Consider the following 144,179-nt stretch of genomic DNA (forward strand, 5'->3'; position numbering starts at 1 on the left):
GCCTCGGCCAGATACCCTCAGTTGCCCCAGGACCTCCTTCCCGTCCCACCTGAGGGCTAGACTGCCATGAAGGGAAACTGGATTGGAACAAAGCCAACATTCCCAACATCTGAGGATGATGGGGGATTGACAGCATCCTCCCCAGCAAGCCTATCCTCCGTGATGTAAGTCTGGCAGCCACACTAGGCTCTTTTAACTGACTGAGACCCAGTATTTTTCTTTCATCTTCATTATTGTGTCATTTAGGGACTCCAAGAAAGCATGGAAAGAACAGATCCATTTTTACTCACCCTTCTGCAGATTCCAGACAAGCCCCCAAAATGTTACAAGATCTTGGGGGTATTGCTATTCTGGCAGGAATCTTTTGTGCCCCTGCTGCAGCAGGGCGGACAGCTCCCAGGTGCTGGCATGGGCGCCAGGCTCGAATGGGCACCTTGGCTAGCACCAAGGGGCACCTGCAGACCAGTGGCAATCTGCCCTCAGCCCCAGTCTCGGCCTTCCCCCCACCGAGTTCATTGGCGCCCAAAGGCCACAGGGTGCTGAGGTGGTAGGGGACTGGAGTGTCAGTGCTGCCCCAAGTGTGCGAAAACTGTGCCCGGGCTCAGCCCCAACCTTGTGGGCACTGGGATGGGGAGAGGCCAGGCAACGAGGGCAGACACCCCCAAGCCTGTGGAGGAAGGGAGATCTTCCCAGGCCCCCGAGGGTGCGGAGTGCAGAGACTTCTGGCTCAGAAGCCCCGGCAGGTCAGCTGCAGTTGCACCAGATGGGGAGGTGGCTCCGACCCCACCAACTCAGAAGGGACAGGGCTCCTGCTTGTCCCTGGCTTCCACCAGCTCCGTGGATCGTCTAGCCTGGGTCGTGCCTCCTCGCAGCCTGGGGCCGGGGCTCCAGGTTCTTGCTGGGCCTGGGCTGGTGTCCAGGGCAGGGGTGATGTCGCCGTGAGCCCCTCCAGTGGCCCCAGTGCTCAGGGATTGCCCGTGGTTCCCCATTAAGCGGCCCTGCCTGCGGGGACGCCTCTGGGAGTGGATCGCTGGTTCCCAGGCCTGGCCGTTGGGAGTGTCAGGCTTGGCGGTCCCCTTGATGCACGGTTGACCCCAGGGACACTGCCCCTGGTGGCCCCACTTACAGCCTCCTCCCTAGGTTCAGGAACCTGGGGCCCTCGGTGGGGTGGGCGGGGCGGCCGCACTGCTGGCTGAGTCCCCGAAGCGGGCACCACTCCCATTTCCTGCCCTGGGCCCCTGAAGCATGACCCCAGCCCTAGGCCCCTGGCCCAGCGCCCAGGCCCTATGTGCAAGCGTGGCACCACCCCGGTCGCAGCTCTGCCTTGGGGCCCCTCTCTGCCCGAGTTCTCTGCTCCCCCTCCAACTCGACTCGGACCCATTGCAGTAGCCCCCAGGGCGACAAGCTCTGGGGAGCTCCAAAGGGTCCGCTCGGGGACTGTCTGCCTCCTCCGCACAGCCTCCCTGCAGTGGCAAAAGGCGAGAAAGGCGACACGGGGCCAGGGTCCGGAGCTGTGTAGGCTCCAGGCCTAGGGTGGGTCTTGCCCAGCCATGCAAGGGTGAGGGCAGTGCAGTCGGCTGCCTTGGGGACGTGGCACAGGAGACATGAGGTACAAGGGTCCCCCTGCTGCCACGGCTGCTCCCGCAGCTGCCCCTGCCACCACTGCTGGCACCTCCCCACTGCAGCCGGTGCAGTAGTAGCCGCAGCCGCTCCAGACCGCCTGCCGCTGCCATCAGTCACATGGTGAAGAGAGGATCATCTCTTTCTCTCTCTCCTTCTTATAAAGCCATAATGCCATCATGAGGGACCTACCCTCATGACCTCATTCTATCCCACCTTCCAAAGGCCCCATCCCCAAATTTCATCACACTGGAGGTCAGGGCTTCAACATATGAATTTGAGGGAAAGGCACTGCCTTAGGCCATCAAGTCACCACAGGTTTCAAGTCCTCCCAGCAGGGGCCCTAGACCTTGGAGCAGAATGAAACCATTTCCACTATTCCCCTTCCATATTCTTTACCCACAGAATTTGTGAACATAAGGAAGTGGTTATTTTAAACTGCCATATTTTAGTGTAACTTGTTGTACAGCACTGTGTAATCAGAATAGGTGGATATATGTGTGTATGTAGGTGTGGATGAATCTATGTTTTCAGAGCGACTCAAAAGATATTGTTTGGAAGTAAAGACCAGAAAATGAGCAGAAAGGATAAAGTGGTCTAGCTTTGCCTCATCCTGAGAAAGGCGAGTTGGTGATTTCATAGTAGTCATAGCAAACCAGTCTTTGTGAAAGATACAGGTTGAATATTATGATTGCTTTGTCAAAGTCATAGGCAGAAGGAGATTAAAGTTGGGGGTGAGGAGGGAAGGGAGGCAGATTTTATACTGTGGGTAGGGTATAGCTTTCCTTTAAAAGTGATGTGTTTCCATCATCAATCATCCCTGAGCCTGGAGAAGTTAATGAACTCATGGATTGGGTGGTGAGTAAGGAGATGTGATCAAAAATATATTCTCAGTACAGAATAAAAATAGCAGGCCATAGGTTAAACGGAAAGACAGCCAGAGTTAGCAGGAAACCTCCTTCAAGGGGCATGGCACACAGATAATTAGTATCTAGGAAATCAGATTCTAATCACTCTACTAATTAAATCCTCTCAGTGCCTTTCACAGTGAGAGAGAGCCTGACTAGACAGATATTTTCTCCAGCAACTGGGGTCTCATTAGACAGGGTCCTGGGAACAGTCAGCTGAAGTCTCAGCCTTTATCAAGATTTCAATGAGACTGAATGGGCAGAAGGTCTATATATGGAGAGAAAGGCTTTTAGCAAGAAGGAGGAAAGAGGCATTGAGGAATGTTGGAAGGTAGGCTCAATCTTTGCAAAGACTTGCTAGTTTGTGTCTAAATGGGAAGTCAAATTAGGAGGTGTCTCATGCCACCCTTTGTCCCTTTTCTCTGAAAGTTTTTCCCAGTCCAAATAAATTGGGCACCTGTAGCCGTATTTGTACTCTGTGATAATCAGAGTACATGTGGGCAACTCACATGAGTTAGATCAATCAGATTCATTCTCTCTGGAATTTAGGTAGTGGCACTGAAGCTGGAGGGTGATGAAGCCAGAGGGTGGGAGAAGCCACTTTATGACATTAGTCTCAATACTTACAAGGAAAAAAAAAGGATACACAGAGTTGAGGGGGAAAAAGAGATAGACATATTGTAATCTGTTCCCACAGAGCTGGATAGAGTGGCTTCCTGGGCTCCTGATGGTTTTTTGTTTGTTTTTGCTTTTTTTTTTGTGGTTTTCTAACAAGTAGCTGGTTATGCCCTTATGAGGGCTGGTTGATTGCCATATTCCTCAATCCTGTGAAATTATCCACGGGTCCTTGAAATAGAATACTTTTTGCTAGTCTGAATAGGTTTATACATCTTGCAACTTAATGAAGCTTATTTAAGACAACATTTATGACAGACGATGGGCCAGGATTTACTCCCACATCTCACTTGCTTACTTAAAAGTTTCCATTCTTACTAACGACACCTTTATGTGATCCTCACATGATATGCTAACCAATGTATAATCCTAATAAATACTAGGAGCCTATGTAGTCTAGTCTTTGCATAATTTGGCAGTCGTAGAAACTAGAGTTCAAATCCTCAAAACTCAATAATGTTTGCTAAAACAGAAACCAGTGAAGTTTATTTAGACAACATGATAATGAATTGGGGGTTCACACTGATTTTAATTGGAAATCTTCCTTTAAAAATTGGTTAGTTTCCCTCTATATCCAAAGTTTCTCAGTTATGGCATACTCTAAAATTTCTCCAACTCATTGGCCCTACATATCTCTACCCATCATCATTTTCCACTGCTGCTGTCTTCCACTCCACCTCCAAAACGGAAGTCACCTCATGAATCCACGTCAGGTGTTTCTAAGGCAGCACCAAGATCTCCCAGCTGGGTATACCCCTTTCTTCCTTGCTGTCCACAGAGGCATCTATCAAGTATAATTCTTTTTCACATCTCTTAAGGTTGGGAGATTGAGGGGCTATTGACACTGGGAAAATGGGGGTGAAATGTGAGGCCTTATCAGCAGATCATCATCCAGCATGAAGAGTGATGGTGAGACCTCTTGCTGCCTATGCGAGCACGCAGTGGACAGAGAAAACTAAACACGAATCCAAGTGTCAGAATGAGCAATCTGCCTCATTTTAAATTCTTGGAAGCTTTCAGTTAAATGAGACTCCCTCAAACACTGATAAATTCAGATTGAGAAAAACAAAGTTTTGTATTTGATTAGCAGATTGCATTTCTCTGCTATGGGAAACAAATATCTGCTGTATTTCAGTGAACTACAGGGGGAGCATATTACAGTATATCTGCCTTCTAGTGTATATTTTGTAAGACGACTGTGTGATGGTTAACTTTATGTGTCAAGTTGACTGGGCCACGGGGATCTCAGACTTTTGGCCAAACATTATTCTGGGTATGTCTGTATTTCTGGATAAGATTAATATTTGGATCGATTGTATAAAGAACATTGTAGGGACATGGATGAAATTGGAAATCATCATTCTCAGTAAACTATCGCAAGAACAAAAAACCAAACACCGCATATTCTCACTCATAGGTGGGAATTGAACAATGAGGACACATGGACGCAGGAAGGGGAACATCACACTCTGGGGACTGTTGTGGGGTGGGGGGAGTGGGGAGGGATAGCCTTAGGAGATATGCCTAATGCTAAGTGACGAGTTAATGGGTGCAGCACACCAGCATGGCACAAGTATACATATGTAACTAACCTGCACATTGTGCACATGTACCCTAAAACTTAAAGTATAATAGTAATAAATAAAAAAAAAGAATATTGCCCTCCCTAATGTGGGGGTGGGATGCTCATCCAAGCAATTAGAGACCTAGGTAGAACAGAAAGGCTGAGTAAAAGGGAAGTCCTCCTGCCTGACTTCTTGAGCTGGAACATTGGTCTTCTGCTGCCCTCAGACTGGGACTTACACCATTGGTTCTTCTGGTTTTCAGGTCTTCAGACTAAGACTGGATATACACATTGGCTTTCCTGGGTCTTCAGCTTCCAAGCTGTAGATCTTGGGAATTCTCAAACTACATAATTGTTTGAGCCAATCTCTCTCTCTCTCATTCTCTGTGTGTGTGTGTGTGTGTGTGTGTGTACAGAGGATTCTTGACTTACAATGGTTCAACTTACAATTTTTTTGACATTATGATACATTTATCGGGATGTAACCCCATCCTATGTTGTGGAGTACATATATGTATATATTGGTTCTATTTCTCTGGAGGACCCTAACAAGTACAGACTGAGAGAGTGGCTTTGTCAAGATCCAGAAGCCAAGAAAAGCAAATTGATGGAGTGAGTATAGAAATTGAAAGCATAGGTGTTGCATGCAGCTCGGCCTGTGTTAGAATCCTGCTCTGTCATTTAATCTCTCTGAGTCTTAATTTACTCCTTTGTAAAATGTAAAAAATAATAGTGCCTGAACCAAAGGGTAATTGTGGACCTTAAGTAGGATTAATATTGCGTTTGCTTAGGATAGTGCCTGACTCTTGGCAAGTGCTTGATGAACGATCAATATTGTTATTACTATTGTTGTTATTATTACTAAGTCTTCTTAAGAAGAGTCATGGGCTCTCAGAGAACCTTTGCTTTCTTCTCCTACTTACTTGAAATTGCTAGGAACATTCATCCTCCATCTCTGGGTTGTAGGTGAAGTCCTCATAGTGCTCACCTCTTTCCATCTCCTGGACCATAGATCTGGTGTCCCAGAAGCCCCAGGAATTGAGGTGCTGGTTGTTCTTTCAACAAAACCACCTCCCCAATCTCTCTCCATGGATTCCCCAACTCACAAGCTGTTGGAAGCATACACTTACCTCATCCCTGTCTTTTTTTGTTTTCCCAAAGACTATTGTCAGGATCTTGGTTTTAAAATTATTTTAATACTTGTTTCTAGGAAGAGTAGATAACACCAAAAACATGAGGTATGGGTAGCTGATAACTTTGACAGTGCTTACGTTGTTCTCACAGCTATGATCTAAAGTCTGTAGATGCCACACACAGGTGAAAAAACATGGTATTTATAATGTGTCTGGGTCAGTGCCTGGCACATGGCAAATGCTTAATAAATGGTGGTTCCCCTCTGACCCTGACAGTTTCAAGGTTTGGAGTGACTTGCGGATGATTCTAATGTCCCAACCCCACACACAAGTCTTCCTGTATGGAGGTCTTCTCCTAGGGTAAAAGAAGGTACCACTTCTTTTCCTTTCATTTCCTTCTCAAGCTCCAGTTTTATGCTTGACTTTGTCTATCTGTGGGAATATTTATAAGTTTTCCTCTTTACTTCCTTCTCTTCCTTTCTTCCTGTCTTCCATTACTTTTCTTTATCAGTTTCTTTTACTATTTTTATTTTTAAAATCTTTTTCCTCTCCCTTTCTCCCTCTCTTTCTCCCTCTATTTCTTTCTTGTGTTCTTTTGCTCTTTCTTCTTTCTCTTTCTCTCTTTATTTCTTTCTTTTCTTCTCTTTATTTTTCTGATTCTCCCTTCAATTATTTTTCTTCTATCTTTTCTCCCCCTTTCATCTCCTGTTTCCTTTCTTCCTCCTTCCCTTGCTTCCTCTCTCCTTCCCTCCCTACTTTATTTCTTTTTCAATTGCTTTCCCTTGCAGTTTTTAATATTTCCCTGACTTACTTTTCTTTCCTCTTTTTCTGTTACCCTCTCCTTTTCACTCTCTCTCATTCCTTCCCTTTCTTCTTTCAACATCTAACATAGTAATGTTTTGTGCTAATAACCAGGGCAAGACAAAACTTACATTCATGTTCTTTCATAAAGAATCTCATATCATCATAGGAAGGCCAAGGGCCCAAAGGGAAAAGAAAGAGAAAGAAGAGGGGAATCCAAATGAATGTCTCCTAGACGTCTCACTGCGCACGGGCTTTTCCGGATATCTTCCACTCCTTGTCTCGAAGTTTGGTTCGTTGAATTTTCCCTGTGACAGTCTTGGGTAGGTTCAAGACAAACTCTATCTGTTGAAAAACAAATCAGTCCAGGGTGGGTGATCTGTGACGACAGTGGGTTGCATTTTTCAGAACTGCTGTAGGGTGAGGGGAAGTTCTTCAGGCTGGAGCCACTTCAGGGCAGCCGCCCTGTGCAGTAAGAAGCTTCAGAAGGTCCTCTGGGATGAGGACAAGAAGAGGATGGCTAGAATTGGGCATAAAGGTCTTTGACATATTTTCAGACAGAGGAGGAGCAGCATAACAGACACACATGGCACAACAGTCAGCCAGCTGAGCCTTGACATCAGACTCTCTGGACCCCAGCTCCTCCTCTGCCAATCATCTGGCTTTCGCCAGGTCCTTGCCTTTGCTAAGACTCAGTTTTCCCACTGAGTAAGATGGAGGATAATAGCAACTTAATTGGGTGATTACATGGACGAAAGGAGATTATGCAGGCTAAGTTATTGGCATGGAGTAACCACTGAAAAATAATAGCTGTGGTTATTAATCTGGGTTAATCTGAGGTCTTTAGACATCTAAAACATTTAAGAATTAGGATACCTCATTTTGAATTCCACATCAATCATTTCCTATCAATGTACCCTAAGCAAAATTATAAAATCTCTCCAATTTCACTATTTGCTCTTGTTAAAAGGAGTGTTTGAAGCTGAGGATCCTCTATCTCTAATATTCCCAAATCCAAAGATATGGACGATAAAGACGCCTCATTGAGGCTTCCAATGATGTGGCTCAGTTGCCATGACATTGATTTAAGCTTCAGATGGTCTCGAATTTAATAAAAATTAACCCTTTATTAACTTTAATTTAATAATAGGGATACTGAGATGGAAAAAGTATCTTCTTAGTGGCTGATATAAGAATTCTTCTATAAGTCAAGCCTGACTTCGTTGAGAAGAGTTTGTTCAAAACACAATGAAATGGAGCAGAGGTCAGCAAACTATGGCCTGCAGGCAAAATACAGCCCACTTCCTGTTTTTGTCAATAAAGTTTAATTGAAACAGTCATACCCATGCATTTAGAAACTGTCAACCTTTAGCATTGCCTGGGCAAAGTTGAGTAGTTGCAACAAAGACCACATAGCCTAAAATATTTACTATTTGGGCCCCAAAGGGTAGATAAAGAGTGGATGAAAGCCACAGGAGGTATCCAGATTTAATGCTAAGAAGGAAGCTACTCTGCTTGTCATGAAGAGAAAAGTAGAAAGGACTGAATGTAGTTGGTGAAAGGAGGGGGAAGGTGGAAATAATCTGCTGCCTTGAGAATTCTAGAGGAGAGACTTGCAGAAAGAGACACATCTATTGAGATATTTGAGTAAGACACTGCACACTGCGTGATAGAACTCCTTGACTCAGTATTCTACAATACTCAGTTATACTTAAACGTTCATAATATCTTTGGTGTGCCTGGATTTCTAACCTCCTTTGTAAATACTTATTAAATGCTTATTACGTGCCAGTCACTCTTCTAAGTGTCTGATGCCTTCTTAAATGAACTCATCCCTAACAACCTGCGAAGGGGTAACAGCATTATTCTCATTTTGCAAATAAGGAAACTGAGGAACACAGAGGTTATTGAGTAAGTGGTGGAGGTGAATGTTGAACCCAACAGTCTGATTCCTGAGACTGTGCTATGCTGCCTCACTCTCAGAGGCTGCAAGTCCATGTGGTGGACTCTGATATGCAGCTGAGATCCTCCTCCAGGGACAAAGAAGTCCCACTCCACCGCCAGACCCCTGTGGGGATTGCCTCAGCCAAAGACAGCTGTCTTGTCCAAGGTCACACTCCTTCCCAGGGCAGCCTACATCCATACCTGATCCACCTGTGACCGTAAAGACCCCCTTCCCTTCCTCACCTTGCCTTAGGACAACACTGAAATGTTATACTAGCTCCAGAACTCCCATGGGATTGGCTGGAGTTCCCATTGAGACTAAGTCACAGTGCAACCTCACCGTCTGCTCAATTCTGCTCCTTTCTTTCCCTTCCTCTCCCTTTCCCCAGGGGTTGATTCCAAAACACTCCCTAATAAGCCTCTTGTGTGGTAACCTCTTTCCCCATGGCCTGCTTCTCAGAAGACCTATGACAATTAGCCTGTGCTGAGGAAAGGCAGGTGGCATCTGGGCTACGTAAGAATCTAAGGGACTCTAAGCTCAGCATAGTTGCTCTCACCTTCTACCCTAGACTCTATTTTTTTTCTTTCCCTGGGACAAGCTCCTATCTGGGACCCAAATCCAATAACTGGGTTCTCCTGCCATGTCAACCTCTGTGCCTCAGTTCTCTGTCCCAGAATGAAAGAAGATGAAAACTATGCTTTTGTCTTTTCTCGTAAGAACACTTCCATTTTCCTGTGGGGAGCCACCCCTCCCTCTCAGTCCATGTCATGGGATAGGGCAGCTCTGTCTCCCCATCCCCCCTGCACTTTCTCTGAGGATGACTTGGCTAATCAGTGTGACATTGGCCTGGCTACAGGGATTCACTTAACAATGGACACATGGCCCAAGTTGGTCCAGTGAGAGTCAACCCAGAGAATTTTGTTGAGGCCTTTGGAGAAAAACATGCTCATTTTCTACTGGAGTTTTCTAAGCTGCTGAGAATATATGTTTGGAGCTGGCAGAGCCACAAAGAAAAAGCATTCCAAGAAATCAAGCCACTACAAAGGAAAGAGAGTCAAAGGGTGAAAGAGAGACACCTGACCACATCCTAGGAATGCCTGGGACCAGCCATAATGAAAGCTTTCTTCACCCCTGGACTTTTCAATTGCATGAGCAATAAATCTCAAGCTAGATTTCTGTCACTTGCAACTGAGCGTTGCACAACCCTGAATACTATAGCAAGAACCCAGTGCAGAGAATGGGAATACGGGTAAGATACTGGCTAGAACTTATTCCCTTGACAGCATTTGTCTTTTGATTCAGAGTGAGTCACAGCTGAGGTCATTTTTCAGGCATCAAGATAGTTGCTAGATTGTCTTTCTGGGCTTTCTTGAGCATAGGAAGAGTTGTTTTTTGTTTTTTGTTTTTTTTGAGACAGGGTCTCACTCTGTCACTTAGGCTGGAGTGCAGTGTCACGATCTCGGCTCACTGTAACCTCCACCTCCCAGATTCAAGCGATTCTCATGCCTCAGCCTCCTGAGTAGCTGGGATTACAGGCACATGCCACTACACCGGGCTAATTTTTGCATTTTGGATAGAGATGGGGTTTCACCATTTTGGCCAGGCTGGTCTTGAACTCCTGCCCTCAGGTGATCCACCAGCCTTGTCCTTCCAAAGTGCTGGGATTGCAGGTGTGAGCCACCGTGTCCGGCCCAGGAAGACTTTTTAAAATTAGAAGGCTGTCCTCCTCCTGAAGAAGATAAATATAACAGGAAAACAATCTATTTCTCAAGTTTGAGTGACTTGGGAGCTCAAAGGCCTTACCTTTCTTGGGTACTTGTATGGGGCTGTCACTGACTTCACATGCTGCTGCAGCTCCTTGGTGAGCTGTTCTGGGTCATGGGATAGGAACTGCGAGGCCAGGACCACAAATGCCTTCACCACCTGCAAAATAGATGAAGGCCAAGAGATAAGGGATTAGAGTGTGTAGTCATCTCCCGGAATAAAGTGAAATTGGCATTAAGACTTGCATCACCCTTGTATCTACTCATTTGCACCCCCGGTGATCCAGGTCAAGGGAAAGGGAGAAACTGGGGACAAGAATGAGGTTCCAGCTCTCTCTGAAGTTATTTATTGGAGGAGCAGGTGGACAATACATTGAGACCAGGCTCACCTCATGCTCCAAGGACAACAGAGACAGATGAGGAGAAAGAAGATACAGGGGGAGAAAAGGGAAAAATAGACTGAAAACCATAACCCTAAAAATGTGTTAACTTCTCCAAACTTCAGTGTTCCCATCTGCAAAATGGGGATAAAATAGCCAAATTGAACTTATGGTAACCAAAATGAAATCATAAACAGCAGGGCTAGCTCAGAGCTGGGCACACAGGGTTTTCTCAGCAGGAGATCACCCTTGGCCTCACTGCTCAGTGGTTTCCATAATTTTCTGTGTGATGTGTTCTGTGCGTACCGGAGGTATGATAGTGCCAGGCTTACACCCTGCGGGAATGTGCTAGGACACTGATCCACACATCCCACCTTAATATTTTCCTACACACACATCAAAGTCCACTAGACCCCATCTGAGCCTATTTCTATAACCCTGGCTTTATAGGGGTCTTTCTTTTTCCCTTTATTTTCACTGTGAACTTTGTGGCACAGGGGCTCTATCCTTTGGCTCAAATCCCTCCTCTGTGCTTCTGGTCAGGAATCAGACTCTGATTCAAATATCAAACAGCAGGATAGAATCCTTCCAGCCTCATCAAAATAGACATTATATAGTACTTACTATGTGCTAGGCCTTGCTCCAAGCACTTCACTTTCTTTTTTCCTTTCTTTTTCTTTTTTTTTTTTTTTGAGACAGAGTCTTACTCTGTCACCCAGGCTAGAGTGCAGAGGCGCGATCTCAGCTCACTGCAATCTCCGCCCCCCGGGTTCATGTGATTCTCCTGCCGCAGCCTCTTGAGTAGCTGGGATTACAGATGCCTGCCACCGTGCCCGGCCAATTTTTGTATTTTTAGTAGAGATGGGGTTTCACCATCTTGGCCAGGCTAGTCTTGGACTCCTGACCTCATGATCCATCTGCCTGAGCCTCCCAACCAAGCACTTTACTTTCTAAAAGTTTTTATCGTTTCATAATATTTGTACATATGTATTGGGTACAAGTGACATTTTGTTGCACGCAAATATTGTAATTATCAAGTTAGGATACTTGGGGTGTCCATCACCTTGAGTATTTATAATTTGTGTGTGTTGAGAACATTTCAAGTCCTCTCTTCTAGCTATTTTGAAATATACAATACATGGTTGTTAACTATAGTCACCCTACTCTGCTATTGAACATTCGAACTTATTGCTGCTATCTAACTGTATGTTTATACCCATTCACCAACCTCTCTTCATCCCCCACTTTCCCACCCACACACCCTTCCCAGGCTCTGGTATCTATCACTCTACTCTTTATCTCCATGAGATCAGCTATTTTAGCACTTACTCATGAGTGCAAACACGTGATATTTATTTTCTGTGCCTGGCTTACTTCACTTAACATAATGACCTCCAGTTCTCTCCATGTTGCTGCAGATGACATGATTTCATTCTTTTTTAACACCAAATAGTATTCCATTGTGTATATATACCACATATTATTTATCCTTTCATCCATTGGATACTTAGGTTGATCCCATATCTTCGTATTGTGAATAGTGCTGCAATTACCATGGTAGTGTAGACATCTTTTTGATATGCTAATTTCTTTTCCTTTGGATGAATACCCAGTAGTGGGATTGCTGGATCATATGGTAGTTCTGTTTAGTTTTTTGAGAAATCACCATACTTAAGTACTTTACAAATATTAGCACATTTAACCCTCATAACAATCCCTCATCTTACAGATGAGGAAACTGAGAAACAGAGAGGCCAAGTAGCTTGCCCAAGGTCACATAGCTAGTAAGTGGCAGGGCCAAGATTGGGTCTCAGAGTGTTCAGCCACACAGTCCCTGTTCTTAAATCATCATACTACACTGCCCTTGTGTTCATATCTGTTCACCCCCAGGCTACTGCTTCCCCATCACCTCTCCTCGGACGGGGTCTGGGCTGCTGATCACAGCCGTCTCAACCACAGCAGGGTGCTTCATCAGTGCATTCTCTACCTCCGAGGGTCCAATCCGGTACCTGCAGAAGAACCTGTCCTTCAGAGAAGACTGGACAGCGACCCTCTAGGCCATCCCAGAAGTCTGGAACCAGCCAGAGTAAAGACCCAGATTTCCCTTCCCAACCCAGAAACCAAGCTCACCCGCTGGAGTTAATGATATCATCTGCCCGTCCCATAAACTGGAAATACCCATCTTCATCTTTGATTCCCCGGTCTCCAAGGAGCCAAAAGTCTCCTCGAATGTTGGCTGCTGTCTTGTCGGGATTGTCCTGGTGACCACAGAAAGACAGAGTCATTGTGCCTGCAAAGCCTAAATCCCCTGCCCTGGGGCTGCCATGAACAAATGCTATGAGTCTTATTAAAACTACAGGTGTGCAGTGTATAACCTGAACATGGCACACATGCCCTGAACCAGCCAACCCTAGGCCACAGGCAGAACTGGATTTTTCCCATTTATTGAAGTTATTCCACCCAGGGTGTCTCAGCTACTCCTCTACGTCCAGTCTGATGGATATTATTGATGTATTCATTCATCCATGCTTAGGGCATTTTCCCCAATTGATTCCATCTCCCCTTTCATAGATATCCTAATCTCTGCTCACTCCATAGCACCACTCAAAGCTATCATTTTGTTTAGGTACTTTTCTTAGCTTCTTTGTAAATTTGAAAGTTCTAGAGACATTAGCCAGGAAGCCCCCTGGGACCCTGGCTAATGTGCATATTTCTACAATAGCTGGGTCCATCTATTCAGCTGAGGCACTTGCTTATAAGTAATGAAAAGGCTTGAGGTTTATCCCTTGTCAGTGAATCTTCCTATCTGACTCAGTTATAGGTGCATGGGCTCCAGACTGGAGGTTCAGTTACTGGATTATATATGGTGGCATAAAGAATTCTTAGCCTCACTCCATCATTGGGAATATAGGGATACTGATGATCAGAGACATCAAGAGGTTAGTTTGAAGCTAAACAGCCGTTACAGAAGGTAGAAATGAGACCAGAAGCCAAGGTTGTTGGCTACTGGATTGACTTTCTCATGGGCATCATGGAGACTCTGTGGCCTTAGGAGTCTGCCCCACAGATGCTTCTGAGTCTGTTTCCTTTTCTATCAAATGGGGAGAAGCCCATGACTTAATACTTCACTGGCATTTGAGAATAGAGTGGGACCGCACAAAGGAAATGCTTGGAGAAGGGGACAGTGTGGCTCTGCCCTGATCGCTGAGGCTCAGTTTTCCTCATCTGTATAATGGGAATAATCATTCAGTTCTACAACAATTCTTTTATTTAACACACTCACGACACACAACTTACAGATGAGGAAACTGAGACATGACAGATAGGTAACTTCCCTAAGATCACGCTATACATAGTAGAGCAGGGTTTTGAACTTGAGCAAGCTGAGTCCAAAAACTTTATAGGGTGGCTGGGAGGATTAAAGGAGTTTAAAGTTTAAATGAGTTTAAGGTTTAAAAATTAAATGTGTTTATACGACAATGCTTGCCTCATGGTATGCATTCAATAAATGGTAGAAACTATTATTATTTGATTTATTATTTATTTAGTTTATTAGTCAATTATCTCAGGGATCAGAAGGCATGCCCTTGGAGTCTTCTCTGTCCACTTTCTAATGGTTGTGAGCTTGAGCAAGTCTTGTAATCTCTGGCTCCACCATCCTCACCTGTCAAGTGAGGTGGCCAGATTCAAGGATTATCTGTCTTTACCTTCCCAAGATCTGAAGATAGGGATTCCTCCAACTAGATGGTGAAGTCTCAATGTAAAGTGCCTAAGTCTCAATGTAAAGTGCCTGGCATGGCTCTAAAGAAGATCAATGGCATAGATCATGGGGATGATACCTAGGGGAGAGGGAAAGGCAGCCCTTGGGGGAACGGTGCTGTGTATAGTTCAGGGTCAATAATATTTTGGGCATGAAACAGAGAGTTCCTGAGGAGTCTAAGGGCTAAATGAAGAAAAATAAGTCTTCCAGTGAGATCACAGTGATAGGCTGAGGATGGCAAGGCTGAATAGCCACTTTTCTTCCACTGGCAAAGCATACATTCTTGAAAACTGGACACTCTTTGTCTCCATATCTAATGCCTCTTGGAAGTTTCAGAACATTTGGCCTCCATCATCCCGTTTAGTGCTCCCATCCTCACTGGAGAACAGAGGAGGAGGAGCACAGTTTCTCACCACATAGCCAGAGAAGATGCCTATAGGCCTGATGGGTTTGACCCTGATGCCAATGTCTCCTTCTGTGCCAGGGGGCAGGATGTTGCCCTTATCATCTATAACCTGGAGAAACAAGCATATTGGAAGAATGATGCATGGAGCAGGAGATGGCTTCAATGGCAGCAGGAGATTGCTGAGTAGGTCAAATGAAAGACTCTCTTGCTCTAGTGAAGACTGAAAACGACAACCAGAAACCAAGGGAACCTGAGAGTCTTAAACTCAGATCTCTGATCCACCTGCCTGGAATAGTTTAGGTGAATCCTTTTATTGAGACTGGCCCCCATGAGCCTGGGGAGGTGCTTTTGGCTCTAGGAGCTCAGAAAAAATAATAGCCTCCTCTTATCTTTGAGACCTACCTCTCCTATGGACTTAGAAATGGGGCAGATCAAAACTCAAATTTACTCTGCTACCTTACTAGCTGACTTTGAACTACTTAAACTCTGTGCTTCAGTGCTTTCACCCATAAAACAGAGATACTGACAGCTTATTTCACAGGATTTTTATAGGAATGAAATAAGATACTAAGAAAGGGGCTTAGCAAATGGTTATCATAGTGAATGGCATGGCAAGTAACTGGATATGACACTGAATAGAGTCTAAGTTACACTTTAGATATACAGAACTATACACATAACACAGATACACAAACACAAATTCTAGTTCTCAAAAAACAACAAGAGAAAGCAATAAAACTTTAGCTACTACGCATTCATTATAGCGTATTTTTACTAGTGAAAACTGGGACATCATCCCTTGGTCCAATAAAAGGCATAAACAGCAGTGGATACATACTATTTAATACTATATCATCATTAAAATTCATGCTGCAGCTTGGCATTAATTGAACTGAAAAGATCGTTACCTATATTGTTAAATGATAAAAGCTAGTTACAAAATATTATGTCAAGATTCACCCCTATTTTTGTTTTTAAAGCATATATACTTGCATACTGTCTAGCTAATTTGCTAGATATTCAAAGTGAGTCGTTCGGGATGGTAACAATATAAATCATTTCCCCTTTTCCTCCTTCCTTCCCTCACTCTCTCCTTCCCCCTAATCTCCCTCCGTCCCTTTTTTCTGATATTATCTTGATATCAGTAATTTGTATTATTTTTGACTCAATAAACAATGGAATACATAAATTACTGAAAATCAGTGTTTCCCCTAACTTCCTCCCTCCTTAGTGTCCCGAGCAAACCTGTACATCATAACAGGAAGCAGCCGTTCCCATGTATCCTGGTTTGATTTTCATTGTCTTGGAAACTATGCAAGTAAATCCCTGTGGAAAGAAGCAGACAGATCAGCAAACCTCAGGAGGAGGTACAAGGTCACAGAAAAAGAAAAAATTTCTGCAGAGCGAGTCCTGACACTGTCCTGAACTTGGCCTACACTTGGTAGCTCCCCCTGCTCCTCATTCCATGGCTCTCTCCCCATTACTGGAACCACAATCCTAGGGGCTTCGCTAAATTGTTTGTTCAGGAAGCAACCCACCTACCACTCCCCAGGAAGAGGACCTAACGATCACATTATAATCTCTTTTAGGGGGAGTCACATTTTAATACGACACTATGGATACCCAAAGCCCTTTCAAACTATATGGAATCACCAATATGCAATCTGTAAGGCCTAAAATATACTATTTTTATTTTGAATTTTTGTGGTGTATCTATTTATGGGATATATGAGATGTTTTGATACAGGCATGCAATGTGAAATAATCACATCATGAAGAATGAAGTATCCATTTCCTCAAGCAGTAAAATATACTTTTTAAAGTATCTCCCATGGCAGCACCAGTTCTGCTTGAACCCTGAAATGAACCTTCCCAACAGAATAACAGATGAGTGGTGGATGCCTCACTGACAGAGACACAGATTGTCGTTTTCTCAGATCTAGCCTGGACACCAGATGTCACAGTGACCCATCTTTTCCCGCCACCCACTGTGCTGGAAAGGGCAAGTTGATTGATCCACGTCAGAAGAGAGGCTGCTGAGTGATTAAGATCATGGGAATCTGAGTGTCCTTGTAAGCATATCCTAAACATGTCCTCTGAATGGTGGGAGGCCCCTGCCAGGGTATGCTTGCCACAACTCCATTGTCCTTATTCATATTTGCAGAGCTCTTCCTGGCTCTTTCATACCACAGAGCTGCCGTCAACACTCTGCAAAAGTTCTTCCAAGGGTACTCATTAGCCAAAGAAGGATGCAGGGTAAGAGAGTGGAGAGGAAGAGGCAAGAAGTGCTGAGAGTCACAAGTAAGAGGCACTGGAAAAAGAAGAAGAGTTGGGGAAAGTATTCCCCATGTAGTTTTGATAAGTAAAATAGTATAGAATAGCTTAAATCCACATTGTGCACATGAGACCTCAAGAGTTCCAAGAAGATATCTCAGGAGGTGCAGTAAAGCCATGGTGGGTTCTTCTTCCCATTCCTCACTTCAGTCTAAGCAGCTTTGTACAGTGCTTGACATGTTTGATAAACTTTGGTCTCTGCTAAAATGTTTCCCCATCACAGAGGAACTTTCTGACTACCATATCTGATTTACCAACTTCTCACCCCATCTCATCTACTTTACTTTTTCCATTGCATTTCTCACCACCTGCCATGCTAGATATTTCTTAGTTTATTGTCTCTCTCCCCAAATCTCACTGGAATGTAATCTCCCAGAAAACAGGAACTTTGCCTCTTTTGTTCTGTGCCGAATTTTCAATACTCAGTACCTGTCCCTTCATAGAGGCTCAATAAATATTTCTCAAATAAATGAATGATACATGGTGGCTAACATGTTTTATTGTCAAAGAGAATTTTGAAGCCCAAAAAGTGCACACAGCCCATGGTTCCCCTGGGAACATGTACCGTTTCTGTCTGGCCATAGAATTCTCGGATGTCCAGTCCCGTCTGGGCCCTCCAGTTCTCCAGAGTTTCTGGAAGAAGGGACTCCCCTCCAGTGAGGCAGTTCTGTAGATGGGGGAACTTGTAACTGAAGAAGAGAGATAAGTGTTTCTCCTCAGCCTTCCTGGAACCAAAGTCCACTCAGGCCTAGACCTAGTTTCTGGGTGCTTTGATGATGCAAATGGCTTCATGGGGCTCTCTATGTGTGAGAGATTCAGATAGATAGGCATGAATGTATGTGAGGGAGTCAGGGGGATGGGGCCAGACTCTCTTACCAATCCTCAAAGCCCCATCACCTGGAAAGATCCTGCTGTAGCAACATCCGGTAAACAATGGGGGCACCCATCATATGCTTGATTGGATAACTGGAGAGTGTCTGGAAGACAAGAGCCAGGTGAGACATTGGTCACCAGGTCAAATGCCAACTTATGGCTATGCACAGTGGTTACAGTTGTGAGCTATGGAGTTGTAGAGGTCTGGATGAAAACCCTAGCTTGTTTACTATGTCTGATTCAGGTTAAATGAGCCCCACAACTCTCATGCACCCTGAAGACAAAAACAACAGGGAAGAATACATATTATGGTAGTGAAAAAGTCTAAGGCTAATTTGAAACATTTTTGTCAAATCCTGGACGTCTGTTCCTGCCAGTTTAAGACTTGCCCTCGTTAACACACCCCTAGGAGTATATCACCCCCCAGCAACCAAGGGAAGATCAGCTGCCTGAGCACAGCAGCTGTCTTGGTTGAATCCCTTAACTTTCTGTAGCCAGCTTTATAATAGATTGTTTGCAGCCTTATTTTCCTGAAAATATTTTTGGGATATATTTTAGATATAAAAGTTCTTTGAAAAGCTAAAGACATCTATAGACATTTCAAAACAAGTGCTACAAAAAGACCTAGTACTGAATACTTGCCATGTCCTGTGTTACCTCATTTAATTTTTCCAGTAACCTCATGGAGTGTGTGCTATCATCCTCATGATACAGAGGGGAAACCCATGATGTACAAGGTTAAGTAGCTGCTCCAAGGTCACCTAGTCAGCAAGTAGTGGGATCATTATTTGCAGCATGTATTCCTGTCATATAACACCATCTCCATCCCATGCTTTTCTTTATGCAGAATGTAATAGAGTATTGTCTTAATCTGTTTTCTGTTGCTATAACTGAGTACCCGAGACAGAGTAATTTATGAAGAAAATGAATTTATTTCTTGCAGTTCTAGGGGCTGGAAAGTCCAAGGTCAGGAAGCTGCATCTGGTGAGAAGCTTCTTGCTGATGGGGACTCTGCAGAGTCCCAAGGAGGCTCGGGGCCTCACATGGCAAAGGGGATCATGAGGTAGAGCAAAACTGGCTTTTTATATAACAGACCCACTCTCCAAAACTAACCCACTAACGTGATAACCCGTTAATCCATTAATCCCTCATGAGGCCCAATCATCTCTTAAATGCCCCACCGCTTACTACTGTTACACTGGGGATTGAGTTTGTTGATGAAAGGAGCCAAACTCTGTAAAATATTTGAACAGATTTATTCTGAGCCAAACATGAGTAACCATGGCCATGACAGAGCCCTCAGGAGGTCCTGAGAACACGTGCCCAAGGTGGTCAGGGTGCACCTTGGTTTTATACATTTTAGGGAGACATGAGACATCAATCAAACACATTTAAAAAATACATTGGTTTGGTCCAGAAAGGTGGGGCAACTTGAAGCGGGGGCTTCCAGCTTACAGGTAGATTTAAATTTTTTCTGGTTGACAATTGGTTGAGTTTATCTAAAGACCTGGTATCGATAGAAAGGAATGCCTTAGTTAAGATAAAGAATTATGGAGACCCAAGTTCTTATTTGCACAGGAAGCTTTTAGGTACCGACACTAGGCTTTTTAGACAGAATAGGTTGTAATTTTTTTTATCAGACTTAAAGTCTGTATTGATGTTAATACCAGAGAGATATAATGAGGCATGTCCCACTCCCACTTCCTGTCATGGCCTGAAACAGTCTCTCAGGTTAAATTTTAAAAGAACCCTGGCTGAGGAGGAAGTCCATTCAGATGGTTGGGGGAATGGGGCCTTAGGATTTTATTTTTGGTTTGCAAGTTTCATCATGAGTTTTGGGGGGCACAAATATTCAAACCATGGCAATGGTTTAAGCAAAATGTCTAGAAAAAATGACAAATGTGAGTATCATGCAATAATTTCCTTCAAATGTGCTTGATACCCAGATATAAGCTATGAAAATGATCCCATATTCCTTATTGCTTTGCCTTACTAGAAGCTCAGCTTGTAACTACATACTTATTTGCTATATTTCTCCTTAATTTCCTTAGTCTTTTCCCCCCTACACCTCCAACCTATATTTTCCTAATGGGCTTTAAAACTTTATGTCTGTTTTCATTTTTTTAATGGTGGAACTTATTAAAAACCAGTTCAAATCCTTTGGAGAAGGACACAGAGTAAGAATTTGCTTAAAACAGAGAATGACAGTATTATTTGAAGGTAATTTCCTACGAAAATCCAGACCACACCTGACTTTTTGACTTTTGAAGACATCATCTATGCCTTAGCTTGAACCTTTGCTGCAGCCAAATAGATGTCTGGATAGGCCATTAGAGATCTGGGGGCACAGCAGGGAATTAACTCAACCCCTCTATCATAGAGTCCAACATACGGTGTATCTTCATAAGCAAAATGAGGTCATTTTTATTGCTTTGTTGCTACAGGATAATGCATAGCTGCAGTTTGTGGGTCTTACTTAATGGCTGTACCATCAAGTTCTATAGAAAAAATCCCACTTATTCTTCTGAATTGCTTCTAGAAAATCATCTTAAATTGGAAATAACCCAAAGTTCATTAACAATAGGATGGGGGAAAATTTTTACAGATTCACGTAATGGAATACTATGCAGCCAGCTAAAAGAACAAACATCTGATACATACAACACATGGACTAATCTCACAGAGAATATTTTGAGTAAAAGAAGCCAAATGCAAAAGATTATATATAATGTTGTTCCATTTACATGAAATGCAAGAAGAGATAAAATTAATCTATGGTGATAGATATCAAACGAAGGATTAACTTATGGGGGGCAGATACTGTCAGAGAAGGGGTATGAACACTTTCTGCAGTGGTGGGAATGTTTCATGTCTTGATCTGGTGGTGTTTACAGGGGTGTCTGATATGAATTGGATGTTGTGTCCCCACCTAAATCCCTATATTAAAGCTCTAACCCTCAACTTGATGGTATTTGGAGGCGGGGCTTTTAGGGGTAATTATGAAAGGCAATGAAGCAGGTGCCCCAGTGATAGCATGAGTGTCTTTATTTTTAAAAAGGAAGATATACCAGCACTGTCTTTCTCAACCATGTGAGAATATAGCAGTAAGGGAGCCATCAACAAGCCAGGAAGAGAGGGCTTCCCCAGGAATCCAGTTATGCTGGCACCCTGATCTCAGACTTACAGCCTCCAGAGCTATGAGAAGTAAATGTCTGTTATTTAAGCCACCTAGACTATGGTATTTTATTATAGTAGCCCAAGCTGACTAAGACAGTATCTAACACAGCTAAATTATTTTCAAACTGTACACATAGGATGGTGGCACTCTGTGTACTTTACCTTCAGTTTGTGTGTTATGCTGCAAATAAAAAAGGAAATGAAATGTGCACTAACAAACACACACACACACACACACACAAGAGCGAGATGGCATCCCCTCCAATACTCCAGTTTTCCCTTTTACACGGGGTTCACCAGCATCTATCTGATAGGTGACACCAGCGGAAGAGCCCATTACATTTGTTGAGTGAACAAATGACCTACAATATCTTTCTCCTGAACATACTCCTTTTATCTATATATGTACCTGTCTCCTACCCCAGAACATGAGCTCTGTGAGGTCAGGGACCATTTCCATCTCGTTTACTGAACACTGTTCACCACATGGCAGGGGTTTAGCAAAAATTAGATGAATTGAAACAAACTACAATAAATTGAAGTGTGCAAACCTCGGGCTCACTCTGAATAACTGGTGCAAACTGGATCCTCTCTTACCTTTAGAATAACCAGTGGGTCAAACTTTGGCAAGAGATGAACAAATGTGCATGCTCCTGATGCCCAAGTTTCCAAAAGTGAGCCCAAGATGTTCAGTATCCAACCTGTGTCTGATATGGTCCACATTATATCAGAGGCTTGCAGGCCTGTCCAACTGAAAACACAGACAAAACACATGTACATATAGGTGGGTGCATGCTTAGGATGCGTGGGACACGAAGGTGTAGGGGAGGAAAGGGAGGTGTGTGTGCAGAGGTGTGTGTGTATCTGCCTGCAGGTTTATAGGCATATGTCTAAGTAGGAAGAGGGAAGAAAAGTTGTTCTATCCACACATCCTGCATCGATAGGAGATGAATGTTCAGAAGGTGGGACCCCAGTTGACATGACTTAATATATAATTGTGTCTCATTCTCCTTTTAACTCCAAAACTCAGTACAGTTTCTGGCATGCATGTGGTAACCACCCAGGAAAATTTTACTAACACAAGGCATCTGCATGACAAATATTCTAACAGATGCCTTGCCAAGTTCAAGTTTGGCTGAATAGAACTTTGCTTCTCTTTTCTTTAAGTACTGCAAATTGCCCGTAAAGCTGATGGTCTTGCACTAAGTGAACTCATCACTTTTCTCTTTTCATGGCAGAATAAAAGGTATAGGCCTTTCTTAAAGCAAGAATGATTTAAGCTAGACATGAACAACTTCCTTGTGACTGGGAACTGCCATAGTGTATCTTCTTTCCTGAAGATGATTAATACTTTCAGCTCTGTAGGGAAATTAGGTCATAGTACAAGACTTCTCTAAGTCTCACTTTATATCTGCAAAAAATGAGATCACTACCAAATTTTTGGGGGGAAGGGGAATTTAATATCTTAGGTATATTTAAGTAATTTATCCCCATCTTTTAGAAACTGCCTGTTACTGCAGCTCTTCTATTGTATAATTTTTACTAACTTTTTTAATTTTCTGTCCCTATGGGCTCATAGATGGAACATTTACAATTTCCATTTTTTGCATTAATGTATTTTCCCATTCTAATAATAAAATTAACATGGAAGGTGGGATCTGCTAAAACAATTCTGATGATTTATAGATATCATTGCTTGAATACCTTGGCACAGTGTTTCCTGATTCCACAAATGGGATTAATGTATCAGGGGGAAAAAATGCTCAACTATGGGGTCTGTGATCCAGAAACCCTGAGATCTTTGTTCACAAATTTATCCAATTATATCTTCCACTTCAGTGAATTTGCAAAGTAATTTGCTGCCGACAAAAACTGCCCTCTTGGAATGTGGGTGGTATCAAAGCAAATTGCCAGCATCCCAAAGAACATCATAGAGATCAGCCTGGGGAAATGCACGTAACCCTTTGGTAATCATTCACCCTGCTAGGCACATGGCTCAACACATGGAAGAAGTTTTGAGACCCTGTGTTATCTAAAAGATGTGTCCCATTGAAGGTACTTGATACCCAGCATGTGAAGCCATGTCCTCTTTAGCTTTCCTTCTGAATTTTCTTTCTCAGAACCACAAGGTGGTGACCCAGCCCAGGAGCATTGGATTTGAACTCAGAAAAGTCTTCATGCCTGGACATGCAATTCTCTGTAGAGAGAAAGAGCTCAACTTACCCAGCATCCATCTTGGCCTTGAGGCCCAGGCTCGAGTGGGAATGTTCTGCCATCTTGGGAAGACCACTGGTCCCACTAGTGAAGTAGATGGCAGATGCTTCCTGGCTTCCAGTCTCCACACAGTGATGAGTGGTGGATGCCTCACTGACAAAGACACAGATTGTCATTTTCTCAGATCTAGCCTGGACACCAGATATCAAAGTGACCCATCTTTTCCCACCACCCACTGTGCTGAAAAGGGCAAGTTGATTGACCCACCTCACAAGAGAGGCTGCTGAGTGATTAAGATCATGGGAGTCTGAGTCAATTAGAGTTGGGTTTGAAAACCACTCAAGTTTGGCACTTTGTTATCAATGCAACCCTAAACTACTTATTTAACTTCTCTGTGTCTCACTTTATATCTGCAAAAAAGTGAGATCAAGTCTTACAGAGTTATTGAGAAAGTTAACTCTGCCACCAACGAAATGAGCAACTTGCTTAGTAAGAACTCAATAAATGCTAATCTAATTGTTGTGAAGAGCTCTGGCATGACACCAAGTGGACAGGAGGGGTGGAATTAATACGAGTTTTCCAAGTACTTTCTTGGCACTCTCTTCTATTCCCTGGAAGCACCTACATATCTCTTGGACATCTCCAGTGTCTTGATTTTGAACCTTTAAAAGCAGGCATGATGTTATTTATTTCCATGACAGCTACCTTCAAGACCATGGCATTAGAAAGGAAAAGCTGAAGTTATCCCTTCAAGTTTCCTGTCATATGTGCGCCTGCTAGAGGGCTTTCAGACATGTTGACAGAGAAAATCATTAATCCAGCCAGTCTTGCAATCGGCTTTTGGAAGGACTATCAAGGTCTTTCCATGCTATCAACACATGGAAAGACCTCTGCCCTTGATCAGCCTCTCTTAGAGATACAAGAGGTGGGAAGAAGAGCCTAGAAACTTGGTATATCAGCCATCTCTTGGGTTTTCCCTCATGACCTTGGCCCCACCCGTGATTTGAGTCATAGTTCCAGTAAATTATTCTGGGTGGGTTTCAACCCACTTGGTGTTAACACCATGTTGTTTCCAGTGTGCATCACGAGTGATTCACTTTGTGCCCCATAGTTTCTCTGTTTTACCATAGCATGGAACTCTGAGCCACTCTTCATGCATGAGTGCGCAGCCCAGAGGTGTGGAGGCAATAACACCCCCAAGGACAACCCTGAACCTGTGGGTGTCAGATGCTAATGGTTCAGTGCTTTTCAATCCTTTAGAGGACAATCCTGGGAGGCATTCTATATGCTGCTCAGAAGGTCCAGGCAGATCAAGCCCCACTTAGTCCTTGCAATGACTTGAAAAAAAAAAAAAAACCCTTGTATTAGCTTTTATTTCTTCCCAGCTTCACTCTTCCTAGTCCCATGCTGTTCTTCCTGCACCTCCTCAATAAAGCACCTGCACCTAAGTGCTTAGCTCTGTTTCCAGCTTTAGTTAAAACCCAGGCTGAGACATGTAGATACTCACTTTAGCAGTTTCTTGAAGTTCAGCCACCCGTCGCAGCTTTTCTCAGACACCAGTAGCTTAATTCTCAGAGAAGGACATTCAGATGCCACTGTGTCCACTTCTTGGATGACTTCATCCCCAGCAACAATAGCCTTGGCCTTAGAAATCTGCAACCTATACAGTATGTCAGTGGATTTCATCTGGATGGTTCCAGGCATAAAGATGAGACCTAAAGAAGCCAACAGTTTAGAGAATTGGAAAGGATGGTTTTCTTTGTCCCTAGAGAACCCTGACATAAACATCAAGCAGGGAGCAAGTGGGGAAGGAGAGGATGGGGAAGTAATGACCAATAGAGAGTGTCAATAAAAAAGGGGACTAAGGACTAGGGAGTGAATGAAACCTAGGATTCCCTGGGTTGTCAGAGTCTTAAGGGCCCTACTGAGACAAAGAAAAGAAATTGAATTGCTAATGTCACACTGTTGACAGTCTAAGACACATACAATTCTCCTCACCCACTCTCACCCCTCAAAAAAAATTTTCTACAGGAGTTTGCTGTATTCAAAACTCTCATATGATAATTAAAGAATCATGAGGAAAGGCACTTGGAACTGTCCATGGTCTTGAAACACCAATAGCTCTAGGTCCTGGCAATTTATTTCAACCCTGGGACATTAAATGCATTTTTCTTAGATGAGAGTGCCTTCAGTTTTACATATCTATGTACACACAAAGTATAGTTGTATATATTTATTGGGTACAAAGCAGTATTATAATTTTTGAAGACAGTGTGAGATGATTAAATTAAGCTAATTCACATATCCATCACCTCAAGTATTTAACATTTTTTTGTGATGATAACATTAGAAAGTTTTGCTCTTAATGATACTGAAATTTACAGTACTGAATTATTAGCTATGTTTAGCATGTTGTACAATTTATCTTAAAAAATTAGACTTATTCCTTGCACATATATATCCCACGATTATCACTTTCCTAAATTCTTGTTCTTCTTTACTATTTTAATGAGACTCCTTTGATTTTTAAAATCTTCTGTAGAATAACTAGACTTAGGGCCAGGCATGGTGGCTCATGCCTGTAATCCTAGCACTTCTGGAGGCCAAGGAGGGCAGATTATTAGAGGTCAAGAGTTCAAGACCAGCCTGGCCAACATGGCGAAACCCCAGCTTTACTAAAAATACAAAAATTATCTGGGCTTGGTGGCACACGCCTGTAATCCCAGCTACTCAGGAGGCTGACACCAGAGGATTGCTTGAACCTGGGAGCAAAGGTTGCAGTGAGCCAAAATTGCACCACTGCACTCCAGCCTGGACTACAGAGGGAGACTCCATCTCAAAAAAATAAAAGAAAGAAAGAAAAGAACAGAATAACTACACAGGTTTCATTTTTTGTGAAGCTTAAACCACATGCCCGTCCTGTTAAATAGCTTTTAACCTTAGCTCACTTTCTTCCCACTCGCAACACTTTGGGATTCTCACTGCACACCTGTAAATATCCTCAAATGTTTTTCTACCATGGTGGTCAATAGAGTCAGACACAGAACAATAGACACATCTCTTCCTCTGGGTTCTCCTTTCCTTCTGGCTATAATTTCAGTATGTCACCTTTCTCTCTGGATTTTTCTCTCTTTCCACGGGCTTCCAAGTTCCTGCAATTGGTTTGGTTGCCTCTGATAGTTTCTAATTCCTGGCTGCATTCATGTCTTTCTCTTTACCCACTCTCATGCTCAGCCCATTGTCCCCAGAATATGGGGTGGGTGGGAGCTTTTAGTTGGGATTAGGCTGTGTGCAAGCAGAGGTGGAAAGGGCAGTTTGTGAAGGAGGTTGCTGGAGTTTCTTGGGGTTCTTTTTGATACCACTGTACTTCTCATCCTTTTAATATAAAAGTTGATGATTCTCAAATTTCTGTCTCCATCTCAAATTTTAGAGCCTTAAATCCAACTTGTTATCGCTTCTTGAACATCACATGGACATCCTGGACTCAACATGCCCAAATTGAACTTGTCATATTTTCCTAACATACCCATACCTCTTTCTATATCTGTGTTCTTCACTCCAGTGAAAGACAGCACCCACTTGCTGAAATGTCTGTGACTTCTCTCTCTCTCTCTCACATCTTCTTTGAATAACCCTGTTATTAGTTCCCCCCCAATTGCCTGTTAAAGCCACTTATCTCCATCTCTACTACCTCAACCAAACTTAAGCCGTCACCATCCCTTCACCTCTTATCTGAGATTTCCAACTCCACTATTGCCTTCTTCATCCCATTCCCTATTGAGCATCCAATATGACCATCCAAACAGAGGATGATCATGTCACTCAATGTATCAATGGTTTGAGTGTCACTCAATCCATCAATCATTTCCCATTCACCACTGGATAAATGTCCACAACTCTTACCATGGACCACAAGGCACTGCCAATTTAGCACCTGGCCACCTCTCCATGTTCATTCTATTGCCACTACTTTCTTTTATGGCCTGGACTTCAGGCACACAGATATCCTTTTAGGTTCTTTTATAATTTTCAAGCTTCCCTCCCCTGTGGCTTTGAAACTGCCTTTGGAAAAATTATGACACTGAGGGAAATCTGACATAGCTGACTTCATCTTGTTTCCAACCTCACAAGCTATCTGTCTTTGCTCATCCCTGGACATAGTCCAAGCTAACTATGGCAGAAATCTAACTTATAGTCTAACTTTAAAATAAAAATGATAATAGCTCTTTCCTGAAACTAACTGTGTCCGTGCTTGGAGATTGAAACTGCCTTTGGAAAAATAACAAATTGGTCACAAGGCTAGAATTATAGTTCAGGAGTCATGGAGCCAGAGGTCACAAGATTTGTAACCTCCCCAATTTCTCCTATAGATTACATCATTATGGTAAACCCTAAGACTGGTATTTGAGGTGTTCTTCAGACCTTGCATTCTGATGGACCACCTTGCACTACCCTGATCAGTAACTGATACCAAGAAACTAACTCAACCAGTTCTGTGATCTCTGAGGAGTTGACTCAACACTAGAAGACAGCTTCAACCCATGTTTTCATCCCCAGCCAAACCAATCAGCATTTCCTATTCCCTAGACCCCTGCATGCCAAAGCATCCTTGAAAAACTCTAGTCTCTGATTTCCTGGGGAGGTGGATTTAAGAAACATTCTCCATCCTTCAACTTGGCTGTCTATGCAATTATTAAACTCTTCTCTACTGCAACTCCTACTGTTTTCAGTGTTTGGCTTTTCTGGGAAGTGGACAAGAAGAAATCATCAGATAATTACATCTTCACATATGCTTTTCCCTCTGCTTGGCACAAGCCTCTCTATCTCTTGGCAAAATCCTACTCTCAGCTCAAATATCACTTCCATTGAGACTTAGTTGCTCCTCATATTGGTTAATTCAAGTCTTCTTTTAGAAAAGCATTGGCAAACTTTTTCTGCAAAGGGCCAAATAGTAAATATTTTAGGTTTTTTGGATAAGACACTCTCTTGTTCCAACTACTCAAGTTGCCACTGTAGTGCAAATGCAGCCACATATAATATGGAAACAAGTGGGCATAGCTGTGTTATAATAAAACTTTATTTACAAAAATAAGCTGTGGGCAGGATTTGGCCTGCAGGTCACAGTCTACCAAATTTATTTTTATAGATTTTAATAGAATTCTCATACCAATTATCATAATTCTGATTAAATATTATATGTGCAATTAACAGTTTAAGAGCTTTCTCCGAAGTTCTGTAAGTCCCATGAATATGTAAACTACGTCATTGTTGTTGTTCACCCTGCATAAGTGCTTGGCACATAGTTTACTTAAATAAGTGGAGTAGGGAGAAGTCTTTCTTCATATGAGAGAGGACAGCATGCTCCAAGGAGGAGACTTCTTTTGAGAGAGGTGGCTGCATTTCTCTGCTATCAGTTTTCTTCACAAGGAAGACAGTTCTCTGTCCGGGTAGTCAGTTACCAACCTGCTCGAATGCAGCCCAGGATCACCAGCCACCACTCAGGCACTCGGGGCAGCACCACTGCCACACGATCCCCACGCTGCAGGCCACAGGCTCCCGAGAGGACGTTGGCTGCCTGCTGGCTGTTTTCACTCAGTTCTCTGAAATTCCACATTAATTCCTTCCCCTTCCCATTCACCCACCACAGGGCTGGGCTTGGGGGTCGCTTGCCAGCCTGAGGAAAGAGAAACCCTGTTGATTAGGGGGCATTGGTACACAAGCAGGTAGGATAAATTCCAAGTCTTGGGATTGCCAAGTTGGTGCTTGGTAAGGTTTTTTATCTCAGCACCTCCATACAATCTTAAAAAGTATTGAAAACCCTAAAGACTTGTTATTTATACGAGTTATATCTGTCAATATCTACCATAGTAGATATTAAAACAGAATTTTTGTAAATGTATGCTTTTAGAAATAACTGTAATAAACCCATTATATATTAGCATGCATAATTTTTTTATAATGATAAAGCGTACTTTTCAAAATGAAAAAATAATGAGGAAAGTGGCATTATTTTATTTATTGCATCTATTTATTCTGCAATTCCCTTTAATGTCTTAGTAGAAAAACACTGGATCCTCTCATCTGATTCTGCATTCACTCTGTTGTGAGTACCAACATGTACCTTCTGGAAAATGCTATTGTATACTCGTGAAAGAATTAGAATAAAAAGGCAAATATCACTTTAGATTTATTTATATATTTATCTCCATTTACTTTTTTAATTTTGTGGTAAAAATACACATAACATTTCCAGTTTTAACTATTTTTGAGTGTACAGTTCAGTGGCATTAAGTACATTCTCATTGTTATGCAACAATCACCACCATCCATCTCCCGAACTTTTGCATCATCCAAAACGAAAACTCTGTCCCCGTTACACAATCACCTGTCATCCCCTCTCCCTTTAGGCCCTGATAAACACCATTCTACTTTCTGACTCTATGAATTTGACTATTCTAGATACATGATATTGTCTGAATATTTGTCCTCTCCAAGTCTCATGTTGAAATGCAATCCCCAATGTCAGAGGTGGGGCTTGGTGGGAGGTGATTGGATCATGGAGGCAGGACCCTCATGAATGGCTTAGCACCATCCCCTTGGTGATAAATGAGATCATAAGATCTGGTTGTTTAAAAGTGAGTGGCACCTTCTCACTCTCTGTTTTGCTCCTCATCTTGCCCTTTGTTGTGCCTGCTCTTTCTTCATCTTCCAACATTATTGTAAACTTCTTGAGGCCCTCATCAGAAGCAGATGCCAGCACACTTCCTGTACACTGTGCAGAACTTTGGGCCAATTAAATCTCTTTTCTTTGTAAGTTACCTAGTCTCAGGTATTCCTTTACAGCAACACAAGAACAGTCCGATACAGAAAATTGGTACCAGAAGTGGGATATTGCTATAAAGATACCTGAAAATGTAGAACTAACTCTGGAACTTGGTCATGGGAAGAAATTGAAGAGTTTGGAGGGCTTAGAAGAGACAGAAAGATGAGGAAAAGTTTGGAACATCTTAGGCACTGGTTAAATAGTTGTGACCAAAATGCTGATAGAATTATGGACAATGAAATGCAGGCTGACCAGATTTCAAATGGAAATAAGGAACTTTTAGGGAACTGAAGCAAAGGTCCTCCTTCCTATATTTTAGCAAAGAACATGGCTGCATTGTGTTCATAGCCTAGTGATCTGTGGAAGTTTTAACTTAAGAGTAATGACTTAGGGAATCTGACAGAAGAAATTTTTAAACAACAGAGCATTCAAGATTTGACCTGAATGTTTGATGAATAGATAATGTTGCATATACATAACAATGGAATATTATTTCAGCCTTAAAAAGGAAGGAAATTCTGACATATGTTAACATGCATAAACCTTGAAGACATGCTAAGTGAAATTAGCCAGACACAAAAAACCAAATACTGTGTGATTTCATTTATATAAGGTACTATATTAGGCTGTCCTTGCATTGCTATGAAGGAATATCTGACACTGGGTAATTTATAAAGAAAAAAGTTTAATTGGGTTACAGTTATGCAAGGTGTACAGGAAGCATGGTGCTGGCATCTGCTTCTGGTGAGGGCCTCAGGAAGATTACAGCCATGGAAGAAGGTGAAGGGGGAGGAGGTGCATCACATGGCAAAATCAGGAGCAAGAGAGAGAGAGCGTGGGGAAGTGACATGTATGTTAAAACAACAAGATCTCTCATGAACTCACTCATAACCAAGGGGATGGTGCTAAGTCATTCGTGTGGGACCTGCCCGTATGATCCAAATGTCTTCCACCAGGCCCTACTTCCAACTCTGTGGATTACATTTCAACATGAGATTTGGAGAAAACAAATATCCAAACTATGTCACTTTGCTCCTGCCCTTCCAATTCTCATGTCCTTCTCACATTGAAAAATACAATAATCTCTTTTTTTTTGGTTGGATTTGCCTGATATTTCTTTTTTAATTATTATACTTTAAGTTTTAGGGTACATGTGCACAACGTGCACGTTTACATGTGCCATGTTGGTGTGCTGCACCGCTTAACTCGTCATTTAACATTAGGTATATCTCCTAATGTTATCCCTCACCCCTCCCCCCACCCCATAACAGGCCCAGTGTGTGATGTTCCCCTTCCTGTGTCCATGTGTTCTCATTGTTCAATTCCCACCTATCAGTGAGAACATGCGGTGTTTGGTTTTTTTGTCCTTGCGATAGTTTGCTGAGAATGATGGTTTAGTTTTTGTCTATTTGTTGATAGATATTTGGGCTGTTTGACCTTCCAACTACTGTGAATAAAGTTACTGTGAACATGAGTGTACACATATTCCTCAGAAACCCTGATTTTAAGTATTTTTTGGTGTATACCCAGAGTTGGAATTGCTGAATGGCAATTTTATTTTTTAATTTTTTGAGAAAATGTTATATTGCTTTCCATAATAGCTGTAACATTTTACATACCCATCATGATTCACAAGGGTTCTTATTTCTCTGTTTTATTGTAAAATAGACCCTTCGCATATCCCCTGAAAGAGTCTCATGTATCCTCAGGGGTTCTCAGATCATAGTTTGAGAGTAATGATGCAAAATCAAAGACAAAACATGTTAGCAATTTTATTAGATATTTCAAAATTTGCCTCCATCAGAGTTATACCACTTTCTGGTAACACATGAGAGTGTCTGTTTCCTCACAGCCTTGCCAATAGAGTTGTTAAACCTTTGTATTTTGTTCTTGCTCATTCCTGGGCAAAGACCAAGCTAACTATGGGAGGAATTTGATTTATAATTTAACTTTAAAGCAAGGATGACAACAGTCTCTTCCTGAAACCAACTCCCTTCTTGTTCAGGGACCTAAACCCCTTTGTGAAATTAATGCAATTCCACAGCATTAGAATTATGGTAGATGGTAGGGGCCTCAATTCTGCTAAGCTATAAGCATAGTTAAGCAATAACCAGCCATTGTTCCCTAGCTTGCTTACTGCTTAGGAGTCATGTAACCAGAAGTCACACTTTGTAACTTCACCAGTTGCTCCTGTAGTTAACATCACTATTGTAAAATCTAAGACTGACCTTTGAGATATTTTTCAGACATTTGCATTCTGGAAAAGTTACTGACACTACCTAGACCTGTGATTCTACAGCAAGGAACTGACTTTACCTGTCCTGTGTCTGCCTCACCCAGAAACAAACTCAGCACTTGAAGACATTTCTCACATCTCTATAATTCCATTCCCAAGCAATCAGTAGCACCCATTCCTTAGCCCCCTGCCCTCCAAATTATCTTTTGAAAACCCTCGTCTCTGAGCTTTCCAGGGGGCAGATTTGAGAAATATTTCCCATCCTTCCACTAAGATGCCTTGTGATAATTAAACTATTTTTTCTGAAAGAAAAAAACAACCTTTTGTATTTGACTAACAAGATAGGTGCATAAAAGTTATTTCAGCAAAATTATCACTTGCATTACTCTTATTATGAGGGAGGGTGAGAATTTTTTATATTTAATGGCCATTTGAGTTCACTTTTTTGTGAACTATCTGTTCATATATTTTGCCTGGTTTTATAATGAGTTGCACCTTTTTATTCTTGGTTTCTACAAGCTCACTTTATATTATTAACGTTTTTGCTGTTATATGAGTTGAATATTTTCCCCATGGTTTTCATTAGTCATTTATTTTGCTAATGGTGTTATTTGTGAATGGAAAGATTTTTTGATGTTTACATAGCAAATTTACTTTTATGGATTCAGAATGCTGAGTCACGGTAGTAAGGGCCTTCCTGAATATTTAAAGGGCCTTCCTCAATATTTAAAGGAAGTATAACTTTTAAAAAATCCAGAAATCTAAATTTCTGTTTGAAAATTTTCAATTTTAAAATGTTGAACCTTATTTTTTTTTTAAGAGTACCCACACCTAGGGCCGTCTTCAGCCTAGAGGCAAGGCATTTGCAATCTCCACACTAAGACTGTTTCATAGTGTTGGGAACTTAGGACATCATGTCATAATCATGACTGTTTTTGAGCACCAACGTATTAAGTTCATGCTGGTAGCTCCACCGCTTCCCCTACCCCTAGCCAGAATGAATCCTTCCATCCTACAGAAAGAGTCACAGGACTTCAGGTGAAGGCAATTGATGAATCAGCAGTGAATGGATTAAAATTCTAGATGCTCAGGGCTGGGAAGGAAACTCTGAAATTTCTTCATCTTTTTCTTTCTTGGATGTCTCATATTGAAGCCCTTTTGATAACTGTCACCTCGTAGCTATCTTACTTGCACACCTCTATTGACAGGGACACGTGACCTAACTTTCTGGGAAGACTCAGTCTTTGTTCAGTGCTGATTTGTCCCCCACTTTTTTGAGAGAGAATCTCACTCTGTGGAGTGCGGTGGTGTGATCACAGTTCACTGCAGCCTCCAACTCCTGGGCTCAAGCAGTCTTGCCACCTCAATCTCCTGAGTAGCTAGGACTGCAGGTATGTGCCACCATGCCTGGCTAATTTTGTTTTAAACATTTTTGGTAGAGACAGTCTCACTGTGTTGCCCAGGCTTGATTTGCTATTATTAGATTCAAACCTGCCTCTTCTACGACCCCAGACCACTAGTCCTCATTTCACCCTGGGAGGTCACAACAGAGCATGTGCAGTCTACATACAGTGTAAACAAACTGTGTGTTGGCTGCCTGGGAGTTACCAGGTTGCCACACTCCTGTGCCTTTCTTCCTTCCAAGCTCATGCTGTCTCTCTCCCGTACCATACTGCCTTCATGGAAGATGAGTGTCTTGTCCATAGCTTATTACAGTGCCTTACATGTAATAAGTACTTAACAAATATTTACTGAATTAATGGATGAATTTTAAAAGTCAACAAAATTGTCTCACTCTGTGCCTCTTTTCCACCCCATTACCTTCTCCATGTCAGCCCAGTGATCCAACACATCACTAGCAAAGTTAAACTTGGCCGGCACTTCCTGGTGGCCCCACTGCACAGACACCAGTTGCCGACTATTAATGTAGAGAGTGCGGCTGGACATCTGAGTACCCCACAGGGTGCAAAGTCCCTGAACTTTTCGCAGCCAATGCATGTTCAGGCCTGTAAAAGAAAGAAGAGACACAGGTGACAGAAAGAAGAGACAATCTGTTAAAGAAGATTGCTCTACTGATCATCAGCGGCTTCAGGAGATTCATCCCAACCTTATGGGATTCTTCTCAGGAATTAATTTGCTGTAGTTATGAGTAAATTGGCACGCAGCATCTGTTTCAGTCTCCTTGTGGGGTGCTGTTTTCTAAAGGCATAAGAGGATACAGACCCAGTCCTAGATCCTACATCTTCAACACTTCTGACAGTTTTGTGAACACCCATTTCCATATAATAAATCCCCTTGTGCTTAAAATACAGCGGGTCATAGATTGGATAGTTGTTCCCAGCAATTCACTCCCTTCCTGTTCTAGGATTATAAATCCCCATTCATTTTTAAGTGACTTCCCAGTGCATTCAGGAGGAAGAATATGTATCTACCTCTCATTGACTTTGGCTTGCTCATGAGATATGCTTTGGTCAATGAGATGTGAGTGTCTGGGATTCTAGGGTTCATCAGAAACTCTCACATTTCTCCCCTCTGCATGAGACTTGCATAACCCAGATCATGCTGTACCTTCAGACTGGGACCCAGAACAACAAGAAACGTGGAGTTGAGCTGAGCCTAGCATGGCCACTAGCAACACACCGGCCCATAGGTGGAAAATATGCATGACTAAAAGCTACTAAGATGTATAGGGTATTTGTTACTATAGCAAATGCTAACTAATACAAGTAGCATCATTTTCTTTAAATTGAATCTGGACTGATACATCCTAAATCCCAGGTCCTATCCATCTAGTGCGCAGGACCTAACACAATCACTTTAGAAATTACAGCTGTCATAATTGTTGTTTCTATGTAAGTTCTTTATTGGTGATTTGTGACATTGTTGTGCACCCATCACCCGAGGAGCATACACTTAACACTTACAGTATACACTTAACAGTATACACTTAACCCACTTTGTACCCTTTTATTCCTCACCTCCTTCCCATCATTTACCCAAAGTCCTCAAAGTTCATTGTATCATTCTCATGACTTTGCAACAATGTATAACTTAGCTCCCACTTATGGCTGAGAACATATGATGTTTGGTTTTCCATTCCTGAATTACTTCACTTTGACCGATGGTCTCCAATCCCATCCAGGTTGCTGCGAATGCCATTAAGTCATTCCTTTTTATGGCTGAGTAGTATTTCATTTTATATACATATATGTATGCTATATATGATACTATATATAATATATATACTATGTATGTATTATATAGTATATATCTAAAAAATATAAAAAATTCTATTTTTATATATATTTTTGTTTATATAATATATATATGTAATATACATTGCCACACTCCTGTGCCTTTCTTCCTTCCAAGCTCATGCTGTCTCTCTCCCATACCATACTGACTTCATGGAAGATGATATATATCTATATCTATATCTATATCTATACAGATATATAGATATATATCCATCAGCTTGGAATGAAGAAAGGCACAGGAGTGTGGCTAAAAATATATATATATATAAAATATATATATTATCATTATATATGGATATATATGGATATATTACATACCATATATGGGTATTATACATTTATATTGTATATAACATATTATATAATATATAATGTAATATTATATATTATATAATAATACATATACTATATCCATATATTATATTACAAATATGTTATACATGCTATATAACTGTATATACTATATACAGTATATAAGGAGATGTTATCTATAAATATATAATATGTATATATCTACATATAGTAGATATATACTATATATAGTATATATAGATATATAGATACAATATTTTTAAATATATAATATATAAATTTTTATACATTTTTATATCTTTTATATATATACTATATATAGCCACACTATATAATAGTATAGTATATATCTATATATAATATATGATACACATTATATATAATAGTATAGTTATATATATCTATACATACCATACTATTATATATCATGTATATTATATATTATATACTGTTATATATTATATATATCTGTGAATACAATATACTGTTATATATATAAATTCACTCTGAGTATCAGAACAAGACATGAATGCTCACTCTCACCACTTAGATCTAGATATATATATCATAGTATATATATAATAGTATAGTATATATAGATATAGATATAATATATAGTATAATAGTATTATATATTATATATAATATATAATACTATAATACTATATATTATATATTATACTATTATATACTATATATAATATATAGTATAATATATAATAGTATAATGTAGTATAATATACAAAACATATATATAATATATAATACTATTTTACTATATATAATATACAGTATACTATATACTGTTATACTATATATTATTATTATAATATATAGTATACTATATATTATTATTATAATATATAGTATACTATATATTATATATAGTATACTATATATAATACATAGTATAATATATAATATGTAGTATAATATATATATTATATATAACATATGTATTATATATAATATATATAATACATATATTATATATATTATATATAATATATATAATATATAATATATATAATGTATGTATTATATATAATATATATAATATATGTATTATATATAATATATATAATATATGTATTATATATAATATATATAATATATGTATTATATATAATACTCAGTATAATATATAATATATGTATTATATATAATACTCAGTATTATATATAATATATAATATTATATATAATATCTAGTATAATATATAATATATAGTATAATATACAATATGACATATATAGTATATTATATATACAATATATTATATAATATATAATATATAGTATAATATTATATATACAATATATTATATACTATGTAATATATAGTATAATATTATATATAATATATTATAGAATATATAGTATATTACCATATACTATATATTATATAACATATAATAATAGTATCACAGTATATATGAATAATATATAAAATATATATAAAATATATAAATAATATATAAATTATATAAATAGTATATAATATATAAATATAAATTATATATAAAAATATATAAATAATAATATAAGATATATAATATATAATATATAGTATATTATATCTATATCTATATATACTATGCTATTTTATATCTATACTATACTATTATATATATCTAGATCTAAGTGGTGAGAGTAAGCATTCATGTCTTGCTCTGGTTCTCAGAGTGAATTTATATATATAATAGTATAGTGTATATACAGATATACATAATATGTAATATATATGATATATAATAGTATGGTATGTATAGATATATATAACTATACTATTATATAATATATTTTATATATTATATATAGATATATACTATACTATTATATAGTGTGGCTATATATAGTATATATTAAATATATAAAAATATATAGAAATTTATATATTTTTATATATAAAATATTCACATATTTTTACATATGTTTTTATTTTACATAATACATATTGCTACACTCCTGTGCCTTTCTTCCTTCCAAGCTCATGGTGTCTCTCTCCCATACTATACTGCCTTCACAGAAGATGATATATATATACATATTATATATATGTTATACGTTCATGAGCTTGGAAGGAGGAAAGGCACAGGAGTGTGGCAAAATATATTATATAAAATATATAATATATTATATAAAATATAAACATATGTAAAAAATGTATTTTATATGTTTTATATATATTATATATAGCCACTCTATAGAACATATAGTATATATAGATATATATAAAATATATACATACTATTATATATTATGTACAATTATATAATATATATAATATATAATATATCATATATCTATATATCACATATTATATATTTATATAAACTATACTACTACATATAAATATTTAAGTATATTTATAAAAATATATAAATATTTTATATATGAATACAAGTTTCTTTACTTGTTGATTGACAGGCATTTGGGCTGGTTCCATATTCCTGTAATTGCAAATTGTGCTGCTATAAACATGCATGTGCAGTGGCTTCTTTCGTATAATGACTTATTTTTCTCTTGGTAGATACCCAGTAGTGGGATTGCTGGATCAAATGGTAGTTCTACTTTTCGTTCTTTGATGAATTTCCAGTTTTCCACAGTGGCTGTACTAGCTTACATTCCCACCAGCAGTGTAGAAGTGTTCCCTTTTCACCACATCCACACCAACATCTATAATTTTTTTTGTTTTTTTATTATGGCCATTCTTGCAAGACTAAGGTGGTAGAGCATTGTGGTTTTGATTTGCATTTCCCTGATCATTAGTGATGTTGAGCATTTTTTCATATGTATGCTGGATCTTCTTTTGAGAATTGTCTATTCGTATCCTTAGCCCACGTTTTTTATGGGATTTTTGGGGCTTTTTTACTTGCTAATTTGTTTAAGTTCCTTCTAGATTCTGAATACTAGTCCTTTGTCAGATGTATAGATTGTGAAGATTTTCTCTCACTCTATGGGTTGTCTGTTTACTTTGCTGACTGTTCCTTTCGCCATACAAAAGCTCTTTAGTTTACTTAAGTCCCATCTATTTATCTTTATTTTTGTTGCATTTGCTTTTGCGTTCTTGGTCATAAAATCTTTGCCTAAACCAATGTCTACAAGGGTTTTCCTGATGTTATCTTCTAGAATTTTTATAGTTTCAGGTCTTAGATTTAAGTCCTTGATCCATCTTGAGGTGGTTTTTGTATAAGGTGATATATGAAGATCCAGTTTCATTCTCCTACATGTGGCCTGCCAATTATCCCAGAACCATTTGTTGAATAGGGTGTCCTTTCCCCACTTTGTGTTTTAGTTTGCTTTGTCGAAGATCAGTTGACTGTAAGTATTGGGGTTTATTTCTGGGTTCTCTATTCTGTTCCTTCTGTTCCATGGTTCTACGTGCCTATTTTTATACCAGACCATGCTGTTTTGCTGACGATGGCCTTATAGTATATTTTGAAATCAGGTAATGTGATGCCTCCAGATTTGTTCTTTTTGGATAGTCTTGCTTTGGCTATGAGGACTCTTTTTTTGGTTCCATATGAATTTTAGGATTTTTTTTTCTAGTTCTGTGAAGAATGATCGTGGTATTTTGATGGGAATTGCACTGAATTTGTATATTGCTTTTGGCAATATAGTCATTTTTACAATATTTATTCTACCAATCCATGAGCATAGGATATGTTCCCATTTGTTTGTGTCATCTATGCTTTCTTTCAGCAGGGTTTTGTAGTTTTCCTTGAATAGGTCTTTGGTTAGATATATTCCTAAGTATTTTTTTTTTTGCAGCTATTATAAAAGGGGTTGAGTTCTTGATTTAATTCTCAGCTTGGTTGCTATTAAAGTGTAGCAGAGCTACTGGTTTTTGTACATTAATTTTGTGTCCTGAAACTTTGCTGAACTCCTTTATTAGTTGTAGGAGCTCTTTGGAGGAGTCTTAAGGTCTTCTAGGTATACAATCATATTAACAGCAAACAGCTACTGTATGACTTCCTCTTTACCAATTTGGAGGACACTTATTTCTTTCTCTTGTCTGATTGATCTGGCTAGGACTTCCAGTACTATACTGGATACAAGTGGTGAGAGTAAGCATTCACGTCTTGTTCTAGTTCTCAGAGGGAATGCTTTCAACTTTTCCCCATTCAGTATTATGTTGCCTGTGAGTTTGTCATAGAGGGCTTTTATTACATTAAGGTATGTCCATGGTATGCTGATTTTGCTGAGGGTTTTAATCATAAGAGGATGCTGGATTTTTGTCAAATGCTTTTTCTACATCTATTGAGATAATAACGTGATTTTTGTTTTTAATTCTTTTTATGTGCTGTATCACATTTATTGACTTGTGTATGTTAAACCATTCCTGCATCCCTGGTATGAAACCCACTTCATCATGGTGGATTATCTTTTTTGATATGCTGTTGGATTCAGTTAGCTAGCAGCTAGTTAAGAATTTTTGCATCTATGTTCATCAAGGATATTGGTCTGCAGTTTTCTTTTTTTGTTACATCCTTTTCTGGTTTGGGTATGAGGGTAATACTGGCTTCATAGAATGATTTTGGGAGGATTCCCTCTTTATCTTGTGTAATAGCATTGATAGGATTGGTACCAATTCTTCTTTGAATACCTGGTAGAATTCAGCTGTGAATTCATCTGGTCATGGCTTTTTTGTTGTTGTTGTTGTTGTTGTTGATAATTTTTGTATTACCATTTTAATCTCACTGCTTGTTATTGGTCTGTTCAGGCTTTCTAATTCTTCCTGATTTAAGCTAGGAGGGTTGTATCTTCACAAGAATTTATCCATCTCCTCTAAGTTTTTTAGTTTATGTGCATAAAGCTGTTCGTAGTGCCTTGAATGATCTTTTGTATTTCTGTGGTGTCGGTTGTAATATCTCCCATTTCCTTTCTAATTGAGCTTATTTGGATTTTCTCTGTTCTTTTTTTTTTTTGATTAATCTTCCTAATGGTCTATCAACCTTATTTATCTTTTCAAAGAACCAGATTTTGTTTCATTTATCTTTTGTATTTTTTTATCTCAATTTCATTTAGTTCTTCTCTGATCTTGGTTATTTCCTTTCTTATGCTGGGTTTGGGTTTGGTTTGTTCTTGTTTGTCTAGTTCCTTGAGGTGTGGCCTTAGATTGTCTATTTGTGCTCTTTCAGACTTTTTGATGAAGGCATTTAAGGCTATAAACTTTCCTCTTAGTACCACCTTTGCTGTATCCTAGAAGTTTTGATAGCTTGTGTCACTATTGTCTTTCAGTGTGAGAAATTTTTAAATTTCCATCTTGATTTCATTGTTGATCCAATGATCATTCAGGAACAGGTTATTTAATTTCCACTTATTCACGTGATTTTGAAGATTCCTTTTGGAGTTGATTTCCAATTTTATTCCAAGGTGGTCTGAGAGAGTACTTGATATAATTTCACTTTTCTCAGATTTATTGAGACTTGTTTTGTGGCCTATCATATGGTCTATCTTGGAGAAAGTTCCATGCACTGATGAATAAAATGTATATTCCATGGTTGTTGGGTAGAATGTTCTGTAAATATCTGTTAAATTCATCTGTTTTACGGTACAGTTTAAATCAATTGTTTCTTTGTTGACTTTATGTCTTGATAACCTGTCTAGTTCTGTCAGTGGAGTATTGAAGTCCCCCACTATTATTGTGTTGCTGTTTATATTATTTCTTAGGTCTAGTAGTAATTGTTTCATAAATTTGGGAGCTCCAGTGTTAGGTGCATATATATTTGGAATTGTGATGTCTTCCTGTTGGACAAGACCTTTTATCATTACATAATGCCCCTCTTTGTCTTTTCTAACTGCTGTGGCTTTAAAGTTTGTTTTGCCTGTTATAAATGTAGCTACTCCTGCTTGTTTTTGGTGTCCGTTTGCATGGAATGTCTTTTTCCACCCCCTTACCTTAAGTTTATGTGAGTTCTTGTGTTAGATGAGTCTCTTGAAAGCAGTAGACACTTGGTTGGCATATTCTTATCAATTCTGCAATTCTGTATCTTTTAAATGGAGTACTTAGGCCATTTACATTCAACATTAGTATTGAGATGTGAGGTACTATTCCATTCATTGTGCTATTTGTTGCCTGTGTAGCTTGGGGTTTTTTTTATTGTATTTTTGTTTTATAGGTCATGTGAGGTTTATGCTTTAAAAAGGTTCTATTTTGATGTGTTTCCAGGATTTGTTTCAAGATTTAAAGCTCCTTTTAGCAGTTCTTGTAGTGCTGGCTTTTTAGTGGTGAATTCTCTCAGTATTTCTCTGTCTGAAAAAGACTGCATCTTTCCTTCATTTATGAAGCTTAGTTTCACTGGATACAAAATTCTTGGCTGATAATTTGTTTTTAAGGAGTGTGAAGATAGGGCCCCAATCCCTTCTAGCTTGTAGGATTTCTGCTGAGAAATCTGCTGTTAATCTGACAGGTTTTCCTTTATAGATTACCTGGTGCTTTTGCCTCACAGCTCTTAAGATTCTTTCCTTCATCTTGGCTTTAGATAACCTGATGGCAATGTGCCTAGGCAATGATCTTTTTGCAGTGAATTTCCCAGGTGTTCTTTGAGCTTCTTATATTTGGATGTCTAGGTCTTTAGCAAGGCCGGGAAAGTTTTCCTTGATTATTGCCTTGAATACATTTCCCAAACTTTTAGATTTCTCTTCTATCTCAAGGATGCCAATTATTCTTAGGTTTGATCATTTAACACAACCCCAATTTCTTGGAGGCTTTGTTCATTGGAAAATTTTTTTTTCTTTGTCTTTGTTGGATTTCGCTAAGTCAAAAATCTTGTCTTCAAGCTCTGAAGTTATTTCTTCTGCTTGTTCAATTCTATTGTTGAGGCTTTTCACTGCATTTTTCTCTGTGTTCTTTATTTCCTAAAGTTATGATTGTTTTCATGTATGCTATCTATTTCACTGAAGATTTCTCCCCTCATAACTTGTATTTTTTTTTATTTCCTTAAATTGGACTTCACCTTTTCTGGTGCCTCTTTGATTAGCTTAATAATTGTCCTTCTGAATACTTTTTCAGGTAAATTAGGAGTTTCTTCTTGGTTTGGATCCATTGCTGGTGAGCTAGTGTGATTTTTGGAGAGAGGTGTTAAACAGCCTTGTTTTATCATATTCCCAGAATCGTTTTCCTGGTTCCTTCTCATTTGGGTAGGCTATGTTAGAGGGAAGATCTGGGGCTCAAGGCTACTGTTCAGATTCTTTTTTCCCATGGGATGTTCCCCTTATGTAGTACTCTTCCCCTTTTCCTAGGGATGTGGCTTTCTGAGAGCCAAACTGTACTGATTGTTATTTCTCATTATCTTGCTTGGCAACTGACTCAGGGGAGGCCATCACTATTGCCTCAGGCAGCACAGAGTTTACCTCCTCAGACAAAGGTGGAAAGGCTGATGGCAGCATGGGTTAGGGAGGGAATGCTGCCACTACTGGGTGGGGAGGAAGTTGTTTCTTCTGGCAAAAAAAGTTCATTGGAGTTTACAAACTCAGCGTCCCCAGCTTCACCAGTGTCCTCCCATACCTCCGCATTCCAAGTTGCAGGGTCTCATTCTTTTCCAGTCTTTCAGGGGAACCAGCCCACAATATTTGAACATAGGTTCTTTCTATTTTTCCTAAGTGTCGGCCGGTCTGAGAAATAAAGAGAACGAGTACAAAGACAGAAATTCTACAGCTGGGCCTCTGGGGCTGTCATCACATAGTGGTAGGACTATGACGGTGATCCCAACCAGCAAAACCAGCAAGTTTTTATTAGGGATTTTAAAAGAGGAGAGGGTGTACGAACAGGGAGTAGGTCACAAGGATCACATGCTTCAAAGGGCAGTAAAGATCACAAGGCAAAGGCAAAATTAGAATTACCGATGAGGGTCTATGTCTTGCTGTGCACACATTGTCTTGATAAACATCTTCACAGGAAACAGGGTTTGAGAACAGAGAACTGGTCTGACTAGAATTTACCAGGCTGGAATTTCCCAATCCTAGTAAGCCTGAGGGTACTGCAGGACACCAGGGCGTATTTCAGTCCTTATCTCAACCGCCTAAGACGAACACTCCCAGAGCGGCCATCTATAGACCTACCCCCAGGAATGCATTCCTTCCCCAGGGTTCTTCCATACTGGGAAAAGAATTCAGCGATATTTCTCCTACTTGCACATCCTTCTATAGGCTTTCTGCAAGAAGAAAAATATGGCTCTATTCTGCCCAACCCCGCAGGCAGTCAGACCTCATAGTTATCTTCCCTTGTTCCCTGAAAATCACTGATATTCTGTTCTTTTTCAGGGTATACTGATTTCATATTGTTCAAACACACATGTTTTACAATCCATTTGTGCAATAGTAGTCCTGAGGTGAATTACATTCTGAGCTTATGAAGATAACAGGATTAAGAGATTAAAGTAAAGACAGGCATAAGAAATTATAAGAGTGTTAATTGGGGAAGTGATAAATGTCCATGAAATCTTCACAATTTATGTTCAGAGATTGCAGTAAAGACAGGCTTAAGAAATTATAAAAGTATTAATTTTGGGAAGTGATAAATGTCCATGAAATCTTCACAATTTATGTCCTTCTGCCTCGGCTCTGGCCAATCCCTCCATTCAGGGTTCCTGACTTCCTGCAACACAATCAATGCCCTCACTTTAACAGTAGACACTTGGTGAGGCTGTGCATGGTGAGGCTGTGCATGCACCTTTCATTGCAGGTCAGCCACTCACATGATAAGAGCTTATGTCTATTTTTCCACAATTTCAGTTCTTTCTCTATAGGAGATTAGACTCTCACTCAGGGCAATCTTGGCAGATTTGAGGCTCAGTATCTGCTTCTGAAGCTGGAAGATAGAATCCCTGAGTTCATCATTTTCTTTCACCATTTTATCCACGGAACTTAGGAGCAACCAACCAGCTTCATTATGTTCCTTGGTTCTTCACATATGGTCAAAGTTATGATGTATAGGGTCACTAAACTCCTTGCCTCTCATGAGCAATGAATCAGGAGTGTCAAATGCATTTATTTTGTATAACTCTTTAAACAGTTCACACCAAGGGCTATCAGTCTTCTCCATACTATTAGAAGTAGAGTCCTTAGTATTTTGGGGTCTAATCATATTAAGGTGCCAACTCCAGAAACCCCAAAACCAACAAAAGAACTCCATCCTTAATATTCTTTTCCTCTAGAACCACTTCTGGTACCAAAATCTGTATTAGTCAGGGTTCTCTAGAGAAACAGAACTAATGGAATATATCTATTTTATAAACTCATATGTATAAGTAATACATATAAACTCATATATATAAGTATATATATGAGTTTACAAAGTATTAACATATGTATGTGTGTATATATATATACACAACTGTATATATATATATGTATATATATATATATATATATATATATATATATACAGTTCATTGAGTATTAACTCACATGATCACAAGGTCCCACAATAGGCCATCTGCAGGCTGAGGTGAAAGGAGAGCCAGTTTGAGTTCCAAAACTGAAGAACCTGGAGTCTGATGTTCAAGGGCAGGAAGCATCCAGTACGGAAGAAAGATCTAGGCTGGGAAGCTAGGCCAGTCTCTCTTTTCATATTTTTCTGCCTGCTTATATTCTAGTCATGCTGGATTAGGTGGTGCCTACCCAGATTAAGGGTGGGTCTGCCTCTCCCAGCCCACCGACTCAAATCTTAATCTCTTTTGGCAACACCCTCACAGACACACGCAGGATCAATACTTTGTATCCTTCAATTCAATCAACTGACACTCAGTATTAACCATCACAGTGTCTGACATTTCTGTCTCCTTTTTTTCTATGGAATAAGAATTGAAGATTTCTGTACCAGCTCCTGAGCAGAACTACACATTGCCTTTCTACCTGCTGGTCCCTCTCTTTTTCCATAATAGGCTCTTCTTCATTCTTCTGGTCTCACCTCCTCTGAGATTCATCCTTCTCTGCCCACCACCCAACTACCAGCCCCCTGTTACCACCTTTTTCCAGCTGCCCTCATCTCTCCCTGTTGCTGCCATTAAGGTGCCTTTTCCTCTGCCTAGTGTTTCCTCCTAAGACTTGACAGGTACTGTCTTTCATGGTCCCTAGGAATTTCTGCTTTTCTGTGAGGATTTTTGCTCTTCTCACCAGCTGTGACTCAAAAAGATTGGTGAGGTTGTCATGGATTATGACCCCATCAGCCCATTCATTGAAACAGTGCTCACCTGCCAAGTCCTCTCAGGATGTCTTTCTGGGGAGAGCTTGGTCCACCCTTCTCTCCAGCCAGCAGCTCCAGAACTCCTACAGCCTTGGAAGAGAGCACAGTAACTCAAGCAGACAGCTTCAGAATCCCTGCACTGTCGGAAAGAGAGCTCAGCTAATCATTGACAGTGGATAACTTTGGAGTCTTACAAAGGGTAACAGCAGTCCTCCTAGCCAAGTTTATGGACATTACAACATTAGAGCATTTGAGGTCAACTGGACTTGCACTTTCAATCCAAGGGGCGTGAAGCAGGTTTATGCCCAGGACTGACAGAAAATTATTGCTTCAACCAAAGAGAGAGAAATGGAGCTCACATAGGCTTGATGACCACTCCTTTAATTCTTTGTTTTGCTTGGTTCCAGCATACCACTTTTGCCTGGTTTTCCTCTTGCTTTCCTTCTCTTTTGCTGATTCCTCCTCATCTTTATCCACATTCACTCTGTACACTATCTCATCAAATGTCATAGCTTGGATACCATGTGGCTTGCCAATGGCCCCCAAATGGGTGTATCCAACCTGGTTTTCTCTCCTGCATCCTCATCTTCCTGACTTCTCCACCTGGATATCTAACAGGCATCTCAAACATACTTTGTCCAAAGCTAAGAGGTTGATCACATCCTTCCCTGGCCACTCTCATTCCAGGTATGGTTTTATCCATCTCAGCAAATGTCACCCCTATTCCTCTAGTTCTTCCAACATCAAATCTTAGAGACTTCCCTGACTCTTTTCTTTCTCACATGGATGTGAAAAAGCCATCAGATCCACCTGCAGGCTACGCTCAGAGTCTGACCCATTCTCTTCCCTGTTCCACCCCAACCCAACACTGTCCAAGTAAGCCCAAAACTCAACAGGGAAAAAAACTCTTTATATCTCTTCATATTTATTTTATTTTGAAATAGTGTCTCACTTTATTGCCCAGGCTGGAGTGCAGTAGCCTGATCACAGCTTATTGCAACCTCAATCTATCGTGCTCAAGCAACCATCCCACCTCAGCCTCCTGAGCAGCTGGGATTACAGGGACATGCCATTATGTCCAGCTAATTTTTTAATGTTTTATAGAGACGTGGTCTCACTATGTTCTCCAGGCTGGTCTTGAACTCCTGAACTTAAGTGATCCTCCCATCATGGCCTCCCAAAGATTACAGGCATGAGCCACCGTGCATGGCCAACATTGTCTTAAAGCTGGTATCAGCCCATGCTTCAGCTCTTCAGGCTGGAGTTGCAAATTGGTGATCCTACAGTTCTATGACTTGGGGGTGGCCCCACTCCCATGGCTTCATGAGGAATTTCCCTAGAGGGAATTCTTTGTAGAGGATCTTACCACCAAGCATCTATGGCTCCTACATTCTGGGTGCCTGCAGAATTAATACCATTCTGTCTTTCTTGGTCTTCTGGGCCTGTGATGGGAGGAGCAGCCCCAAAGGTTTCTGAAATGCCTTTGGAACATTCTTCCTATTATCCTATTAGCACCAGGCCCCCTTTTAGTCATGCTTTAGCAAGGAGTTGTTCTGACACATTCTTGGACTCCTCTCCTGAAAATTCTCTTTTCTTCTCTACCACTATGTCCAGGCTGATAATTTTCCAAATTTTAATGCTCTTCTTCCCCTTTAATTATAAACACAGGCTTTAGGTCATTCCTTTGCTGTCACAATTTAGCATAAGCTGTTAAAAGTAACCACACCACTTCTTCAGCACTTTGCTGCTTAGATATCTCTTGCACCTGACACAGTAGGTCATCACTCTTAGTTCAGCCTTCCACAAAGCCTTAGGGCATGGACACAGTGCACCCAAGTTCTTTGCTACAGAGTAACATGGGTGAATTTTGCTCCAGCTTCCAATGAGTTTCTCATTTCTATCTGAGATTTTTTGGCATGGCCTGTACTGTCTATATTTCTATCAGCATTATAAAAAATTTAAATTTAGGACCTTCCAAATTTATCATGCAAAAGGTAAAACTTAAGGCCTGAAAGTTGACTGAGGTAATACAACTTCCCCTGACTCTGGTGCATGACCTTTGCTTTCTGACCTTTGTGTTGAGATATTATACATTAACTAGACTCTTCTTTATTCAAAACTGAGCTAAATAAAGTGAAGATAGAGACCCTTGTGACTGTCTCCTTTTAATAGAATGTAAAACTATCCCTTTAGAGTGTAATCAAAAGTAGCCAATGAAATCTTATATCTGTACGTTAGCCTTTTTTATGGAAAATGTTGTAATTTTGTTCAGCAACTTCATTTTGCTGGTATAAGCAATCCTCATTTTCCCCTACACCAGGAGCACAACACTGCTCACCATTCTTTGGAATAGCTGTGCTCCCTAGATGGTCGCACTCATACTTTGTGCTTGAATGAGCTCTTTTAACTAGATGCTGAGTCTTTTGATTATTTTAGATTGACAGCATTTTGGTCACAACCATTTAACCAATCTCTAAGAAGTTTCAAATTTTCCCTCAACTCTTTATCTTCTTCTGAGCCCTCCAAACTCTTCCAACCTTTACCATTGCTCAGTTCCAAAGCTGCTTTCATATTTTCAAGTATCTTTATAGCAATACCCTACTCCCTGGCAACAACTTCCTGTTGTAGTCCATTTTTCATTGCTATAAAGAAATATCTGAGGCTGGGTAATTTATTTCAGAAATGTTTATTAGGCCCATGATTCTGATAGCTGGAAATTTCAAGATTGGGCATCTGCAGCTGGCAAGGGCCTCGGGATGCTTCTATTCATGGTAGAAGGTGAAAGGGAGCTGGCGTGTGCATGGATGACATGGTGAGAGAGGAAGCAAGAGAGATAGTGGGGAGATGCCAGGCTCTTTGCAACAACCAGCTCTTGTGTGGAATAATAGGATTAGGACTCACTCACTCCCTAGGGAGGGCATTAATCTATTCATGAGGGTTTCTCCCTCGTGACTCAAACACCTCCTGTAAGGTTCCATCTCATATTTCAATATGAGGTTTATTGAGAGCAAGCATCCAAACTGGAGCACCTCAGAACACTTTTCTCCTCGGAAATGTCCGTCCTTATCAAGTAGTCAACAAATATTGACTGAGTGTTACTCTCAGGTAGACACAGAGGTGACCATGACAGATTCATTCCTGTTTGGAAGTGACACAGATAATAACACGTAAAGTAATGAAGTTCATTTTACATACTGTAAAGGATAAGTCAGAGGTCAGATCATGTCACACCTCTGCTCAGAACCTACCGGTGAATCTCAGTTTCATGCAAAATTAACTTCAGAGTTTTTACCTCATTATTCAAGGTCTGGTAAGATTTTCACACACTCTCTTCATCTCTGGTTTGATGTGCTGTTCCTTTACCCCCTTATTCACTGCACGTCAACTACAAGGGCTTTCTTCCTGTTCCTTGAAGTCACACTCTGCCTTAGGGTATCTGCACTTGCTGTTTCCTCTTCTCAGACTGATTTTTCATAGATATCTACATGGATAACTCCCTCTCCTACTTTATTTCCTTGCTAAATATTTTTGTCAACTTCTCAATGAAGCTTACCTTGACCACCTTCTCAAAACGGCAACCCACCTCCAATTTGGTTCTTCCTCCTCCTCATTACTAGGCACTATTTTCTCTAATACTCACTACCTGCTAACATATCTACTTACTATTTTTGCCTCTCTCTCCTTCCACTAGAATCTAAGCTTCATGAGGGCAGATATTTTTGCCCATTTTGTTCAATGATTTAGCTCAAGGACTTTTAACAGTAGCTAGCACACAGTAAATATTCAGTAAATAGCTGAGAGAATGAATAAGGGCTGTAAAGAAAAGAAAACATGTTGTTATAATGTGTGGGCCTGTGTGAAGTACATAGCTGTGTATGTGAGATAGCCTAAGTGCATGTATGTATGTTTTAGTGTGTGCACATGTGACTGTGGGATGTATGTATAGCTGATATGTGTGTGCGGTTCCGTGTGTAAAGACATGTGTGTAAGGTTGTGCATGTTTGTGTCCATGTGTGCCTATGTGTCAGTACATGGATGTATGTGAGACTGTGGCTGTGTACGTGTGTGCAAGTGTGTGTAGAGCTGTATGCGCAGGTGTACAGGTGTTTATGTATACTTACATGCATACATGTGTGTTGGTAGATGTGGATGTGTGTGAATGTATGTGTGAGACTGTGTATGTAACTATGTGTGTGACTGTCATGTATATGTAGCTCTGTAGTTAAGTGTATGTCTATGTATCTGTTTATGAGTTTGGCATGTGCATAAGACTGTCTGTCAGTGTAACTGTGTGTATTCATCTGTGTGAGTGTCTAGAAGTGTGACTAGATATTTGTGTGTGCTTGCATGTGTGAGTGTCTATATGTGGCAGTGAAATTGCAGATGTGTGTGGCTGTATCTATATTTGTGTGTGTGTGCATGTGTGTGAGTGTGTGTAAGTCCTAAATAGCACTCACACTATTTACAGCGGTCTGAAAACACTTCTCTGGGTGCTCCTTTGCACCTGGCCACTGGGGACACTGCCAAGTCATGATGCTGGACTTTGCTGAGTTTCTTTTCCATTCTTTCTGTTTTTCAAATTTTGACCTTTAGACACATTTCAGGACAGCACATTCCTGTGGGAAATCTGTCAGGTGGAAAATCAAAATTCTCCTGATGACTGTTTATAAAGAATAACGGCTAGCTCATGTCTTCAGTGTTTTATAGATGTGCTCACAGGTAATCTAAACAAGAACTCTACAAGAGAGGTATCCAGAGCCCCATTTTATAGATAAGGAAATTGAGGCTCAGAGAGGACAAGCGACTTGGCTAAGCTCCTGCAGCTGGTAAGTGCTACAACAGGACTCAAATCTAACTTCAAAGTCCAGTGTCCTTCTCATAGGGAACACCGTGTTTCGGCAAAGAGGCATTTTAAAAGAAAATGATTTGAAATGGTCACTGTTGGAGGCTGTGCACAATCAGCTGGCCACCTCTGTGTCCCTAGAATCTGACCCACAGTGGGGATTCAATGTTGGGGGAAAACAGAAAAAGTGCTGGAGTTGCTGGGGAAATGCTGGGAGCAGAACTCCGTGGTGGGGGCTCAGAATTTCCCAGGGCAGGGGGTTTTCAGTCAGGAATCATCGCAGGAAAAACAGATTTTCTTTATGACACTCCACCTCTGATTGTTTCAGGAAGTCTTTGGTGGTCTGGCTGGATGGAGCCAAGGTTTTGGAGGCAGCCTGGAGCAAGAGACAATGCCTGAGAATTGCCTTCAGAAGACCCATTTTAAATCTTGGCTGTACCACTTACCAAAAGAACACACACACTAACCCACTGTGCCTCAGTTTCCTCCTGTACAAAATGGAGATAAAAATAGCATCTACCTGGTAGGGTCATGGTAAAGCCTGAGTAAGACAATTCTGGAGGCTTCTCAGTAGTCCGGCTGCCAGAGGGGTGGGATGCTGCTCCCCTAAGACTCGTAGACGTGGAGAACAATGCAAAGTGCTAGACTTCTGCAAAGCCTTATGTTTGATCTGAAAAACCTGCTCAAAAGTATCCATGCGCTTCAGGAGATAACTTTGTCTCTGCTTCTCACTTTCAGAGTTGGGGGCTGCATCTGACAAGTGGCTGTGGTTTCAAGTCTCTGGAGTCCCATTTTTTTCTCTTCCATGGAGTTTGTTTGCTGCAGTTTGAGGAGCCGAGGCATATGATAAATACCAGGTACATAATTAGTGGTTTGGAAAGAAACTGCTATTTCAATGGTTATTGGGAGCTTTCACGAGGCAACTCACCCAGAGACCCCTTGCATGAAGGTGGGAAACTCACCAGTCTTCTAGGGTGCAGAATCTTAATGTCCCCTCCGGAAAATGGAGCTGTAGACTGAGTAATAGTAACTAGGAATAACATTTATTGGTTGGGCGCAGTGACTCACACCTGTAATCCCAGCACTTTGGGAGGCCAAGGTGAGGGAATCACCTGAGGTCAGGAGTTCGAGACCAGCCTGGCCAACATAGTGAAACTGCATCTTTACTAAAAAAAATTTAAAAATTAACTGGGTGTGGTGGTGGACACCTGTCATCCCAGCTACACAGGAATCTGAGGCAGGAGAATCGCTTGAACCCGGGAGGTGGAGGTTGAAGTGAGCTGAGACAGCGCCATTGCACTCCAGCCTGGGGGACAAGAGGGAAACTCAATCTCAAAAAAAAAAAAACAAACAACAAAAAAAACAAACAACAAAAACACATTTATCGAGAGAGCATTTAGTGTGCCACAAACTGTGCAGGTGTTTCATTCAACCACCTCTATAACCCTAGCAGTTATCTATTATTATCCCCAATTCAGCATGTGGAAACTGAGGCTCAGACAGTTCAAGTCAGCCACCCAAGGAGGTAAGTGGCACCACAAAACCTGAACCCAGGTCTGGTTCACATCATGCCTAGCTCTTAACCACTCTGCCGATGCTCCAACGCCTACATCCTCAGTGTCTGAATTGAAAAATATGAGAAAATGAGAAACAAATGCAGGTTTTGGTGGTTTCGGGCCTGGCATTCGAATCCCAGCTCTGCCACTTACAGCTGTGCAAGTTTGGATGAGTGACTCCATCTTTCTGAGCCTCAGATCTCTCTTCTGTAAAATGGGGATCACCAGGCGATTGTTTCTGTCTCAGGGCCTTTGAACCTGCTCTTCTGTCTCTCGGACAGTGTCCTCCCCGACCCCTACATCTGCACAGCTTGCTCCCTCAACTTTCGGTTTGCTCAAACATGGTCTTCGTAAACCCCTTCCTGCTACCCTATTTAAAATCCTGCACCACCATTCCGTAGTCCCTATTCACTACTTGTACTTTATTTTCCTCCTTAGCACTGACACCGTCTGACATACTCTAATTTTTAAAATTAGATTTGTGCAAAAGTAATTGCGGTTTTTACCATCAAAAGGAATGGCAAAAACCCCAATTGCTTTTATACCAACCTAATAGTTCTTTGTTTGTTATCTCCCTTTTCACAAGGTTGCCATTTCCAGAAGGCAGGGGTTTCTGTCTCTTTCATTCACTGCTGTATCCTCAGTGCCTAGAACTGTGCTGGGTACAGAGTAGGAATAGAATCATTTTTTGCTAAATGAAGGGATGAATGAAAGATACCTACTTTATTGCTTTTTGCGGGGCTTAAATGAGATAATGTCTAGTAAGCCCACAGTGAAGTTCAACAGTTAAGAAAGAGCTCGACCAGTGGTAGTGGTTTACCATCATCATCATCACCACCACCACCCTCATAACCCTCTTCATCTTTATTACTGGAAGTGTATAAGGTGAGCTGTGGATTCTCAGGCAGAAACCCTGAAATGAAAGGATCAGTGCTCCCATCTTGGCATATCCTAGACTTCCTTGATTCTCTCCTTACATTAAAGATGTTGCTTGTGAGGCTGGACATGGTGTCTTACGCCTGTAATCCCAGCACTTTGGGAAGTCGAGGTGGGTGGATCACTTGAGATTAGGAGTTTGAGATCAGTCTGGCCAACATGGTGAAACCCCATCTCTACTAAAAATAAAAAAATTAGCTGGGCATGGTGACGCATGCCTGTAGTCCCAGCTACTCAGGAGGCTGAGGCAGGAGAATCGCTTGAACCTGGGAGGCGGAGGTTGCAGTGAGCTGAGACCATGTCACTTCACTCCAACCTGAGCGACAGAGTGAGACTCCCTCTAAAAAGAAAAAACCAAAAGTTGTTGCTGAGATTTACCACATTGCACAATAGGAGGTTGGGCCCTTTCTAGCTAAGGATTATTTATCAAAACCAAGATAAAAACTGAAACAAGAAAAATAAAATAAAATTAATAGCTAACATACAAGCATCACTACCCAATAAAAGCTGACACCACCTCAAATTCTGATGGACATAGTGGATTGGAAGAAGTATGAACTTTGAGAGAAAATCTTTCCAAACATGACGGCAGAATGATAGAAAGGAGTCCACAGCAATGGAAAGGCTGGGGAAAGTAGGTCTAGTATTACACTCCAGCACCCAATATAGAGATGTGGAAAAAGAGGCCTAGAGAGGGAAAGTCACCTGCCTGTGTACAAGATAGAACTGTTAGGTTTCTATTAAGAATTTTTCAGCACTCAAGAAAAGAAACAGATATATTCATTTGGAAAGAAAAAAGAGGTGAACGGTCTGCAGGTGTAATTCTTGCTTGACGCCCCTTCAGCTGCCTATTCCCCTCAATTAGTATCTTATTTTTCATTCATTCATTCATTCATTCAATGACTATTTACTGATACCTACTAGGCAGCAGGTCCTGATATTGGCACTGGGAAGACAGACAAGACTATCATCTAGCCTATGATCTAGAAGATCCACAATCTACTAGGAAAGACAGGCAAAACAAACCTAAAATAATAAGCAATAGCAATGAGCTATGACACCCATGAAAGAGAATGTTAAATGGGACTTCCTCTGTTGTCTCAGAATCTTGGCTGAAGCTCCAAGTGGAGACCAGGGTGACAGATAACCACCGTTTAATGAGAGGGTGTTACATGACATGCTCAGAAGTAATCCCAACTTGACTTTGGAGCTTCACTCACCTCCAGCCTGTGTATGCAAAAGGCTGCTGATAAAGCCAGCAGGTGGGCTTGAAGGAAGGGAATTGTAACTGCTGAGTGGGTTCACCTTGCCCACTGCCTAGACAGAGCCGATTTATGAAGTCTCATTCTGTCACCTAGGCTGGAGTGCAGTGGCGTGATCTCAGCTCACTGCAATCTCTGCCTCCCGGGTTCAAGCAATTCTCTTGCCTCAGCCCCCCGAGCAGCTGGAATTACAGGTGCACACCACCACACCCGGCTAATTTTTGTATTTTTAGTAGAGACGAGGTTTCACCATGTTGGCCAGGCAGGTCTCGAACTCCTGACCTCAGGTGATCCACCTGCCTCAGCCTCCCAAAGTGCTGGGATTACAGACATCAGCCACTGCACCCAGTCCAGGGACTTTCTTATAGAAGCCTCCCTGATACCCTCAGTCCCCTAAGTCTTGATCAGTTCCTCCAGTCTGTGTCTTAAAATGTATTCTTTTCTTCATGGCATTACAATTGTACATTTATTTGCATTATTCTGTGATAAATAATAATGACCTTCCTACTAGACTAAACTCCACAAGGGTTTGGGCTGAAATGTGTTTCCCCAAATTCTTATGTTGAAGTCCTAACCCCAGATACCCCAGTTCCTCCCAGTACCTCAGATTGTGACTGTCTTTGGAGACAAGGTTTTTAAAGAGGTGATTAAGTTAAAGTGAGGTCATGAGGGTGGGCCCTAATCCAATCTGACATGATAGGTGTCCTTAGAAGAAGAGGAGATTGGGCCCCAGACACACATGCACAGAAGAAAGACCACGTGAAGACAAAGGGAGAAGTCGGCGATCTACAAAGCAAGGAAACATCCTCAGAATGAAACCAACCTTGCCAACCCCTGATCCTAGACCTCCAGCCTCCACAACGGTGAGGACATTAATTTCTGTTGTTTAAATGGCCCAGTTTGTTGTACTTTGTTATGGCAGCCCCAGAAAACTCACATAGGTAGGGACTAGGCTGGCTTTGGTGCATCACTGCAGTCTCAGAGCTCAGTACTGAGCAGGTGCTCACTGAATTTTCCCTGGAGGGTGTGGAGGTGCTGGGGGTGGGGTCAGCAGCACCGGGACTGCTTCAGTTTCCATCTGCTGCTTTTCTTCCAGGGTTGCTCCCAGAACCACCCTTTCCTGTTTGCAGGCCTGAGCCGTGGCTGCAGGTCTTTATGCCCCTCCTGAATAAGACATTGTGATGGTTAATGTTAGGTGTCAACCTGACTGGGTTAAGAGTCCCCAGATAGCTGTGAACATTACTTCTGGGTGTCTCTGGGAGGTGTTTCCAGGTGATATTAGAGATAGAGCCATAGACTAAGAAAATCTGCCCTCACCCACGTGGGCAGGCATCATCCAATCCATTAGGGCATGAAGAGGAGAAAAAGGAGAAAAGAGGAATTTGCTCCTTCCTTTTGGGCTAGAATATCTGTGTTTTCTTGTCCTCAGATGGTGAAGCTCCTGGTTCTCGATCCTTTGCACTCAGACAGGGAGTTATACCATTGGCTCTTCTGGTTTTCAGGCCTTTGGACTCAGATGGAATTATACCATGGGGTTTCCTGGGTCTCCAGCATGCAGATGGCAGATTGTGGAACTTCTCAGCCTCCAAAATCGAGTGAGCCAATTCCCATCATAAATCCCCTCTCCTATGTCTAAATATGTCCTATTGCTTCTCTTTCTCTGGAGAATGCTGACTAATACAGACATAATACAGCAGTCTTTGGGGATGATGTATGAGTATGTGGAAGAAGAACTAGACATGAAGCAGAGTGTGCTTTCTTTAACATAACTTTTTCATTAAAATAGTTGTATGTGCTTAGTACAAAAACTTGGAAAATACAGAAATGTAGTGGAAAAAGGAAGAAGAAAAACTACCATCCATTATTTTCTCTCCCTCCCTCCTCAATCTCCAGGAGGATTACAATTAACTACAGTTTTCCCTTTATTTTTCAGAGTTGGGATTCTCCAGTATGCAAATATTTTTGCTCTGATTTTTAAAATTAATATAGCTTACGCTTTTCCCAAGACATACTAAACTGCTCTCAAATATTTTAGTGGCTACATCTTATGTTATTGAGTTAATCTACTACAATTTTGTTAATCATTTCCTTGTGGTTTGGATGTTAATTTGTTAATTTTTTTTTTTTTAGTTTTAATGCTGTGTGATCATCTTAGTGCACCACACATTTTCTGCATTTTGATTTTTTTCTTTTGTGGTGACTCCCAAAGGTAGAATTTCTGAGCTAAAGGATATTTTATTTTATGTTCCTGCATACTTTTGCCAAATGGTTGCATACAAAGGATGAAGCCTTTACATTCCCACTGGCAGAGAATGAGTACCCACAGGAGCCCCAAGGCTATGGTAACCTGTCCTATGGAGGGAAATCTGAAAGCTCTTAGTGAGACCAGTGGGCAGATGCTGAGCCTGCCCCCAGACAGAGGGAGAAGTCAAACCACCAAGCATTTGCTAGGCGGCGCAGCATCTACGTGGTCAGGGACAATGATATTCTTTTGCTCTTTCCAGCATTGCCCAGTGATCCTGGGTATGCCATTTGGAAGCTGCACACCTTTGACATCTTTAGGGTCAAAGAGATGATGCTCCCCATGGGGGCTGACCAGTGATCCATTAGTTTCTTGTGGAGTCTTCGGAGGTCTACGGGGCCTTCCTGGGGTTGCACCTCATTTCCCCCACTCCTGACTTCGCAATTTACTCCTTTGGATCTTTCCAGAAACCATCTTTGGCAGTTCTGAAACAAAGGCCACCTAGTGAACAAACACAAAATAAAAAACACTTGGAAATCATCATTTCTCAAAAAGACTTTTGTTTTGAAAGAGACAATACTGTCTGCCTGTCCTTGGAAAGCATCCCTGATTCAGGGTTTCCCCCTAAATGGCCAGAAGCAAAACAGCTGGAGCCTGGAGCACAGGATCATTTTGACAGCATTTGAGCACTACCTCTTGTATCTGATTTGTGGTAGGGATCACGCTGTTCTTAGAGCAGGAACAAAATGTGCTTTGGGGAGAACCCAAGTGAAGAAATACAGAAAAAAGCTGAAGCGGCAGCCAGGGTTACAAGTTTCTCCATATCCCCAGTGCCTGGCACAGGGCCTGGCTCTGAGTGGGAGCCCAGGCAGAGCGTGCCCATCTGATTCCCAGATCACTGTGCCCTGGAAACCCTGACGTTTACCTTCCTGGGGTATTTGTACGGAGCAGTCACCCTTTTCACATGCTCCTGGAGTTCCTGCGTTAGTGCCTCTGGGTCATGAGAGGAGTAGGCTGGAGTAAGGACTATAAATGCCTTTACCACCTGCAGGAAAACAAAATAAACAGAAAAGATCAGGCCTCGTATAACAACTCTTTTCTCCTTAAGTGAGCCTTGAATAAGTGCCTACATTAACCTTCGCACCATGAAAGTTCTACTAGGTTTTTTTGGGCACAGCCAGTGACACAAACAACATCAATTTTTCTTTTGCTGGCCCTTCCAGGTGTGACTATTAGGAGGATTGACCTTTCTGGGATGATTTCAAACTCCTACCTATTTCTCAAATTACTCCCCATACTTGGAATGACACCATTTGAAGCCAACATCGCTTCTCTTAAGAAGCAAATATTTTGGAGAAAAGAGGTTCATAAACTCCTAGGGCCATTTTCTTCCAGATTTTCCTAATGAGAGAGGTAGGTAGGCATGAGTTTGAACAGGTGGGATTGAGGAAAATGCAGTCACTTTCAAGGGGAACTAGGTCTTTGGGGGTCTGCATGGATGAACATTTGCAATCAGCAGACCCTGAACTGCACCACTTCTGTTCCAGACATCCCGAGGGATATTCTGCACCTTGGGTCTCTCTGCCCACAACTTTCCTGCAGGCTGTCTTATGCCAGGCAGGAGGAAGTGTCCCAGACTCAAGCACAAGAAACATAGTTTCTGTTAGGAATGGAAGGTCACTTGGATGCTTATTAATTCCAGCATTCCTATCTATTAACAGTATTCTATTAAAGGGGTAGCTCACTGTCCTTGCATACTTCCCACAGGGAGAAAGGCCGCTATCATTTCGTGTTCAGACAGATATGCTTTTAGAAAGAGCTTCCTCTTACTCTTACTACTGTAACTACTAAACATTTGTTGGACACTTTTTTTTTTTTTTTTTTTTTTGAGACAGTCTCACCCTGTCGCCCAGGCTGGAGCTCAGTGAGATGATCTCAGCTCACTGCAAGCTCTGCCTCCTGGGTTCACGCCATTCTCCTGCCTCAGCCTCCCGAGTAGCGGGGACTATAGGCGCCCACCGCCACGCCCGGCTAATTTTTAGTATTTTTAGTAGAGATGAGGTTTCACCGTGTTAGCCAGGATGGCCTCGATCTCCTGACCTCGTGATCCACCCGCCTCGGCCTCCCAAAGTGCTGGGATTACAGACGTGAGCCACCGTGTCCGGCTCATGTGTTGGGCACTTTCTACACTCCAGACTCAGTTCTAAGCACTATACATGGATTAAGTTTGAGCACACAGCCATTTGTCACAGTCCCAGTTAACTCACGGCATGCAGAACTAGGCATATGTTTGAGGTAGATTTCTTCAGCACATCAATGGGACTCCACACCTCCCTTATTATACATTAATGGCTTTGGATTTTAGAGGGGAATCACTTGGCCAAGAATGGCTGGCTAAAATGCAGATTCTCTGGGCTGCATTCCCAGTCATTATGATTTGGTAAGTCTGACTTTATGTCTACAAATCTATATTTTAAACAAGAATCTCAGATGATACAGTTGCAAGCAGCCCACGAACCAGACTTTGAGAATCTCTCCTGTGGTCCTGGTGCTTCTGAGAATGCAGGCTGATGTTGCACTAACTTTCAAAAGGTAACTGTTGTGCTTTAGGATTATGTTGGATGTAAGCCAGTGAAAAGTACCTAAGTCTGCCTGTTAGCTGATCTTTCCCATAATATGCATTCTTCTGGGACCCACAGAAAGACCTCCTGGCCGGGCACGGTGACTCACACCTGTAATCCCAGCACTTTGGGAGGCCGGGGTGGGTGGATCACCTGAGGTCAGGAGTTTAAGACCTCCAGCCTGGCCAACAAGGCAAAACCCTGTCTCTACTAAAAATACAAAAATTAGCCAGGTGTGGTGACATGTGCCTGTAATCCCAGCTACTGGGGTGGGGCTGAGGCAGGAAGATCACTTGAACCTGGGAGGCAGAGGTTGCAGTGAGCTAAGATCATGCCACTGCATTTCGGCCTGGACAACACGGCAAGACTCCATCTCAAAAAAAAAAAAGATTTCTCCCATGAAAGCCCAGCTTATTAAATTTGGCCCATCTTTCTAGTATATCAAGGTCATTTTGGATACATATTCTATCCCTCTCAGGTTACAGCCATCAGCAACTATTACTGGTGTGCTTGCTATGTCCTCATCTGCAAATAGAAAATGACTTTTTTTTAGATAGGATGGATAACAGAGCCTGCACCTCCCCTAAGATCTCCTGCCCCATAGCCAGCCTCTCTGGGATGTAGTTGTGTCCATTTAAAAGCAAAGTGTTGGTGTTTTCCCATTATGTCCCTTTAGAGAGTAATCGTATCTCTAAAGACATGAAGGCAACGTGTGTCTGATGGTGGCATTTCAACTTTGTGGCACATGGATGGAGGTGAAATACAGGACAATCTAAGCCTTCCTGCTTGTTCTGCTGGGTGCTAATAGGTACAGAAGCAGGAGGCCATGTTCTTGGGTGCACTGGTTACCTCTCCCCTGATGGGTTCTGGGCTGCTGACCACAGCCGACTCCAGGACAGCAGGATGCTCTGCCAGGGCACTTTCTACTTCAACAGGCCCGATCTGGTAGCTGGAAGGGAAAAACAAACTCTTCCAAGTGGGCTTCCCTCAACCCCCATGAAACTGCAAAGGAAGGAGGAAAGTGCAGACAGCTTGACCTTGAAGAATTGATCACATCGTCGTTTCTTCCCATGAACCAAAAGTAGCCATCCTTGTCCATGCGAGCTCGGTCCCCTGTGATGTAAAAGTCCCCTTGTTCTGACGCAGCTGTCTTCTCAGGATTGTCCTGAAAGACAAAGACAACCCGTGAAGGACCCTCTGGGAACAACCGCTAAGGCCAGTTACTGCCCCAGTAGCCCCCTGTAGGAAGCTGGAGACCACTCAACAGAAAGTTCAGCAGTTCCTAAAGTCCCGGCTGCCCAGAGTTCCCCAATGGACAGGGAGTTATGGCCCTGTTTAGTTGTGGGATTTCCCTCTTTTGATTGGAATCAAGCTGCCAGCCAATGGTTAAGGGCAGCCACCCACCACCATCCTTAGAAGGGGGTCTAGAAAGCACAGTTGAAAGCAGGAGGGTGGGCACAGGGCCACTGGCTGTGTTTTTTAGGACAAGAGAACACATGAATACTCTTTGTGCTCAGGAATCACTGAGGGTAGAAAGTGAAGGGCTAGGCCGGGTGTGGTGGCTCATGCCTGTAATCCTAGCACTGTGGGAGACTGAGGTAGGTGGATCACTTGAGGTTTGGAATTTGAGACCAGCTGGCCAACATAGTGAAACCCTGTCTCTATTAAAGATAAAAAAATTAGCTGGGTGTGGTGGTGCATGCCTGTAATCCCAGCTACTTGGGAGGCTGAGGCAAGAGAATTGCTTAAACCTGAGAGAAAGCTGTGAAGAAAAGAAAGCCCGACATAAACACCAGCCAAGATGAATACAAAAGGAAGCAGTTACTGAATTATCCCAGAAACTTGGACTGAAATCCCAGGTTTGTGCCCTGCTAGCAAACCACAAAAAGAATCCTGAAGACAGCTCTGACACAATAGTGCAGTTGGACCTTTATGTATTTATTTATTTTATTATTATTATTATTATTATTATTATTATTATTATTATTTGAGACAGAGTCTCCTTCTCTTGCCCAGGCTGGAGTGCGGTGGCATGATCTTGGCTCACTGCAACCTCCTCCTCCCCGGTTCAAGCGATTCTCCTGCCTCAGCCTCCCAAGTAGCTGGGAATAGAGGCGTGCGCCAAAATGCCTGGCTGATTTTTGTATTTTTGGTAGAAACGGGGTTTCACTATGCTGACCAGGCTGGTGTTGAACTCCTGACCTCAGGTGATCCACCTTCCTCGGCCTCCCAAAGTGCTGGGATTACAGGTGTGAGCCACCGCAATCGGCTGCAGTTTGACCTTCAGAAGCTCCTTTCCTTTACTGCGCCTCGATTTTCTCCTCATTAAAACAACGGTGCTGCCCTCATGTCATATGTTTACGCTTTCAGACACACCCACGTTTAAATCCCATGTCCTGCCTGTACTAGTTGCATGATGCTGGATAAGTCACTTCCCCTTTGTAGTAGCTTCCTTATCAATAATAGTCTTCCTTATCAATAACAGAACTTTATTAATAATAGTAGCAACCTACCTCATGCAGTCATTGTAAGGATTAGACAAATAGATACTTACAAAGTGTGGTGCACAATGCTTAGCACACAGTCACTGTCATGAGAACAGCTGTTCCCCGTCTCTTACCAAATAGCAATTGAAGAAACAGAAGGGCCGGGTGGGTCTGATACGGATGGCAACATTCCCCTCTTCTCCAGGAGGCAGGACGTTGCCCTCATCATCCACAATCTGGTAAGGAGATCATCACAGAGGTGCATACATGAGTGTCTACACCCTGGGCCCCTCCAGCAGCCCAGCAGCCTGTGCCAGCCAGGCCTGTGTGTCTTTCTCCTCTCCACGCCAGGCCTTGCCAGAAGTTGGGGGAGGCTGCTACCTGCACATCGTAGGGTGGGGACGCCTTCCCCATGGATCCAGACTTGATTTTCATGCCTTTTGGATTACAGATGACAACCTGGGGAGAATGCAGTACAGATAAAGAAGAGCCTTTCCACTTAGCTTCTTTCCTGGGCCATGCCTGTCTCTCACCCTGCCTGATAACTCTTTCTCTCATCCTCTTTTTTCTCCTCCCTCACTTTCTTCTTTCTTTCCCTTCTCCTCTCTCCATTTCTCTCCGTTCTTCCTCCCTTCTTTCTTTTCTTTTTTCTTCCTCCCTCACTCCTTCCCTTCCTTCTTTCCTTTCCTCTTTCTTTCCTTTCTTTCCCCTTTCCTGTTTTTTTCCTTCCCTCCTTCACTTTCTTTCCTCCTTCTTTTTTCATTCCTTTCCCCGTTATTTCATTCTCCATTTTCCTCACTCCTCCCTTCTTCTTTGTTCCCTATTTCCTTCCTTCCTTTCATCTTTTTCCTCTTCCTTTCTTCCTTCTTTTCCTTTCTCTTTCCTTTATTTCCTCTTTCCCTTCCTTCTTCATTTTCTTCCCTCTTTCTTGCCTGTCTTTCTTCTTTTCTTTCCATAGTTAGCAAACAACTATGGGGCACTCCAGTGGGCACTCAAACATAAAGAACTTAACCCATCTCTAAGCCAAAAGACTCAGTTGATCCCCAGATCTCTTCCTAGATGACTATAGAGGACGCTGCTTAGAATCTTGGACTCTGAACAGTGGCAGATGTAGACTGTCTTGGTGGAGACAAACAATGCCTACAGCAGTGAGAGCTGGTTTGCTGGTCATGGTATAATTGTAAAAGTACTTTAAATTACCTTTTTTTAATTTATAAGTAGTGTGTGTGTGTGTGTGTGCGTGTGTGTGTGTGTGTGTGTATTTCAATAGCTTTTTGGGTACGAGCGTTTTTTGTAACATGGATGAATTCTATAGTGGTGAATCCTGAGATTTTAGTGCATCTGTCACCTGAGTAGTGTAAATTATACCCAATATGTAGTTTTTTTACCCTCACGCCCCTCCTCCCACCTTCCTCCTTCTGAGTCTCCAAAGTCTTTTATACCACTCTGTATGTCTTTGCATCCTCATAGCTTAGCTCCCACTTATAAGTGAGAACATATGGAAATCAAAAGGGAAGGAAAGCTGATGGAATTTTGTTATCGGCTTCTCCCCTGGGGGAAGGGTGGTCCCTGAGAAGCTTCAGGGAGGTGACAGCTGGAGAGGCAGGAAGCTCTCGAGGGGACCTGGGGGGTGGGGACCTGGGGGGTAGGGACTTGGCCCCTCCAGCACTCACCGTTTCAGACTGGCCATAGCCTTCGTACAGCTCCACACCGATCTGGCGTTTCCACTTCTCCCTCACGTCAGGGTTGAGGGCCTCTCCTCTGGTCAGACAGTGCCTCAGGCTCTGAAACTGGTACCTTCCTCAGGCAGGAAAACAAGGCCACCTATGTCAGGATCTTCATACCACCCCCCCCTCTGGTGCCACTGCCCAGATGCAAACACCACAGGCACTAGAGGGTAGATGTCCCTGCTTTTTAATCTGCTGTAAGTGAGTCCACCCACTGGCTTTGCAACCATGCTCCTCATGGACAGATAATTTTTAAAAGATCCATCCTATCTGAGTTTGAGATAAAATCAGAAGCTCATATAATAGGTTTTGGCATAATATGGTGAGTTCCAGGTAACTTGGCCAAAATAATTTAGTTGGAAAAAAACTGATTGATAATAAATTGGTTAGGACAGTAATCTGATTGTAAAGGATAGATCAATTAGAAATTGAAAAGATAGGCCAGGCACCATGGCTCACCCCTGTAGTCCCAGCACTTTGGGAGGCCTAGGTGGGCAGATTGCATGATCTCAGGAGTTGAAGACCACCCTGGTCAACGTGGTAAAACCCCGTCTCTACCAAAAAATACTAAAACTTAGCCAGGTATGGTGGCACATGCCTGTAGTCCCAGCTACTTGGAAGGTTGAGGTGGGAGGAAAGCTGGAACCTGGGAGGCGGATGTTGCAGTAAGCCGAGATCATGCCACTGCACTCCAGCCTGGGCAACAGAGCAAGACTCTGTCTCTAAAATAAATAAATAAATAAAAATAAAAGAAAAAGGAGAAGAAAGGAAAGAAAAGAAAATTGAAAAGATAAAAATTAGACCCCTAAGAATCCCAAAAATTCCTACAGATATTAATTATGTTGCAAAATGCCCTCTCTGTTCAACAAATCATCCAAACTATAAAAAAAAATCAGTGATTGCAAGTACATTTTTAATCTTGGAGGAGAGGGGAGATCAAATTGGCTTGATTAAGTTACTTATTATTGCCAAAGAGCATTCAACGACATTGTTCTTAACGAGGTACTTGGAGCTTGCTTTCAGCCAAAATCATCATGTGGAGATGCACACATCAGATCAATGAATGGGATGATTTTCTTACATTGGAGAAGAATTCACTTTTAGAAGCATGTAAGAACTCCCTCTTTTGGACACTTGGTGGGTAGATTCATGTGATTAGGATAGATGAGAGGACGACTCCTCATGACTTGGGGGAGGACAAAAGAGGGAGAACAGATCAGGGTTGGTGGATACTGAAGGATGGTGGGCCTCTCTCCATATACCCCAGCAACCAGCCCTGTTCTGCTAGAAGATGTTGCTTTGGCTTCACCCAGGATGGAGCCATCATCAGTGCCTTGTCCCTTTCTCTTGGGTGCCCAATGGCATGTGCTCAGAGAACAGTTGGCTGGGGTTAGTCTGAGGCTGAGAGTTGGGGCATCTACTGTGGTGCGGGCTTGTTAGTTTCACCACACCTGAGGGCCCTGGCCACAAACCCCACTCCATAGATGGCTAACAATTGTCCAATCATTTCTCTTCCCTCACAGAAGTGGCAGACACACGGCTGACAGAATAGCCCATGGGTGTATGGTGTGAGGAGAAGCCTATCTCAGATGCTAAAATTTCAGTCTGCCTTAAATCTATTTAGTTCCATCTGGATGCAAATTTTGGGGGGCCAGAAGCTTGTTCTTGAGGGGCATCTGTGAGATTTACAGGTATGTTGACTTGTCAATGTGTATGTGTGTAAATGTGTGTGGGAGAGAGAGACAAAGAGAGAGGCAGAAAAATATATAGAGGGAGAGACAGAGAAAGAAAGAGAGTTGGAATGAGAGGGTAGTTGTGTGTGTGGATACCCATGCTATATATTCACATACTTAGGCCCTCAAAGCACGAAATAGATGGGCTGTACCTGGTCAGATCCTCCTGCACAAGCAGCCGAAAGATGGTTGGAACACAGCAGAAGGTGGTTATCGGGAATGTGGAGAGAGTCTAAACAAAAACAAAGGGTGAAAGATGTCCTTAGAATCACTGGGGTGGGACCATGAAGATGGAGCCAAATGCATCTTTATAGTCTCAGTACCAAAGCAGAGAAGCTGAAAACTATGTGTGGAATCCAGCAGCCAACATGGTGTCCAGTGACCCCTACTTCCTGGCATGTGCAACTTTGGAGGCTCCCCTCTCACCTCATAGCAAAGTGGGTCTGTGACAGCAGCAGCATACGGCCAAGGTGATGAATACCACTTTCAAGATTCGGTTATACAAAGACTATGGCTTCTGTTTTGGATATTCTTTCTCTCTCCCTTTCTTGGATCCCCTGTTCTGGCGGAAGCAAGCCACCATGTTTTGAGTATGCTCAAGCCATCCTATGGACAGGTGCACACAGTGAGAAACTGGAGACTAGCAAACACCCAGTGAGAAATTGAAGTCTACTAAAAACCACCAGTGAGGTTTTTGTTTTGTTTTTTGTTTGTTTTTTTGAGATGGAGTCTCACTCTGTCACCCAGGCTGGAGTGCAGTGGCAAGATCTCAGCTCACTGCAAACTCTGCCTCCCGGGTTCAAGCAATTCTCTGCCTCAGACCCCTGAGTAGCTGGGATTACAGGTGCCCACCACCAGGCCCAGCTAATTTTTGTATTTTTAGTAGAAACGGGGTTTCACCATCTTGGCCAGGCTGGTCTTTAACTCCTGACCTCATGATTCACCCGCCTTGGCCTCCCAAAGTGCTGGGATTACAGGTATGAACCACTGTGCCCGGCCACCAGTGAACTTTTAAGCAATTTTCCAGCTTCAGTCAATCCTTAAGACGATTGCAGTCCTAGCAAATATCTTCTTTAAAATTATTGTGGCAAAATACACACAACATAGGATTTGCCCATTGGAATGGTTTTTAAGTGTATAGTCCAGTGGGATTAAACATTTCCAGAGTGTTGTGCAACCATTGCTACCATCCACCTCCAGAACTATTTTTATCTTCTCAAACTTAAACTCTGTACCCATTACACAATAACTTCCCATTACTCTCTCCCCTAACTCCTGGTAAACACCATTGTACTTTCTGTCTCTATAAATTTGACTACTCTTGGTATCTCATGTAAGCGGAATCATACAGTATTTGTCCTTGTATGACTGGCATGTTTCACTTAGCATAATGTCCTCAAGGGTTATCCACGTTATATCATAAAACAAGATGTCCTTCCTTTTTAAGGCTGGGTAATATTCCATTGTACATATACACCACATTTTGTTTATTCATTCATCTGTGGATGGACACTTGTGTTGCTTTCACCTTTTAGTTATTGTTAATGCTGCTATGAACATGAGCATACCTTGCTGACCTCTTGATTGCAACCTCATGAGAGACCTTGCTCCCAAACCCCCTCATTAAGCTACCTCCAGCTTCCTGACCATCAGAAACTGTGAGATAAATGCTTGTGTTTTATAGTGCTAAGTTTCAGTATAATTTATTACATAGCAATAGATAATGAAAACACTATATCAGAGCTGGGGACAGTGCAAGGAGAAGGTCCATACATTGGCTGATCAAGCACTACATGGATAATGATGGTGATGAGTTTGATCATGATGATAATAATCAATATGGGTTAAGAATCTACTATATTTGGTCCACCATGTGATGCCAGCTTACTCCTGCAAGAATGGCCATAATCAAAATATCAAAAAATAATAGATGTTGGCATGGATGCAGTGAACAAGCAACACTTCTACATTGCTGGTAGGAATGTAAACTAGTACAACCACTGTGGAAAACAGTGTGGAGATTCCTTAAAGAACTAAAAGTAGAACTACCATTTGATCCAGCAATCCCACTACTGAGTATCTACCCAGAAGAAAAGAAGTCATATGAAAAAGATACTTGCACATACATGTTTATAGCAGCACAGTTTGCAATTGCAAAAATGTGAAACCAACCCAAATGCCCATAAATCAACAAGTGGACAAAGAAAGTGTGGTATATAAATATATATAACGCAATGCAACTCGGCCACAAAAAGGAATGAATTAGTGGCATTCGCAGGGACCTGGATGAGATTGTAGACTATTATTCTAAGTAAAGCAACTCAGAAATGGAAAACCAAACATTTTATGTTCTCCCTCATAAGTGGGAGCTAAGCTATGAGGATGCAAAGGTGTAAGAACGGCACAATGGGCTTTGGGGACTTGGGGGAAAGGGTGGGAAGGGGGTGAGGGATAAAAGACTACAAATTGGGTGCAGTGTATACTGCTCAGGTGATGGGTGCCCCAAAATCTTACAATCACCACTAAAGAACTTACTCATGTAACCAAACACCACCTGTTCCCCAATAACCTATGAAAATAATTTTTTTAAAAAAAGAATCTACTATGTTTTGAAGCAACCTAAGTGTCCATCAACAGACGAATGGATAAAGAAAATGTACATATACACAATGGATCCATAAAAAAGAATGAGGTCCTGTCATTTGCTGCAACATGGGTGGAATTGGATATCATCATGTTAAGTGAAATAAGCCAGGCACAGAAAGACTAACTTCACATATTCTCACTTATTTGTGAGATTTAAAAGTCAAAACAATTGAACTCATGGAAATAGAGATTAGAAGGATGATTACCAGAGGCTGGGAAGGGTAGTCGGGGGCTGGGAGAAAGGTGGGGATGGTTTGTTGGTACCAAAATAATAGAATTAATGAATAAGACCTGTTATTTTAAAGCACATCAGGGTGACTATAGTCAATAAAAACTTAATTGTACATTTTAAAATAACTGAAAGAGTATAATTAGATTGTAACACAAAAGATAAATGCTTTGAGGGGATGGATACCCTATTCTCTATGATGTGATTTTCACGCATTGCATGCCTACATCAAAACACCACATGTACCCCATAAATATATACACCTACTATGTATCCACAAAAGTTAAAAATTATTTCAAAAAGGAACCTATGATGTGCTGGCCCCTTTGCCTTGTATCATTTCATTCACTCAGCAACTCTATAGAGATATGTTATCCCTTTCTTACAGATGAGGCTGAAACTGCAGCTCAGGAGATTAGGCAACTTCCCCAAGGCCACACAGCTAGCGAATCAAAGGTGTAGGTTCAGAGTCCAGGTCTGACTCTTTGACTGATGGCACAGCCTGTGCAGCTAGCTACCATGTGATACAGCTTATCTCAGTACAAATAATAAGAGCAGAAGGAACTTCTGACGTTTTAAGGAATGACAGTTAGGATGTGGGGGGCAGAAGAAAGGTGACCTGTGTCTTGACTGGGGGCACCAATCTCCTCCCTCCCCATGAGAAGACCCTGGGAGGCTGAGCAGGAGTCACCAGGACTCTCTAGTTGGGCCAGCTACTCAGGTTAAGCACCATGGACAGTAGCACTTGGAGTTGAGGCATAGACTGATTTTGCCTAAGGGTCTGACAAATACCTAGGGTTTTAGCAGGAGCATTGGGAAGAAAGTGGTGGAGACAAGGGCACCCCATGCAGGAGAAATAGCAACGAAATAGTCTTACATCTAAGAATCTAGCTAGAGCATAGGCAATGATTGAAGGGAACCAAGTGGTCAGGAACCAGATTATGGAAGGCCAGGGAGCCACACCAAAGAAGCCTTAAATTCACTGATTTATATGTTTTCTCCTGCAGCCTGAAATTCTATATCCCACTCATCTCATTTGTACCCAACACATATGGGGTATTATTGGTTTTTCCTCTTACATTCAGGATAACTTTGGCATCAACTCGGGACAGCTCATGCACAAAAATGCAAGATCCATTAGGCCAGGCAGAGAAGAGAGTCCAGGCTGCCTTCACCCAGCCAGTGTCTGTCGTGTTCCAGAAGATGTCCGATTTGGTCAAGGCCAACCACCATCTGCCAAAAATTAGAGAATGTCAGTACCCTTGGCAATGACTCTACCTTTAAAAAGGATTGTATTATCTATATCACCACATTTGGAGCCCTGCTCAGTGGGTACCCACTTATACTGTGAAACCTGAACAAGAACCTTCAAGTCAACTATGGTTTCAACCAGCATTTATTGAGCATCTTCCATGTACCTATGCCCTAGACTAAGAATACAGAAGCAAAAAGAGTTTCCAGAAAGTTCACAGTCCAGTGGATGTGATATATAAGGGAAAAAAATTAACCTCAATACTCTGTGCTAAGGTCACTTTATTTAGCCAACATTTATTTAGCATTTAGTCTGGACTTAGCACTAGGGATCTAGAAATGAACGATTAGTCTTACTTTGAGGGCCTTATAGTTTAGGAAGTATAAATATCTAGGAAGCCCCTGGAGAGCATGTTTTAATAGAGCTAAACACAAAGCCTTGTGCAATTATAGAGAATAGGCACCTAACCCAGAGCAATGATGGACATGGGTTTCTGAGAAATGCTGTGGTGGAGGAGGTGACACTTGAGTTAGACATAAACAATATATAGGGATTATATAGGTGAGGCAGAGAAGCAGGAGCATCCCAGGAATGGGAAACAGTGTCTGCAAACATGGAAGACAGAAAAGCAGTCATGCACTTGAATCCTGGGACACACGCACTACTCATTCTCCCCCTTTCATTGGCTGTTCCCTTCTCAGTCTCCTCTGCTGAGTCCTCCTGGTCTTCCCCTTCAGTGCAGAAATGCCTCAGGCACTTGGTCCTGAGACCCGTTGTCTTTTCAGTTTATATTGCACTTTGCCGATCTCATCCCATCTCATGGTATTAAATACCATCTTTACACTGATAAGTTCAGCATGAATCTTTCTCATTAACTTCAGACATGTGTATCCAAATGCCCACTCAACATCTCCACTTTTAACAAGGGGATGGAGATGTCTAAGAAGACTCTCGAATTAACAACACCATAAACAAACTCTGTTTTCTTGCCACCAGACATCTCATCCCACAGTTCTTCCCCAATCATTTAGCGCTTCCAGTTGTTCAGGCCATTCCTCTTAGAGCTCTCCTTGACTCCTCCTTCTCATTCCACACTGATTCTGTCAGCAAGTCTTATTGGGTCTAGGTTGAAAATACATTCAGAATCTCATGTTTTCCCTCACTACAGCTCCCGGGGCAAGCTACCATGCTTGCCTCTTAATGCACTGGTCATCTTTTTTACCTGTTTCCCCTACAGTTTCATTGTCAACCCAACATCCTGAGTGAGCCTTTAAAAAACATATTAGATTATGTCACTCCTCTGCTCAAAATATCCAACACTTCTCAAAAATAATTAAACATAGAATTACCATATGATCCAGCAATTTCATTTCTGCGTGTATACCCAAAAGAAGTGAAAGCAGAGACTCTAACAGATACTCACATGCCATTGTTTATAGCAACGTTATTGACAATAGCCAAAATGTGGAAGCTACCCAAGTGTCTATCAACAGGTGAATGGATTATTTAAAATGTGGTCACGGCCAGGTGCAGTGGCTCATGCCTGTAATTCCAGCACTTTGAGAGGCTGAGGCAGGAGGATCACGAGGTCAGGAGTTCAAGACCAGCCTGGCCAACATGGTGAAACCCCATCTCTACTAAAAATACAAAAATTAGCTGGGTGTGGTGGCGGGCACCTGTAATCTCAGCTATCTGGGAGGCTGAGGCAGGAGAATCGCTTGAAACCGGAAGGCAGAGGTTGCAGTGAGCGGAGATCGCACCGCTGCACACCAGCCTGGGTAAAAGAGCAAAACTCTGTCTCAAAAAAATAAAAATAAAATTAAAATTAAAATAAATAAAATGTGGTCTATCCATACAATGGAATATTTTTCAGTCTTAAAAGGGAAGGAAATTTTGACACATGCTATGACACGGATGAAACTTGAGGACATTATGCTAAGTGAAAGAAGCCAAATTGAAAAACAGAAGGACAGACTGCATGATGCCAATCACACGAAATACCTACAGTATCAAATTCACAGTGATCGAAAGTAAAATAGAGGTTACCAGGGGTGAGGGGAGAGGGTAATGGGGTGTTATTGGGTAATGGGGACATAGTTCTCATTTGGAAAGATAAAGTAAATTGTGGAAATGGATGGTGATTGTGGTTGCACAACAATGTGAATGTATTTAATGACATTAAACTGTACACTTAAAATGGTTAAAAGGGTACATTTATATGTATATATATGTTTATGTGTATGTATATATATGTATACATACACATATGTTTATATGTGTATGTGTATATGTGTGTGTGTGTGTGTGTGTGTGTATATATATATATATATATATATATATGGCACGATTTAAAAAGAAACCTCCCGTGGCTTTTCACCTCATTCAGAGTAAAATCCAGAACCATCAAGATCCTTCCTAAGCTGCTCTTATTGGCTTCTCAGTAATTCTGCTGGCTCTCTGACCTCAGCTCCTGACACCTTTCCCCTCACACCACCCCCTCCAGACCACTCCCCACTTTCTGTTCTTGGATCCTCTAGACAAGCTGCTCTGGTACCTTCCGCTGGCCACAAAACCCAGTCCGTAGCTGCTCTGGGAGTGCTCGACCATCTCGGGGGCCCCGGTGGTTCCGCTGGTGAAGTAGATGGCCAGCGGGTCTTGACTCTGTCCTCACGCAGTTGTGCTCTGTAGATGCCTCCCTGTAAAACGTAAAAACACTAGGTGGCACTACCATAGTAAAAACAGTTAGTAGCACCAATAATATGTATAACAACAATATGACTACCGTTTCATAAATACCGCGTGTGAAGTGCTGTGCTGAAAGCTCTGGCTTGGGTAATCTGCAACCACCTCAAGGGGCAGGTACTATCATTATAACCCTTTTGCAGACCAGGAAACTGAGGCTCAAAATGGTTACATAACTCACTCAAAAGAGCCCATGCTTTCTTACCAAGGTATGAGGACTTTCTGGTAGAACACACACATGTCCATGTCTATAATTCTGCACATTTAGGCACAGCTTCCACCCCCATCCCAATTTCTAATAATTTAGAACTCTTTTCTAAAGGTTTCCCCCAATATGGGGTTTTGAGATCTAGGTAATTCCCAAAGTTCTGTGATCTGGATGATCAGCTAATCCACGGGCTCTCATCCCTGGCTGCACTGTGAAGTCCCCTGGTAAATTTTTGGAAGAAACTTGTCTGTATCCACCCTGAACAAAATAAAATCAGAATCTTTGATGTTTTCTTAAATGCTTCTCAGTAATTCTAGTAACAGCCAAAATTGAGAACCACTGATCTAGGCCCACCTGACAGCTCTCAAAATCATATGAGCTGATTTTTTTTTTTTCTTTTGAGATGGCGTTTCGCTCTTGTTGCCCAGGCTGGAGTGCAATGGCGTGATCTTGGCTCACTGCAACCTCTGCCTCCCGGGTTCAAGTGATTCTCCTGCCTCGGCCTCCCAAATAGCTGGGATTATAGGCATGCGCCACCACGTCCAGCTAATTTTGTATTTTTAGTAGAGACGGGGTTTCTCCATGTTGGTCAGGCTGGTCTCAAACTCCCGACCTCGGGTGATCTGCCTGGCTCAGCCTCCAAAAGTGCTGGGATTACAGGCGTGAGCCATTGCGCCTGGCCCTATGGGCTGATTTTTTAAAAAAGATCCCCAGGGCTCTTGCTCAGCTATGTCTGGTTAAGTAGGTCAGATGTGAGGCCTTGTCATCTGTATTCAAAACAGCACCCAGGTGAATCTGATGCAGCTGGTCTGTGGGGTGAGCATGCATGACTCAATGGTTCAGGCCCCTGAGAGGGTCCTTTTGGGTTCTGGCTTCCAATCAGGACAAAGTCTCAAATTCTGAGATGGGTTTCCACCAGGCCCTTGCTCCAAGGCAAATATGGTCTCGGCTCTGCCCACTCCTGACTTGACTACTTTTTAGCACCTTGGGCAAGTCACTTTAGTTTTCCAAGTCTCAGTTTCCTCATCTGTAAAACTGAGTTAAAGGGCCCATCACAATGTCCTTTTCAGGGATTAAATAAGATGATGTTTGATCCATTATGGTGTTCTGAACACCAAACACAATGCTTGTCGTGAAATAGATGTTCATTAAATCTTTGCTGCGTCAATGAATGAAGGTGAAGGCTTACATAGCACAGTATCTAGCAATACACTAAGTACCCAATACATGGGCACTAGTTTATTATTAACTGACCACCTGCTATGTGCTAAATGCACCATATAGGTTATTTCATGTACTCTGAATGGTAGCTCTAATAACTACCACCACATTATAGAAGCAAATGAAGCACAGAAAAGCTGCTGACAAATCCAGCACTGACTGAATGAGGGACCTTGAACATTAAAGTAGGGACCAGGATTATGCTCAAGTCAGCCTGGCTGCCAATGGGAGTGTTCCTCTCTGATTTGCTCTCTATGTGTGGAATCAGCAATGCATTTCATCTCTTGTTGCTTAAAGGGGAAATGACTTCATTTTTCTGCTGTTCTCCTGGAGAGCCCCAATTCACCGGAGGAGTTCCCTGAAGTTCAACCAGCCTGGCCGACTGCTGTCTGACACCAGCAGCTTGGTATGGAGGGAGGGGCATTCGGCGCTGATGGTGTCCACCCTTGGAGCTAGGGAGTCACTGGCGATAATGGACTTGGCCCTGGACGCCTGCAGCCGGTACTTGAGGTCCTTCTCCATCAGCTGAGTGACACCTGGAATCATCACAGTCCCTGGCATAAAACAGAAGGGGATGTTGAGTGGATAGCGGGGAAGGCTTTGGGTATAGAGGTAAGAGATGAAGGCAGGAAGGGGCTGGGGAGGGTTGGAATGCATGAGCTGGAAGAGGTAACAATAATAATAATAACAGCCTAAAAACCCTAGCCTTCTGAATAAGTGCGTGATCACTTACTCACTCAGCATCACTTAGTAGTCATCTTATGATTAGACAGAAATTTCTTTAAATTCCTGAAACCAACAAATCTCCCAGTCTTTGGGTGGGTGTTGGGGCACACCTTTAGCACTCAGCCAGGCAATTAACAATCCTGCCTTAGTCTTAATTTCCTGCATGCTCCAACTCTCAGTCTGCCAGAAGTGGGAGCCTAGAGTTTCCTCAGATCTTTCCTAAGCATGTGCAAAGCCCTGGGAAAGCACACAGCCTTACTTAGGTGTGTTGATTTCTAGATTTCCAGGAATACAATAGAATTTTTTAAAGCTCCCATAGACATTGGATTCTCCAGCTTTTCTTTTTTCACTCTTTGGTGAATCTATTGTTTGTCCTACTGTTATTCATCACCTTAGGCAACAATGAAGCTAAAACATTTGTCTGTAATTGTTTTGGACAAAAACCCCCAGGGAAAAGGCTTTTCTCATTGGTTGAGCTTCAAGTTGATTCAAATACAGTTTTACAAGTAGGGTCTTCCAAAGGACCAATGGGCAGCTCAAATAATAACAGTTCTTCATAAGTGAAGCTTTGAAAAAACTCCAACTCCATTCTGGCCCATCTAATGGCTGCCGTGATGCACCAGAAATGGGGGCTGTTGTTTTTCAAGGCTACCACATAGCTGGAAAGTCCTTATTCTACCATTTTTTTTCCTGACCTAATCCTGCTTGCTTGTTTTTATCATTAGGAGAAGTCTTCTAAGGATGCCCCTAGTATTGCAAAAAGAACTTCGATTTTTGTAGGCCATCAGTAATGGAGCATCCTGGCTTCATCTCTTACATGCAATTCTCATTTAATTCTCACTATTACTCTAAGTAGCATATGGTCTGACTACCATTTTACAGATGAGAAAGTTGAGATCTAAAGAACTTAGGGCACTTGTCCAAGGTCACACTTCATGTACATGGATGAACAATGTCTATCTGACTGCAAATCCTGCTTTTAAGTCTCAGTCATCCTCATACCACCTTCATAAGTTTCACCACATCTGCTGACAGTTAATTTTATTGTATCTACTAACAACGCCATTTACTTCATATTTTTTCTTTAAACAGTCTCTTCTTATAATTAACATGAATACAATTCTTTGAATGAACTTTTATGTTTCCAGTTTTGTATTCTCCAGCTTTTCTTTTTTCACTTGTTGGTGAGTCTATTGTTTGTCCCTACTGTTATCCATCACCTTAGGCAACAATGAAGTTAAACATTTGTCTGTAATTGTTTTGGACAAAAAGCCCCTAGGGAAAAGGCTTTTCTCATTGGTTAAGCTTCACACTGGTTGAAATACAGTTTTACAAGTATGTCTTCCTCTTATAAATGAAAAGTTAGTATCATGTAACACAAATAAAAGGTAACCATGAAATAGAGAGACCCAACAGACACAGATATAAGGGAAAATAAAGAAGAAAGCAGATGCACAGAGACACACAAAGAAATCAGGGTTATCTTATTCAATTCTATGTATCTGTTATGATCTGCAAAAAGCTTTGAGCCTGAGCCCTATTCTTTCCTTATTTTATATCGTTTTGTTGTATTTTATTTTTTGAGGTGGAGTCTCGCTCTGTTGTCTAGGCTGGAGTGCAGTGGCATGATCTTGGCTCACTGCAACCTCTGCCTCCTGAGTTCAAGCAATTCTCATGCTTCAGCCTCCAAAGTAGCTGGGACTACAGGTGTTTACCACCATGCCTGGGTAATTTTTTTTTTTTTTTTTTTTTTTTTGTATTTTTAGTAGAGACGGAGTTTCACCATGTTGGCGAGGCTGGTCTCAAACTCCTGACCTCAGGTGATCTGCCCTTCTCGGTGTCCCAAAGTGCTGGGATTATGGGCATGAGCCACCGCGCCCGGCCTTCTTTCCTTATATAGAAGAGAAGGGCATGACAGTGAGAGAGAGACATCAAAGACAGAGTAGCAGCAAAACAAAACTTCCTCCTTCAGTTGATGAACAACTGGAAGGGAATCGGAAGGGACATAACTGTCTCACTGTGTGATTTGGGCTCAAGAATGCAGGACACTTCAGAGAAGGAACAAGCATGTCTAAGGCTCACAACACTGACTCAGAATTTTTTTCCTAAGTCTCAAATGCCAACAGTTTACATTTTAGAACTAGCAAAATTCCCAGGTCCAAATTTCCTCATCAATATGTCTTGGAGCCTTGAGTCTCATTGTGGTACATGAGGGCAGCCTCAGATGCCCCAGATGGACTCTTGGACAGAACAGGCTTCATCTCTTCCAGCCGACTCCACACATCCAGCACATCATGGGCGAAGTTGAAGTACTCAGGCACCAGCTGCCTTCCCAGGCTGATGGCTTCCCAGGTGGCCACGATCTTCTGAGGAACAGGTAGAGGTGCTGGCTGCCCACGAGACCCACAGAATGCCCTGGAGTTCCTCAGTGCCTGGAGGACTAGGTGTCTCAGCCATGGTCTCATGCGGTCGCCTCCTGTCTGTCACCAAAGAGAGGAAAGAGGGCATTGTCATAAATTCTGGGCTTTGGGGACAACACAGAGGTTAGGAGAAACCTGTGGTCAGTGCTGATGGTGACTGTGGTCCCTACTGACTTGTAGAACAAACTCTCCACATTTCTGAGCAGAAAGTCTCAGTTCTGCTGTGTGATGGTCATTTCTCTCCTCTGACCCCGAGGTCCATCCTTTTGACCTCTCACTGACTTGTGGGTATCTGAGTCTGAGGTCAGAACTCAGAGCCCACTTCTCAAGGCTCAATACTTCAAAGGCAATCCCTCAAAAAGCCTTTGGCCAATCCTGAACTGACCTTGCAAAGCTGAAGACAGCTCTGGGGCAGCACCGTCCAAAAGAAATAGAATGTGAGCCACCTGTGCAATTTACAATGTTCTAGTACCATTGCCAATAGTTTGCCAATCCTCTCCCTTGGAAAGAGATATGAGACTTGTTCTTCCCATTTGGTCTTTGTCCTGAAAACAACAAAACCCAGAAAGCAGCACCTCTGCAAGATTTCCCTGTGTATCCTTGCATTTTTGCAACTACATGGCCAATTGACAGGGAAAAGATCCAATTGATAGAGTGTCTCAAATTGTTCCAACATATAGAACATGAATAATAATTATTTTCGAACTCTTGTTCGAAAGAAAACTCACTGACATGAGACAAGTGACTTTTGGCAATTACCATCAACATTTTATTATAAAAATGCTCATACATACAACATTGATTTGTTAACATTTTAATGAACATGACAACACATATCTACCCATCTTTCCATTCCTCTACCCATCCCTCAGCCCATCTTATTTTACATGTATTTCCAACTGAATTGGAGGCATCAACATACCTCCTGCTGAATAGTTTGGCAAGACTAACATTAACTAGAATTCAATATTTCTTTATAAAATTTTCTTCTAAAGAAGAGTGACATAGAAGAAAATATGCAAATCTTAAGTGTGAGTTTACTAACTTTGAAAAGTACATACACCAGCATAACCCACCTCCTTTTCAAGATCTACACTATTATGTCACCACAGAAAGTGAACTCTCCCTCTTCCTAGCCAATCCCTTTCTCATAGTAGGTTAATTTTGCTTATTCTGGAATTTCGCGTATATAGATGCATGCCATGCCATAGGTACTCTTTTGTGTCTGCCTTATTCTGCTCAACACAATGTTTCTGAAATCATTCCCATTGTAGCACAGATCTCTAATTCAATCCTTTCCATTTTGGACTCAGCATATTCTGAGTTTAACCTGTTGAATGGCTATCTCTGTTTAATTCGCCATCTTGAAATATTTAAAATTAAGATGTTTTCAAGAATATACAGTTAAATCCAAGGAATCAATGTAGGAATGTTATCAGAAGGTGTTGGAAGTTACTCAGGTGAAATCTTTGTCTTAATTCACATAAGAGTCTAATGGAATTAATATCAAGAATCTTAGAGAAACCCCATACTATTCATGCCATTTTTATGACCTCTACATTGGTTATGTTTAAGCACTAAAATTTGATACTTATTTCTGAATGAAATCATCTCTTTATTGTATTTTTTTTACTTATGCTGATCTTTAAATAGCAAAAATTCATGTACTCTAAGAAAGAAGTATGATTCAGAGGGATTCTTTCATCATATGGTACATGACAAATAGATACAATGTCATATTCAATTTAAAACATAAGTAAATATAAGTAAATAAGTAAATAAAAGTAAATAACTTTAAAGAAAAGGTAATTACCTTATACCTAGCTTGTCTAACCCACAGCTGACAGGCCACATGCAGCCCAGGACAGCTTTGAATGCAACGCAAAATGAATGTGTAAACTTTCTTAAAACATTATGAGTTTTTTGTGTGTTTCTTATAGCTCATCAGCTATTGATAGTGTTAGTGTATTTTATGTGTGGCCCAAGTTGAAGAAAATTCTCCATCTTCTAATATAGCCCAGGGAAGCCAAAAGATTGGACATCCCTGCTTTAGACCAAGAAAAAAGACACACCACATTCACAAAGCCTAAGAAGACTACCAGCCATGCGAGATGCATGAGACTGGTAATTTCCAATCTTTCTTGAAACAGTGGAATCCCCTGGTGATATCTGAGGGTGCACTTACTTCTTGGAGGAGGTTGAGGGTTTCTAAGGATAATTCTTTGTGACTGAAATATTGTAAATGTCATTGACCCTTCTCATTATTTCAACTGTTATTATTCCAGGTCATCAATTTTCTGCCTGGCCATCTTCATCCTGGGCCTGACTTTTTTTGAATTCCTTGGATGCTTAACATTGTTGTTGTGTTCCTGGGAATTATTAAATTTGCCATTTTCTTCTGGAATACTAGCCTTGGTGTGAGTATACTGACTTCCTGTAGAGGTATACTTGTAATCATAAATAAGAAGAAATCATTTTAAACAATTCATGGTTCTGGACTTCATTATGAATATTGGGTTTTACCAAAAAAATCAGAAAAAAATAATTTATTAGCAGAAGAATTATAAAAATAGCTGCCATTTACATTATGAAAATTAAATAGATTTGCATTTGTTTAGTAGGATGCCAACAGAGCTTTTGGTCAAAAGTATTTTTTTTTTTTTTACCTTTGTTCTCTTTATCCATGAGGGCAAAGATCATGTAAAACAATTTTGAGCATATAGTAGTTGCTTAACTAATAGGCATTGGATGAGTTATTAATTTGTGATAATAGTTCTTTCCCCTTAAATCCGATTGTTTGTTATTATGTTAATTCTGAGTCCAGAAACACAAATTTTTTAAGTGTTGATTTCTTGGATTTTTTAAAGTGCTATTGCGCTTATTTTAAAGGCTAGTAAAACTGATCTTCTAAACAATTGCTATTCTCCTAGTAAATGTTCCTTCAATGGTAATGGAAGCCATGTGCAGACAAGACACCCTGCAGCCCTTCAATAAGAGCTGGCAGGCTGGCTGGATGAGAGACTGGCCAAGGGGGCAGCTAGGAGGCTGGTCCAGAGGAAGTCTGAGAGGCTGGCACTCAGACCTCTCAGAGAGACTGGCTGAGAGGCTGTCTGGATTAAGAGCCAGACAAGAGGCTGCCTGAGAGGCTGTATGAGAGGCTGGCTGCCTCAGAGGTTGACTGGTTGAAAGGCTGGCTTAGAGGCAGGCTGAGAGGATGGCTGGATTAGAGGCTTGCTGAGATGCTGACTGGTAAGTTGGCTGGCTGAGAGGCTGGACAAGGGGGTGGCTGAAAGGCTTGCCAAGAGGCCGGCTGGCAATTTGGTAAAGAGGCTGGCTGAGAGGCTGGTCCAGAGGATGGCAGCATGGGAGGCTGACCAAAAGGCAGGCCAGGAAGCTGATTGGGAGGCTGTTTGAGAGACTGGCTGGGGAGGCTTGGAGAAAAGCTGGCTGAGAAGATGGCAGGCTGATAATCTCACTGACCGAGAGGCTGGCTTAGAGGCTTGCTGAGAGGGTGACTGGCTGAGAGGCTTATTGATAGGTTGGCGGGAAGGCTGGCTGGCTGAGAGGCCAGTCAAGGGGGTCTTGGAAGCTGGCCAAGAAGCCAGCTGCCTGGATGGCCAAGAGGACATCTGAGAGGCTGGCCGAGAGGCTGACTGGGAGGCTGTTTGAGAAGCTTGCTGCCTGAGAGGCCGGCTCAGAAGCTGCCTGGTTGAGAGGCTGGCTTAGAGGCTTGCTAAGAGGCTAGCTGGCTGAGAGGCTTGCTCAGACGCTGGCTGGCAGGTTGGCTGGCTGAGGGGCCACCCAAGGGTGTGGCTGGGAGGCTTGCTGAGAGACCAGGTGTCTCTCTGGTTGAGAGGCCAACTGGGAGGCTAGTCGAGAAGCCAGCTGGAAGGCTGGCTGAGAGGCTAGCCGGGAGGCTCCTTGAGAGGCTAGCAGTCTTGCTGACTGAGAAGCTGGCTGATGGGCTGGTCCAGAGGATGGCTGCATCAGAGGCTTCCAAAGAGGCAGGCTGGGAAGATGGCCTAGAGGGCTGTATGGGAGGCTGTGTGACAGGCTGGCTGGCTGAATGGGCTAGCGACTGGCTGAGAGAATGGCTGGCTGAGAATCTGCCTGGCTGAGAGAGGCTGGCTGCCTGAGAGGCTTGTTCAGAGGCTGCCTGGCTGAGAGGCTGGCTTAGAGATTGACTGAGAGGCTGGCTGAGAGGCTGGATGGGAGGCTGTTTGGGAGGCTGTTTGAGAGGCTGGGTGAGAAGATGACTGTTTCAAAGGCTGTCTGACTGACTGGCTGAGCTAATTAGAGGCTTACTGAGAGGCTGGCTGGCTGAGAGGCTGGCTGTGAGGTTGTTTGAGAGGCTGGGTGAGAAGATGACTGTTTCAAAGCCCATCTGACTGACTGGCTGAGTTAGAGTCTTACTGAGAGGCTGGCTGGCTGAGAGGCTTGCTGAGAGGCAGGATGGCAGACAGCCTGGCTGAGAGCTGGCTGCCTAAAAGGTCGGCTGAGAGGCTGCCTGAGAAGCTTGCTTGCTAAGAGGCCAGCTGGCAGGTTGGCTGGTTGAGAGGCTGGCAAAAAGGGCAGCTGTGAGTCTGGCCAAGAGGCTGGCAGTCTGGCTGCCAGTCTGGCTGGCTGAGAGGTTGACTGGAGGGCTAAATGAAAGACTGGCTGCATGGCCAAATGGCTGGCTGGGAGGCAGGCAGAGTGGCAAGTGAGTGAATGGCTTGCTGAGAGCCTGGCTGTGAGGTTGCCAGGCTGAGAGGCTTGCTGAGAGTATGGCTGGCTTAGAACCTGGGAGAAAGTCTGGATGGGAGGGTGGCTGGCTGGGGAACGGGCCAAGGGGCCACCTGGGAGGCTGGGCAACGAGAGGCCAGATGGGAGGGTAGCAGAGAGGCTGGATGAAGGGTGGCTGCCTGAGAGGCTTTCTCGCTGAGAGTCTGGCTGACTAGCTGTATTAAAGGTTGGCTGTGTGGTTTCCTGGGGGTCTGGTAGAGGGGCTGGTTGTGAGGCTGCATGACAGGCCTTCTGGCTGATAGGCTGGCAGGCTGGCGGTCTGGCCAAGAGACTTGCTGGGTGGCTTGCCGAGTGGATGGCTAAGAGGCTGGTTGAAAGGCTGGCTGCTTTGCCAGCGTAGAGGTAGGCTGAAAGGCTGGTCCAGAGGAGGCTGGCTGTGAGGCTGTTTGAGAGACTGGCTGGGGAGGCCAGCAGAGAGGTGGCTGGTTGGCTGGCTGAGAATCTGCCTGGCTGACAGGCTGGGTTAGAATCTTGTTGAGAGGCTGGCTGGCTGAGAGGCTTGCTGAGAGGTTGGCTGGTTGGTTGGCTGGCTGAGAGATCGGCCAATGCCAGGCTGGGATGCTGGCCTAGAGGACGCCTGGGAGGTTGGCCGACAGTCCAGCTGGGAGGCTTGCTGAGAGGCTGGTTGGAAAGTCGGCTGAGAGGCTGCCTGGAAGCCTGGGCGAGAGGACAGATCGGGGGCTGGCTCTGAATCTGCATGGCTGAGAGACTGGCTTAGAAGCTTTATGAAAAGCTGGCTTAGAGGCTGGCTGTCTGAGAGGCTGACTCTTGAGACCTCCTTGCTGAGAGACTGGCTTAGCGGCTTGCTGAGGGGCTTGCTAGCTGAGAGGCTTTTCGAGGGCGTGACTAGCAGGCTAACTGGCTGAGGCAAGTCAAGGGGGCGACTTGGAGGATGGTCAAAGGGCCAGCTAGCTCACTGGTCAAGAGGCTCGCTGGGAGGCTGGCTGATAGGCTGGCTCCCTTGATGGTTGGGAGGCTGGTTGAGAGGCTGGCTCCCTTGATGGTTGGGAGGCTGGCTGATAGGCTGGCTCCCTTGATGGTTGGGAGGCTGGTTGAGAGGCTGGCTCCCTTGATGGTTGGGAGGCTGGCTGATAGGCTGGCTCCCTTGATGGTTGGGAGGCTGGTTGAGAGGCTGGCTCCCTTGATGGTTGGGAGGCTGGTTGAGAGGCTGGCTCCCTTGATGGCTGGGAGGCTGGCTGATAGGCTGGCTCCCTTGATGGTTGGGAGGCTGGCTGAGAGGCTGGCTCCCTTGATGGTTGGGAGGCTGGTTGAGAGGCTGGCTCCCTTGATGGCTGGGAGGCTGGTTGAGAGGCTGGCTCCCTTGATGGTTGGGAGGCTGGTTGAGAGGCTGGCTCCCTTGATGGTTGGGAGGCTGGTTGAGAGGCTGGCTCCCTTGATGGTTGGGAGGCTGGTTGAGAGGCTGGCTCCCTTGATGGTTGGGAGGCTGGCTGATAGGCTGGCTCCCTTGATGGTTGGGAGGCTGGCTGATAGGCTGGCTCCCTTGATGGTTAGGAGGCTGGTTGAGAGGCTGGCTCCCTTGATGGTTGGGAGGCTGGTTGAGAGGCTGGCTCCCTTGATGGTTGGGAGGCTGGTTGAGAGGCTGGCTCCCTTGATGGTTGGGAGGCTGGCTGATAGGCTGGCTCCCTTGATGGTTGGGAGGCTGGTTGAGAGGCTGGCTCCCTTGATGGTTGGGAGGCTGGTTGAGAGGCTGGCTCCCTTGATGGTTGGGAGGCTGGCTGATAGGCTGGCTCCCTTGATGGTTGGGAGGCTGGTTGAGAGGCTGGCTCCCTTGATGGTTGGGAGGCTGGTTGAGAGGCTGGCTCCCTTGATGGCTGGGAGGCTGGCTGATAGGCTGGCTCCCTTGATGGTTGGGAGGCTGGCTGAGAGGCTGGCTCCCTTGATGGCTGGGAGGCTGGTTGAGAGGCTGGCTCCCTTGATGGTTGGGAGGCTGGTTGAGAGGCTGGCTCCCTTGATGGTTGGGAGGCTGGCTGATAGGCTGGTCCAGAGGATGGCTGCGTGGGAGACTGGAGAAAAGGCAGGCTGGGGGGCTGGACGTCAGGCTGTTTAGAGGCTGTTTTAGAGGCTGTCTGGGGAGTCTGGCCAAGTGCAGGCTGTGTAGTTAGCTGAGAGGGTGGAGGTGAGAATGGCTGACTGAGCATCTGCCTGGCTGAGAGGCTGGGTTAGAGGCTTGCTGAGATGCTGGCTGGCTGAGAGGCTTGTTGGGAGGTTGAGAGGTTGGCTGCCTGAGAGGCTAGCTCAGAGACCACGTTGTTGAGAGGCCAGCTTAGTGGCTTGCTGAGAGGCTGGCTTGCTGAGAGACTTGCCAAGAGGCTGGGAAGCAGGCTAGCTGGCTGAGACGCTGGTCAATGGGGTGTCTTGGAGGCTGGCCGAGAGGATGGCTGAGAGGATGGCTGGCTGTGTTTCTGCCTGGCTGAGAGGCTGGCTTAGAGGTTTGCTGAGAGGTTGACTGGCTGAGAGGCTTTCCGAGAGCCTGGTGGTATGTTACAGAGGATGGCTGCTTGACAGGCTGGCTCATAGGCTGCCTGGTGGAGAGGCTCGCTTAAAGGCCAGCTGAGAGGCAGGTTGAGAGGTTTACTTGCTTAGAAGCTGGCTGGCAGGCTGGCTGGCTAGCTGAGAGTTTGCTTGGTTGGCTATCTTAAAGGCTGGCCAAGCAGCTTATTGTGAGGCTGGATGGCACGCTCTCTGGCTGAGAGGCGGTCTGTCTGACTGAGTGTCTAACTTAGTGTCTGGCTGAGAGGCTGCCTGGTTGAGAGGCTGGCTTAGAGGCTTGCTGAGAAGCTGGCTGTATTAAAGGCTTGCCTGGAGCATGGTTGTCAGGCTGGCTGGCTGTCAGGCTGAGCAAGGGTTTATCTGGAAGGCTGGTCAAGATGCAGTCTGGGTGGCTGCCTGGCTGAGAGGCTGGTTGCCTGGGAAGCTGGCTGAGAGGCTGCCTGCCTGCAAGTCTGGCTTAGAGGGTACTGAGAGGCTGGCTGGATTAGAGGCTTGCCTGGCCAGCTAGTAGGTGGGCTGGCTGAGAGGCTAGCTGCTTGAGAGGGCAGTTGAGAGGCTGGCTGAGAGGCTGGCGGGGAGGCTGTTTGAGAGGCTGGCTGCCTGAGAGACTGGCTCAGAGGCTGCCTGGTTGAGAGGCTGGCTTAGAGGCTTCCTGAGAGCCTGGCTGGTTGAGAAGCTTGCTAAGAGACTGGCTGGCAGGTTGGCTGGCTGAGAGATCTGCCAAGGGGGTGGCCTGGAATCTTGCCCAGAGGTGGGCTGGCTCCCTGGTTTAGAGGTTACCTCGAAGGCTCACCAACAGACTGCCTGGGAGGCTGGCAGAGAGACCCACAGGCTAGCTGTCTTAAAGGCCAGCTGGGAGGCTGGCCGAATGGCTGGGTGAGAGTCTGACCTAGAAGAGGGCTGGGAGGCTGGGCTGGCTGAGCTGCTGGCTGGCCAAGAGGCTGGATTAGAGGCTGAGTGGCTGGCTGGCTCAGACACCTCAGAGCCCTGGTCCATGGGTTTTCTTAACTATCAACCGCCTCTGGACAGGTAGGGCTCTAAGAAGCTACAAATGAGCTCTAAATCAGGGGTTCCCAGTACGCATCAGAAAAAAGATCACTCATCCTGTAAACAGAGACTAAAATTTAAAATAGAAACAGCCATGGATTGGAAGAATATCAATAAACCCTGAAAAGAAACAGCACTGCTCCTCTTCTTCAAATCGTATGGACATTTAAAGTTCTGTACATTTATAGCTACTTTAACTTTCATATCTGTCCAGGTACTATCAAAATGTAAGAACAGAAATGGACATAAAATGACTAGAAGTACTGAGAAAAGGTAAGAGTGTCAGAAATTAACTGAAAAGTTTTAGGGTTACACCTAGAATGTTAGAAGAGTAAGATTACATGGAAATTTAATTTACTAATGGAGTTATATTATATGGTCCACAATAAACAATTAAACAAAAAAATGAAGCTCCAAAAAATGTAAATAAATGCTTCTTTTCTTAAAGCAGACCTCATGGTGCAATATTGATCTATGAAGACATAGCCAGAAAACGTCTGCTCTCATCAGCACATATAGCTCCCATTCTAAAATGTTATTGGTATTACTCTTCTCAAATGAAGGAAAAATAAAGCCTTGATGCTGACTGAAGGTGGAAGGGGAGCTGGTCCCTTTGCTTTCTAGGCTCCTCTTCTCAGTTAAAAGTAACCAAGATGTCAGAGTGGGGCAACGTCCACAGTCAGTGGAGGATCCTGAGCTCTGCCATTCTCAGGGGACCATCGAAAAGACATTCAGCTAGGGCATCTGAGAAAAATAGGGTCCTGCCACCAAGCGAGACACATGTTCTCTGTAGTAAGTGCTTAGAATTGCTTCCAGGAAATATAATTGTTACCCCACCTGAGGTCTCAACCCCAAAAGGAGAAGCAGGGTGTGTGGATTGTGCAGCAGAAGTGACTACCTTCACAGTGAGCTCCTACCTCTCCAGAAAGTGCTCTCTAGGCCCAGTTGTCCCTGGGCTGGCTCCTGACTCTTGTGTATCTCCATGACTCTCTGCTTTTCCATCATTTCCCATCTGGAAGACAGAGAAAGAATTCACTTGAAGAAGAATTAAAACACCAAGTTCTTTACTAGACACTCAAAGCTTCATCTTAAAACAAAAACATCCTTAAAAATGTCTATCACAATTACCTACCTGTGCTGCTTGTAGGCAGCCTTCCTCTCTGCCATCTCCCTCTACAAGGCTTTTGCACAGAGCTGTGGGGAGAAAAATACATCCACGTGCTGACCTGGCAGACTATGCCCAAAAGCAAGGGGGGAAAAACTGTCCAGTTGTCGAGGGCCTTTCTTATAGAAGGGACAATGTGAAAAAAACCAACACATGAGAAATTGTATGTTGAGAGAGTCTAACGGCCATGGCATCATCCACATCAGCACCGAAGGAGCCTACAACTGTGGGGAGGAAGCTCCTTACCTTGCGTCTGTAGTAGCTTTCTACTCACCCCCAAAGCTCTTGGGTGTCTTGAATTATTTTCCAATGGTTTAGAATCACTTTCATCAAATAAGCACCATTTCAGTATGATTTTAAATAATCTGCCATGTTTCTGTTATCCTCACAACTGCACCCTTATACTATCTATACACAGAAGATGTATTTCACATGGTTTTCAAAGTACAGTATGATCAAAACTGTTGCTATAATGATTCTTCCTCTTTTACTTAATGCCTGCTGGGTTCTGAGTTCACATTGTCCTTACCCATTCTCATTCATCCTTCATTGGGCATCTTTGATTATAAAGCTCTAGTCTCCTTGTATTAATATCCTTGCCATATTTCACAGAGTAGAAACGGCTGGGCACAGTCCATTTGAAAAAATGTGGTTGATCCTACAACACGCTTTTCTAAGAATGACGGCAACGGATACCACCCCTACAATGGCAGAAATGAACTGAGTTTCTACACAGTCTGACCCCGTTGGGGTCAGATGTTTTGCTACTTCACATGTCTTGGTCACTGATAAATCTTAAGGTATTTTGTTTTCTCTTGGGTGAATTCTCTCTTTCTCTAAATATGTCTTCTGACCATTTGTTTGTATTTCTGTGTTAACTGGGTCTAAACATTGTACAAAAGTTAAAAACAAAATACTCCAATGGAAGTTCCCCATGTGGCTGGTGTTCAGTTTCTGAACTCACTTGTAGGTGTGAATTTTTTCCATAACCAATTTCCCTTTTTCCTCCACCTCTGACAGCTGCCTCTCTTTTTCTGCTCACTCGCATTCTTTCATTCTCAGCTTCCTGAGATGAAAACGGAGAGAAATGCACACACGTGATCCACTTGCCCGTGTGGGATTCTTTCTGCCATTCTGGCATCAGAAGGCCATGATTCAAAGGTTCCCCACTGCCTTCCCATACATGAAACAACTGATATTCAACACTGGGGAGGAAGAATTGACACCTCCCATTGACAGACAGAAAGAATTTAAAAAAAAACAACACTCTGGCCTGTTAGCAAGTCACCTGTAATTTCCAGCTCGTCTTTGTGGCTCCATAGTCCTATTCTTAAGTAAATAAGGACCATTAGAAGCTTCTATCAGATGTGCTATGTGTACTTCTGGGGTCAGTCTTGTGCTTGACACACTGAAAGCTCATTTTAGTTCACTGTGGAAAATCAGATCTCACCAACTCATCACAACTAACTCCATCAAGATGGAGCAGGGGATCACTCTTCATCTGACTCCTCCCATAGGAAGACCTGATTCTCATTTACAGGCTGATGCCAGAACCCAGACAATTAGCCTTTGAGAGATCCTTCCAGGACATGATGTCCTTAACCCTGCAGTTCACTACAGCATGTTTCCATGACTCAGGACTGGAACTCTTGTCATTGACCTGAAGGCAAGAAACTGTTCTTCTCCTTTCCAGGGCAAACTCATTTCCATACTATGGGGACTCCAACAGACAGCATAACTTCCTGGCTATGCTTGTTGGACCTCCAAGCTCTCTGCTGCAGATCTGTGGATCCGTCATTTACATTTCATGACTTTGAGATAGACTTGGGAAAAGACATCTAGGAAATAACTGAAAAATGACGTGAGAATACCTCACACCTGAACTGTACACTTCAACATTGTTAAGACGGCAATGGTCATGTTATAAATGTTTTATTATGAATATTTTACCACAGGTTAAAATGTTTAACAATTTGAAAAGGAAGTAATTATCTTCAGTTCTCTAAGTTCTAAAATTTGTAACATTTCACCCCCTGCTCCTTCCCGATCCGGAGCAGAGCATCTTATTCTTTCCCTGCTCTACTCAGGATTCACTTTCCCTTATGTAACAAAAACATTGCAAATATTTTTTAAAATAATTACAAAACTTTACCTAGAAATCTGTAATTCAAATTAAAATGGAGATTAAAAATACAAACTCACAATGGTCAGGAAGCCAAGATCTTTTTTTAAATATTTATAAATTTGCATTACACTATTTGTAATATGTCCAAAAATACGTCCACACTGTATGGAAGAATGGGAAAAATATAAGAAAAAAAGGCTTACGGTTATAGATGAAAATATTACATAAAGACATGTTTATATATACACAAAACAGAGAGAGGACAGCTGCTGTAATAATAATACCTGGGTTATATTTCAACAAAATAAACACAAATTGTTGTTTAGCCCAAGTTTATAAAAACATTAACTTTTGAAAATTAATATTCACTTTGCTGCTGAAACAGCTGCACTTCATGTCAGATTTTCAAAGTCCATAAAGATTTGCATAACATAGTCTTCCTGGAATTATAATTCAAACCGAGAGAATTGAAGTTAGTTAAAAACACAATACCAAGACACCAATAACAAGAGTTCCCCTTCATATTTTAGAGCATTGCTCATAAAGAAAGCAATCAGTAGCAACCTTGGAAATCCATATGGAAAGCAATAAAAACTTTCTGGGATGTATAGCCACTGCCACAAAAGGCACACATATTATTTTACAAACACTAGATTTATGAGTACTGGGGGAGAAAATGAATATGAAATGTAATTCAGACCAACTGACATACCAAGACTCACTTTTGTGCAAACAAAACGTCTCTAAAAAGCAGCCTCTGAGCTCTGCAGCACTTTCATCTTCACCCTCACAGTGGAGGTGAGTGCGGCCTGGGCTCCTGGGAAGGACACACTGTTTCTGAGTAGCCTCTGTCTGAAAGGGACCAGGAGCTCTGGGCACAATGGTTAAAGATGTGGATCAAATGCACGAGAAGGACAAAGGCCATCTTTTCATTGACCAGGAAAACATCCCCCATCTTGGGCACTCTTGTCATATCTGACAACTATCTGGATGCAGCTTATCAGTAGTGGGCTCCTACCTAGATTAGGTCCAAAGGGGCAAGGAAAGCTTAGGTTCTGACAGTCGACGGCCATGAGCAAGGGTGAAGGTGGAAAATGCAATGAGGAAAACTTATCCAAATCTTCAAAGGTGAGGTAGGGAAAGAGAGTTTAACTGATCTATGAAAATGCAGCCAGGTAAGGAGAAAAAAATTCCAACAAAGATTATCAAGACATTTCCTTCTTCATAACCTCAAAAGAAACAACAAATTCTTCTTTGGTTGGAGGTACTCATGCGAGGTGATTCTGCCTTGATGCAGTGGTTGCTCCCCATCACTAGACTTTTCCAGATCCCTCTCTAAGAATCTGGTACATGCCGGTCAGAACAAATACTCTCATCTCTATAAGGTGCCCTCTCCTGAGGGTAGTGGTGAGGCTTATAATGCGAGGGTGGAAACTTTCAAAGTAAAAACCTGTCATTTCTTTATGTTTGGACACTCATAGGACTTTAAGACTCTTTCTGCTTTGGGTAAATCAATGATCTACACAAGACACATTTTACAAAACAAAGGTCAGTAGAGTTCTCATTCACATCCTGGTCATGTCACTCCTAGTGACTCCCGCATTGCAAACATCCCAGCAGGATGCAACCCTTTCCTCTCCCATCTGATTGGCTTCTCAGGCTACCTTCACACCGATTGGACATAGACTCCCTGGAGGCAGCTCCCAAGAGGAGAACACATTGATGACTCCGAAGTTTCTAAACAAATCATCAAACCAGATGACACAAAACTCAAATGACATTTCACTTTTTTGTTTTGTTTTGTTTGAGACAAGGTCTCACTCTGTCACCCAGGCTGGAGTGCAGTGGCACAATCTTGGCTCACTGCAGCCTCCACCTCCTGGGTCCAAGCGATCTGCCCACCTCAGCCTGGGACTACAGGCATGCCCCACCAGGCTAGACCAACTTTTTTTTTTTTTAAATCTTTCATAGAGACGGGGTTTTGCTATGATGCTTAGGCTGGTCTTGAACTCCTGGACACAAGCGATCGGCCCACCTCGGCCCCCACAGTGTGCGAGGAGTACAGGCTGTGTGGTTTTATGCCGCCTGACACTACCCAACAAAAAGGAAGAAACCCCATGGGTCCAGCATCTACTTACATGGGTGGGTTGATGGCTAGAAAACCCCTGCAGGAGGAGCCAAAACAGCAGCCACCACACAGGTATGTCCTGGTCCTCTCAGGGCACCCTGAGGTGGCCAGGACAGAGGTGGGAGTGGCTTAGGACTGGGGGAAGGAAGGGGATAGGGATGGGGGTGGGATTGCAGTTGAGGAGGGAGGGGGAGGGCAGGGAAAAGGAGGGAAGGGAAGGGAGGGCTGTTGGGCACCCAGAGCAGGAGGAAGACAAGGGGCTCTGGGAAAGGATCCGGTTCAAACTAAGTCCTCAAGCACCGGCGGGAGATTCAGCTACAGGTTAGAGAGAAAGGCGATCAGCTATCAGTGAAGCAGCAGGACACTTGGGGCAGGGGAGTGGGAGGCTCAGGAGCAGGACTCTGGTTTCCGCCAAACCTTCTCCTGTCTGGAAGCTGCCTTAGCAAATCCTGAGGCTTTATACTCCCTCTTCGCAAATCCCCGGCCCAGTACTTGGTGCCTCACAGTGGACAATCCACAAGAAGCTCGTGTTCTTCCAAGGTCCTCTCCCCCCACCTGAACCCCCACCCCCAACCCAAGGACAAGTCCTCTCTGGAACCTTCGCAGACCTTCTGATTTCTGGGTGCCAGCCCACTCTGGCCCAGGGTAGGGTCCTGGGGGGCACACCTCTCTTTCTCTCTTGACTTCTAGATCTGCTAAGCGCCATGCAACACCGCCCTGTCTAAACATACCCACACAGGGTCCCAGGCTCAACCCTGTGCCCCTGTCCCCACAGTCACCAACCCTGGCCTCTCTGGCATCTCAGGGCCCAGGAACAGCCCTTCTGAAGGCCCTGGAAGGGGCACACACCCAGCCCTGGGTTTGGAACCTGGAACATATCCCCTTCCAAGAGAGCTCAGGAGGGCCAGGTCATGCCCGGGTCTGTTCTCTCCACTGCCTTAGGAGTGCCCTGTGGAGTACCATCACCGTGTGGTTGTCCTGTGGGCTGGGGTCTGGGACTGTGTGCATGTCTGGATGTGTTAATCTGCACGTATGCACCTGTGCGTCTGAGTATCTGTGAGTATGTCACCGTGTAGCTGTCTCTGGATAGCTCTGTTTTTCTCTATCTTTGTATGCATTTGTGTGCCTTTCTTCCTGAATGAGTGTGTGTTTGTTGTACAAATATGTGTGTTTGTGACTGTGTAATGTGTCTCTGGGCATGTATGCCCCTGTGAGAGTGTCTGTGTATGTCTGTGTTCTGTATCTGTGTGTGTTGTTTGGTGTGTGTGTGTATGTGTGTGTTGTGTGTGTGTGTGTGAATTTGCCTCTCCTTTGGGTGTCCCTGATTGTGTCTCTATTTGAGTGTTTATGTTTCTCTTAATGTCTGTGTTCTCTGTCTGTTTCCCTGCCTGTAGGTCTGTGACTGTGTGTGTGTGTGTGTGTGTGTGTGTGCATGCACGAGTGTCCATTGTGTGTGGGGTCTGCCCTGTGGGGCTGTGTCTCATGGCCTTGTGTATCTGTGGTCTCCTGGTGTGTGTGTGTGTGTGTGTGTGTGTGTGTGTGTGTGTAAGCCTGTCTGTGGGCCATACTCCTGAGTGCCCAGGTGAAGCTGGGGCGGTTCTGTGCCTTTGTGTCTCTGTGCTTGTGGTGTCTGTTTATTTACCTGTGAGTTCCTGGGTTTGTACACCTAAGAAATTGGCAGTCACAGAGGGCCCTCTGTGGGTGAGAAGGGGACAATATGTGCTCCTCTCATTCCCAGGCTAGGCCCTTTCTGCCCCTGCTCTTCTGAGCCTCCGTTGGCCCCCTGGTAATTCCCTCTTAGGCCCCAAGGAGGGATGGAGAAAAGGGTCAGGTTACAGAATTCCAGGCCAAGGATGTGAGGAGGGCTCCAGATGCCTGGACAGGGTTACATTCAAAGAAGGAAAATTGTCTGTGGTCAAGGAATTCTGGACTACAGGGACCCTAGGCCCTGGGAGGGTGAATGAGTGGGGTCCTCTGGCAAGGGCTGGGGGACGGAGTTCCTGGGTCACTGGGAAGATCTGATATGTAGGGTCCTACAGGGGAAAGCTGGAGGCAGGGCTCCTAGGCCCATGGCAGGGCTGCAGGAGTCCTGGGTCTCTAGAGGTTGGGGCTCTCACTCACACACACCGTAGGTTGGGATGCATGTGCACATGGGCATTATTGGGGGACACAAAGGCAGAAGCCCATTGGGTGGAAGATCATTGAGTGGAAGACCACTGGGTGGAAGCCCATTGGGTGGGGTGGCAGAGGTGGTCTGGCAGGCAAATGTAGTCCCCAAACCAAGGCTGACCACCCTGGACGTCCATCCTGCCCTGGCCTTGCTGGGGCCTCATCCAGGCCATGGGCAGGTGCCTGGAGCCACATGGGGCATCCCTCCTGTACCCCTGTGTCCTGGCTATTGAAGGGTGCTTAGGTCGACCCTGAGATGCTGGTGCCAGGAGGGAGAATCTGGTCCCAAGTTATCTCAGGTTAGAGATTAGGGAGAATTACAGAGGGAGGGCATTTAACATAGGTTAATTCCCTGAATAAATGCTCAACACAGGGTATTATTGATATCAGTATTTTATTACTTGCGTTGTGAGTGCTCACCTGGGAAATTCTAAAGATACAGAGGACTTGGAGGAAGCAGAGCAACTGAATTTAATTTAAAAGAAGGAAAACATTGGAATCATGGCACTCCTGAAACTTTCCCAAATCAACACTCTCAATGCCCCACCCTCGTCCTCACCATAGTGGGGAGACTAAAGTGGCCAGGGATTTGCCTTAGGTGTGCAGTGGGTTCTGAGTTCACTGCCGATTACATCTGACCAGTCTCCTTTTTCCGAAGTTCATTCCGTTCAATCTTGCCAGTGATGGTTTTTGGCAGCTCTGAGACAAACTCCACCTGGTTGAGGATAAAGCAAATCCACAGTGATTGAGTCCTGCTGCCATTTCCTAACAATTCTCCACTCTCCTCTTCTGCCCCTCCACAGTCTCCCATGCAGGCTGACACCATATGGTGGCCTTAATGGAGTCCCCAAGTATTTCAGGTTCTCCCCCTGGCCCCTAGAAGGTGGATGTACCCATGGGATTTGCTTTGACCCAGGAGATGTGAGTGGAAGTGAAGGATGTAACCTTGAGGCAAAAGAGTTGGGAGCCATTGAGACTGACCACCCTCTCCTTCATCTCTTAGAGCAGCTGACAGGTCCCATATGGAGGCTGCTCCTTTATTCTGGTGGCAGAATGAGGAGATGTGGAGGGCAGGGCCAAGGAGAGCCATGGAGGACATGAGGCATGAGCAGAAAAAGAGCCTTCAGTGTTGTAAACCTCCATTGTCTGGGGCTGTTTGTTACCTCCAGTGATACCTAACCCGTCCTAGCAGGGAACGCTTCAGGGGCACCAGATCCCTTCCATCTGCCCTCACTCACCTTCCTTGGGTACTTGTATGGGGCTGTCACTGACTTGACATGCTGCTGCAGTTCCTTGGTCAGCTGATCCTTGTCATGGGACAGGAACTGTGGGGTCAGGACAATAAAGGCCTTCACCACCTGCAGAATGAAGGCATGGGCTCACAGTGAGTGCCAACCTACTCCATAGCTTAAAAAGTCAATGTTTATTGAATGAGTGGTAAAACAAGGTGACACTGAACCCTACAGTGTTTTGGAAAAGAAGAGGACCAGGTGTAAATCCCTGTGTTTCCAATTCCCACTCCATGCCTTGAAAAGTTATTTGACCTCTCCTTAACCTCAGTTTTCTTTTCTGTGAAATGGGGACAATAAAGCTTCCATTCTTCATTTGGTTTCTTTAAAGCTTCCATGAGATAATACATATAAAACATCCAGCTAGTTTACATTCATTATTACTCCCATCATCAATATTTTCATCATCATTTTTACTGTTATTATATATGTAATTCGGTGCCAGAAATCCCATGGGCATTCCATAATTACTGGCAATTTATTATTTTTAGATTAGCAATGTTATCCAAGTTTTATTGCACAAGGTCTCACATATAGAAGGTGATTAATAAAGACTTTTTTTTTTCAGATGGAGTTTCATTCTTGTCGCCCAGACTGGCGTGCAGTGGTGTGATCTTGGCTCACTGCAACCTCAGCCTCCCAGGTTCAAGCGATTCTCCTGCCTCAGCCTCTCAAGTAGCTGGGACTACAGGAGCCCACCCCCCATTCCACCCACCTGCCCCCACCACACCTGGCTAATTTTCTTTGTATTTTTAGTAGAGGTGGGGTTTCACCATGTTGGCCAGCCTGGTCTTGAACTCCTGACCTCAGGTGATCGGTCCACCTCAGCCTCCCAAAACGTTGGAATTACAGGCATGACCCACCGTGCCCGGCCTAATAACACTTTTCAATATACAAATGCATGTATGTTCGGGAGCCACATTGCTGAGATGCCATTCTGCCTCCACCCCTTACTCTAGCTGGGTGATGTGGAGAGGTTACTTAACCTCCTCCTGCTTCTCTTTCCTCATCTATAAAAAGCATAAGTGTTCTTAGATTACTACATTGTGTGAGAGTTAAGTGATTTGGCATATATAAGTGCTCATTACATAGTATCTAGCATCCTTTTATTCAGAGCCACAGAGAGTCCACACTGTCCCCTGGTGCCATACCGTGTAAACGCACATGCACACTATGCCCTTCCACCAAGGCTGCACAGGTAAAACCTGGATGTTTCCCCTGCACCTGCTTTCCTAGTGCCCACGCACAGACATGATGATCTCTGTGTTCTCCTCACCTCCCCTCGAATCGGGTCTGGGCTGCCCACCACGGCTGACTCTGCCACCGCTGGGTGCTCCACCAAAGCGCTTTCAACCTCTGCAGGCCCGATGCGATACCTGGAGGATGAAGGGTTCTGAGGCAGATGCCAGGGCTGGGGTGAACCAAGTCCCCAGATCTCCTGCTTTGGAGTCACAGCTTCCTTTGGCACAGAGGGTGGAGGTCATAGGAAGCCAGGGACCCCTGACTTGTCTGTGTCATGGGCCCAAAGTGTAAAGACCTGGACATTATAGGCTGAGAAATACAAGACTGCGGTGCTCCCGGCTTCTTGCCTCACTGCCTGTACTGATGGAGGACGGCTAATGTTTTGTCTCCTCAGAGCTTGGCCCAAGCAGCTTCCCCCAACACGAAATCTCTTGGAAGCCTCAAACTCGGTCTTAAACATTCATGCAAATTCTGCATACTATTTCCCATTGTATCAGCAGGATTTTTGGCTTTTATTATACATATACTTAAGGCTTACAACATGATGTTTTGATGTACATATACATAGTAACGCGATTAAAACACTCAAGCACACTAGCATATCCATCATCTCACATAATTGCCTTTTTTTTCTTTTGTGGTAAGAACATAAAATCTACTCTTTGTGCAAATTTCCAGTACATCATGTTTTAGAAATTTAAAAAAAAATCCCATCCAGGCTGGGCATGGTGGCTCACACCTGTAATTTCAGCACTGTGGGAGGCTGAAACAGGGGGATCAATGGAGGTCAGGAGTTCAAGACCAGGCTGGCCAAGATGGTGAAACCCCATCTCTACTAAAAGTATAAAAATTAGCTGGACATGCTCACTTGAGGCCAGGAAGCAGAGCTTGCAGTGAGCCAAGATCAGGCCACTGCACTCCAGCCTGGGTGACAGTGGGAGACTCTGTCTCAGAAAAATAAAATAAAATAAAATAAAATAAAAAATAAAATAAAAAAATAAAAATGCCATCAATTTCTCTAAAATATCCAAGGGAAATTATTACTGTAGTGTAATGCGCCTTTTTAAAAATCATGTAGGGGTAGGGACAGGGACTCAGAGCCAGACTACCTCAGTTCAAATCTGGATTGCATCCTGTGCTATCTTTGAATCTTTAGGCAAATTTCCTTGCCGGTCAGTGACCCACTTTCCTCGTTAGTAAAATAGGGATAATAATCACATCTCCCATCCAGCTTTGAGAGGTGGGTTATATAAAGCATTAAGGACAGTGTTTTCACATAGTAAGTACTCCAGGTTAGCTAAATAGTTACAGTAAATAATATATTTATACTAATAAATAATTTTATAATAATAGATTTATTATGCTCATAGATGTATAACAAATATATTCATAATAATAAAAATAAACAATAGCTAAAGGTTAGCTATTATTATTACTATGTTTGTCGTGTGACATTTGGTGCTGCATTAGAGGGGCACAAACATGAAATAGGCTCCCTGAACCTATGGAGACCAAGACAGAGTCTCCCTTCTCAATTCCACTCCCCCCACCCCACTGTAAACTGCACAGTGTCTTATTATGGCTCCTCTTCCAGACCCTCTTGAATTTCATTTTGCTTGATTCTTCTGTGTGCAGAGAAGGTTCGGGAGGTGCACTGAAGCCTGGAATCAGGGCATCATAGACAAGGCTCTATTCAGATTTAGGCTGAAATTTCACCAATGCGTGAAAAAATGTCTAGGTAAGCAAAATTCTGTGAGGCATGTGACGGCAACAACAGCCAGCCCAGCATCAGCCACACCTACCCAGAGGCATTAATGATGTCATCACTCCTCCCCAGGAAACAAATGTAGCCCTCTTCATCCATCTTTCCTCTGTCCCCAGTGTTGTAGAAGTCCCCACATTCCACTTCAGCTGTCTTCTCTGGGTCACCCTGCAAAAAGAAGAGAGCTCCTTTGTTGAAGGCAGTGAATTTAGACGTGATGAGCCACAACCTTGGGTTCCAATCTGGGTTTGAATTCTGCCTCTGTTTCTACTCGGTACCTGGGCAAGTTTTGCCATTTCTGAGTCTATTTTCATTACATGTAGCGCATGATGCATGCGACTGCTCTATGAGTGGTTGTGATTAAACCAATTTCAATGACAATGTTTAAAAATATCAATTCTGCCACGTGCGGTGGCTCACGCCTGTAATCCCAACACTTTGGGAGGCTGAGGTGGGTGGATCATGAGGTCAGGAGTTCAAGGCCAGCCTGCCCAACATAGTGAAACCCCATCTCTACTAAAAATACAAAAATTAGCTGGGCATGGTGGTGCACGCCTGTAATCCCAGCTACTGGGGAGGCTGAGGCAGGAGAATCGCTTGAACCTGGGAGGTGGAGGTTGCAGTGAGCCAAGATCGCGCCACTGCAATCCAGCTTGGGCAACAGAGTGAGACTTCATCTCTCTGTCTCTCTCTCTCTCTCTCTCTCTCTGTATGTATACATATATATATATATTCATTTTGTGTGACACTACACTAGAATGAAATTTCCATTATGGTGTGAACCTTGCTTACTGCTATAAGCTCAGCATTCACATAGAGCCTGGACAGATGAGAGGGGTCAATAAGCATTTGCTGAGGGAATTTTCTTCCCTAAATACTATCTCATTTCATCCTCACAGAAAGCCTATGAGTCTAGTATGTTTTTAAGTTAACTTTTCATTTTAAGACAAATGTGGATGGCATGTAGTTATAAAAAATAATGTGGATCGATGCCCTGTACTCTTCACTAGTTTTCCACAGTGGTACCATCTTGCAAAACCATATGATCAGTATCTTAGGCAGAATACTGACCTTGACACAATCCACCAGTCTTCAGATGTCCCATTTCACTTGTGTGTGTGTGTATTTAGTTGTATGCAGTTTTATCACATATGTAGGTTTGTGCATTCCCCACCTCATCAGGAAGATCTCTGATGGTGCTCTTTTATAACCACACCCACCTCCCTCTCATTTCCTCTTCCTCTCCTCTCACCTTCCCTGACCCCTTGCTAACAACTAATTTGTTCTCTATTTTTATAATTTTGCTGTTTCAAGAATGTTATATAGATAGAGTCATACAGCATATAACTGTTTGGGACTGTTTTTTTTTTTCTCAGCATAATCCCCCAGAGATTCATCCAAGTTGCATGCACAAACGGTTTGATCCTTTTTGTTGCTGAACAGTATTCCATGTTATGGATGTAGCTGAGTTTTTGTTTAACCATTTACCTGTTGAAAGCCATCTGGGTTGTTGTCTTCAGGTTTTGACTATTTAGAGTAAAGCTGCTATGTACATTTGCATATATGTTTTTGTGTGAAGTTGGCACTTTTTTTGTAGCCCATTTTAAATAAGAAAAAAACCTAGGCTTGAGGGAGGCACATTCACTTGCTCAAAGTCACTCAGCTGCTCGCTGAGAGGGTTGATATTTGAATTTAATTCTTGCTTCATGACCGATTCACTTGACCCCTAAGCAATAGCTCTTGTGGAACATGAAATGGTTTTAAGAGCTACCCGAAAAAAACATTTTAAAAACATCAAATTACATCCCTTTTTGGATTCACTTCTGATTGTTCTGAGTATATCAAGTTGATTCTTAGTTTAGGGCTGATATGCTTTGAACTCTCTGGAAGTCTCAAGAGGAAGACATGCTTCAGGATCAGAGCTTCCAATGAGAATAGGATTTAGGGAGACTATGAGAAAATTGTTTTTTTTAAGCCTATAGTTATGGTTATAAATGCCTTCTGTTTATGGCAAGTAATACTGTTATCCACTCATGATATTAGATCAATGTGAGTGCCTTTATGGACTGAGTTGAGAGGTGGACCTCGTGATCCACCCACCTAGGCCTCCCAAAGTGCTGGGATTACAAGTGTGAGCCACCCCACCCTGCCTAATTTTCTTTTATCCAATCTTTAAGTTGTGTTGCTGAGAATTAATGCTAAGTAAGGACTGTATGTTCCCCTTTGGTCAATAGTATCACAAAGGAACCATCGCTCCCTTGAAACCACAGTGTGAGGATGGCAGTGACACCAGGACAGCCGCCAATGAAAGTGTCTTTAGAGAAAGGAGATGAAGTCTGAAATCAATTTCAGGGTCTGGTCATCCTTCCATGGCCAATATTGGGAGCTAAGATTTTCCTCTTTGTGGCCATTCCTATCCTGGGAGGGCCATTGCTTATTTGATCAGGAGTTTCAGCAGGTTTCCTTGTAATCCATCTCAGTTTTCTATAATCTCTGGTTTTTACTTTTTCTTAGTCCTAAACCTACCATTTATTTGATGTGCAGAAGATGTGCAGGGCTTTTAATCTGCAGCTTTTCTCTCTATAAAATGGGATAATAGAGTTCCCTGGAGGCTCAGCGAGGATAAGTGATTTGTTTACACTCTGTTGTTGGTAAGTGAGATGGTATTATTTGAATCCAGTCAAAGCCTATATTCTTGACTACAGTAGATCATTGAAACCCAAGTCTGATGGTTCTGAAGCCAGTCGTCATTCTACCCCATCATCCCAAAAGTTCCAGGTGGGTTCAGACAGGAAAGGATGGGAGAATGCACGGTGAGCTTCGAGTTGAATGAAAACTCATTCATTTCATTGAGTTAGAGCAAATAAAAGAGGACTTGAAGAAGCCTCAGGATGCAGAGCTCCCTGTTGGGATCCTTGGGACCAGGATGGGGGCAGATGGGGGGTCATTACCTCATAGCACATGAAGAGGCTTACAGGCCTGACAGGTTTGATTCTGATGCCAATGTTTCCTTCTGTGTTAGGCGGCAGGATGCTGCCCTTGTCATCAATGACCTGTAGCAAGAGGCCTGTGAATCATACACTGCAGGAGGCCGCAGCCCTTCTGCCCCACCCAAGCACTGTCTGGTTTATGCATGGGACACCAGTGTGGATGAAATAACAGAGGAAACATCAGAAAATGGAATAAAACTGTCAAAAGCCTTTAAAATACGCAAATGTGAAACTCAAGCCAAGGGTCTATGTTTCATGAGTTAGTAGATGTCACCAATGTGTCTTCAAGTTGGAAAACACTGATCAAAAAAAATGAAAAGCACCACTTGCTAGAGAGGGCTCCCAGTGCAGCCTCTAGGTATTCTTTCCTACCTACTGTGTGTGATGCCCTGGCTGCCAGGGTCAGCAGTGTTCATGCTCACAATAATGCAGTTTTCAACTGAGGCCTCCATATGAAACTGAAGGGATAAATGAGAAGAGAGGAGGAAGGATGACTGGAGCAGGGGAGTGCGGCTGGTGGTGTCACCTGGTGTCAAATTGTCCAACCCCCGCTGAGCCCTAACTGCTCCCTGCCAATGCCCTTAGGACCAGACCTGGACGTCGTAGGGTGGAGTGGCCTTCCCCATGAAACCCGGCTTGATCTTCATTCCCCAGTAGGTGGCACAAATTAGTCCCTGTTCACAAAAGAAAGAAGATTTGGGTTGATCAGAGAGGCAAGGCTGATCACAAAGCAGTCAGAATCATACACAGCATCCTCTGCTCAGAGATGTAGTATTCTTCTCAATGGATGCTGCCCAAAGAGCCCTCGTAGGGAAGCTGGAAGGCCTTAGTCTAGGCTCAAGGTGTTGACCCAACTCTATTCCACAGTCATTTTCTGCAGCCAGTGTGGTCTGGCTCTGTACTAAGTGGAGTCTACAGAATCCAATGGGGAAACAAAGAAAGAAGAAACAGGGTATTCCCCTGGCTGTGGGCATATAATGTGGGGTGTGGCATGCCCACCATTGAACAGGCCTGTGTCAGTTTGCTAGGGGAAGACCACTAGTCTATCTAACAAACATTTACTCGGGGCTGTTGAGCAGTGATAGGGATTCTGCCACAACTTCTTGACTGATCCTGATACCAACTTTTCCCCCTGTGTTGGGTGGCAGAATGTTGCCTTTGTCATCAGTGATCCGTAGGAAGAGGCCTGTGAATCTCACCCTGCAGGATGCCCCAGTGTGTGTGGAGGTTGTCTGGATTGCTTGTGCTGTTCTCTCTGTTAGCACTGCCCTATCTTCATCTTTCTTCCTGATGAACTTGATTCCTCCTTTATTGTTCTCACAAATATATTTATTTCTGTAGCTGCGTGCTTTACATTCAGACCAATGAGGGTTTGACCCTTGACTCCACCACACACTAAATGCATGCCAATGAATCCCTCTTGATCTCCTCCATCAAAGGGCAATAATGATAACACTTACCTCCCAGAGTGCTTGTAAGCATATGGAAAATTCTGCATAATACAAGGCACACACCACGTGTTCAATGAATAATGACTACTGGCTATTACTCAAGCTACAAGAGAAGTCAAGGGAAAGATGCTCTTTCTGCAGCATTTCTCCTATACTTCCATTGCAGCCCACAGGGCATTAAAATTATTTTTGTTTGTCTGTTTCCTTCAGTAGATAATGAGCATCCCAAGAATAGAGACTGCCCTATTTATCCCTGAGCTTCCAAAATCTGGAACAATAGCCACCAAAAATAGCAAGGACCACAGCAGCTGCAAAGTGAGCATATACAACAGGCGGGACACCAGCCAGAGCATTATATACTTCTTTTTATTTACCTTATCACAATCTGTTAAGATTGGCATTATAATTTCCATTTAAAGGTGGGGGAGCTGAGGTGAGAAAGCATACATAATATCCTTATGGTCTTCAAGCTGTAATTGGCAGAGCTGAGACTTGGACCCAGGTCTGTGCTCCTGGGATAGGAAGATCTTTGCCCACTGCCACATCACTGCTCACACTGTAGGCATGTGAAAAACGTTGCACACATGAGTGAACAGATGTGAAAGTGTTTTCAGAAATTAAGCACCATCTAGTGCTGCAAATATTGGAGTCGTGGGTGGAGTGTGTCTTCCTGGCCCACCCTCCTCCTTGTCCAAATATGACCTGTGAGCCATTCAAACATAGGCCCGAAGTGTCAGCATTTTTCAGGTCTGGAAGCAGACAAATTAACTGAATTGCTATATATTTTTTACAAAATAATGTCAGCTGAGTATGTGAGTTGGCACTAAAGTAATAATTTTGCACAGGGCCTGGGATAGCAGTCATCCTTTATGTGCTAGAGGGATAATGGAGACAGAGGGAGAAAGTGGCTCTGTCCAGCATTGGAAATGGATTGCAAATATGTTGGAAGAGATGCTCACCCACACTGTAATTGATGAGGTCCTTGAACTTCCAGACATGCATAATACTCCAAATGCCCCACTCACCTGGCAGCTCAGTGATACTCTGGAATGACACTGTTTGTGTGTACATGTGTTTGGCATATACAGAAAGTCCCTGCTCCTCACCCACCCTGCTAGTATCCCACAGTCAAACCTGCGAGTTGTCCTCCTAAACCCCAAGCAATGCACTTTTTGAGCCAGCTTCCTCCTGCCTCTGCAGCCCTAGGGAGGGTTAGTGGAGTTGACAGGACTTCCTGGAGGAGGTGGTCTCCATGTTGCTGGAGAGAGTCTCCTATCCCACCCACCCTCTGGGGATCCTCTGAGCTGATGATAACAGGGACAGTGTGAAAACGCCCTTAGACCCCTTTTTAAGGTTTTGTCCAAGAGTTTTAAGCACATTAGTCCCTTGGTAAGATGATGAGTTGTACATTTTCTTTCTGCAGATAGATTTGGGACAAATTAGCCTAGAACTCTAGAGCCTCTGGTTGGCATCAAACAATGCTGTGCATGCGATGGGGCAGTGTCCTGCACATGTGGCATAATTCAGCACATCTGCTGGGCTCAATCGCTGAGCACATCATGACTATCCAGAAGGGACCTTTCCACTTTGAAAGGAAAACAAACCCCAAAATCACTAAGCCAAAGGGAAAACTCAAGTTGGGAACTGCATCAGTCAAACCTGCCTCTCATTTTATTCCTAAACAAGAGCTAAAAAGATAAAAAACAAAACAAAACTACATGCCTCCGCCACAATTTTCCCACTAAGAAATTCCTTGTGGGCCCCAAGATCGTTACTGTCAAACAGTTCTGCTAAATTTCACCCTGACATTTATAGCTCATCTTCACAGGTATAGGACAAAGAACAGAACTCAAAAATCATCTCTCTGCTCACCTGAGACAAATATGTACCTAGTTGCTTTCTCTGACTTATGTTTATCTTATGTAAAAATGCAGATTCGCTGATCTAGATGAATGCACAAGTGACTCTTCTTCTACCCTTCTCTCACATGTAAACAGCTGATCAAAGACTCACAAGAAGGCAACCATTTGCCTCGTAACTACCCCACCTTTAGAAAATTTCTTCCTTTTTCCCCAATATCTGCCTTTTCTCCTTTAAATATTGAAGCCCTCAAAATCATCTTTGGGGAAAGGCACAAACCTGTTTCCCAGATGCGTGTCATTAACCTTAGCAAAATAATCTTTTAAATTAATTGAGACCTGTCTCAGATACTTTCTGGTTTGCACCACCTACCGTTTCCGACTGCCCATAGTTCTCGTAGAGCAGAAGGCCCGTCCGTCTTTTCCACTCCTCCTGATCCTTGGGCAACACGACCTCCCCGCCAGTATAGCAGTGCTCCAGGGCAGGGAACCTGATGCTTAGAGGAAGACAAGGTGCCAGGCATTGGTGAGCCACCCTGGCTCTGTGCATTCAGAGCTCTTAAGTCTGTCACCCAGATCATTCATCCTTCTAGTTCCTCACTTTCTTATTTACCTTTTGGTCATTTTATAGTTGGCCATGGCCAAGTGGATGTCACTCACTTCCTGCCAGTCCCTGTGAACTATTCTGGCAGACGGTAGATGGGTGGTGGTGAGGCTATTGTGTTCAGTTGGGAATGTTTGGATTAAATTTGGATATCAGTGTAACAAGAGGGAGAACTGTGTGTTTATCAGAACTCCTCTTGGGGAAGCATTCTGTATAGCTAAGAAGGACATTTTTATAATCATAATGGAGTAAAGGGTGAGATCTTAAGGACATGCTAGGGTGATAATAGATATACATTCTTTTATGGAGCTTACACTACACTAACTAAAGGGCTTTTGTATTTCTGAATGGGGAATGCATGTTAGGGATTGGAAGTGAATTGCTCAGGACATCAGAGCAGATTGAGCTGAGTAGGGAAAGAGAGAGGGAGAAGCATTACAGGGAACAGCCCTGACAGAAGGAATTTCAGAGAAAACAGAAAAGGCTGATGTGAACAGGAAAAATTAAAATATTTTACCCCAAAATATATTTCTTTGACATATTTTGAAATGGCTGCCATTTGGCTAGCTAATAGAGGTGGCCTTGCAAAGCCATCTTTTATGGGGGGAAGTGTACATCTATAGAGAATATCTATTAATGCAGCCATGCCCTGCCCTCTTTTTGTAGGGAAAAAGCTGAGTGTGGGGAAGAAAGCTGAGGCAGGGCTTGCATGTCTGGTGTAATGTCCTCTGGAATGTGTCTAGACTTGCTGGCTCCTTGCTTCTAGCCTTCCTAGGCTCCTAGATTGATTGTATTCCCATTATCTAAAGTAGCAGAACATGCTCCTTATAAATGCTAAACCATCACAGGTGTTCATCATGCACCTGATCTTTTGACCTCCTCATTCTCACCACCTGTTTCTTTGTTGGATTACCAATAAATAGCATGGGCTCCCAGGGCTCGGGGCCTTCACAGCCTCCACAGTCTTGATGGCCCCCTGGTCCCACTTTACTTCTCAAACTGTCTTTTTCTCAATCCTTTGGCTCTGCCAGACTTCATTGCCCCCACAACCTGGTGTTGGGCCTGATCAGCCCAACATTCCTGGGTGCCCAATGTGGGGTGATGAAGACCCTGGTGAAGGAACTCTAGATCATGTGAAAGCAGAGGACACATCATCAAGGGACACCCAAGAATGTCTAAAAGAAGCTCGGTGGGAAAGTGGAGTGCTCGGAAGAATCAGGGTAACAATGGGACAAAGTGAAAGCAGACATTCTGCTTATTTAAATATCCTAAGACATGTATTACAAAGAGTGGGAGTGAAAGTTAGTACTCAGAATTTGTTATCACTCTTTAGTGCAGTGAAGCACTTTTGCCCATGGTTTCTGGAACAAGGGACTATGGAGTTGGATGAATGGGAGAGAAATTGACAGAGATTTTAAAAAAGTATATAAAGATGGAGCAAAAATTAAAGTCTTGGTTTGGTCAACGTGGGCACTAATAAAAGCAACTCTTGAGCCATTTTAAACAGATGATGAGGCAGATTTAGATGAGGAAGAGGAGGACAAGTGTAAAAAACTAACCTCAGATTTTGAATGTGAGGAACAGGAAAGGGAGGAAATTAAAGAAAAGAAAGGGAAACTGAAAAAAGCATGTTTTACTAACCCATCAGCCCCACGTGCTGAATTAAGTGAAGAGCCACATCCTGTCTCTCCTCTTAATGGGTGAGAAGATGAATTAGCCACAAAACTTACTGCTCCTGTAGTTGCAACTTTAAAACCTGGAGCAATTGGTGGTGGTATACAAAATTCTATTCAGAAGGCTGGAGCCAAGGGAGACCTTGAAGCATGGCAATTTCCCATAACTATAATCCAGCAGGGAGGACAGAATATAGCTAATTGGACCACATTTCCTTTTAAGATGCTCTCCTCCCCAATTTCTACCCAGCTTATCCCCCGTGCAATACAATCTCCAAGCCTTGACTCCTTGGCCAGGGCCTTAGAACTGATAACCCAGTACTTTAACAACTGGAACTGGGTCTATGACAACGTAATAGATCAAGATGAAAATGAATTGAGTAAGTTAAAGGGAGGCACATATTCCTATAGTGACAAATGGAGGCAACAAGTAAAAATCCTTCCACTGTGTTTCCAAAATCCACCTACAAAGGAGAAAGAAAGAGATATACAAGTAGTTAAAGAAAAAGCAGTGTGCCCTATTCCTTTAAAACCAGGGTAAATTTAAAACCTATAATTGATAATTGAAGGTATTCTCCGTGACCCTATAACACTCAATACTGCCTTGTTGTCAGTGTAAACAAGGGCGTAGTCTGAAAGCACTTCACTTTGAGAGTTCTGCTCATGGCCCCAGGGTCAACCAACTTGTTGTCGAACCCTGGAGCTAATGGCTTTCCTCTCTGTTGACCCTTGGCTCAGCCCAGAAGTACAGGAAAAGTGGAAGCTGGTTCCAGGCAAACGAATGCTCCCAACTCTGAAGAGTTGGGGGTTGTTAGAGAGCCCTTTTCCAGAAAGCCTGACACCCATGTCTTTAGTCTGGCAGCCGCCCTAGTTGCTTTTAACTCGCTGGCAGGTGCCTGGTATTTAGCCCCGAATTCTAAGGAAAAATAGGAAGGAATAGCAAGTGAAATGGGTCCGATGGTGCTCACCACTTGGCGATAGGTGATAGTCCCTTTGTGGTTGCCAAACTGTGTCTGGAATTTATTCCTTCCAGTAGGTTCTTGGTCTCGCTGACTTCAAGAATGAGGCCGTGGACCCTTGCAGTGGGTGTTACAGCTCTTAAAGATGGTGTGTCCAGAGTTTCTTCCTTCAGATGTTCAGAAGTGTCCAGAGTTTCTTCCTTCTGGTGGGTTCGTGGTCTCGCTGACTTCTGGAGTGAAGCCGCAGACCTTCGCAGTGAGTGTTACAGCTCTTAAAAGTGGTGTGTCCAGAGTTTGTTCCTCCCAGTGGGTTCGTGGTCTCACTGACTTCAGGAATGAAGCTGCAGACCCTCGTGGTGAGTGTTACAGCTCACAAAGGTAGTGCAGACCCAAAGAGTGAGCAGATGTAAGATTTATTGTGAAGAGCGAACGCCCAAAGCTTCCACAGCAGGGAAGGGGACCCAAGCAGGTTGCCACTGCTGGCTCTGGTGGCCAGCTTTTATTCCCTTATTTGGCCCTGCCCACATCCTGCTGATTGCTCCATTTTACAGAGTGCTGATTGGTGCATTTACAATCCTTTAGCTAGACAGAAAGTGCTGATTGGTGCATTTTTACAGAGTGCTGATTGGTGCATTTACAATCCTTTATCTAGACACAGAGCGCTGATTGGTGCATTTTTACAGAGTGCTGATTGGTGCTTTGACAATCTTTTAGCTAGACACAGAGTGCTGATTGGTGTTTTTTTACAGAGTGCTGATTGGCGCATTTACAATCCTTTAGCTAGACCCAGAGCACTAATTGGTGCATTTACAATCCTTTAGCTAGACACAAAAGTTCTCCAAGTCCCCACCTGACCCAGAAGCCCAGTTGGCTTCACCTCTCAAGACCACTGACAGCCAGCAGCCTTTCTATCAAAAATCCTAACCAAGTAACCCACGGATGGCCCAAATGCATTCAATCTGTAGCAGCAACTGCTTCGCTAGCAGAAGAAAGTAGAAAAATAACTTAGAAGAAACCTAATTGTGAGCACACCTCACCAGTTCAGAACTACCCTAAGGAAGAGAAAAGCAAAAGCGTAGCTTACTAACTTAAAAATCTTAAAGTATGGGGCCATTCTGTGAGGAAAAGGTGGTTTAACATTAACCACTGAAAATTCCCTTAACCCAGCAGATTTCTTAACGAGGGATTTAAATCTTAATTACATACAGAGGACCGACAAGACCTAGGAGGAACTCCATTCAAGACAGGACAATAGATGGCTCCTCCCATGTGATTGAGGAACACACACACACACACACACACACACACACACACATAATGGGTATTCAGTAATTGATAGGGAAACTCTTGTAGAAGCAGAGTTAGAAAAATTGCCTAATAATTGGTCTGCTCAAACATGCGAGCTGTTTGTACTCAGCCAAGCCTTAAAGTACAAAGCCAGGAAGGAACCATCTATACCAATTCTAAGTTAGTTTAGACTAAACAAGGTCTTATAGACAGCAAAAGATAATGGAAATCCCAGACTTACAAGGGTTTAAACAAAAGTAAAATTTGCTAAAAGTTAACGGTGTAACATGTATTATCCTAACTTCTAGTCTTGTGGCCTTCCTTATGTCTAGTCCATAGACATAAAGGAAGTTCCCTTTGGAAAAGTGGTTATCTTCAAAATATAAATAAATAAATTATCTCAATCCTGACTCAAAACATTGCCTACATCCTCTCTGAAATGAATTTGCATAAGAACAGTTGTTTATGGGAGTGCATCTTGATGGGGAAGCTGGGTTGTTATGAAATACTCAGGAACCTAGCCCAGCTCTAGAACTCACCTCTGAGTGCAAAGGCAATGTTGGGCAAGCTGGTAAAGGACCACTAGAATCCAGCAGCCCATACCCCTTTCTTTGTGGTCAAGAAAGGTGGGAAAACAGGTGCAGGACTGCTACATTGGTGAGCACAACTAATCTGATAAGCAGAGGTCCATGGGTGGTTATGCACCTTGGAAAGGAAGAAGTATTAGGACTATAGAGGATGCTCTAGGACTAATACTCATCAGAAAATGACTAGGGATGCTGTCATCCCTATGTTCTTTTTTCAGATGGGAAACGTTCCCCCCAAGGCAAAAACACCCCTAAGATGTATTCTGGAGAATTCAGGCCAGTCAGAGTGTATGTACCTTTTTCCCTCTCAGACTTGAAACAAATTAAAATAGACCTAGCTAAATTCTCAGATAACCCTGATGACTACATTGATGTTTTACGAGGGTTGGGACAATTATTTGATCTCACATGGATAGATATAATATTACTGCTAAATCAGACACTAACTCCAAATGAGAGAAGTGCCGCCATTACTGCAGCCTGAGAGTTTGGTGATCTCTGGTATCTCAGTCAGGTCAATGATAGGATGACAACAGAGGAAAGAGAACAATTCCCCACAGGCCAGCAGGCAGTTCCCAGTGTAGACCCTCATTGGGACGCAGAATCAGAACATGGAGATTGGTGCTGCAGACATTTGCTAACTTGCATGCTGGAAGGACTAAGGAAAACTAGGAAGAAGGCTATGAATTATTCAATGATGTCCACTGTAATACAAGGAAAGGAAGAAAATCCTACTGCTCTTCTGGAGAGACAAAGGGAGGCATTGAGGAAGCATACCTCTCTGTCACCTGACTCTACTGAAGGCTAACTAATCTTAAAGGATAAGTTTATCACTCAGTCAGCTGCAGACATTAGAAAAACTTCAAAAGTCTGCCTTAGGCCTGGAGCAAAACTTAGAAACCCTATTGAACTTGGCAACCTCAGTTTTTTATAATAGAGATCAGGAGTAGCAGGTGGAATGGAACAAACAGGATTAAAAATGAAAAAAAAACACCACTTTAGTCACAGCCTTCAGGCAAGTGAACTTTGGAGGCTCTGAAAAAGGGAAAGGCTGGGCAAATCAAATGCCTAATAGGGCCTGCTTCCAGTGCAGTCTACAAGGACACTTTTAAAAAGATTGTCTGAATAGAAATAAGCCACACCCTTGTCCATGCCCCTTATGTCAAGGGAATGATTGGAAGGCCCACTGCCCGAGGGGACGAAGGTCATCTGAGTCAGAAGCCACTAACCAGATGATCCAGCAGCAGGACTGAGGGTGCCCAGGGCAAATGCCAGCCCATGCCATCACCCTCCCCAGGTATGCTTGACCATTGAGGGCCAGGAGGTTAACTGTCTCCTGGACACTGGCACGGCCTTCTCAGTCTTACCCTCCTGTCCCAGACAACTGTCCTCCAGATCTGTCACTATCCAAGGGGTCCAAGAACAGACAGTCACTAGATACTTCTCCCAGCCACTAAGTTGTGACTGGGGAACTTTACTCTTTTCACATGTCTTTCTAATTATGCCTGAAAGCCCCACTCCTTTGTTTGGGAGAGACATCCTAGCAAAAGCAGGGGCCATTATACACTAGAATTAGGAGAAGGAAAAAGGGTAAATATATATACAGACTCTAAGTATGCTTACCTAGTCCTCCATGCCCACACAGCAATATGGAGAGAAAGGGAATTCCTAACTTCTGAGGGAACACCTATCAAACATCAGGAAGCCATTAGGCCCCAAAATTCTCCTTACCTCTGAATATACTTCCTCCAATTCCTGCCTAAAGATAATTTTATGGGGAAGAGCATTTGCTTGTGTCTCTCCAGGTGACAATCAGGTGCCTATGTGGGTGCCCACCAAACATCTGAAGATCTATCATGAGCCACAGCATATAGTGGACCCAAACTGAAGGTTTGAAAAGCCTCAATTTCCTTTCCCTCTGCCTTCTGTTAGAAGGTGCCTGTTTCTCATTATCAGTGGCCTCCTGGCTACAGACACAAAATTTTTGCTTCTGTTTCAGTAGATTTACTAACATGGAGGGGAGGGTATGCTTGTGTTTTTGCAGGAGATAAATGAACCATGTGGATGCCCTCAAGACGTGTATGACCATGGAATGGGAGACTGGAGGGACCCTTGGATTAAAACGTTGGACCAGGTTCCCCCAGTATGAACCATGAGCCAGCTGAACATGAATGCAAAGAAGGAATGAAGACCGACTAGAGTCATGCATGCTTAATGGACCAATGCTTCCTGACTCAGCTCCTTTCTACCTGAATACAAGAGACCCTAATAGTTAGGCAGGAATATCATCACCTCTATTCAGCATGAAGTTACAGAAGATAGACCTTCATCCTTCTGCAACCCCTAGGATTAAGGGTCCTCTTGTAAAAGGGAAAGGGGAGATATGTGGGAAGCATTCAAACCAGAGTGACTCCAGTTTGAATAAGGGCTAAGAAAAATGAAGCTGGATGACCAACTGGCAATTAAAGCCTTCACAGCCTGCAATTGCCTTGTCAATTAAAAGAGGCCATCTTTTATGCTACTAATAACGATATCTAGTAATAATGATAGTAATAATGACATTTCTCTTTTACAAAAAAAGAGAAAGGGGGCATGTTGGGAAAAAGCTGAATATTGGGAAGAAAACTGAGGCAGGGCTTGCATGTCTGACATAATGTCCTCTGGAATGTGTCTAGACTTTCTGGCTCCTTGCTTCTAGCCTTCCTAGTCTCCTAGATCGATTGTATTTCCATTATCACAAGTAGCAGAACACGTTCCTTATAAATGCTAAACCATCACAGCTGTTCATCATGCACCTGCCCTTTTGACCTCCTCATTCTCACCACCTGTTTCTTTGTTGGATTACCAATAAATAGCATGGGCTCCCAGAGCTCAGGGACTTTGCAGCCTCCACAGTCGTGATGGCCCCCTGCTCCCACTTTACTTCTCAAATTGTCTTTTTCTCAATCCTTTGACTTTGCCGGACTTCATCACCCCCACCACCTGGTGTTGGGCCTGATAACCCCAACATTTCTATGCCTTTCTCATATCCAGGAGAGACTGAGAATCTGATAACTTTAAAAGTCTGAAAAGAAACATTTACCATCCATTCTCTCTGAAGGAGTCTTCATGTACCTAACAAGGCCAGCTTTGCTAGCTAATGTTTTTCTTTTCTCTCTCTCTTAACCTTTCTTGCCACTCAACCTGATTTACCAACATAACCTGTTTCTGGCCATGCTCTCAGTCTGCATTCTTTACTGTAGCCTCAGGATGGTAATGCAAACCAAAACTGAAATTTTAAGCAGCCCCAGCCAACAGAATGGACCCCTCCTCTCAGTCAATTGCATTCCAATGTTAACCTAAGACAAGAGGTCAGGCCATGATGGAAATGGGTGGTTGGATGTACCTCATTATACCCTCCTTCCTTTGGAATTCAGGCACAACTAACCAGCATTAACATTAAAACAGAGACCTTTAGACAATTTATTCTCTCTGAAGCCTGCACCTGGAAGCTTCATCTGCATAATAAAAACTTTTATTTCCACAATCCTTTATCCTAACCCTCTCTTTTATTGATTCCAGGTCTTTAGATAAACTCAACCAACTGCCAATCAGAAAATCCTTCTATGAACTGGAAGCCTCTGCTTTGAGTTGTTCCACTTTTCTGGACCAAACCAATATACACCTTACGTGTATTAATTGATGTCTTATGTTTCCCTAAAAATATAAAACCAAGCTGTAGACCAATCACCTTGGGCACATGTTCTCAAGATCTGCTGAGGCTGTGTCACAGGCATGTCTTTAACCTTGGCAAAATAACCTCTAAATTGATTGAGACTTATCTCAGTATTGGTTTGTAGCATGAAAATTTCTGTAAATCCTTGAGAAGTTGGGTTTTCATTCTGAAGGCTCCCATGTATACATGTTAAATAAATTTGCAATCTTTCTCTCCTGTTAATCAATCTGGCTCATGTCAGTGATTTTATAGTGAACCTTTAGGGGTCCAAGAGCCTATGACCCTCACAGAATGTTGGTAGTGAGGACAAAGCTCTGTTTTATTTTATTTTATTTTAATCTTGCCCAAATTCCTACCTAAAGGGTCTGGGGAGTCATGCCCTACAAACCATAAATTGTCATCAGATGGGTTTTATTTAACCCTTTATATCATAACTTACTTTCCAATCTGACTCTGGCATACCATTATGAGACAAGGAAGAAAATAAAAATATTTTACCCCAGAACATATTTCTCTGCCATATCTTGAAACTGCCCTGCAAAGTCCCTTGTGGGAAAAGTCCACATTCTATGGAGAATCCCCTTTCCCCTTTGTTTTCCATCTTTCCTTTCCAGATCCAGGAGATAATAAACTAAGAGCCAGGCACTCTTTTAAATCCAGTAAGAAGCATTTTACAACCTGCTCTCTCTCTCTCTCTCTCTCTCTCCGATGTCTGGTATCTGACAGATTCCTCTGCACAATAAAACTTGGTCTCCACAAACCTTTATCTCAACCTGAACATTTCCTTTGATCCCAGGTCTTCAGATAAACTTAACCAATTGTCAATGAGAAAATCTTTAAATTTACCTATAGCCCAGAAGCCCCCACTTTGAGTTGTCCTGCCTTTCTGAACCAAACCAATGTATTTCTTAAATGTATTTGATTGATGTCTCATGCCTCCCTCAAATATATAAAACCAAGCTGCATCCTGACCACCTTGGGCGTATGTTCTCAGGACCTCCTGAAGGCTGTGTCACAGGCCATGGTCACTCATATTTAGCTCAGAATAAATCTTTAAACATATTTTACAGAGATTCACTCTTTGTCAACAATAGTTTGGTGCCCAAACACGTGGGGCCTCAGAGAAGACTCAGGACCTTGAAGGAGTTGCCCAAACTCGGAGCTAAGGTACCAGCAGGGCCCATTGAAGCCTACCTGACTTTGAGCTTCTCCTCTGGTGGAACTGGTAAGTCCTCCTGAACCCCAGACATCCCTTTGGTTGACAGTCCTTGATTTATTCTGAGTTGGTTTTCTCCTAGGTAGTTGTTGTTTCAGGATCCTTATTCTAGTTCAGAGATGCATTCTAAATGGAATTCTCTCCTGCATTTTCTCCTAAAATTTATCTTGATTTGGTTCATCTCAGCGCATTTGCGTGAGGAACTGAAGTGTCGTTTTCATAGATAAATGAGAGACTGAGTTTTTCTGCTCCAAAGAGAAAGGTCATTTGCTTCTCCTAGTCAAAAAGGTGCCCCTGGGTGATCAGGGGACTCATGGGAGTGTCTGGGAGCTTGACCCCCCACAACGTGCAGCGGCCCTACAGGGAAATCCCCAACAAAAATTAATTTAAAATTGCCCATCCAGGAAGTGCATATAAGGGCTGATTACCCAGCGTTTTGAGCCCTCTCAATGGTCATAGACCTCTGGAGAGAGAAACCCAGACACCTAGGAGGCGGGAATGACTCTGTAGTGATACACGGTGGAGTCCTGCCCACAAGCAGCATGCACTGATCCACCACAAAAAGCCCTAGGCTACAGCTCAGTTCCTCCTCTTAAAAAAAAAAAAAAAAAAAAAAAAAGCGGGAAACAAAATCTAAGAATAAGGAGTAAACAAGGAGAATGAGAATGACCCTCTTTTGGGCACTCTGTAGGTTTTATGGCACCTCCACTTGCCAGAGTTTATATAAAATGGAAGTAATATGGTCTTTGTGCACATTTACATTAAGGAAAAAGATTCCTAAGGTCGACCTGCAAACTATCGAGTACATAGCTTCTATTTTCTTGTCTGCCTGCTTTAAAGCTGCTGTTACTTTTCTACTGAGATAAAAACCACCATTTGGATCTAACCGCTTTTTGCAAGCTGGCAAAGTTGTATTTATCCCATGGCTAAAGTACTGAAGTAATAGCTATGGGAACTTTTTGTGTGTGCGTGCATGTGTGTGTCTATTTAAAGCCTTCTATAATTTTATGTTCAATTGGCAGTTGAATCCATTTTAATTTCCCTCTAGCATACCAGACTTTCTCTTCATACCTTATGATGTAAATTTTGCTATCTGATTTCACCTGAGTTGCCTTTAATATGCAAATTTAAGATGATTTAGCTGACAACTGCCTAGGGTAAGATTTTTTAAAATGGCAAAAACAAAAAGATCTTTATGAGTCTATGTGATGTGCTTCTACCAGCATGCCTAATACGTGTATATATTTATGTGTGTGTAAACAATATTTTCACGACTAAAAATATATGAAGAGGCTAGGCCCAGTGGTTCATGCCTGTAATCCCAGCACTTCAGGAGGCCGAGGTGGGCACATTACCTGAGGTCAGGACTTCAAGACCAGCTTGGTCAACACGGTGAATCCCCATCTCTACTAAAAGTACAAAAATTAGCTGGGCAAGGTGGCACATGCCTGTAATCCCAGCTACTCCAGAGGCTGAGGCAGGAGAATTGCTTAAGCCCGGGAGACAGAGGTTGCAGTGAGCTGAGATTGTGCCACTCCAGCCTGCCTGACTGAGCAAGACTCTGTCTCAAAAAAATAAATAAATAAAATAAAATAAAATACTATATATACACACACAAACACACATGTGAAGAGCTCTAATTAATTGGCTTTAAAAAGTGCTTAAATCAGATACTAAACAAAAAAAACTAGTCAAATGCTTTTTCAAGTTCATGTGACTTAAGTAAAATCTTTACTAAATAAGATTTTATTTTAGTAAGGATCTAGCCAGCTTTAAAATTATTGGTAAAACAATATCAGCAATGTCTTTAGAATTGTTAGAATTTTTTTGCATCTATTGATCAAATGGTTTCATGTTTGTTCCCACAGAATACTATAAGATTTGCCGTAAGTGTTATAAACTATAAAATCCAGCCCAAGACAGAGTGATCTTTGATTGTATATGCTTATGAAATATTGTTAGCTTAAATGAAAACAGCTAAATACTGAAATATTGGTATAAATATCCTTAAAACTAACCATAAGTTTTATTACTTAAGTAAACACCTCAAATTCACAGCTATAAAAATCATTAATAGAAAAATAACTTAAAATATTGGCTATCACTTTTTTGCAAATAACCTAGGTAAACTACTAAATTAATCAGGTAAATGTAATGGAATAAATGCTTGTAAACACGCTTGTCATAATTTAGGATTTAAGGTTATTATTTGATATTAAGTTTCTGGGTAATTTCCAATTTAAGAAATTTTTTAACGTTCTTATTAAGGTAAAATATCTTTGTCTAATTAAAACCTTATTTAAGGGTTATATATGAAACAAGGTAAACCAGGAAATGAGAGCAATATAAAGAAAGTTATAAAAATAAAGAGGTATTTTTGACAAAAAAATTTAAAAAGGCTTAAAGAAAAGATATTTTATATAAGAAAGAATCTTGTATGGTAAATTTTTGTCCTAAAATAAAAATGATGGGATTACACAAGAAAGAGGGATATTTAAAAAAATGATAAAGGGGATATCACCGCTGATCCCACAGAAATACAAACTACCATCAGAGAATACTATAAACCCCTCTACACAAATAAACTAGAAAATCTAGAAGAAATGGATAAACTCCTGGACACAAACACCCTCCCAAGACTAAACCAGGAAGAAGTTGAATCCCTGAATAGATCAATAACAGGCTCTGAAATTGAGGCAATAAATAATAGCCTACCAACCAAAAAAGGCCCAGGACCAGACAGATTCACAGCTGAATTCTGCCAGAGGTACAAGGAGGAGCTGATACCATTCCTTCTGAAACTATTCCAATCAATAGAAAAAGAGGGAATCCTCCCTAGCTCATTTTATGAGGCCAACATCATCCTGATACCAAAGCCTGGCAGAGACACAACAAAAGAAGAGAATTTTAGACCAATATCCCTGATGAACATCGATGTAAAAATGCTGAAGAAAATACTGGCAAACTGAATCCAGCAGCACATCAAAAAGCTTATCCACCCTGATCAAGTGGGCTTCATCCCTGGGATGCAAGGCTGGTTCAACATATGCAAATCTATAAACATAATCCAGCATATAAACAGAAACAAATATAAAAATCACATGGTTATCTCAATAGATGCAGAAAAGGCCTTTGACAAAATTCAACAGCCCCTCATGTTAAAAACTCTCAATAAATTAGGTATTGATGGGACATATCTCAAAATAATAAGAGCTATTTATGACAAACCCACAGCCAATATCATACTGAATGGGCAAAAACTGGAAGCATTCCCTTTGAAAACTGGCACAAGACAGGGATGCCCTCTCTTACCAGTCCTATTCAACATAGTGTTGGAAGTTCTGGCCAGGGCAATCAGGCAGGAGAAAGAAATGAAGGCTATTCAATTAGGAAAAGAGGAAGTCAAATTGTCCCTGTTTGCAGATGACATGATTGTATACCTAGAAAACCCCATCATCTCCACCCAAAATCTTCTTAAGCTGATAAGCAACTTCAGCAAAGTCTCAGGACACAAAATCAATCTGCAAAAATCACAAGCATTCTTATACACCAATAATAGACAAACAGAGAGCCAAATCATGAGTGAACTCCCATTCACAATTGCTTCAAAGAGAATAAAATACCTAGGAATCCAACTTACAAGGGATGTGAAGGACCTCTTCAAGGAGAACTACAAACCACTGCTCAACAAAATAAAAGAGGACACAAACAAATGGAAGAACATTCCATGCTCATGAGTAGGAAGAATCAATATCGTGAAAATGGCCATACTGCCCAAGGTAATTTATAGATTCAATGCCATCCCCATCAAGCTACCAATGACTTTCTTCACAGAATTGGAAAAAACTACTTTAAAGTTCATATGGAACCAAAAAAGAGCCTGCATTGCCAAGGCAATCCTAAGCCAAAACAACAAAGGTGGAGGCATCACGCTACCTGACTTCAAACGATACCACAAGGCTACAGTAACCAAAAAAGCATGGTACTGGTACCAAAACAGACATATACACCAATGAAACAGAATAGAGCCCTCAGAAATAATACCGCACATCTACAACCATCTGATCTTTGACAAATCTGACAAAAACAAGAAATGGGGAAAGGATTCCCTGTTTAATAAATGGCTCTGGGATAACTGGCTAGCCATATGTAGAAAGCTGAAACTGGATCCCTGCCCCTCATACAAAAATTAATTCAAGATGGATTAAAGACTTAAATGTTAGACCTAAAACCATAAAAACCCTAGAAGAAAACCTAGGCAATACCATTCAGGACATAGGCATGGGCAAGGACTTCATGTCTAAAACACCAAAAGCAATGGCAACAAAAACCAAAATCGACAAATGGGGTCTGTTTAAACTAAAGAGCTTCTGCACAAAAAAAGAAACTACCATCAGAGTGAACAGTTAACCTACAGAATAGGAGAAAATTTTTGCAATCTACTCATCTCACAAAGGGCTAATATCCAGAATCTACAAAGAACTCAAACAAATTTACAAGAAAACAACAAAAAACCCCATCAAAAAGTGGGCGAAGGATATGAACAGACATTTCTCAAAAGAAGACATTTATGCAGCCAACAGACACATGAAAAAATGCTCATCATCACTGGCCATCAGAGAACTGCAAATCAAAACCACAATGAGATACCATCTCACACCAGTTAGAATGGGGATCATTAAAAAGTCAGGAAACAACAGGTGCTGGAGAGGATGTGGAGAAATAGGAACACTTTTACACTGTTGGTGGGATTGTAAATTAGTTCAACCATTGTGGAAGACAGTGTGGTGATTCCTCAAGGATCTAGAACTAGAAATACCATTTCACCCAGCAATCCCATTACTGGGTATACACCCAAAGGATTATAAATTATGCTGCTATAAAGACACATGCACATGTATGTTTATTGTGGCACTATTCACAATAGCAAAGACTTGGAACCAACCCAAATATCCAAATATGATAGACTGGATTAAGAAAATGTGGCACATATACACCATGGAATACTATGCAGCCATAAAAAATGATGAGTTCATGTCCTTTGTAGGGACGTGGATGAAGCTGGAAACCATCATTCTCAGCAAACTATCACAAGGACAAAAAACCAAACTCTGCATGTTCCCCCTCATAGGTGGGAGTTGAACAATGAGAACACATGGACACAGGAAAGGGAACATCACACACCAGCGCCTGTTGTGGGGTGGGGGGAGGGGGTGGGAGCGCATTAGGAGATATACCTAATGTAGATGACGAGTTAATGGGTGCAGCACACCAACATGGCACATGTATACATATGTAACAAACCTGCACGTTGTGCACATGTACCCTAGAACTTAAACTATAATAAAAAATAAAATAAAATAAAATAAGAAAGAGGGATATTTAAGATAAAACAGTCTGAACACTTGTGAATGAACTATGTAAGTCATAATAACATTAATAAAATAAATTTTTAAAGGGGTTGTGTAATTCAGTTGTCTATAACTAAAAATAAATCGTGATAATCTTTCTAGAGATGGGTCTTTAATATTTTTTAAAATGCACTAGTACAAAACTAATTGGTTAAAGCAAGATTTTATTACAAATATTGACTTATTATTTTATTTTGTTTTGTTTTGTTTTTGAGATGGAGTCTCACTCTGTCACCCAGGCTGGAGTGCAGTGGCATGATCTCAGCTCACTGCAACCTCCAGCTCCTGGGTTCAAGCAATTCTCCTGCCTCAGCCTCCTGAGTAGCTGGGACTATAGGTAGGCACCACCACCCCTGGCTAATTTTTCTATTTTTAGTAGACACGGAGTTTCATCATATTGGCCAGGCTGGTCTCGAACTCCTGACCTTGTGATCCACACACCTCGGCCTCCCAAAGTGTCAGGATTACAGGCATGAGTCACTGTGCCTGGCTGACTTATTTTTAATGCAAGAAGTTTTTAAATTTTTAATCGTTTCTTTAACATTCTTCAGATTGATATCTTAAAAGTGCTACTCTTTCTCTTTTGAAAAGGCTTTGAAGGATGGCTCTTTCCTTCACCTTTTGTTGGCTCCTGTAACTTTTACTAGTTATATAAATAAGGGAGAAAAATTGTTTTTGAAAACAGGCAAATAAAGTAACTTTTGAGCATGTCTTTTATTCTGCATGCCTGTTATAGCTCTATATTTGTATGTGTCCTGTGGAAGTGATATTTCACTTCCAAACTACATGAAAGAGTTCTAATCAACTAACTTTAAAAAATGTAAGTGCCCATCAGATTGGCAAAAACTAGCTCAGATGCCCTTTTAATTTACATAACCTTGATAATCTGTGGTAAAATTTTAATTTGGTAAATTTAATCTCAAAATTCTCCAGTAATTTAAAAATCTTAACATCATGATTTAACCCTCGGGTTTTGCACCCCCCGCCACCCCCGGAGTGGCAATTTGGATGACTACAAAGTTAAAATAATAGAAGCACAAAATATGCATTTGTTAACATTTTATAAACACAAAGATGTCAATTCTCAAAAAATGTAAATTTCTTTTTGGTTAAGAAACATTTAAGAGTTGCTTTATAATGAAGGATAGTAACTCTCCTAACTGTCAAACTATAAATGTTATTTATCTTTCCTTGTTTACTTCAAGGAAGCCAATATGATGGTATTCTGAAGACCATATGAAACTCATTTGACATCCCACTGGGCCTGGATCTGTTTCACTGCACATGCTCTGCTGCCAAAACTATACAAGTTGCTCCCTCTGGGCCCAGGAACTATCACAGAAGAAGTGGGCATGTAAGACTGTAAGGGCCAGCTTTGAGGGATAAAATTAGAACAAGACCAAACCCTCCAAATCAAGAACAGGTTACAAAAAAAAAAAAATGCCTAAACAGCTGGTAAAACAAGTTTAGCTGTCTTCTAAACTATTATGTGTCACTTTTGCATACATCCCAACCACAAACATTTTCTGCTTCCTATAAAATTAAAAAATATATATATTTACTAATAGGATAAAATACCTTGTAACAAACCCTCCTGGGTATAATACTGCCAGTTATAAGTTGTGAAGATAAATATGTCTATACATATATACGTATTTTAAATTATTTTTCAGAACAATGCTTATATTTTGAGTAGCTAATTGCTATAAGTCTGTAACAGAAACTAAGCTTACAGTAACTCAACACATGAAAGTTAAAAAGAAGCCAGTCTTGTAACTTTGCCTTTTGGTTCTATTGTTGGGTTTGTTTTTTTGGTTTTGTTTTTTGTTTTTTGTTTTGTTTTTTTTTTTCAGACAGAGTCTCTCTCTTGTCACCCAGGCTGGAGTGCAGTAGTGCGATCTCAGCTCACTGCAACCTCTGCCTCCTGTGTTCAAGCAATTTTCCTGTATCAGCCTCCTGAGTAGCTGGGATTACAGGTGCCCACCACCACACCCAGCTAACTTTTATACTTTTAATAGAGACAGGGTTTCACCATGTTGGCCAGGCTGGTCTCAAACTCCTGACCTCAGGTGATCCACCCGCCTCGGCCTCCCAAAGTGCTGGGATTACAGGCATAAGCCACTGTGCCCAATGTTTTTTTTTATTATTATTATACCTTTAGTTTTAGGGTACATGTGCACAACGTGCAGGTTTGTTACATATGGATATATGTGCCACGATGGTGTGCTGCACCCATTAACTCGTCATTTAGCATTAGGTATATCTCCTAATGTTATCCCTCCCCCCTCCCGCCACCTCACAACAGGCTCTGATGTGTGATGTTCCCTTTCCTGTGTCCATGTGTTCTCATTGTTCAACTCCCACCTATGAGGGAGAACATGCAGTGTTTGGTTTTTTGTCCTTGTGATAGTTTGCTGAGAATGATGGTTTCCAGCCTCATCCATGTCCCTGCAAAGGTCATGAACTCATCATTTTTTGTGGCTGCATAGTATTCCATGGTGTATATGTGCCACATTTTCATAATCCAGTCTATCATATTTGGACATTTGGGTTGGTTCCAAGTCTTTGCTATTGTGAATAGTGCCACAATAAACATACATGTGCATGTGTCTTTATAGCAGCATGATTTATAATCCTTTGGGTATATACCCAGTAATGGGATTGCTGGGTGAAATGGTATTTCTAGTTCTAGATCCTTGAGGAATCGCCACACCAACTTCCACAATGGTAGAACTAGTTTACAGTCCCACCAACAGTGTAAAGGTGTTCATATTTCTCCACATCCTCTCTAGCACCTGTTGTTTCCTGACTTTTTAATGATCGCCATTCTAACCGGTGTGAGATGGTATCTCATTGTGGTTTTGATTTGCAGTTCTCTGATGGCCAGTGATGATGAGCATTTTTTCATGTGTCTGTTGGCTGCATAAATGTCTTCTCTTGAGAAGTGTCTGTTCATATCCTTCACCCACTTTTTGATGGGGTGGTTCTTTTTTTTTTTTTTTTACTTAAAATCATTTCTAGAAGTAATCAATGCCTGTCCACATCCATTCCTATCTGGCCTAGAACAATTAATTGGCTATAAGTCTTTTGACTTTTAAGGTCTTCAGCTATGGGCAGTCCTGCCAAGGAAAAAATGACAGTGCAGAATTATGACTTCTCCTGTGACAAAACCTTTTCTCTCCCAAATACCAGTATATGGTGCAATACAAAAGTGGTGGGAAGAATAGATTCGTCTATATTAACAAGTCTATAAGAATTTAGATATTGAGGAACAGGTGTTTCTTGCATTTAATTTACACCCTCCTCAGGATGCTATACCTATGGAGACAAATTGGCCGGAAAAGAGATTAAATTTATTAAATTCTAATTTAATGTTGGTCCCATAATTTCCAAATAAGATTTATCATAGGGTTGAAATAACCCTTAATAAGTAAGGTAACCACATTGTGAGTCTGATCAAAGAATATGATGATGCATGCAGTGTTTATTCTGGCTGAAATAATCTTTCTGCTCTCTGATGCCACCTATAACCTTGGATGCCCAAATCTTCACTATCTTTATGATAGACATTTTCTTGTAAATGTTATGCCAGATACAGCAAAAGGGAAAGGCACAATTAAAGACTCAGATCATGATAACTCAGAACATAGATCTGATCTGGGATTTTTTTGTAAAAGACTAAACCCTAAGCCTGACTCCATCTCACTCCTTAAACTCCAGGTCTTCCCCCCATTATCCAAAACGCTAGTATTTAAAACCATTACCATCAAATCAGAGGACTCTAGGAACAAGCTTTCCTAGCACTGTGGGACCCTGCCAGATGGCCAAATCAGACAACTCTAGGAATGAGTCTTCCTAGTGCCATGGGACCTGCTGCTGTTTGTTGGCCTACATGTGCATTCTATGGAATGCTTTTTGGCCAAGAGCGGTGACTGAGGACTAAGCTCTGATTTTTACAATCTTGCCCAAATTCCTATCTAAGGTGTCTGGGGAGTCATACCTTACAAACCATAAATTCTCATCAGATGGGTTTTATTTAACCCTTTATATTGTGACTTAACTTTCCAATCTGACTCTGGCATAACATTACGAGACAAGGAAGAAAATCAAAATATTGTACCCCAAAACATGTTTCTCCGCCATATCTTGAAATTGCCCTGCAAAGTCTCTTGTGGGAAAAGTCCACATTCTATAGAGAATCCACTTTCCCCTTCATTTTCCTTCCTTCCTTTCCATATCCATGAGATAATCAACTAAGAACCAGGCACCCCTTTTAAGTCCGATAAGACACATTTTACAACCTGCTTTCTCTCTGAAGTCTGCTATCTGAGAGTTTCCTCTGCACAATAAAACTTGGTTTCCACAATCCTTTCTCTTAACCTGAACATTTCCTTTGATCCCAGGTCTTCAGATAAACTAACCGTCAATGAGAAAATGTTTAAATTTACCTATAACCTGAAAGACCCCGCTTTGCGTTGTCCTACCTTTCTGAACCAAACCAATGTGTTTCTTAAATGTATTTGATTGATGTCTCACGCCTCCCTAAAATATAGAAAACCAAGATGCATCCTGACCACCTCGGGCACATGTTCTCAGGACCTCCTGAGGGCTGTGTCATGAGTCATGGTCACTCATATTTAGCTCAGAATAAATCTCTAAAAATATTTTCCAGAGTTTCACTTTTTTCATCAACAGTAGTAGTTTCCTGTGTACAGCATGTGATATAAAGTCTCTTCTCCCTTTTTCCCAAGAAATTTTCCTAAAGAATACAAAAACAATCACAAAATAATTATTAGATTCCCTGAAGAAAATGGAGAAAAGTGATGGAAGTTTGAAAGCCAGCTGGATGCATCTAGCATGAGGCTCAGCCCAGCCAGCTCTTGGTGATGAGGAAAGTGGCACCATCTAGACCACTTTTCCACCTCACTACCCTCTCCCGATACAGACAGGGTCAAGAGTGAGGATAGGAGGGTTGTGTTCACTGAGGATCTCTTCCTCATTCTTTTGAAGCTTAAACCAAAGTACATAAAGTGGGCAGAGTCTCAGATGGAGTCATTAGTTATGCCATGATAAGATGTGTGCCAAGTTTGGACCAAGGCCATCATGTGAGGAATGTTCCAAAACTTGGCTGTCATATGAGCTTTGAAATACAGACGGAAACAGAATACAGCCATACTGAAGCTTCATGAGTAAAATCAAATTATAATTCAGAGTTAGCTCTGTAAGGGCAATCATTAAACTCTGATATTTTAACTTTTATGTCTAAAACATGTTAGCTCTGATTTTTGAACTAGCCATGTCAATTTCAGAGTCCCTAAAAGATATATAAATATCCATAAGTTTCAAAGAGTGTGTTTTGGTTTAGCTTAAAATTAATTCTCAAACATAGGAAGATGCAAAAATAAAGTTGTATTAAGATAACACCACACACCCACCAGCCTGGCAAAAATTAATAAGTCTGACAATACCAAATGTTGGCAAGAACATGGAACAATGGAAATTCTCCTGCCCTGCTTATATAAAGAAGCATAAATTGGTTTGGAAGATAGTGTGGTATTGTGTTGTATCAGTGTGACCCGCAATTCCTCTCCTTGAAAAACTCTACAGAAATGCATGCTTGTACACACCAGGGTGCATGTCCTAGGATTCTATGTAGCATTAAACATCAATAGCCTCAAAGTGAAAACCACAGAAATGTCCATTAATGGTAGGACTGGTATAAGAAATTGTGGTATTTTCATAAAATAGGATGCTGCACACAATTAAGATAAACTACAGCAATATGCAACAACAGGGACACATCTTAGAAACATAATTATTATATAATAATGTAGCTTTACCTGTTTAAAGTTCGAACACATGTAAAATAAAATTTTGGTTAGGGATAGTTCCTTAGGAGGTAAATTACAAAGGCAAGTAAGGAATTAACAACATAAAGGTCAAGAGAGTTGTTTCCTTTAAGGGAGATGGAAGTCTCTGAGGTACTGGCAATGTTATGTTTTTTGGACTTGGTGAGTGGGTTACACAGATATTTTAGTTTCAATAATTTATTAATCTGTAAATTTCTGTCTTATGCATTTTCTGTACAATTGTTATTTTACAACTGAAATGTTTAAAAAGGAATCAACCCACAATCATGCAAGGCTCACTGAGTTTCCTTTGGATCTCTGGATCTGCTTTAATTTAACTAATTAACTTTTGATCATTATCGCCACCAACACTTAACACACAAACACACACACACTCCTCAAAGAACCAGAAGAAAAACAGACCATGATGTATCAGATTCCTTAAAATCTTACCCAAAGATGTTGCCACAAGCCACTTCTACCATACCTGGTGAAATCCTGCTGCAGAATCATTCGATATATAGATGATACCCCACAAAAGTGGTTGATGGGGTATTTCAACAATGTCTGGAAAGGGAAGAGAGAAGAAATTTTATTTTTACAGTTAAGGTTAAACTAACAGCCAATTATTAGCAGTCTAGTTCTGACCTTCCCACTAGAAGAACCCATTTGTTAATTTCTTAATCCTTTAAATACACATATATTGAGCATGGATTTCATACATGGTATGCATCAGGTACTGTTGGGGAAATACAAAAACGCAGATAACGTTCCAACTCCTATGGTGAGTAGCCACTAATAGGATAAAACAGGACTCGAATGATAAGGCAGAAGTGGGTAGATGTCATAAGAAATACTTGAAGTACAAAAGTTCTGTAGGAACACAGGAGAGGGAAATACTCTTTCTAGTTGTGTGTCCCAGGGGCTTGATGGAAGAGGTGGTATTTAGTCAGGACATTAGCAAATAGATATGGTGTCTACAGGCAGAGAGAGTGGGAGTCTCTTGGAGATAGATGAAATAACAAGAAATAGGGTCTCAGGAGCTAAAGAAACGTTTCAGTCAAGTCAAATAATATGATTTATTTAGACCCACTAGAGAGGAGCAAGAATTAAATTTAGGAAGATAAGGTAAGTTGGAGCCAGGTTATTTAGACTCTAAAATGTTTGGTACTCATGATTAATTAGCTGGATGTGTTTTCTTTCCGAGTTTCAGATCAGGGTGGAAATACACTAAGAGAGTGAAGAACAGTAAAGAGAAGAGAAAGTGGGTTTGGGTATCTTAATTTAAATCCTGTTACTTAATTTGTCTGTAATTCAATTTCCTTATCTGTAAAATGGGAACGTCCATATGTTCCATTTAGAATCATGATGAAATATAATTGTCATTTGTGGACAAATCTAGCTCTACTTCCAGTCCCTCCCTTCATAAAGACCCAATCAGCTTTCAATCTCTAGCCTCTATCTCTTTAATATCTCACATTTATATACGCTTTTAAAATTTTTGTCCTACTCTCACCCCTGGCCCACTGCTCCTACCCCAACAGTGTCTTTCCATGTCTGTGAAAGTCTCAGGCCCACTCCAGCAATGTCTGTGTCAGTAACCTCACCCCAGGCACAGTGAGTTGGATTGCTGACTTGGTGACAGACAATTGCCTTAGGCTGTGTTGGTAGAAGAGCTGAGGCAGGACTGGCTTCTCTGTCATGATGTAAAAGAGTCTTGGAACATGTCCTGGGTCCAGGGCCTAAACCCCCTTGTGGCCTTTGGGACACCAATTTCTGTGCCAAAGGGTGGAAGGCTGCCCTGCCGCACCATAATCTAAGCCCAGGGCATAAAACCCCTTGCGGCTTGGATGGAATCCAGTGCTCAGGGCATAAAATCCCTTGTGGCCTCTGGAATGTGCACAGACTTGTTGGCTACTCTCCCAGGCTCATAAACATGTTCTCCATTATCTCAGGTAGCAGAGCATATTACATATGCATCAAAGAAAATGCTAAACCGTCACAGTTATGCTTGATGCACTGCTACTTTTCTACCCCCATGTCCTCCCATTCTCACCTCTTTACCCCCACATCTGCATGTCCTCACCACCTGCTTCTTTGTTTGATCACCAATAAATAGTGTGGGCTCCCAGAGCTTGGGGTCTTCACAGCCTCCATACCAGTGTTGGTCCCCTGGACCCTCCCTATGCACTCTTAACTTGTCTTTTCTGATTCCTTTGACTCCGCCGGACTTTGTAGCCTCCACGGCCTTGTGTTGGGTCTGATCACCCCAACATTCTGGACCACTCACTCAGCCTCTAGTTGACCTGGACTGGTTATCTGGGAAGGGGGAATGTCGCCCTGAAATGCTGTGATTGCTATGTTTGACTATGTGCATGTGAAGTAGCAACAGTGTTTCTACAAACAGAAACAAGGAAGCACATCTATAGAGAAAAGCAGAGGAGACACTGAAGCTGCCTTAATTGCTGGTATCTTTCTACTTTCTGTTTTAGATCTTTATCAAGCTCATATTGCTCTTCTCCTACAGAATAATGAGCTATTCTAGTTCCCCCTTCTGTATATTTCTTTTTCCACTAAGCTACATTGAAGTAGGCTTCTGTTACTGGCAGCCAAGGGAGCTCTGCTTCGTAGGTAAGAATTAGACATCATAGGTGTCTAAGGCCTTTCCCAGAACTTGGCACTTAGTAGGTGTTCATCAAATGTGGGCTCTGGCTATTATCATGTAAGTTGTAATCTATGACTACTACTGGTGCTTTGCAGCTTTCAGTAGGGGTGTGGAATGGAGATCAGCAGACTCTTGCAACAGATTTGGCAAGAAGGACTAAGTTGACAGGGGTGGGTAGAGAGGAAATAGAAGGAATGTTTTGTTTTACTAAATTGAATAGTATTTATTTATTTATTTATTTATTTATTTATTTATTTTTGGTCTAAATGCCCCCTTTAAAAGGCAGAGTGGGAAGATGGATACAAAGAAAATACCCAACTGTCTTCTGTCTTCAAGAGACCCATCTCACATGTAATGATGCCCACAGGCTCTAAGCAAAGAAATGGAGAAATATCTGCCACACAAATGAAAAACAGAAAAGAGCAGGAGTCCTTATTCTTATATCACATAAAAACAGACTTTAAACCAGCAATGATTAGGAAGGACAAAGGAGGGCATTATATAATGACAAATGGTTCAGTTTGACAAGAAGACTTAACCGTCCTGAATATATGCACACCAAATGTTGGAACACCTAGATTTATAAGATGAGTTCTTCTTGACCTATAAAAAGATTTTGCCAAACAAAAATAGTGGGGGACTTCAACAACACACTGAAAATGTTAGACACATGATTGAGACAGAAAACTAACAAAGAAATTACGGACTTAAACTCAACATTTGACCAACTGGACCTAATAGACATCCACAGAATAATTTACCTAACAACCACAGAATATACATTCTTCTTGTTCCCACGTGGAACATATTCTAAAATTGACCACATGTTCAGTCATAAAGCAAGTCTCAATAAATTCAAAAAATCAAAATCTTACCAAAGTACATTGTTAGACCACAGTGCAAGAAAAACAGAAATCAATGTCAACAAGATCACTGAAAACCATATAAAAACATGGAAATTAAACAATTTTCTCCTGAATAACTCTTGGGTGAACAAGAAATCAAAAAAGTTTCTGAAATTAATGAAAATGAAAATAGAGATACCATCTACCAAAATCGTTGAGATGCACCTGAAGCAATGTTATGAGGAAAGTTTATAGCACTAAATGCCTTCATTAAGAAGTTAGAAAGATCACTAATTAAGAATCTAATATCACTTCTAGAGGAACTAGGGAAAAAAAGAACAACCAACAAACACCAAAGCTATCAGAAGAAAATAAATAATTAAAATTAAAGAACTGAATGAAATTAAGATGCAAAAGTTTATACAAAATATCAATGAAACTGAGAGCTTGTTTTCCAAAAGAATAAACAATATTGATAGACTGCTAGCTAGATTAACAAAGAAAAAAATGAGAAGATCAAAATAAGCCCAATTGGAAATGACATAGATGACACTATAAATGGTCCCACAGAAATATAAAAGATCCTCAGAGACTATTATGAACACACTGATGCACCTGAATTAGAAAATCTACAGGAAATGGATAAATTCTTGGGAACACACAGCCTCTCAACATTGAACCAGAAAGAAAGTGAAAACCTGAACAGACAAATAACAAGTTCTGAAATTGAATCAGTAATTACTAATCCCAAAAAGCCCTGGACAAGATAGAATCACAGCTGAATTCTAACAGATATACAAAGAACTGGTACCAATCCCTCTGTAACTAATCCAAAAGATTAAGGAGAAGGGACTCCTTTCTAACTCATTCTATGAAGCCAGAATACTTTTGGCACCAAAATATGGCAGAGATACAATGACAAAAGAAAACTCCAGGCCAATATCCCTGATAAACGTAGATGCAAAAATTCTCAACAAAATACTAGTAAACTGAGTTCTGCAGCACATCAAAAAGTTAATTCACCATGATCAAGTAGGCTTTATTCCTGGGATGCAAGGTTGGGTCAACATATGCAGATCAATAAATAGGATTCACCTCTTAAACAGAATAAAAAACAAAAGCCATATGATCCTCTTAGTAGGTGCAGAAAAAGCTTTCAAAAAATCCAATCTCTCTTCATGATAAAGCCCCTCAAGAAATGAGGCATTGAAAGAACATACCTCTAAATAATAGCCATCTATGACAAGCCCACAGCCAGCATCACACTGACCAGGCAAAAGCTGGAACCATTTCCCATGCGAATTGGAAAAAGTGTAGGATGCCCACTCTCACCCCTCCTATTCAACATAGAATTGGAAGTCCTACCCAAAGCAATCAAGCAAGAGAAAGAAACAAAAGATATTCAAATAGAAAAAAAGTCAAACTATCTCTTTTTGCTGACAATATATGATTATATACATTAAAAAGCCCTAAAAACTCTACCAAAGGGTTCCTGGAATGGATAAACAACTTCAGTAAAATTCCAGGATATAAAATCAGTGTACAAAAATTAGCATTTCCATACACCAACAATGTTCTAGCTGACAGTCAAATCAAGAACACAATCCGATTTACAACTACCACTAAAAATGAAATACCTAAGAATACATCTAACCAAGGAGGTGAAAGATGGCTACAAAGAAAACTACAAAACACTGCTGAAAGAAATCAGAGATGACACAAATAAATGGAAAAAGATTCCATGCTCATATATTGGAAGAATCAATATTGTTAACATGACCATATTGCCTAAAGCAATTTATAGATTCAATGCTATGCCTATTAAAATACCAATGTCATTTTTCACAGAATCAGAAAAAACAACTTTAAAACTCATATAGTACCAAAAAGGGCTTGAATAGTGAAAAGAACAAAGCTAGAGGCATCACGTTGCCCAACTTCAAACTATGTCATAAGGCTACAGTAACCAAAACAGCATGGTACTGGTACAAAAACAGACAAATACACCAGTGAAACACAATAGAGAAGTCACAGCTATAGCCATATGGTCTTCAACAAAGTGAACAAAAATAAGCAATGGAGAAAGGACTTCCTATTCAATAAACGGTGCTGGGAAAACTGGCTAGCCATATGTAGCAGAATAAACCTGGGCTCCTACCTTTCGCCATATACAAAAATTAACTCAAGATGGAGTAAGGATTTAAATATAAAACATTACACTGTAAATATCCTAGAAGAAAATCTAGGAAATACTCTTCTGGATATTAGCTATGGCAAAGAATTTATGGCTAAGTCCCCAAAAGCAATTGCATCAAAACCAAAAATTAACAAGTGGGACCCAATTAAACTAAAGAGCTTCAGCACAGCAAAAGAAATTATCAAGAGAGTAAACAGCTTACAGAGTGGGAGAAAATATTTTCAAACTACGCATCTGACAACATCCAGAATCAAATATCCAGATTCTACAAAGAATTTAAGTTCTTTGTAGATTCTTATATGTGATGTCTAATTAGAACTAATATCAGAATCTACAAAGAACACAAATCAACAAGTAAAACCCAAATAATCCAATTTAAAAAATGGGCAAAGTACATAAACAAACACTTCTCAAAAGAAGACATGCAAGCATCCAACAAACATATGAAAAAATGCTCAATGTCATTAATCAGAGAAATGCAAATTAAAACCACAGTGAGATACCATCTCACACCTATCAGAATGGTGATTATTAAAAGGTCAGAAACAAATGCTGGTGAGGCTTTGGAAAAAATGGAATGCTTATATACTATTGATAGAAATGCAAATTAGTTTAGCCACTGTGGAAAGCAATTTGAAAATTCCTCAACAAACTTAGAACTACCGTTTGACCCAGCAATCCCATTACTGGGTGTATATCCAAAGGAAAATAAATGGTTCTACCAAGAAGACACAGAGGCTCATATGTTATTGGCAGTGCTATTCACAATAGCAAAGACATCGAATTGACCTAGGTGCCCATCAATGGTGGACGGGTATAAAGAAAATGTGCTACATATACACCATGCAATACTACACAGCCATAAAGAAGAATGAAATCATGTCTTTGGCAGCAACATGGATGAAGCTGGAGGCTGTTATCCTAAGTAAATTTATGCAGGAGTAAAAAACCAAACATCATTTTTTTCTCACTTATAAGTGGGAGCTAAACATTGAATACACATGGACATAAAGTTGGAAACAATAGATGCTGGGGATAACAATAGACACTATGAGAAGGGAGAGACAGGGAGGGGGTCGTGGGCTGAAAAACTTATTGGGTACTATATGCACTACCTGGGTCATGAGAATATTCTTACTCCAAACCTCAGAATCATGCAATATACTCATGTAATGAATCTGCACATGCACCCTCTGAATCAAAAATTTAAAAGACTTTTTGTTTTAGTCTTCAATAAGATGGACTAATACAATATATAAATTAAAAATTATTATGAATAATTCATAAAAATAGTAAGTGGGAAATGGTAATGCAAATGCTTTTTTGGTAAATTTGTAGAATTTTTAAACTTTAAGCATTTACTGAGGCTTAAAATACATAAAGACCTTTTGGGACACTCTCTATAGCAGCGGAAGAATTAAGCATGAGGATGGGAAGGGTGGTCAGTCTTGTTTGTGGTGCTTTAAGTCTCAGGTGCAGAATGTGGTACAGAAAATAATGATGGTGACACAGGAGGAGGCATTGATATAGAGGTAGGGAATGAGATATGGGAAGTGCAGTTTGATGTTCTGGAGGAATGATCAGATGGGCTTTACCAACTAGCAGGTTGGAAATGTTTTGCTAGCCTGGGAGAATCAGCTTGGACCGAGAAGACTAGACCCTAGGTACAGTCCTGACAGCCACCTGCATTGATGTGCTTGCTGAGAAAAATGGAGGTGAAGGAAATTGCTTAGAAAGAAGAACAGTAAGGGCAGACCACTGGAGGACTGCAGTATTCAGGAGCAGGCTAGGTGAAGCAGAGGTGGCTGCAGCAAATGGAGGATGCTCTTTGGTGAAGTTTGGTATTAAGGTGGAAAAGATGGGTTGACCCAGTGTGTAGCAGGTTCAAAGGAAGGCATTTTAGGATAAGTACACTGAATATGTTTATGGACTGAGGGTGTAAAACTAGCGAAAAGTGAGAGACTGAAAATACAGGAGAAAATGCATAGTAGATTAAAGATTAATAAAGAAATGCTGTTTATCCAAGGCCAGGAGACAGAACTCTGCAGTGGTTGTGCAGAGCGGGTGGATTTTGAGAGGTGGAGGGCAAGGTCTGCCTCTGAGAGGGAAAGCAAGGGTGTGAGTGGAGACATAAAGAAAATGTTGGGGTGAAGGGACATAGAAAGAGTTCATGCAGGTGACTTGAATTGTCATCATGATGTACTCATCATAAAAATAGCAGCAGCTCCCACTGATAGAGTGTTTTCTAGGTGCTAATGTCAGGGTTAAGTACTTTACACATATCGCCTCTATCATCTCATTAATATTACCTAAGACTTTATGAGGTAGTAATTATTAAAAGACCTATTTTGCAGATAAGGAAACTGATGCTCAGAGTGGTATGTAACCTGCTAGTTAATTTCACAGGTGGGATAAGAAGCTAGATCTTTCATAGTCCAAGGGCTGTTTTTAAACATTTCATCATATTGAGTAAGAAAACACACACACACACACACACACACCCCAGCTGCTTGGCCCTGGCAGCATCAGGGTCCAGGATCTGGGAGACTTGGACTTGTTGTGCTTGCTTTAATTTTTCAAAATGCACATCCTGGGTCCCAAGTCTACAAAGACTGATCTACAGGTCTGAAGGATCGCCCAGTAATACACATTTTCTTCAAGGTCACATTTTGATGTGACTCGGGTATAGTGACTCAGATTCAGTGTGTCACACTTTGAGAAGCCCAGGCTCAGGATCATCTTAGGCTCATGGGCTTCTCTGCTTAATAAAATATTTTTTTAGCAAGGTCCAGCTTTCGGCCTGGAAACATGGATTTTTTCTGGAATTTTGCTGATAGGGGAAGGTGAGTCTTCTTACCTGTATGATGACCTTGGTGTCAAACTGTGGCAGATGGTGGATAAAGACTGTACAACCCGCTGTCCATGGTTCTAGCACGGTCCAAATGGTAGCCACAATCCATCCTGAGTCCGACAGGCACCAGGAGACATCAGATGTCTTCAGGCTCCGTAATTTCCTACTAACTCCAAAATGCAGTGGCCTCAGCTGTGTGATCATGGCTGATGTGATGAAGGGCTGTGCACTCTGGTTTTTAGCTACGAACCCACCTTTCTCACTCTCAGTTCGTGTGATTTGTGTGGGGCTCCATACCACCCTCAGGCCAGGTCTCAAAGGTGTACTGCCAAATATTTCCCAATTACGTACAACTGAAACTGGTTCAATCATGCTACCTCTCTTGAACTGATTCTCCTCCAGTGTTCTCTGTAACCAGACATGTCATCCCTATCCATGAAGCTGTCCAAGCCCCAAACTTTGGCATCAACCTTGACCTCCTCCCATCTCCCATGTTTAACCAGCAGATCTGGTCCACTCTATTTCCTGAAATCTCAACTGTGTTAATTTCCATCATATGTCTAGTACCTAATCCATGCCACTACTAGCTTGCACCTGGATTAGACTAGGAGCCTTTAACTGGTCTTCCCTAACTCTATTCTAATTTTCTCCAATCCATCCTGCATCCTGCAGCCATGATGATCTTATCAAAATACAAATTTGATCAGATCTCCTCCTCCCTAAAAAACTTTCAATATCTCCCCGTTGTTTTCCTAATAAAGTCCAAAATCTACTACAAGGTCTGCAAATCCCTGCACGATCTGAGTCCTGCTCACTTTTCCAATTGTTCCCATTGGTCATTCACCCTACACCCTGAGCACCAGATATTCCCAAGTCTCTGTAGTTCTATGAATACTACTTTTTATATCTTTGTGTCTTTGCACATATTATTCCACCTGCACAGAAGCTCTCCCTTCTCTCACCTCCATTCCTCCCTGGGTTTTGCTACTCAACTGTCATCATTAGTGTAAATACTCACTGCCCCTCTTCAGGTTAATACAAAAAGACATCTGTGCTCCATATTCTGTTTAATATGTTAATACATTAAAAAATATAAAGAATTTGGTCCATTCTGAATATTACTAGTTGGAGATGAGAAGGCGTAGAGGAGAGGTTTGATTTGCAGGTGATTAAATAATTAATCCAAGGATAGAGCTTTGCCCTCTTAGGGGTGATGGCTTGGCATAGCTTGGTTCCAGATATTTTCTTCCCTAGAAGTGAATAATTGAGGAACCCTAAGTCTGATTTGCCCATAATAGGGGAGAGGTGAGGCTCTGTCATCTCAGGTCACCCTGCTAGAATATTCTGTCTTTCCCTACAAAATTATGGAACCACTGTCAGGCTTGTCATGTGTGTGGCTTCTGGAATGTCTACTGTCTCTACCCACATTTCCTTCACATCTCCTATGAAGATGCTCTGGTAAAACCTAAATGTGCCTCCTTTGTCACTCTCAGGCCTCTGTCAGCAAACATTTAGGATTCCCAGCCTTCACCTCTCAGACCCTGAGAGGTCTGAACAAAAGAGAGTGGAAGAGAAAAGGAGTATGTAGTCACTTCTACTTCCAGTTCCTTTCCCAAGACACACACACACACACACACACACAAACTTTGCCCACATCTGGATCCAGCCTCTATGTCGGTGCCCTCTTTCCTACCTTCCTGGGAAGGAGGGTTGTAAGGCCAACCCATGGGAGTGTTTTGCCATCTTGGGGAAGCCTGTGGTCCCACTGGTGAAGAAGATGACCATTGGGTCCAAGGTCTTTGACTTAATACAGGTGTGTTCTGGGGATGCTGATCTGCAAAGGGGTTCAAGACAAAAGGAAAAAAGTCATGATTGCTGTTTCTTCATCTTCTGGGAATGCAAAAGAAACATAAGGCATGGACAGGAAACTGGGAGTTTGCAACACTAGAGGAAAACTGGCTCTCCCGGAGTTAGGCATCACACTGACTTGATGGGTGATTCGGACATGTGGACCAGCATTTTTTTATTTGAAAAATTAGTAAAATACAATGAATCTTAAGAATTTAATCTTAAGTAATTTAAGTAATGAATCTTAAGTAATTTAATGAATTCATTAAGTAATTTAATGAACATTTAAATAGCACTTGCTATGTTCCAGGCAATGCTCTCAATGATTTACAAATATGAACCATTCAGTACTCAGAGCAACCCTAGGAGATGAGTACTACTCTAATCATGCCCATTTTGCAGGTGAGGAAACTGAAACTCAGAGAGGTTAGGTAATTTGCTTGGTAATATACAGCTAGCAAATGGCAGAGCCAGGATTCAAACTCAGTCTGCATCCTAGTCTGTGCCCTTAACCAGACTGCTAAGCTTGTTTTTTAAAATTAAACTCTGTGACCTTGGTGATGAGGGGTGGGGAAGAGAAAGAGAGAAAGGGGGAGAGTAAAAAAAGTATATTTAGTTGGGCACGCTGGTGGGCGCTTATAGTCCCAGCTACTCAGGAGGCTGAGCCAGATTAGTTGTGAACCTGGGAGGCCGAGCTTGCAGTGAGCCGAGATCACACCACTACACTCCAGCCTGGGTGACAGAGCAAAACTCCATCTCAAAAAAAAAAAAAAAATGTATATATATATATTAAAAAACATATTTATATATTATATATCATATATTAAATTTATATATAAAATTATATATAAATATATAAAATATATACTTTTATGTCATATATAATATATACTAACATGTCATATATAAATATAATTATAGGATATATAATTTATATATAAGTATATATAATATATTATATAGTATATATTGTATATAATTTATATATAAGTATATATAAATATATATACATATACATGTATATGTAAGTATATGTAAGTTATATATAATATTTATGCTTATATATAAATTATGCTTATATATAAATTATGTACAAAATATGTATAATATATAATATATATTATATAATATATAAAAATATAAATATATAATATATGTAATATAATATATAAATATAAATATATAATATATAATAAATATAAATATAAATATATATAAAACATATTATATATAAATATATAAAAACATTTATATATTATATCTCATATACAAAATTTATATATAAAATTATACATAAATATATAAAATATATACTTATATGTCATATATAATATATATACTTACATGTCATATATACATATAATTATATGATATATATACTTATATATAAATTATATATAAATTTACATATTATATATATATTATATATAAAATTACTGCGATCAATGTACCTCTGCCCTAGCATGAGCTTGAGATGGCAGATAAGATCTGTGGTTCCCTCAGTCTCTCTTGTTTCTCAGGAGCTTCCCCTGGACTGAGAGGGCCTTGGGCCTACTACAATTGTAAATGCAAGGCTTCTATGGTGTTCAAAGCAACTGCAAATAATCCCAACACGAGAGGAAACACTAGGTCTGCTGGTCTTGCTGTGAAATGGTATCATACTGACTTTGGGAAATTCGAGGGATTTTTCAAGAGTACTCTGTTTTAATTAAATTCTCTGACATTAGACTACAGCATAAGATGTGACTTTGCTGTAATGTTTGCCTTTTGGGGTTGAAATAAAGAGCTTTAAAAACTCAAGTATTACTCCAAGAAAACAAACCCAGCATGGTTTGTGTGTATAACGTGAGCCATGACCGAAGGCTTACAGAATCAGAGTTTTGGAGGCAGAAGGGGCCTTTCTTATCTCCAGCCTTCCTTCACTTTGCCCCCAGGTGTCTCTGAAGGCACCCAGTCCCTGGGAGATGGAAAGAGTTTGCTCCCAAAGCTACCTGTAAGCCATAGTTGGCAATTCCATTTTTCTTGGGGTCTTAAGTTTTACCTTAAAAATTCATTTTAACCTTTCATTCAACTACTTCATATATTTTTAATAGAAAAATAAGACTTTAGGTTTCCTGCCTACAAGGAATATGTAACACAATAACCCCCTGACTTTACAAATCTCCTTTGCACAGTCCCAGGGGTGAGTATATTTTAATGAGAGGAACATGGAAGGTTGACTTGCTGAAAAATGTGAAATTTTACAGATAAAGCAACTGAGATCAAGAGAGGGCAAGGAACTAGGTCAGGGTCACATAGCAAAACAGTGACATAAATGAGGTTTCTGACAACTGACTTGATGACCTTCCTACCACTGGCTGCTTGTCTCTCACCACTTGGGAGTGAATGGCATTCTTCTACCTGTGGAACAGGAATTAAAAGAAATTAAAGAATGTGTAAGCAAAACCTCAGTTGTATGTAAGAAAACCCAGTTGCCCCAGAGGAAGAGAAAGAGGTGGAGTCCTTTTTCTCCTGTTTCTCTGCCTGTTTCTCTGTCTGTGGCTAGTGAGCCTTATCTCTCCCTTTCCCAGGCATTGTGAAGACCCTGTTTCTCTAGCTGTGCAGCTGCAAGGTCACTAGACAGATAAACCCAAGTTGCAAAACATGTTTTTCCTTGAAAAGTAAATGATGTAATGCATGTCTCAATTGAATAACTGTCTTTGTTTCTCACTTCTGTAATATGCTTCCCCCTGAACAGATCTCTCCCTCCCCCCTCTCCACCCCCAAAATGCTTAAAAGGTAACCTGACTCTTTGTTCTGGGCTCAGTCCTTTGGATATTAATCTGACTGGGTTGGCTGGTGCACCTAAATAATACATATATCCTCCTCAACCCCATCGGTCTCTCTGATTCCTAAATCATCCCCAAACATTTCATAACAATTTTACTGTCTCCTTTGCCCATGGGACTAGCGCCCTGGGGCTGTGGAAGACCTGGCATCCAAGGCATGCCATGGGGGAGTTTCACCCGGATGGAGACTGGCTCTCCCCCCATCCTGCCCAGCAGTGCAACTGAACCTGAGATGGGGCTGCAGGATGATACCAGCACTTCAGGAACCGCGGTAAGGAGAAAGGGCCCAAGGTAGGAAAGCCCATCCCATAGGGATGAAGGTGAGCTTGATCACCTCCCAGGGACCAACCACTCATCCAACCCAGAGTGGCTGGGGGTGGCAGGAGTGGCCCGCCAATTTGGATGAACCTCGTGTCCCCCTAACAAAGTGAAAGTGGTTCACTGGTGGAGAAAATGGGCCGATACAGCGGCAAGCACAGCAAGGAAGAGTTTGCTGGCAGGATGGTAAGAGTGGCTTGCCACCCCAACTGGGAGTGTGTGGGTGTGTGCGGACCTACCCAGGACACCAGAGAGGTTCGTTTCCTCTGATGAAGAGTCCTGGGGTAGGAGTGGTGTGTGTATGTGTGTGAATGTGGGAATCTAACTAGGCTCACCCGGGACACGAGAGAGGGTTGTTTTGTCCGATGAGGAGTCCTGAGGCAAGGGAGGTGTGTGAAAGTGTGTGAAAGAGACGGTCTCAGGAGAGGCCAATGCAGGGAGTAATGTGGGGAGGCACAGATCCCTTAGCGCAGGCTGTGTGCTCCCAGGCCAGTGTGGGGGAAATCAGTCCTAGGATGTTGCATATGGCTGATAGGTTGAGCTTCACAGCTGCAGCAGTCTGTGGCAGGGAAAGGCACATTCCTGGTTAAGCAGCGTCTGAAACTCCTGTAATAGGACCCAGTCTGGTGGACCTTAGAGTGAAAGTGCACCTCAAGGGAGGAAATGGGAGGAAAAGCATGGAAACCAACTCCTTTTGGAGTGCATGATAAAGAATTTTTAAAAAGGATTTAGAGCTGATTATGGGATGAAACTGGATGTTCAAAAGTTAAGGACATACTGTGAATTAGAATAGCCCTCTTTTAGTGTTGGATGGCTGACCAATGGCACTATAGGTAAATTGGCTGTGTGTTTTAAGGTAGTGACTAGCCCTGGAAGACAGCCAGGGCATTCAGACCTAGTCTTTATATTGATTCATGGCTAAATGAATGCAGCCCTGCCTAGCAGTTTATTGTAGAACGTTCACAGCTCACACCCAGAGAAACCAGCTGCGCTGGCAGCTACGGAGTTAAAGGTAAAGTCACAGAGGCTTGTAGCACCAAAAGTGAAAAGTGAAAGCCAAAAGTAAAAGTAAAAATCAGCTGCCCCGGCAACTATGGAGACAAAAGAAAAGTCTCAGGAAAGAGAAAACCAGTTTTGCAAGAACCACAGGAGGGCATAGAGACCCCTCCTCCCTACATTCCAACCTACCTCCCTTTACCAAGGCTAACTGCCCCTAAGGAATTAAGTTCAAAGAGATACAGGCTCCCAGTCTCACCTGAGAAGGAGAAATTAGAGCTCCAGGAAGTTAAAGTGAAAGGCTGGAAAAGTCAGGGAGGGTGTCTCAGGTCTGGTCATGCCCAAGTTATGCTTACGCCTCTTAAGAGGACAAGGGGACACCCACTAGGACCCAGATGATGCAGTCCAGCTTCGGCACCTACAAAAGTGCCAAGAAGCCCTTCTGCAAAGGCTAAAGGCTGGTAAAAGAAAAAGGCAACCAATATAAAAAATCTCAGAGGTGCTCCAGGGTGCAGATAAAAGCACCAGCCAGTTTTAAGAAAGACTTTCTGAGGCATTTTGGTTGTACACTCTGTTTAACCCTAAGGCTGCTGAAAATCAGTGCATGGTGGACACAGCATTTGTAAGGCAGGCCCAAGGAGATATCAGGCACAAATTGCAGAAGTTAGAAGCTCCGTAGGCGTGAATGCAACTCAGCTTATTAAAGTGGTTACAAGGTGTACATTAACTGAGTTCAGGAGGCAGAGAAGAAAGCTGATCAGAGGCTTAACAAAGGCTAATTTACTAGCAGCAGCCCTTATGGGAAGAGAAGCTGGCTTTGCAAGGAGGCATGGACGTGGGCGTGAACACAGTCATGGAAAAGGCTGGTTTGGACAGGAGTTTGAAAGCTGGCCAAGGCTAGAGAGAGATTAATGTGCACGGTGCAAAAGTAAATGACACTAGAAGAATAAATGCCCCAAAAAATAAATAAATAAAATAAGGAGAATGGTCAAGGCCATGGTATAAAAAAAAACCCTCCAGCCAAGGGCTACTGCACCCAGGAGAAACCCAAGACTCCCTGCACCTGCTGTGAAAGGCAGGACATAAAGTGTCAGAAAAAAGCTCAAATCTGCTCTAAAAGTCTCCAGTATTTAAGCCTTTATATAAGCCAAGAGGAAAGATGGCTTAGTAGTAAACAAAAGCAATCTGTTTGTACACTTCCTACTCCAACCACCTGGTGTCAAATAAGAGAGTTCCTAAGGGCAGCAATGTTCTGCTGCATTTAGATCCCAAATTTCTAGCTTATGGCTAAGCCACAAAGAGAAGGAAAGAAAGAGCCCCTCCTCTAGGAGGCTAACCAGGAGAAGACTTTTAAAGAAATTTAAAAAAAAAAAAGCCTTGACTCAGGCCCCAGCTTTAGGACTGCCAGATCTAACTAACTAAACTTATCTTCTTGTATGTCCATAAGTGAAAGGGAGGCCATGAAGGTTCTAACTCAAGCCATAAGGTCATGGCATCACCCAGTGACATACTTATCCAGGCAATTAGATTCTGTGGCACTTCACTGGCCTCCTTGTTTTAAAGCAATAGCTGCCATTGCCCTACTGGCTCAATAAGCTAACAAACTAATTTTAGAGACTGTGAATACCCTAAACCCGGCTACCTTGCTCCTCATCAAGTCAGTACCAGGAGACCCCCTTCATTGCTGTGTAAACGTGATAGATGAAGTGTTCTCAAGCCAGAGAGATTTGACAGATAGGCCCCTTGGGGACCCAGACATAGAATATTTTACTGATGGAAGCAGTTTCATACGAAAGGGAATCTGCTGAGCTGGGTATGCAGTGGTGACTTTGGACTCAGTAGTAGAGGTGCAGTCTTTGCCTACAGAAACTTCTGCTTAGAAAGCAGAGCTAATAGCTCTGACAAGAGCTCTCTGGCTAGCAAAAGACCAAAAGACAAATATTTGCACAGATTCCAAATATGCTTCTGACACTTTCCATGTTCATGAGGCTATTTACAAAGAAAAAAAAGGCTTTTAACTGCTGAAAGTAAAGAAATAAAGTACAAGGAAGAAATTCTACAGCTCTTAAATGCTGTATAGGCCTTAAAAGTTGTGGCAGAGATGCACTGCAAGGGGCACCATAAAGGAAGAATACTAAAGGCTAAAATAAATAAATAAATAAATAAATAAATAAATAAATAAATAAATAAATGAGACAAAGAGGCAAAGCAGGACAACCCCACCTTCTAAAGAAGAAGCCTTAGCTATACCTCTCCTCCCAGAGATTCCCCTCCTGTAGATCCCAAGCTACACTCCAAATGAAAGGGCTTGTTTTGCCCAGGAAAATATCAACTACATTGAAGAAGGATAGTAAAAATTTTCCAGTGGGAGGCTAGCCATCCCTGAAACGGTGGCCCCCAGATTTGTAAAACAGTTCCACCAAGGAACTGACCTGAAAAAAAACACACAAAAAAACAGCACTAAAGACATTATTAAGGCATCATTTCTATGTGCCATGGCTCACTGCTATTACTCAAGCCATTTGTAAATGAACAATATTTAACTTGTGTTCAGAACAATCCATGACAAGGGCTTACTCTGCCCCCAGGAGCTCAGGAAACAGAAGCCATGCCGTGTGAAAAACTGCTTATGAACTTCACCGAATTACCCTGTGATGGGGGCTATCAGTACATGTTGGTGTTCATTTACACCTTTTCAGGATAAGTCAAGGCCTTCCTCACCGGGACAGAGAAGGAACTAGAGGTGACCAAAGTGTTGTTAAAAGACATTATTCCCAGATTTGGAATGCCTCTAACTCTGAGATCTCACAATGGACCAACATTTGTGGCTGAAATAGTTCAGGACTTAACTTGACTATTAAAAATAAAATGGAAATAACATATAGCCTACAGACTGCAGAGCTCAGGTAAAGTGAAGAGCATGAACCAGACACTAAAACAACTGCTGAAGAAATTGTGTCAAGAAACTCATCAAAGGTAGGATCAGGTCTTGCCCATGGTCCTCCTCCAAGTCAGGTGCACCTCCACCAAGCAAACTGGGTATTCGCCCTCTGAGATTTTGTTCAGCCGGCCACCCCCCATCATCTGTAAACTAGAAGAACTAACTTTAAGAAGGCAAATGCAGACTTTAAGTATGGCCATGCAAAAATGCATGGCTAGGTATAGAAAAATGCCTATAAGTCTAACAGACCCAGTACACCCTTTCAAACCTAAGGATTTTGTTTAAGTTAAAAAATGGAATCCAACCACTCTAGGACCCATACAGGATAGGCCTCATATTGTAATCATGTCTACTTCTACTGCTGTTAAAGTTGCAGGTGTCACACCTTGGATTCACCATAGCTGGCTGAAACTAGCGGCAGCAGTGACTCCCGACTATGACCAGTGGATTAACCAACAAGACCCTGATCGCCCCACCCGAATAGACCTACGGCGAATCCCAACCACCAGTAAGAAGGACAAATGCCCTGCTCTGACCACACTGGAGGCTGGTCAGTCTACACATGGCTGAAGCTTGAAGATCTTGCAAGCTCTGCTCTAGTCACATCCTGGAAGCTGACTAGTCTACACACAGCCGAAGCTAAGAGGACCATCTCTAGATAAGTAAATGTAGATAAAATTTATAAGCCTAGTTATAATTGTTCTGTTGTTACATTATTACTGCAAATGCTGCAAATGTCCATGCCCAGAGGAAGGTTTGCCATGCCTATGTGTAGTGTAAGCATGTTTCTATTACATACACTAATGTTGTTACCATTTCTGCCTATACTAGAAGGGGAGAAATCTCTAGAAGGATGCCCACACTGTGTACATACTACCTGGGTAAGGAATACCATAGTTAAAACTCTACTGTACCATACCTACAGTACAGGAACCAAGTTAGGAACCTGCACATACAACCAGACCACCTATTCGGTCTGTGACCCAGGAAATAACCAGCTATATGCATGTTATGACCCTAAGCTCTTACCCTATGAATTCTGGTTTGAAATACATATTAAATCGGAGGGAGAAAAAGAAGGAGAGTTATAGCTCGAACAAAAGAAGCCCCTCCCTCCTGTAAAGGGCCTATTTCCTTGTACTTTGATGCCTGCTATGCTGCATATGTTCACAATCCTAAAAAAAACAGAAGCAGTCTGCAATGGTGTAACACAAGAGAGGCTTAGCAGGAGCAGCCCTAAGCATCTGTACAAAGAACCACAAATCCGATGCCCAGACTGTAACATTCAGTGGTCCACACTAACACAACTCCAATATTTATATTCAGGAAGGAGTGCTCTGCTAAGTAGTATGTCAACCAAACCAAATTGTAAGACAAGAACATGCAATCCTTTAAATTTTACTATCTTAAAGCCAGAGATACCTTTCTGGTCTACAGGACAGACAGCACTATAATGACTTGATAGACTAGGAGCAGGCCTTGGAGTTCCACTACTAATTGTCAAAAAGACTAAAAGGACCCAAATGCATCCAACCCCGCAATTCTGGGTCCATAATCATTCTATAAGCATTTGGATAAGCCAGTGCCTGAGCTTCCCCCACCAACCAAAAACTTATTTGCTCAACTAGCTGAAAACATAGCTGG

The 144,179-nt window shown here is 42.2% G+C and overlaps 2 protein-coding genes, 2 long non-coding RNA genes and 1 pseudogene across 5 annotated transcripts in view; 2 read left to right on the forward strand and 3 right to left on the reverse strand.

Moving 5' to 3' along the window:
* Positions 1-6,828: 6,828 nt before the first annotated feature.
* LOC101149481 (acyl-CoA synthetase medium chain family member 2B) lies at positions 6,829-77,278 on the reverse strand. 2 transcript variants are annotated; one of them, XM_055365392.2, is made up of 14 exons: positions 46,380-46,541; positions 34,434-34,618; positions 29,017-29,227; positions 25,061-25,268; positions 23,563-23,706; positions 21,937-22,090; positions 18,187-18,266; positions 17,855-17,978; positions 16,201-16,281; positions 14,963-15,064; positions 12,920-13,047; positions 12,699-12,798; positions 10,450-10,569; positions 6,829-7,046 (listed from the first exon to the last, which is right to left on the reverse strand). In XM_055365392.2, the coding sequence occupies exons 2-14, from the start codon at positions 34,608-34,610 to the stop codon at positions 6,942-6,944; spliced, it is 1,734 nt and encodes a 577-aa protein (XP_055221367.2). In that variant the 5' UTR covers positions 34,611-34,618; positions 46,380-46,541; the 3' UTR covers positions 6,829-6,941. The 2 variants fall into 2 exon arrangements, with proteins under 2 accessions (XP_055221367.2, XP_055221368.2); XM_055365393.2 differs by lacking the exons at positions 6,829-7,046; positions 10,450-10,569; positions 12,699-12,798; ... (7 more) ...; positions 34,434-34,618; positions 46,380-46,541 and adding an exon at positions 77,055-77,278 and having other exon boundaries at positions 25,057-25,268.
* LOC109023667 (uncharacterized) lies at positions 51,059-56,822 on the forward strand. The gene is made up of 5 exons (XR_010131509.1): positions 51,059-51,198; positions 51,544-51,738; positions 51,954-52,072; positions 55,670-55,832; positions 56,472-56,822. It is a non-coding gene; the product is annotated as an uncharacterized lncRNA (long non-coding RNA).
* Positions 57,581-75,391, reverse strand: LOC115931100 (acyl-coenzyme A synthetase ACSM5, mitochondrial-like; annotated as a pseudogene).
* A 16,267-nt stretch (positions 77,279-93,545) lies between the features above and the next one.
* ACSM1 (acyl-CoA synthetase medium chain family member 1) overlaps positions 93,546-144,179 on the reverse strand; it is a 68,344-nt gene continuing 17,710 nt past the window's right edge. The window contains 10 exon segments of the mRNA XM_019011934.4: positions 93,546-93,867; positions 94,391-94,510; positions 95,718-95,817; positions 97,486-97,613; positions 100,397-100,498; positions 101,029-101,109; positions 104,119-104,242; positions 125,534-125,613; positions 133,611-133,770; positions 135,298-135,438. Coding sequence (XP_018867479.2) covers positions 93,781-93,867; positions 94,391-94,510; positions 95,718-95,817; positions 97,486-97,613; positions 100,397-100,498; positions 101,029-101,109; positions 104,119-104,242; positions 125,534-125,613; positions 133,611-133,770; positions 135,298-135,438 — 1,123 coding nt within the window. The 3' untranslated portion in view covers positions 93,546-93,780.
* The window catches only part of LOC109023666 (uncharacterized), a 7,924-nt gene continuing 1,742 nt past the window's right edge, over positions 137,998-144,179 (forward strand). Inside the window, exons 1-2 of the long non-coding RNA XR_002003113.4 lie at positions 137,998-138,551; positions 142,906-144,179. The exon at positions 142,906-144,179 is cut by the window's right edge and continues 1,742 nt beyond it. This is a non-coding gene — a long non-coding RNA (uncharacterized lncRNA). The remainder of the gene's footprint in view (positions 138,552-142,905) is intronic.

This window comes from Gorilla gorilla, chromosome 18 (genome assembly GCF_029281585.2).
Source record: "Gorilla gorilla gorilla isolate KB3781 chromosome 18, NHGRI_mGorGor1-v2.1_pri, whole genome shotgun sequence".
Classification (NCBI taxonomy): Eukaryota; Metazoa; Chordata; class Mammalia; order Primates; family Hominidae; genus Gorilla; species Gorilla gorilla.

Bases quoted from the DNA above. Each gene is read 5' to 3' on its own strand.
- LOC101149481 (XM_055365392.2), bottom strand. From the start codon at position 34,610: ATGCATTGGCTGCGAAAAGTTCAGGGACTTTGCACCCTGTGGGGTACT. The intron at 25,269-29,016 runs GTTGGTAACTGA...TGGCTTCTTTAG, and splicing joins CCTGGGCTGCATTCGAGCAG to GTCTCATCTTTATGCCTGGA. The intron at 17,979-18,186 runs GTGATGGGGCTT...TCTCTTCTTCAG, and splicing joins CTACAGCAGGATCTTTCCAG to TTACAAGTTCCCCCATCTAC.